The 144,179-nt window shown below is 47.2% G+C and overlaps 1 long non-coding RNA gene across 1 annotated transcript; it reads left to right on the plus strand.

Moving 5' to 3' along the window:
- Window positions 1–18,054: 18,054 nt before the first annotated feature.
- On the plus strand, window positions 18,055–99,050 carry LOC138247387 (uncharacterized). Its single transcript, XR_011194480.1, has 3 exons — window positions 18,055–18,169; window positions 96,530–96,661; window positions 98,942–99,050. It is a non-coding gene; the product is annotated as an uncharacterized lncRNA (long non-coding RNA).
- Window positions 99,051–144,179: the final 45,129 nt, after the last annotated feature.

Below are 144,179 nucleotides of genomic sequence, written 5' to 3' on the forward strand. Positions count from 1 at the left end.
TTACTGTAGCCCCGGTGAGGTGGTGTACCCCCCATTTTAATTATACATTTCTTGGACCCTGGGGCCTGGCCCACCCGGGTCTAAATAAAAAACAAATGTGAGAGACCACAGTTGGCTTTTTTTTTAATTCAGCAGATCCGCGGATACTCCATGGATTTTGCTGAAAATTTCAAAATCATGCTTTTTTGCCCTGTAGGGGTCCTAGGGAGACCCCAGCACAAAGGCTAGGGTGTTAGGGTATTCCTACCCTGTCCCCTTTTCTTTTTAAAATGTTTTCTTTTGGTTCTCGGGCAAAGTAGAGTCCCAAAATAGCACCAACACTTCCTGGTTGAAGTGTTGGCAGCCAATCAGATCTCAGCATGAGGTCTCTGGGATCCGCAGAGCCTCTGTGTCCCTTGATACAGAAATCTGGGTTTCATTTAATTTCTCAAACAATACTGAATGGATTTGCACCAAATAACAAAAAGGGAACTTTCTGGACCAATAGCTACCTTTCTGCCAAATTTGGTGTAGTTCAGTTCAGCGGTTCGGCTGGAGTTCTGTCTAAAATCCCTATGAGAAATTGCATGGGGAAAACAAGTTTTGGGATCCCCACTTTTTCTCAGCATCTGCTTGAGAAATCACCCCAACATTTTTCAGATAGCAGCCGAAGTGATTGGCACACTAGTTTTGAAAACTTTGTGGAGATCAGTTAAACAACGCCAAAGTTGTTAGCAAAACAAAAAATGCTTTTCCTATCAGAATTAGGGGCCATATTTACAAGAAGTAATGCATTGCAGCAGTAATGCGTCAAAATAACTTGAGCTTCAGTAGAACAGAATCCTATGCATGGATGCATCATATTTACATCACTGTGCATCCTGGAGTAAGGATCCTGGCTGTGTAAAAGAACGTAAGCATCTGTGTGCTTCATGTCGTAAGGAAATGTGGTGCTTCTGCTGCAAAAGAGATGCAAGGGTGATTTGCAGCACATAAAGTAACACTAATCAGTCCTGCATCATTTTGTAGTGCAGACTGCGTCAAAAAAATAGAAAAATGTTGCATCTGGAAAAAAAAGGCACACTCACAGAAGGCAGCCATGGAGCAAAGAGCAGAAGCAAGGACAACAACCCCAGCACCAGCCAGGATGCCTGGACAGGCTTCCAGAGGAAGAAGAGTAAATGCATTGATAAGAATAACATCTAGATCACATAGTTGACAGAGCACCAACATCATCTCTTTGTCACCTCTGAATTGCCACTAGGGAGAAAAGAGGCCTTTTGGCAGGCCATAGTGGACAAGATCAACAGCGTAAAACAAGCAAAGAGGATAGTCACCCACAATACAAAATGCTGGCATGACTACAAGTGCTGGATGAAGGAGAAACTGGCCAACAACCTGAAAGCAGCAATGCAGACCAGAAGAGGGAGCCCAGATCCCTAGAAGGAGCTGGATGCCTTGGAGGAGGGGGTGGCAGCTGTCATCCCAGATGAGTTAGTGGCTGGAGTATCAGAAAAGGACAGTGCAGAACAGGAGGAACAACCAGAGCCACTGGGTAATTATCAACAAGGGGCAATGTGGGCAAAAAGGGAATTTGTGTAGTGCAGCTAGCTATGTCCCAGTGCTGTACTACCTTGCGCTGTGTGCTTTGCAATGGGCCGGAATCTGGCTCATTTCCCATTATATGGCACAGAAATGTCAGTCACACTCCCCAGTTACATGTTGCACAGCTCCCTCCTGCTCTGTCAGGTTTCTCCATTCAATGTGTACAGCACCAGTCTAGGTCCACCTTTGAATTCTGGCATGTGTAGTAGAATGTACAACCTGAGTCACCAAAACTACAAGTCCCACAATACAAAGTAAAAACATGGAGTGGAACAATACATCATGCATGGACATTTGAACCATGCACAACCTGACAGTGACAATGCAGAACAACTTGCACCATGAGGCCACTGTGTCTTACTTGGGCTCATGCACCCAAAATCTGGAATGTAAAGTAACAGAATGGAATGGCCTTGTCAGAGAAGAAGCAGCTCACCTAAGAGGGGGGTTAGGTGTGGGGCATATGGGGCATCAACACATAGGAACATGCCAAGAGCCATGTGTATATTTACTGGTATAACACTACATAGCACACAGCTGTCTCGATGTGTGGGGTGAGACTACACAGCTGTCACCTGCCATGGAAGGGACCACCATAACTAATGCCATGTACTAAATCCAACTGGGTTGGGGTGAATGCAAGTGATGCACACCAGAGGACCATGTGTGTTAAAACCAAAGATGGTGTGTAGCCCTGGTGTGCCCCTGCCTGTGCTGCATTGTAAGCACTGGCTGAGTAGGTTTAACTGCCACTGTGTTTGAATGGGGAGACATTGCTTAGTAAGGAAACCAGAATGGCTATGTCTTCTGCAAGGTCACCTGACCAATACACATGCACCGCTGTGTCTGACAGTGTCACACTTGAGTTTCAGCTGGGAAGGGATGACAGGTAAAAGACCATTGGGTACTGCATCCTACATTTGATGTGGTCCTGGGGGAAAATATAGCATGTGGCAGGAGGGAGCCTGAAGGCGAATTGTCTCACCATGCCACATAGGTCTCAGTTGGAGGATGTGAAACAGAAATCTTTCACGGTAAAGGAAAATCTAATCTGACACCACAAAGGGAAGGAGTCAGGAATGTTTGGAGACGGAGGTGGATGTGCCCAGTTATGTTGCAAATCTGTGTGGGTACATGTCACCAATTCCAGTTTACAGTTTGACCCATAGCCTTCAATAGGAGCTAGCCATGTCAGTCCATTAGATATGGTTACACATACTGTTGGTGTTGTAGGCATATGAGACTCAATATATAAAGTGGGTTCCATCACGGTGAGGCATTAATTAGAGTCACTGTCACAAAATGTGCCAGTGACTCTGGCATGTACGGTGAGCGAACCTGAGTCAAATGATGTCTGATACTATGCAGATACCCATCTCTGGCAATTATCAACTGTGGTGAGTGTCAGTGATAACAACCTACCTAGTGTACCTGGGCCCATCCCCTCAGATTTGGCAGACAATGCCCACTGTCCTCAAATAATATGAAGCCAAATGTGGATGCATTGAAATCACATGAGTATACTGTAGGAAGCTGGCCTGGCTTACAGTGGGTACCTGATGGTACTTACACCTTGTGCCAGGTCCAGTTATCCCTTAATAGTAGATTAGTAGTGTTCTAGCAGCTTAGGCTGATAGAGGTAGCTATAGCAGAGCAGCTTAGGCTGAACTAGGAGACATGCAAAGCTCCTACTATATCACTTATATTATATATCATAAGAAACACAATACTCAGAGTTACTAAAAATAAAGGTACTTCATTTTAGTGACAATGTATCAGAAATATCTCAGAGGATATACTCCCTTAGGAGGTAAGTAAAATACACAAAATATACACACAAACCAAAATCAGGTAGGTAAACAGTTAGAAAAATAGTGCAATAGGCCTAGGGGCAACACAAACCATATACTCTAAAAGTGGAATGCGAACCACGAATGGACCCCAGGCCTAGTGTAGTGTGTAGAGGGTCGCTGGGGGTGTAAGAAAACACTAAGGGTGTCCAAGATACCCCACCCCAAGACCCTGGAAAGTAGGAGTAAAGCTACCCTACTACCCCAGAAACACACTAAAGTCGTGATAGGAGATTCTGCAAGGACAACAACTGACTGCAAAGCACTGAAAACGGATTCCTGGACCTGAGGACTTATAAGGGAAGGGGCCCAAGTCCAAGAGTCACGCAAGTGTCCAGGGGGGACAGGAGCCCACTAAGCCCCGGATGAAGGTGCAAAAGGGCTGCCTCAGGGTGGAAGAAGCTGAAGATTCTGCAACAACGGAAGATGCCAGGAACCTCTCCGTTGCACACAAGATGCCCCATGGCGTGCTGGAGGATGCAGAGTTGTTTCCACGCAGAAAGACCACAAACAAGCCTTGCTAGCTGCAAGAGTTGTGTTTGAAGAAAATGGGTTCTGCCCGGGCCCAGGAAGGACCAGGAGGTCGCCACTTGGAGGAGGAGACAGAGGGGACACTCAGCAGTACAGAGAGCCCATGGAGTAGCAGGCAGCACCCGCAGAAGCACTTGAACAGGCATTCAATAAATCTGAGCACGGCAGTCATCTCAACACTACAAAAGAGGGTCCCACGAAGTCGGTGGTCAACTCAGCGAGTTGAGCAATGCAGGACGGAGTGCTGGGGACCTCGGCTGTGCTGTTCATGAAGGATTCCTTGCAAAAGTGCACAGAAGCCTTAGCAGCTGCAGATTTGGACAGAAGGACCACTGGACTGTCGGGGTCACTTGGATCCAGCTCCTGTGTTCCAGGGACCACGCTCATCAAGATGAGAGGGGACCCAGAGGACGGGTGATGCAGAAGTTTGGTGCCTGCGTTAGCGGGGGAAGATTCCGTCGACCCACAGGAGATTTCCTCTTGGCTTCCAGTGCAAGGTGAAGGCAGACAGCCCTCAGAGCATGCACCACCAGGAAACAGTTGAGAAAGCCGGCAGGATTAGGCGCTACAATGTTGCTGGTAGTCGTCTTGCAACTTTGTTGGGGTTTTGCAAGCGTCCTGGAGCAGTCAGCGGCGAGAAACCCACAGGAGAGACCCTAAATAGCCCTCAGAGGAGGATTGGCCACCTAACCAGGTAAGCACCTATCAGGAGGGGTCTCTGGTGTCACCTGCTGGCACTGGCCACTCAGAGGCCTCCATTGTGCCCTTACACCTCTGCATTCAAGATGGCAGAGGTCTGGGACACACTAGAGGAGCTCTGGGCACCACCCTTGGGGTGGTGATGGACAGGGGAGTGGTCACTCCCCTTTCCTTTGTCCAGTTTCGTGCCAGAGCAGGGGCTGGGGATCCCTGAACCTTTGTAGACTGTCTTATGCAAGGAGGGCACCATCTGTGCCCTTCAAAGCATTTCCAGAGGCTGGGGAAGGCTACTCCTCCCCAGCCCTTAACACCTAATTCCAAAGGGAGAGGGTGTAATACCATCTCTCAGAAGAAATCCTTTGTTCTGCCTTCCTGGGACTGGGCTGCACAGACCCCAGGAGGGCAGAAGCCTGTCTGTGGGTTGGCAGCAGCGGTAGCTGCAGTGAAAACCCAGAGAGCTAGTTTGGCAGTACCGGGGTCCATGCTGGAGCCCCGGGGATGCATGGGATTGGCACCCCAATACCAGATTTGGCATGGGGGGACAATTCCATGACCTTAGACATGTTACATGGCCATGTTCGGAGTTACCATTGTGAAGCTACATATAGGTTTTGACCTATATGTAGTGCACGTGTGTAATGGTGTCTCCGCACACACAAAGTCCGGGGAAATTGCCCTGAACAATGTGGGGGCACCTTGGCTAGTGCCTGGGTGCACTCACACTTAGTAACTTTGCACCTTACCTTCACTAAGTGAGGGTTAGACATATAGGTGACTTATAAGTTACTTAAGCGCAGTGTAAAATGGCTGTGTAATAACGTGGACATTAGTTCACTCAGGCTGTGGTGGCAGTCCTGTGTAAGATTTGTCTGAGCTCCATATGGGTGGCAAAAGAAATGCTGCAGCCCATAGGAATCTCCTGGAACCCCAATACCCTGGGTACCTAGGTACCATATACTAGGGAATTATATGGGTATTCCAGTGTGCCAATGAGAATTGGTGAAAATGGTCAGTAGCCTGCAGTGACAATTTTAACAGCAGAGAGAGCATAAGCACTGAGATTCTGGTTAGCAGAGTCTCAGTGACACAGTTAGGCACCACACAGGGAACACATATAGGCCACAAACTATGAGCACTGGGGTCCTAACTAGCAGGATCCCAGTGACACAGGCAAAAACAAACTAACACATAATTAAAAATGGGGGTAACATGCCAGGCAAGATGGTACTTTCCTTCACAACCCCCCCCCCAAAAAGAGGGTCAATAAGGCTAACCTTGTCCAGATGAGTCTTCATTGTCTAAGTGGAAATATCTGGAGAGTCCATCTGCATTGGAGTGGGTACTCCCAGGTCTATGTTCCACTGTATAGTCCTTTCCCTGTAGGGAGATGGACCACCTCAACAATTTGGGGTTTTCACCTTTCATTTGTTTTAGCCATAATAGAGGTTTGTGGTCTGTCTGAACAATAAAGTGTGTAACAAACAGGTATGGTCTCAACTTTTTCAGTGCCCAGACCACAGCAAAGGCCTCCCTCTCTATGGCAGACCAACGCTTTTCTCTAGGGGTCAACCTCTTGCTGAAGAAAGCAACAGGTTGATCCTAGCCCTCAGTGTTAAGCTGTGATAGCACTGCCCCCACCCCCAATTCAGAAGCATCAGTCTGGACTATGAACTTTTTGGAGTAGCAAGGGCTTTTTAGCACATGGCCTGTTTGAATTCATGAAAAGCTTTTTGACAGCTAGCTGTCCACAACACCTTCTTAGGCATCTTCTTACTAGTGAGGTCATTAAGAGGAATTGCAATGGAGCAATAATTCTGTAGTACCCTATAGTACCCTGTGAGGCCTAGAAAGGCTCTCACCTGGGTTTGAGTTGTAGGGGGAGCCCATTCCATAATGGTCTGGATCTTCCCCTGCAGTGGTGCAATCTGTTCCCCATCTACCAGGTGGCCCAGATAAACCACTTCCCCCGCCCTATCTGGCACTTTGAAGCCTTGATATTGAGGCCTGCCTTTTGCAGGGCTTCCAAAACTTTCCATAAGTGAACCAGGTGCTCATCCCAGGTGGAGCTAAAGACAGCTATATCATCTAGATATGCTGCACTAAAAGCTTCCAAACCTTGTAGGACTGTGTTCACCAACCTTTGAAAAGTGGCAGGTGCCTTTTTCAAATCAAAGGGCATCACAGTGAACTGATAGTGCCCTCCAATGGTAGAAAATGTAGTTGTAGGTTTAGCATCTTCTGATATTTTAATCTGCCAATACCCTGCAGTTAAATCAAAAGTGCTTAGATAGTTGGCAGAAGCCAGTGTATCTATTATCTCATCTGCCCTGGGTATAGGGCGAGCATCTGTTTTGGTTACTTGATTGAGACCTCTGTAGTCAACACAAAACCTCATTTCTCTTTTACCATCCTTACTGTGAGGTTTTGGGACAAGCACCACTGGGCTGGCCCATGGGCTTTCTGAAGGCTCAATCACTCCTAAGTCCAACATTTTCTGTACCTCTTGTTTTATGCAGTCCCTGACATGGTCAGGCTGCCTATAAATCTTACTTTTGACAGTTAATCTGTCTCCAGTATTGATTGTGTGCTCACACCAAGTAGTTATACCTGGTATCAGTGAGAAGAGTTCAGAAAATTGGCTTAGGAGATTTACACAAAAGTCCTTCTGCTCAGCAGTAAGGCAATCTGCAAGCACCACTCCCTCCACTAAGCCATCCGCTTCAGTGGTGGAGAAGAGATCAGGGTGAGGGTCACTCTCTTCTTCCTGTCCCTCATCGGTTGCCATGAGCAGGGTTAAGTCAGCCCTCTCATAGTAGGGTTTTGGGCGGTTGACAGGGAGCACCCTAAGGGGACTCCTGGCAGTGCCCAGGTCTACCAAGTAGGTAACCTCACCCTTTTTCTCAACAATGAGATGGGGTCCACTCCATTTGTCCTGGAGTGCTCTTGGGGCCACAGGCCACAATACTCACACCTTCTGTCCTGGGTGGTACTGGGTCAGGACAGCCTTCTGGTCATGCCATTGCTTTTGCAGCTCTTGGCTGGCATGAAGGTTTTTACTGGCCTTTTTCATGTACTCAGCCATTCTTGATCTTAAGCCAAGTACATAGTCCACAATGTCCTGTTTAGGAGCTTTTAAAGGTTGTTCCCACACCTCCTTTACAAGTGCAAGGGACCTCTCATAGGGTGCCCAAAGAGGAGTTCAAATGGGCTGAAGCCCACTTCTTTTTAGGGTACCTCCCTGTAAGCAAAAAGGAGGCATGGCAACGGGACATCCCATCTCCTTCTGAGTTTTTCAGGGAGTCCCATAATCATACCTTTGAGAGTTTTATTAAACCTCTCAATCAGACCATTTGTTTGTGGATGATAAGGAGTAGTGAACTTGTAAGTTATACCACACTCCTTACACATAGCGTTGAGGCAAGCAGACACCTCTCTGTCTGACACCACTTCCTTAGGGAAGCCCACTCTGGAAAAGATTCCCAGGAGGGCCTTTGCCACTGCAGGAGCTGTAGTGGTCCTTAAGGGAATTGCTTCAGGATACCTAGTGGCATGGTCCATTACCACAAGAATAAACCTATTGCCTGAAGCTGTTGGAGGGTCAAGGGGGCCAACTATGTCAACCCCTACTCTCTCAAAGGGCACCCCAACCACAGGAAGTGGAATTAAGGGGGCCTTTGGTGTGCCACCAGTCTTGCCACTGGCTTGGCAGGTCACACAAGAGCGACAAAACTCTTTAGTGTCCTCTGACATATGAGGCCAGTGAAACAATGGAACAAGTCTGACCCAAGTTTTCCTCTGGCCCAAATGCCCAGCCAAAGGAATGTCATGTGCCAAGGTTAGAAGAAACTCCCTATACTGCAAAGGGATGACCAATCTCCTGGCAGCTCCAGGTTTAGGGTCCCTTGACTCAGTATACAGGAGGTTGTCTTCCCAATACACTTTATGGCTATCACTGACATCCCCATTCTGCTGTTTGACAGCTTGCTGTCTCAAACCCTCTAGTGTGGGACAGGTCTGCTGTGCCACACTCAGCTCTTCCCTGGCAGGCCCCCCTGCACCCAAATGCTCATGCAGTGTCTGCTGCCAGCTCCTCTGGTGTAGGTTCTGCACAGGGAGAGGATTCCTCTTCCTCAAAAGGGGAATCTTATGGAGAGGGAGGGGTAGTGGGCAAGGATTTACCCTTACTACCCCTAGCTTTTGGGAGCACTTGGTCCATTGTTCCAGGATCCGAGTTTCCCTGTCCTTTTTGCTTTTTGGCCTGAGCCCTTGTCAAAGCAAAAATATGCCCAGGAATGCCCAGCATTGCTGCATGAACCTCCAACTCCACTTCAGCCCAAGCTGATGTCTCCAAATCATTGCCTAGTCAGCAATCTACCGGTAATTCAGTGGCTACCACAACTTTCTTTGGACCAGTAACCCCCCCCCGTTGAGATTCACAACAGCCATGGGGTGGCTAAGTGGGTTATTGTGAGCATCAGTCACTTGGTACTGTTGACCAAGTAGGTGTTGATCAGGGTGAACCAGTTTCTCTATTACCATAGTTACACTGGCTCCTGTGTCCCTGTAGGCCTCAACCTTAACACCATTTATTAGGGGAAGTTGCTTGTACTTACCCATATTAAGGGGACAAGCAACCAAGGTGGCAAAGTCAATGCCACCATCAGAGACTAAAACAGCCTCTGTGGTCTCCCTAACAAGACCAACCCCAACCACACTACCAATAGTGAGCCCATCCACACCCTTAGATTGGCTATTTGTAGTAGACTTCCCACCACCACTGCTATTACTAGGGGCACTAGAGGTTGCAGTTGTGGTTGTGGTAGTAGGAGACTTGGGAGGTTATTACAACTTTGGAGGAGGTGTTAATCCGTCCCAAATGTGACAGATATACCACCAGCCGTATTACGAGTTCATTAGGATATAATGGACTCGTAATACGGCTGGTGGTATATCTGTCACTTTACCGTCTCTTTTGGGACGGATTAGCACCTCCTCCAAAGTTGTAATAACCCCCTTGGTGTTTTTCTTTGGACAAGTGGAATCACTTACCCAATGGCCTTTACTTTACATAAATAATGCCATGGCTTCTTTTGATTGTGAGAAGAGGATTTGGACCTACCACCCCCAGAGGATTTTTGTGGGCCTGATGAAGACTCAGAATGTTTTTTATCTTTGACCTCACCCTTGTCAGAAGACTTACCATCCTTCTTCTTGCCATCCTTGTCACCCCCTGTATAAACTTTTCTGTTCACTCTTGTTCTGACCCATTTGTCTGCCTTCTTTCCCAATTCTTGGGGAGAGGTCAGATCTGAGTCTACCAAGTACTGGTGCAACAAATCAGACACACAATTGTTCAAAATATGCTCTCTCAGGATTAGATTATACAGGCTTTTATAGTCAGTCACCTTACTGCCATGTAGCCAACCTTCCAAGGCCTTCACTGAACACTCTACAAGTCTGTCCAGTCTTGAGAGGACTCTTTTCTGGTGACTCTGAAATTAATCCTGTATTGTTCAGTGCTTAAACCAAATCTATCCAAGAGTGCATCTTTCAAAACTTTGTAATTATTAGCATCACTTTCTCTGACAGTAAGGAGCCTATCCCTACCCTTACCAGTGAAAAGGTAGCCACAAGATAGCAGCCCACTGCCTTTGAGGGACCAACTGTACCATACAGGCCCTCTCAAGTGCAGCAAACCACTTGTTAATGTCCTCCCCCTCCCTGTAAGGGGGGGCTATCTTATGCAGGTTTTTGGAATCTTGTTCTCTCACAGGATTGCTATCAAAAACACTGCTGCTGCCACCATGGGGAACTAACCCCAACCTCTGTCTTTCCCTCTCTACATCCAGAGATTCCTTGTCTAAGGCCAGCTGCTGCTGTTTTAGCTACAGCCTGGCCTCTTCCAACCTCAGCTTTCTGAGTTCCCTTCCCATAATGTTATCCTCAGGGTGGGAGGCTTGGGAATTCTGTGACGCAGAAGAAACGTGAGTATTGGCAGAGTGTGATCTGCCCCTAACTGGCTGGACTCTAGTAACCTGGCATTTAGGAGAGAAAGGTGCCCTGCTAGTGTGTGACCCCCTCCCACTACCAGTGTCACTAAATGGCCTGTTAGCTGGCAGGTCTGTGGAAGAACCCTCCCCAGCATCCTCAATGGACTCCTCTGAGTCTGGCTGGGTACCCTCTTCCTCTACCTCCTGATCCTGGGATGGGCCAGACTGGTTCTGGTCACTTTCAAGGAAAAGGCTAAAGAGAAGATCTTTTGTAGGATTCTTGCCAATGCTTAAACCTGTTTCAATGCAGAGACCCCTCAAACTTTTAAAGTTTAAACTACCATAGGTTGCCTGGACAACTGTGGGAGTAAGTTCTACTGCAGACATGATTGTTAGAAAGGGTTTAGGACAGAGAGAAAAATGTTTAGAAACATTTAAAGAAAAGAGAACAACTTTTTCAAACTTTTGAAAACTTTTCAGAAACTTTTTAGAAAGTTTAAAGAAAGAAAGTTAAACTGTTTAGGTTAACTGTGTATATTCTGAAGTATTTGGTATATGTTTTTCTTATGAAAATCACCAATGACAAAGTGGTAAAGCAGTTACAAGTTCTTATCCCACCGCTGCACCACCAATGTAGGAGGCTGGCCTGGCTTATAGTGGGTACCTGATGGTACTTACACCTTGTGTCAGGTCCAGTTATCCCTTATTAGTAGATTAGTAGTGTTCTAGCAGCTTCGGCTGATAGAGGTAGCTATAGCAGAGCAGCTTAGGCTGAACTAGGAGACATGCAAAGCTCCTACTATACCACCTATATCATATAGCACTATATCATAAGAAACACAATACTCAGAGTTACTAAAAATAAAGGTACTTTATTTTAGTGACAATGTGTCAGAAATATCTCAGAGGATATACCCCTTTAGGAGGTAAGTAAAATAAATACACAAAATATACACACAAACCAAAATCAGGTAAGTAAACAGAAAAGTAGTGCAAACACTGTAGAATACAATAGGATGCAATAGGCCGAGGGGCAACGCAAACCATATTCTCTAAAAGTGGAATGCGAGCCACGAATGGACCCCAGGCCTAGTGTAGTGTGTAGAGGGTCACTGGGGGTATAAGAAAACACTAAAGCCCATATTTATACTTTTTAGCGCCGCATTTGCGCCACTTTTTTTCACAAAAATGCCGCGAACTTACAAAATACAATTGACGCAAATGCGGCGCTAAAAAAGTATAAATATGTGCCTAAGGGTGTCCAAGATACCCCACCCGAGACCCTGGAAAGTAGGAGTAAAGTTACCCTAGTACCCCAGAAACACATTAAAGTCGTGATAGGAGATTCTGCAAGGACAACAACTGACTGCAAAGCACTGAAGACGGATTACTGGTCCTGAGGACCTGTAAAGGAAGGGGACCAAGTCCAAGAGTCACACAAGTGTCCGGGGGGGCAGGAGCCCACTAAATCCCGGATGAAGGTGCAAAAGGGCTGCCTTTGGGTGGAAGAAGCTGAAGATTCTGCAACAACAGAAGATGCCAGGAACTTCTTCGTTGCACACAGGATGTCCCATGGCATGCTAGAGGATGCAGAGCTGTTTCCATGCAGAAAGACCACAAACAAGCCTTGCTAGCTGCAAGAATTGCGTTTGAAGAAAATGGGTTCTGCCCGGGCCCAGGAAGGACCAGGAGGTCACCCCATGGAGGAGGAGACAGTGGGGCCGCTCAGCAGTACAGAGAGCCCATGCAGAAGCAGGCAGCTCAAAAAATCTGAGCACATCGGTCGTCTCAGCACTACAAAAGAGGGTCCCACGAAGTCGGTGGTCAACTTAGCGAGTTGAGCAATGCAGGGCGGAGTGCTAGGGACCTGGGCTGTGCTATGCATGAAGGATTCCTTACAAAAGTGCACAGAAGCCTTAGCAGCTGCTGATCATGCAGTACACCGGATTACTGTCTGGCGTGGGGAGGCAAGGACTTACCTCCACCAAATTTGGACAGAAGGACCACTGGAATGTCGGGGTCACTTGGATCCAGCTCCTGTGTTCCAGGGACCACGCTCATCAAGATAAGAGGGGACCCAGAGGACCGGTGATGCAGAAGTTTGGTGCCTGCGTTAACAGGGGGAAGATTCCGTCGACCCACAGGAGATTTCTTCTTGGCTTCCAGTGCAGGGTGAAGGCAGACAGCCTTCAGATCATGCACCACCAGGAAACAGTCGAGAAAGCTGGCAGGATTAGGCGCTACAATGTTGCTGGTAGTCGTCTTGCTACTTTGTTGCAGTTTTGCAGGAGTCCTGGAGCAGTCAGTGGTCGATCCTTGGCAGAAGTTGAAGAGAGAGATGCAGAGGAACTCTGGTGAGGTCTTGCATTCATTATCTGGCGAGAAACCCACAGGAGAGACCCTAAATAGCCCTCAGAGGAGGATTGGTCCACCTAACCAGGTAAGCACCTATCAGGAGGGGTCTCTGACGTGACCTGCTGGCACTGGCCACTCAGAGGCCTCCATTGTGCCCTCACACCTCTGCATTCAAGATGGCAGAGGTCTGTGTCACACTGGAGGAGCTCTGGGCACCACCCCTGGGGTGGTGATGGACAGGGGATTGGTCACTCCCCTTTCCTTTGTCCAGTTTCGCGCCAGAGCAGGGGCTGGGGGATTCCTGAACCGGTGTAGACTGGCTTATGCAAGGAGGGCACCATCTGTGCCCTTCAAAGCATTTCCAGAGGCTGGGAGAGGCTACTCCTCCCCAGCCCTTAACACCTATTTCCAAAGGGAGAGGGTGTAATACCATCTCTCAGAAGAAATCCTTTGTTCTGCCTTCCTGGGACTGGGCTGCACAGACCCCAGGAGGGCAGAAGCCTGTCTGTGGGTTGGCAGCAGCGGTAGCTGCAGTAAAAACCCAGAGAGCTAGTTTGGCAGTACCGGGGTCCATGCTGGAGCCCCGGGGATGCATGGGATTGGCACCCCAATACCAGATTTGGCATGGGGGGACAATTCCATGACCTTAGACATGTTACATGGCCATGTTCGGAGTTACCATTGTGAAGCTACATATAAGTTTTGACCTATATGTAGTGCACGCGTGTAATGGTGTCCTCGCACTCACAAAGTCCGGGGAAATTGCCCTGAACAATGTGGGGGCATCTTGGCTAGTGCCTGGGTGCACTCACACTTAGTAACTTTGCACCTTACCTTCACTAAGTGAGGGTTAGACATATAGGTGACTTATAAGTTACTTAAGTGCAGTGTGAAATGGCTGTTTAATAACGTGGACATTAGTTCACTCAGGCTGTGGTGGCAGTCCTGTGTAAGATTTGTCTGAGCTCCATATGGGTGGCAAAAGAAATGCTGCAGCCCATAGGAATCTCCTGGAACCCCAATACCCTGGGTACCTAGGTACTATATACTAGGGAATTATATGGGTATTTCAGTGTGCCAATGAGAATTGGTGAAAATGGTCAGTAGCCTGCAGTGACAATTTTAAAAGCAGAGAGAGCATAAGCACTGAGATTCTGGTTAGCAGAGTCTCAGTGACACAGTTAGGCACCACACGGGGAACACATATAGGCCACAAACTATGAGCACTGGGGTCCTGGCTAGCAGGATCCCAGTGACAGAGGCAAAAACAAACTAACACACAAGTAAAAATGGGCGTAACATGCCAGGCAAGATGGTACTTTCCTACATATACACAAATAGTAAATACATGGTAAGTACATGCCCTCACACATTCCTGCAGTATAGCAAGGTTAGTCGGTGTATATAATAAATGTGAAAACCCCATGCCATATAAATGCACAATGGGCATGCAAGACAGCACAACGAGGCAGAATGCCATAGTGTACATTGTGAAAGCCATATGGCAGGATCATAACTAATTTCTGATCAGACCCACATGATCTGCACAGGGGTTGTGGGCTGAATACTGGCCAGAGAGAATGCAGGCAGCCTGGGGACTGGGTGCAATGTGCACAGTAGTGGTGTCAATGTGTCAAAGCACAATCAGTATAGGCATCATGAAAAGGAATGCAAATCACCCTAGCAGATGTGCACCATACCTCTATCATACATGCAGGAATGGCAGGACCACCAAGCTGTGTAACTGTATTGCAAGTTATGTCATGATACAAAAAGTCAGCCTTGTCACAGAGTGATTGTTTGAGAAATGCACAAATATTGCATCTGAAAGGCAACTACAGTGAAACTTTGACTCAATACCGCAGTGTAACAGACGTCAAATGCATCAGTGTTGTAGTGAAAGTCAAATAGGAGCAAGCCAGATTGTCACTCAGATTACTCATTTTAACATCTAACATAGATCATCATTAACATATCTCTATCTCATTGTAGAGGATGTACCTACACCGCTTGACCAGCTGCCTGTCTGGTATTAGGATCCTGTTGAGTATTGCAGCCTACCAACCCTTGACCAAGACACTCTCTGGCAAATCCTGGCCTCTTTTGATACACCATCACCAGTTGTGGGAAGTGCAGAGAGCGTTGTGGGGTGTCCATCACCCAACAAACACCACCTGCCAGCCTAACCTCCTGCCCTGGAGTCCAAGGACCCCCCAAGTTGAATTCCAACATCCTGCAGTAGGAGTCTAGTAGGAGATGGTAGATGAGGTACAGGTGGGGATGGAGTCTGTGCCGGGCACCTTCGAGGCAGTCCAGAGGTGGCTCAGTCCCAATAAGGACACCTCAGCTGTTATAAGAGGCACTTACCGTTAGCTCTGCGGCCTTGGACAGTCCCTAGCTGACATTGCTGGTGTCATGAAAAACTGCCCTGCCAAAGTGGCACCAGTGAGGTTGCCAAACATTTGAGTGTGATCCACAACATCCCAGAGTCCATGGAGTGGAAGCAGGATACACATAAAGCAACAGTGGGTGTCCTCCACTGGGACATCGGTGCCGTGCTGGCAAACCAGCGACCCTTCCTCAGTGCAGTGCTGCCCCATTTATTTGTGCAGAGAAATGCTGCTGTAGACAGGGGATCCACACCTTTATCCCCTGGTGTGTGTGTGCCTCCTTCGCATCCGTCACCAACAACACCCTCCTCACGGGATGCACCACACACATCAGAGGAGGAAGATGTGGACTTCACCTCTTTGCGCAGAAAAAAACTGGTGAGTATCATTTCTTTGTGCCAAATGCCCAATTTTATCCTTTGTCCAGTGCTGATGATCATGCCAATGTACTTCCCAACTGGTACTGTCCTCAATTTGTTGTCCCATCTGTTGAACTCACCCATTTGTGAACTATTGATGTGGTCTATCTTCCCTGTTGCCAATTTGCTTCTCCTCTTCACTGAAACACTCCTCTCCTCCACATGTCCGGAGCATTGTGTCCTCCATGGACTCGGTTTGGGCATCCTATGGCTCACAAACAATGTTGGGGTTGTCGTCGCAAGGTCGGCCACTTGCCCCTTGGTTCATGTGTCAATAAAACCACTTATCAAAATGAGCGTGATATATGTCTGTTCATGATCAGACAGAGTAGACCATGTTGGAAGTGCTGCCTCTAAAGACACAACCTATTTTCAAAAAGGAATTGTATTTAATAGTCCCATGCCAACATCTGCACATGCCAAGGGGAATAGTTTATGTGAACCTTTTGTGCATCTAAACTAGCAAGTACTTACCCAAGGTCACATGCATGAAGTGCTACGATTAGAAATCAGTCAATGGTAAGACTGAATAATGCCACTTCCTTGAATATGAGCCAGCAAAGAACACTGCTTTGTCAAGCAAATGATGCAAGGGAGAGTGGGTAAGTGGCGGGAATCAGTATGTGAGTGAAAATCACACAGAATACTAACAATCGTTTGACATGATCAACTATCTAATACATGTGGCATGGCTTACACACACACACATTGCAACAGTATGGATAATACCTGTTTTGCCCTGTTTGTCGATTCACAGCAGGAGTGCAACTTACATCATCCAATCATCTGTGAGGATCCTTTCCGTCAATCCATTCCAAAGCTCACAAGATCGTTTCCATGGATGTTCCACCTAGTCAAATATGTAAACAAACACTGCTTGGAAAACCTGCACCATGTGTCTAACACCACCTATCAATGTTTGTCAACTCCTACGCAGTTACTCACAAAGCAGTTAAGTAGCTAACCCATTTTATTAATATCCAATACAACCTTTTCAAACTAAAACTTTCTATTCTAACTTATCTTACCTATCCTAACTTGAATAATCCTAAACTAACTGAACCTATCTAATGTACACTAACTTATATTACAACTGTCTTAACATACTGTTGGACACGGTCTTCTTAGGAGATTTCTCTAAAATATCTTGCTTTTTCCTCCTGTTCTTTTGCTGACTCTCTTTGTGTGGCCTTAGGACTCTGGGCAATTTCCTCCCTGTAATGCAGTGGGAAAGTGAGTGCACCCTTCCTACTCATGCCAGAAAGGGGCACTTATGTGATTGGTTTAGGTGCTGTACCCTGGAGGGCCCTGTAAAAAGGTACACCACATACTCGGGGTGGGTACGGCCCTGGCTAGTGGTTGGACATGGCACTGAGTGTGCCCAACACCAAAATAACCTGTCAAACATGTATCAGGCCCACCTTTGCAGGGCAGTGGAGGCACAGTTGCACTTATTCAGGCTGGTATGAATCACTCCTTAGCCAACCCTGAGTGGGCCTTTCACTACCACAAGACCCCCCCCACTGAAGGGCGGAGCAGGTGGCAGATGAAAGGCTGGGCAGGTACATAATGGTGTTCCATGACCCGGCAGTGAGGAACCCCCACGTTGGTTTTCCCTACCTAGGAGATCGGCTCTTCTCATCGGTTTGGCTGATTATCTTTTAGTGGCCTCAGGGCTCTAGGCACTTTCCCACTGTAAGTGCAGTGTGGAAGTGTGTGTGCCCTTCCTACACATGCTATGAAGTGGCGCTTACCAGTGTGTGTGTGCACTTGCACCAAGGTTGTTTTCAAATGTGTGCTAAACCTGCCATTGCAGGCCTGAGTGTGCGCGCTTGCACCATGGTGTATTAAACATGTGTCCGCCTGCAAATGCAGGTCAGGAGCGTGTTTTCTGCAACAGGCACTCACTGGTACGTTGCATACAGTGTCTGCCTGTCGTGCTGCCTCACACTGCGATAGGCATGCATAAATAAAAAATAAATTTAAAAAATCAGTTCCTGAGCAAGGAGGGATACATACTTACATATCTGGCCTATATAGGTGCACTGATAGGCACGCTTTATAAACTTTTCGTCCTCATCTTTAGCCACAACTAGCAACATACAGTATATTTTCTGTGTGTTGGGCAATTATTCATTTATTTATAATTGTTTATTGTTCTTATATTGGACGTCAAACTACAAGGTTAATATGCAGAATGTGACAGCACCTCCATTTTTCCTACCAGCTCCAGGTGATCCTCCTATAAAGTGGGGAAAATGGAAAAAATATTTTGAAAGATACTCCAGGGCGTGTGGCCCCTCATTGAGTGCCGAAAGAAGAACAGCGGTGATGGGTCTGAAAGTAAAGAGGTATTTGACCATCTTCCTGATATTCCTGACAGTGAAGCTGTTGTTTTAAATGAATACAAAACTTGTATTAGAAAATTAGATTTACATTATTTGCCAAAAGTTAGTACTATTCTGGAGAGATACTATTTTGGCAAAAGAGTGAAAAATGAGGATGAGTCTATCGAAAATTACATAACTAATCTTAGACGTTTGGCTGCTTCTTGTAAATTTGGAACTTTGCTAGATGAAAGAATTTGTGATCAGTTTATGCTGGGGCGCAATATTGACAAGGTACGGGATGAACTGTGGTTACTTGATGATCCTAACATAGATGAGGTTATAACTCTTGCAAAGAAAATTGAGCACTCCAAGAAATGTGTAGAAGTAATAAAAAAAGAGGGTATTAAAAATGTCAGCCTAGTAAGGGAGGATAAGACATGTAGAACACAAATCATACATAAGGCGGCTATACAAAGTAAAGCTGGGAAAAAATGTAACAGATTTGACAAAGAAGGACACTTTGCCAATGACAAGATATGTCCAGCGCTCAAAGGTTCTTGTTTATTTTGCAAAAAGGAGGGGCACTTTTCATCTGTGTCTAGATTGAAGAAAGCTAAGCAAGCTGTGAATGAAGTAGGTGAATGAGATAATGAAGATGAAGGTATTTATGATTTTGAGTGTGGACAGATTGTTTTACAAGTTAGTGATAGCAGTTTCAGTGGTCCTTTGGATTACATTTAAATTGAAGGAAAGAAGACCAAGGTGCTAGTCGATTCTGGAGCAAAAATCACCATAATTGCTAATACATTTTATGAGAAAGAACTTAAGGGAAAGATCAGATTGTTAAAGTCCGATATTAAACCATGTGCTTATGGGGGAAAACCTATTGGTCTGCATGGTTATTTTATTGGTCTGATTGAATACGATCAACATTACACATCAGGGAAGATTTATGTGTCCAAGAAAGGAGTCAGCATAATAAGTTGGTGGCATGAAAAAGATCTAGGATTAATATTACATCCTAACAGTTCTCTACCCATTATAGTTAAGAAACGCCAAAGTGTGAACAAAGTTGAAAATGTTGAGACTTCTTCTGAACTACAGTCTGAGTTATAAAGAGTTATTTTTTCAGAAAAGAGATGGGCTGTATGAAACGTAATTCCCATAAAATTCGGTTGGTTCCGGGAGCTGTGCCTTAATGTAGCAAAATCTGCAGTATTCCGTTCGCAGTAAGGAATGAATTACAGAGTGAATTGAAAAAATTACAGGAACCAGGCGGTGATAGAAGAGGTGGAGGGGACAGAATGGTTGGCACCAATTGTGATTGGTAGGAAACCCACTAGAAGTATAAGATTATGGCCCTCATTACAACCGTTGCAGTCGGTGTTAAGCGGTGGAAATACCGCCAACAGGTCGGCGGTAAAAAAAATGGGATCATGACCACGGCGGAAACCTTCAACACAGACAGCCACTTTAACACTCCTACCGCCACGGTGGTAGCAACAAACACTGTGGCGGTCACCGCCAACAGACAGGCGGAAGACAATGTACCGCCCACCCCATTACAACCCCTCAATCCGCCAGCTTTTCCGGGGCGATACCAATGCCATCAAAAGCACGGCAGAAACAGTGTTTGGAAGGGAAACCACTCACCTCTTGACAGTCAAAGAAGAACCAGGATGCCATGGAGCCCGAGTTACAGGTCCTGCCCATGATGGTCTATCTCCTCATACACGAGGAATATCAAAGGCGGTGGCGACGACCACGGTGAGAACTGCACCTAGCACACAGGGGAGGGGGGAAGGAAAAAGAGTGTAACACACACACGCAACATGCCACACCTCTACCCTCACCCTCACCCACAACACCACAAACACATGCAGCAACAGTACATTTACGCACCGTAACCCTCTGGATGAACGCAAGGACAAAAGGAATAGAGTCCAATCAGTGATATATTAAAAATAGGCAGATATACGTAACAAATAGAAATTTACAAATATTTACAATATGTACAGAAGGCCGTACATTGTCCTTTGCAAATGTCTGTGGGCCACTGGGCCACAAATCGTGTGACAAGCCCACACTTGACTTCTGCCTCAATACGGAGAGAACACTGCAGGGGCATCAGGTCGTAAACACACAGGCCCCTCTAGGGGATGAGGAAGGGGGGGCACCGCAGCCGGAAGATGGAATAACACCACTGCTCCTCGAGGGGGCTCCATGCCCACAGCAATGTCCTGGAGAGTGCAAAGCCACAGTCTCTCAAGTTTCTCAAGTGGGTGGTTTGCCCACTGCTTGGCGCGGGGGAGTGTAAAGCCACAATCTGTCAAGTGGGTGCTTTGCCCACTGCTTGGTCCTGGAAAGTGCAAAGCCACAGTCTCTCAAGTGGGTGGGTTGCTCACTGCGTGGTCCCGGGGAGTGCAAAGCCACAGTCTCTCAAGTGGGTGGGTTGCCCACTGGTTCTGGAGGGGGCTTTGTGCCCAGTGTGCTTCATCCTGCCAAGGACAGGGTGAGTGGATGCATATCTCCACTGGTTCTGGAGGGGGCTTTGTACCCAGTGTGCTTCATTCTGCCAAGGATAGGGTGAGTGGATGCATCTCTCCACTGGTTCTGGAGGGGGCTTTGTGCCCAGTGATGCAGCACTTGGGGTGTGGCAGTTCACATTCCCTCACCTGGGTGTCTGAGGCACAAGAGTTGCAGGGACGAGGTAGCATGATAATCCATTGAGTCAGGGCCAGACTCCATCCTGGGGCGACTAAGGCTGCAAACTGGTGGTAGTGCTGGTGCTGGTGGCGGTGCTGCCAGTGGTGGTGGGAGGCTCCAGCCCGTCTCCTGCAGCCTCGGACGGCTGCCTGCTGGGGCTGCTGCTGCTGGTAGTGGTCCTACTGTCAGCGGTGCAGGTGGTGGTGCTTGCGGCGAGGATGCTGGCGGTGCTGCCCGTGGTACAGGTGCCAGTGCTGCCAGTGGTGGAGTGAGGCACCAGCCCGTCTCCTGCAGCCTCGGATGGCTGCCCATTGGGGCTGCTGCTGCTGACAGTAGGGGTGGCAGCGGCGGTGCAGGTGGCGGTGCTTGTGGCGGGGATGCTGGCGGTCCTGGCCGCGGTACAGGTGGCGGGGTTGTCGGTTCTGATGGTGGCCACCAGACCCTCACCTGGAGCCTCCGAGGCCTGAAGTTCCTTGGCTTGGCTTTTCTGCCCCTTCCACACCTTGGCAGATGCTGCTGGCACCTTGGTTCTGGCAGCTGGAGTTTTGGAGGAGGCCTTGCTGGGTGGGTCGTGCTCCTTGCTGCATGCTGTCCCCTCCTTCAACTTGGCAGGTGGCCGAATGGTTTGGTCCTTTGCACGGGTCGGTGGCACACTGGCTGGCCTGACGGGTGCCCCCTTTGATCCTCTGGGAGTTGCAGGTACCATAGCAGATGCCGACTTGGTGGCTGAGGTGCTGGCCTGGGTTCTGGATACCCTGGCCCGAGGGGAAGGACGGGGGGGTGGGAGGTGTAGGGAACAGGTCAATGTTTGCCATGAAAAGTTTTTTAGACACACTGGGACGGGAAGATAGAGAGGGTTTGGGAGTTGAGGAAGAGGGAGTGTTTGTAGGAGGTGTCTGTCTGCTGAGTTTGGGTGAAGGTGCATGTGCTGGATGCTGTTGTGAGGTGAATGTGCTGTTGGGTGGGTGGGTGCTTGTGTTTGTGTACTTTGGGAGGAGGGGTCACAGACACACTGGGAGAGGACACAGGGGACATGTGGGGGTGGTGACTGCTCGTAAGGGGTGTATTCTGATGGGCGTGCTGGTGATGGAGGTTGTGGATGAAGATGTAGTGTATGCAGGTGTGAGTATAGACACTACTGGGAGGGAGGTGGACAAAGAGGAGGAGGGGGACACAGTGGAGGCAGTGGATGTTGGTGTGTTTTCATGGGTATGGTGCTTGTGTGAGGGCCTGTGAGATAAAGTGTGGTGCTTATGTTTGCCTGAGCCACTTTTGTGTGTTGATTTGAGTGAATGCTGGTCTGAAGGTGTGCTTGGGAGAGGCTGGGGTTGAGGGGTTTGGGTCTAGGTAGAGGAAGTTGGAGGGGGGAGGCTAGACACTGGGACAAGGGCTGCCATCAGTGCTGAGGCCAGAACCTGAAATGCTCTCTGTGCGGCCGCCACACCAGAGTGAATGCCCTCCAGGTATGCATATGTTTGCTGCAAATACCTCTCGACAACCTGGATGGCATTCAGTATGGTTGACTGCCCATGAGGGATCTCAGGAGGTCAATAGCCTCCTCACTGAGGGCAGCAGGGCTGACTGGGGCAGGGCCTGAGGTGCCTGGGGGGAAGGAGATGCCCACCCTCCTTGGTGAGAGGGCATGGGAAACATGCTGAGGGGCTGCTGGGAGGGCGGTGCTGGTAGGGGGGATGGCAGCTGTACCTGTTGTTGGGGTGGGCACAGAGGGAGGGAGCTTCCATCGGAGGAGGAGTCGCTGTCCCTGTTGTGGTGCTCCCCTCGCCCTCTGTCCCACTGGTGCCCTCACCCTCAGTGGATTTGGCGTCCAGGCCCATGTAGGATGCAGCTCCCTCTGTCGCCGGTGCCTCTGCTCCTCCGCCAGATGATGCTAATGCACATAAGGACAAGGTAACAAAACAAAAAGCGGGGGAAGAGACAGAGGAAACACTTGGTCAATGCCAGCAACACCACTACCGTCGGCGTACACAACACACAGGGAGCAACCCTATGCACTAGGCCATGCCCAACCATTTACTAAGACAGTCACCAGCCCATGGGGTACAATGCCTAACGCCAGCATCTGCACACCAGAAACCCACAGGACCCTGCCCAGTAGTAGATGCCAACTTACACTATTAGGGTTGGAGTGCTCCAGAGCTGCCCAACAAGGGACCTACCCTGCCATGTTGGCCCTGGCCTAGGGGCATCCACAGCCCACATCCCCCACCCTGGTACTTCCTAACGTGTGCAAAGTCAGGTTTTAGATTCTGTACTCACCACCTTGTGGCTGCTGTCCAACTCCGGATAGGCCACCGCCAGGATGCAGAACATCAGGGGGGTCATGGTGCGATGGTCACCCCTTCCTCGTTGGGAGGCCAGCCCCAGCTGGACCTCCGCCGTCTTCTTTGCCCAGCGGCGCAGGTCCTCCCATCTCTTCTGCCTGTCAAAGACCCCCAGGGTCCACACCTCCTTGGCAATGGCACACCAAATACCCTTTTTCTGGTGGGTGCTGACCTGGAGGGAAAAGACAGAAGAAAAAGGAATTAATCACCCATCTGGACCGTCAGACTCATTGCCCACCAGATCCCACCCATCCCCTGACGCACATACATTGACAACCTTACATGCTGCACTCTGGCCAGGACGCCCCAGCACCCCCCCTACATGTGGCTTACACACACAGCAATCCATACATTCATGGCCCACGCGTCATGCTCACTGTGTACTCACCTGCTTATCTGGAGGACCGTAGAGTAATGTGTACTGGGGTAGGACCCCATCCACCAGTTTCTCCAACTCCTCCGCAGTGAAGACAGGGGCCCTTTCCCCAGACACATGAGCCATGGTTGTTTCCAGACACAGGTCACAGCAGCACTTGCAGTGTAGGTCCTCTTCTGTTGAAGGTCAGGTAGCAAGTGAGTGCGTACCATCACCCCCGGCGTACATCACCATTGGCTCCTGGAAACCATAGAGCCCAATGATAACCAATGCGATTTTGCGTGGCGGTCATAGACCGCCTACAACGACGGCACACAACGCTAGTGGAATTACCTCATTTCACTTGTCTCTCCTCACAGGTCAGGCAGCCGCCATTTCAGGGGGGCACAGGGCATGGCATCTAACTGCGTCACAGCAGACATTGGCACATCAACTGACTCTCTAGTCCACATACTGTTTTTGTAAAGTAAACAAATCATCATTAGTGCAATAGATGTGTGAATATGACCCTCTGCTCACCTTTCTCTTCCATAGGCTTCAACCGCTGAGGCAGAATATGAGATGGTGGCATCCTCCGGTATACCCGACCCCTGGTGGACCTTGCGACAATGGAGGACAGACACATTATCATTACCTACAGACTTGATTGTGCCACAATCCAAGAACTGTGTGCACAATTGGAGCCAGACCTGATGTCAGCTATCTGCCAGCCCACAGGAATCCCCCCTCTAGTGCAGGTCCTGTCACTGCTCCATTTCCTGGCAAGTGGTTCCTTCCAAACAACAGTGGCCATGGCATCAGGGATGTCTCAGCCAATGTTCTCAAACATGCTGACCAAAGTGTTGTCTGCCCTGCTTAAACACATGCACAGCTACATCGTGTTCCCCCAGGTGGAGGATTTGGCCACAGTGAAGGCTGACGTTTGTGCCCTGGGACATATCCCCAAGATCATTGGTGCCATTGATGGTACACATGTGGCATTTGTCTCCCCCCCCATGGAGAAATGAACAGGTTTGCAGGAAGAGAAAAAGCTGTCACTCGATGAATGTGGAGATGGTGTGTTTGGTGGACCAGTACATCTCCCATGTGAATGCCAAATATCCTGGGTCTGTGCATGACGCCTTCATCTTGAGGAATAGCAGCATCCCATACGTGATGGGCCAACTCCAGAAGCACCGGGTGTGGCTAATAGGTGAGCCAAAGATCCCCACCCAGTATGAATTGGTGTATGGGTATGGGGTTGTCCCTAAGGGTGAGTGTGTGGTTAACAGGTATCCCTCGATATTTGCAGGTGACTCTGGTTACCCCAACCTCTCATGGCTACTGACCCCAGTTTGGAATGCCAGGACAAGGGCAGAGGAATGTTACAATGAGGCACATGGGCGTACAAGGAGGATTATAGAAAGGGCCTTCAGCCTCCTGAAGGCCAGGTTCCGGTGCCTCCATCTGACAGGAGGATCCCTGTACTACTCACCCAAGAAGGTGTGCCAGATCAGCGTTGCATGTTGCATGTTGCATGTTGCACAACCTGGCCTTGAGACGCCAGGTGCCTTTTCTGCAGGAGGATGTGCCTGGAGATGGTCTTGTGGCAGCGGTGGAGCCTGTGGACAGTGAGAAAGAGGAGTCAGAGGAAGAAGATATAGACAACAGAACCAATATAATTCTGCAGTACTTCCAGTGACACACAGGTAAGACACTGTAACTCCACTTTACATTTCAGTTATCTGTTGGATATTGTACAAGGCAGCCTCTTTCCCTATGTCTATGGCCACTGACTGTTCCTTTTGGAATCTCTATTTTCAGATCTCTGTGCCCCACTCTGGCTCCTGCTATGTGTACTTCTGCCCACCAAAGGTCATCCTAAAGTATATTTCACTGTACATTTGAGTTGCAATGCTATGATAATGTTGTACTAATACATTTGTGAATCATTTGACAGACTCCAGATTGGTATTTGTTCCAAGGGAGTTTATTTAGGGGGGGATGTGCAAGGTGCTGGGGAGATGTTGGAGGACAGTCCAGGGTAGAGTCCATTGTCTTGGTATCACAGGTACATTGTCCAATGGGGCATAGGAAGGAGAGTAATGGCAGTTCAAGGTGGACAGGGTGACAGAGTGGGACAGAAGGGTGACAATCAGGAGAGTTATTTCCTGGCGGGGCTCTTGCCAATGTTCTCTGGCTTCTGCCTGGATCGCAGGGACCGTTTGAGTGCTGGTTCTCCTTATGCAGGGAGTGGGGTGCTGGTGGCCTGTTGTTCCAGAGGTGGGGCCTCCTGTCCACCAGCGCTGATGGAGGTGGAAGGCTGTTCCTCAGTCTGGCTAGTGTCAGGCGCCCGTTGTTGTGCCACTGCCTCCCTCATGGTCTTGCCCATGTCAGCCAGCATCCCTGCAATGGTGACCAGGATGGTGTATATTTTTGTTAGGTCCTCCCTGATCCCCAGGTACTTTCCCTCCTGCAGCCGCTGGGTCTCCTGCAACTTGGCCAGAATCTGGCCCATGGTCTCCTGGGATTGGTGGTATGCTCCCAGGATGTTGGAGAGTGCCTCATGGAGAGTCGATTCCCTGGGCCTGTCCTCCCCCTGTCACACAGCAGTCCTCCCAGTTTCCCTGTTGTCCTGTGCCTCTGTCCCCTGAACCGTGTGCCCACTGCCACTGACCCAAGGTCCCTGATTGTCTTGGGTTTGTGGGGTTGCCTGGGGTCCCTGTAGTGGTGGACACACTGCTGATTGACGTGTCCTGGGGACAGTGGCATGTGCCCGCTGGGTGGGTGCTGTGCTAGTGTTTCCTGAGGGGCGAGGCTCAGTGGTGGGTTGGGACTGTGGCAGGGGAACCGACTGTCCGGAGGTTCCGGATGGGCCAGGTTGGTCATCCGGATGCGGGCATGCAGCGCTGCTGTTGTCACTGTGGGCATCTTCAGGTGGGGGACTGGATGTAGCTGGCACCTCCTCTCTGGTGACGTGGAGTATGGGTCCTGTGGGAATGCAAATGCATTGTTAATGTGTCTGCGTGTGCCATCTTGTGCATGGGTGAGTTTCCCTGTATGATTGTGATTTCCCTGTGGCCTTGTGTGAGTTGTGATTTTGTGGGCAGGGTGAGTCTCTCTACTAGCCATGCTGTGGTGATGGGTGTCCATGCAGGTCTGTGATGGATGTCCATGCATTGTTGTTGCATGCAGGGCTTGGTATTGGGATGGGTGGGTTGTGTTAGTGGGGTATATGTGAGGTGGTGGAGTGATGGGATGATGGTAGGGGTATGAGTTTGTGATGGCATGGAGGTAGGGTGAGGGGTATAAAGTAGTTAAGATTTGACTTACCAGAATCCAGTCCTCCTGCTACTCCTGTGAGGCCCTTAGGATGCATGATCGCCAATACTCGCTCCTCCCATGTTGTTAGTGTGGGGGAGGAGGTGGGGGTCCACCGCCAGACCTCTGTACTGCTACCTGGTGTCTTGCTACCACGGAACACACCTTCCCCCATAGGTCATTCCACCTCTTCCTTATGTCATCCCTGGTTCTTGGGTGCTGTCCCACTGCATTGACCCTGTCCACGATTCTCCGCCATAACTCCATCTTCCTTGCAATAGACGTCTGCTGCACCTTTGAGCTGAATAGCTGTCTCTCTAACCGGATGATTTCCTCCACCATGACCCTTAGCTCCTCCTCAGAAAACCTGGGGTGTCTTTGGGGTGCCATGGATGTGGTGCGAGTGATATGTGTGAGGATGTGTGGGGTGATGTGTGGGGTGATGTGTTGGAGTGTATGCTGTGATGTGCATGAATGGTGTATGGGTGATGGTGTTCTGTGGCTCTGATTGAGTGGGTGCTCCTGGCTTGTCTCTCTCTGAGTGATAACTATTTTTTCACTGTAAGGGGTTGTGTGTAATGTGGGTGTGTGTTTTATATTGGATTGGTTGTGTGGTTGTGGTTTGTGTATGTGTGTCAGGTGTGTGTAGTTTGAATTGTCCAATGTGGTGCAGTTTTGTAAGTGTGTGTTTATTTTGAGTGCTGCGGTGTGTACCGCCAGTGGTTTACCGTGTTTGAAAGACCGGCGTTGTGATTCGTGGGTCATGATACTGTGGGCGTATTCCTGTTGGTGTAGTGGTGTGGGTTTTGCTAGCGCCAGTTTATCACTGACCTTTGGTGTGGCGGACTTGTGTGGGTGTCTGTATAGTGACGGAATTCTCAGTGTGGGTCATAATACCAGTGGCGGAATACCGCAGAGGGCACGGTATGTTGGAGGCCATCAGCACAGCAGTAGGCAGCATTTACCGCCACGGTTGTAATGAGGGCCTATGTGTGGACATTCGCAAGCTTAACAGGAGTGTGCTGGTTGATAAATATCCTCTTTGAAATATGTCTGAATTATTAATGATGCTGTCTGGAGTTAAAGTATTTTCTACGAGAGATCTTACTGTGGCCTGTCATTAGATAGAATTGGACAAGTCTTGCAGAAGTATAACAGCTTTTAGAACAACTTTTCGAACATATAGGTGTTGAAAAGTACCTTCTTGCCTGTCTCACTGGAATCCTGCTAGCCAGAACCCCAGTGCTCACAGTTTGTTTCCTGAATGTGTGTACCTGTGTAGTGACTAAGGGGGTGATTCTAAATTCGGCGGGCGGCGGAGGCCGCCCGCCAAAGTTCCCCCACCAAAATACCGCTCCGCGGTCGAAAGACCGCTGAGGGTATTTTGGGATTTGCCCTTGCCTGGCGGGCGGCCGCCAAAAGGCCGCCCACCAGCCCAGGGCAAATCAACCTTCCCACGAGGACGCCGGCTCAGAATTGAGCCGGCGTAGTGGGAAGGTGCGACGGGTGCAGTGGCACCCGTCGCGTATTTCAGTGTCTGCAGATCAGACACTGAAATACTTTGTGGGGCCCTCTTACGGGGGCCCCTGCAGTGCCCATGCCATTGGCATGGGCACTGCAGGGGCCCTCTTACGGGGGCCCCGCGGCACCCCCTACCGCCATCCTGTTCCTGGCGGGAGACCCGCCAGGAACAGGATGGCGGTAGGGGGTGTCAGAATCCCCATGGCGGCGGTCAGAATGCCCTGCGGGGCACCGCCGGTCTGTCGGCGGTGCTCCCGCCGACCCTGGCCCCGGCGGTCTCTGATCGCCGGGGTCAGAATGACCCCCTAACTGTCTCACTGAGGCTCTGCTAACCAGAACCTCAGTGCTTATGCTCTCTCTGCCTTTAAATTTGTCACTATAGGCTAGTGATCACTTTTACCAATTTTAATTGGCACACTGGAACACCCTTATAATTCCCTAGTATATGGTACCTAGGTACCCAGGGTATTGGGGTTCCAGGAGATCCCTATGGGCTGCAGCATTTCTTTTGCCACCCATAGGGAGCTCAGACAAACCTTTACACAGGACTGCCACTGCAGCCTGAGTGAAATAACGCACACGTTATTTCACAGCCATTTTCACTGCACTTAAGTAACTTATAAGTCACCTATATGTCTAACCTTCACTTGCTGAAGGTTAGGTGCAAAGTTACTAAGTGTGAGGGCACCCTTACACTAGCAAAGGTGCCCCCACATAGTTCAGGACCATTTCCCCGGACTTTGTGAGTGCGGAGACGCCATTACACGCGTGCACTACATATAGGTCAATACCTATATATAGCTTCATAATGGTAACTGCGAATATGGCCATGTAATATGTCTAAGATCATGGAATTGTCCCACCATGCCAAATCTGGTATTGGGGTGCCAATCCCATGCATCCCCGGGGCTCCACTATGGACCCCTGGTACTGCCAAACCAGCTCTCTTGTGATTTCTCTGCAGCTACTGCTGCTGCCACCCCACAGACAGGGTTCTGCCCTCCTGGGGTCTGGGCAGCCCAGTCCCAGGAAGGCAGAAATGAGAATTTCCTCTGAGAGAGGGTGTTACACCCTCTCCCATTGGAAATAGGTGTTAATAGCCTCTGGAAATGCTTTAAAAGGCACAGATGGTCCCCTCCTTGCATAAGCCAGTCGACACTGGTTCAGAGAACCCCCAGTCCCTGCTCTGGTGCTAAACTGGACAAAGGAAAGAGGAGTGACCACTCCCCTGTCCATCACCACCCCAGGAGTGGTGCCCAGAGCTCCTCCAGTGTGTCCCAGACCTCTGGCATCTTGGATCCAGAGGTGTGAGGGCACAATTGAGACCTCTGAGTGACCAGTGCCAGGAGGTGACATTAGAGTCCCCTCCTGATAGGTGCTTACCTGACTTGGGGGGTCATTTCAACCCTGGCGGTCGATGATAAAGCGGTGGCCAACCCGCCAACAGGCAGGCGGTTAAAAGAAAGGAATTCTGACCCTGGCGGGAACCGCCAGCACAGCCCGCCACTTTAACAATCCGACCGCCACGGCGGGACAGACAAACAGTGCGGCGGTCACCGCCAACAGGCAGGCGGCAGACAATGTACCGCCCACCCTATCACAACTCACCAATCCGCCACCTTTTCCGGGGCGGGAGCCCCGCCGATAAAAACACGGCGGAAACAGACTACGAACGGGAAAACGCTCACCTATACACACTCCACGAGGACGGAGGACAGCATGGAACCCGAATTAAACATCCTACCAGCTATTGTCTACCTGCTCATCTACCACGAGTACGAACGCCGGCGCAGACGACAACGGTGAGTACTGCACCTACGACACAGGGGAGGGGGGAGGAGGAAAGCTTACGGGCACACACATACGTGACACATCCACCCCCCCCCACCCCCCCCTAACTATCTACACACCAATGCAGAGCAACAACTCCGAGTGACACCCCCCAAACCCCCTGGAAAAATGCAAAGACATAATGAAAATGATGATAACATTTATGTATAACATAGGTTCATTGAAGTCATGGAAAATCATCTATATGAAATATAAAAAAAAAAAAATGAACAGTGCGAAATCTAAATACATAGGCAATAAGTCCAGCTCATTTTGTTAAAGTTCCACAGTCCGTGGGCCAATGTCCACAAACACATGGGCAAAGCCCACACAGGAGACCAGATACCGTTGGAGAGAACACTGCTGGGGCATCAGATGATAAAACTACAGGCACCTCAGGGGGAAGGGAAGGGGGGGCACCTCAGCCACAGGAGTCCACGACGCCAGATCCACGAGGGGCCTCCATGGCCACTGTGCCATCCTGGGGAGTGCAAAGCCACAGTTTCACAAGTCTCTACAGTGGATGGGTTGCCCACTGTGCCATCCTGGGGAGTTCAAAGCCACAGTCCATCAGATGGATAACCGACTCCACTGGTATTGGAGGAGGCAGGGTGCTCAGAGTGCAGCGTGAACACCAGCTCGACACAGAACCGGCACTGTCAATGGGCCAGCGGTGCTTGAGACGGCGGGGCCCAGCGTAGCGGTGCTTGACAGGAAGGGCCCAGCGGAGCGGTGCTTGACAGGAAGGGCCCAGCGGAGCGGTGCTAGAGTTGAAGGGCCCAGCGGAGCGGTGCTTGACAGGAAGGGCCCAGCGGAGCGGTGCTTGACAGGAAGGGCCCAGCGGAGCAGTGCTTGACAGGAAGGGCCCAGCGGAGCGGTGCTTGAGACGGCGGGGCCCAGCGGAGCGGTGCTTGACAGAAAGGGCCCAGCGGAGCGGTGCTAGAGTTGAAGGGCCCAGCGGAGCGGTGCTTGAGACGGCGGGGCCCAGCGGAGCGGTGCTTGACAGGAAGGGCCCAGCAGAGCGGTGCTAGAGCTGAAGGTCCCAGCGGAGCGGTGCTTGACTGGAAGGGCCCAGCAGGGCAGTGCTTGACAGGAAGGGCCCAGCGGAGCGGTGCTAGAGTTGAAGGGCCCAGCGGAGCGGTGCATGAGACGGCGGGGCCCAGCGGAGCGGTGCTGGACAGGAAGGGCCCAGCGGAGCGGTACTTGACAGGAAGGGCCCAGCGGAGCGGTGCTTGACAGGAAGGGCCCAGCGGAGCGGTGCTTGAGACGGCGGGGCCCTCTTCAGCAGGGCCTGTCTTGGCGGGGCCCTCTTCAGCGGTGCTCTTCACGGCGGGGCCCTCTTCAGCGGTGCCTGTCTTGGCGGGCCCCTCTTCAGCGGTGCCTGTCTTGGCGGGGCCCTCTTCAGCGGTGCCTGTCTTGTTGGGGCCCTCTTCAGCGGGGCCTGTCTTGGCGGGGCCCTCTTCAGCGGTGCTCTTCACGGCAGGGCCCTCTTCAGCGGTGCTCTTCACGGCGGGGCCCTCTTCAGCGGTGCCTGTCTTGGCGGGGCCCTCTTCAGCGGTGCCTGTCTTGGCTGGGCCCTCTTCAGCGGTGCCTGTCTTGGCGGGGCCCTCTTCAGCGGGGCCTGTCTTGGCGGGCCCCTCTTCAGCGGTGCTCTTCACGGCGGGGACCTCTTCAGCGGTGCCTGTCTTGGCGGGGCCCTCTTCAGTGGTGCCTGTCTTGGCGGGGCCCTCTTCAGCGGGGCCTGTCTTGGCGGGGCCCTCTTCAGCGGTGCTCTTCACGGCTGGGCCCTCTTCAGCGGTGCCTGTCTTGGCGGGGCCCTCTTCAGCGGTGCCTGTCTTGGCAGGGCCCTCTTCAGCGGTGCCTGTCTTGGCAGGGCCCTCTTCAGCGGTGCCTGTCTTGGCGGGGCCCTCTTCAGCGGTGCTTGTCCTGTCTTTCAAGGGAGCCAGACCTGGCCAGGACTCCCCGCTTAGTCACCCTCCGACCGTGCAGTTGCTGGCCCCTCCTGTGATGGATTCCTGGGCCCGTGGGTGTCCTCCGTCACACCCGGTATGGGGCTGGTGGGGCCCTCCTGGTCCGCGCGCCTGCTGGCTGACTTCTCCGCCCTGCTGCCCTTGCCCTCCTTCGATGAAGCTCTCTGGCCCTTGCCTCCCCTTGATGTTGTGGCAGGTGACGGGCCACGACTACGCTCCTTGGTGGCAGCTGTCTCAGCCTTCTCGCGCCGGCCCTTTGTTTTTCGGGTTCTCTTCCCAGGGGGTGGGCTGGCTGTCCCCTTGCTGCTGGCCGATGTATCTGCACTCGGGAAAGGTGGACTCCAAAACCCGTGCACAATGGTCGCCCTCGATGCAGGGCTGGTGGTGGCTGAGGTGCTCTTAGGACTCTTACCAGATGGAGGGGGTGGGTCAGGTGATGCAAAGAGGTTAACTTTGGAGAGGAAAAGTTTCTTAGGAGCAATGGGAATGGTTGGTGCAGTGGGTATGGGAGTGGAGGAAGAGGATGTGGTTGTAGGAGAGTCAAGTGTGCTGTCTTTGGGTGCAGGTGCTTGTGACGTAGGCTGTGGTGAGGTGGATGGCTGTTGGGTGGGTGGCTGCCTGCGTTTGTGTGTTTTGGAAGAGGGGGTGACAGACACACTGGGAGAGGACACAGGGGACGTGTAGATGGCAGTGGGGGTGGTGACTGCACGTGTGCGGACTGTACTGGAGGGTGTGCTGGTGATGGAAGTACTGGCTGATGGTGGTGTGCATGCAGGTGTGAGTGGAGACGTCACAGGGAGGGAGGAGGGAGACGAGGAGGAGGGGGACACAGAGGTGGTAGTGACTGTTGCCATGTCTGCATCTGGATGTTGTTTGTGTGAATGCTTGTGGGATCTGTGGTGCTTATGTCTGGATGAGCTGCCCTTGGGTGTTGAGGTGTGTGCAGGCTGGTCTGATGGTGTGGATGGGATAGGCAGAGGAACAGGAGACTGGGACTGGGTGGAGGCAGTTAGAAGAGGGAGGCTGGAAACCGGGACAATGGCTGCCGTCAGTGCTGAGGCCAGAGCATTGAACGATCGTTGATGGGCAGCTTGACCCGAATGAATGCCCTCCAGGTATGCATTGCTCCGATGCACCTCCCTTTCTACACCCTGGATGGCATTCAAGAGGGTAGACTGCCCAACAATGAGTGTCCTGAGGAGGTCAATGACCTCCTCACTGAGGGCAGCAGGGGTAACTGGGGCAGGGCCTGAGGTGCCTGGGGCGAAGGAGATGCCCACCTTCCTGGGCGAGCGGGCACGGAGCGAAGGCCGAGGGGTTGCTGGGAGGGCGGGGCTGGTGCGCTGGGTGGCGGCTGTACCTGTTGTGGCGGTGGGCACGGATGTTGCCGCCACCGCAAGGGAGCTCCCTTCCGAGGACGTGTCGTTGTCGCTGACGTCTCCACGGGTCCCCGTTGTGGAGCTCCCCTCGCCCTCCGTCTCACTGGTGAACTCGGTGTCTGTAGCATGGCCCTCCGGGGCCATGTGAGTTGCAGCTCCCTCGTGCTCCGATGGCACACATGCACAGGAAGATAAAGAAAATGGGTTGGGGGAGAAATAAAGACAGGTTGAGTGCATGCATTGGCAACACCGTTGGCGGAGAGGACAGACACAGAAGCCCCCTGCACTACGCCGCGCAATCGGGGTACACTACTCAGTACTTGTGACTAGGACTACAGGTCTATGGACAACAAATGCACACATGGGTGATGCAGGACCATGGATAGCTCTACTTGGCACCCTACAGAGGTGGGGGGCGGGGGCACAGGGCCATGCCTAAAGGAGGGGACTAGCCTACAGAAAGCGCCCTGGCCTAAAGTCACCCACAGCCCTCCTCCCCCACCCAGACACCTCCACTGCACGCAAAGATAGCAGAATGTACTGATACTCACCCCCTTGTGTCTGCTGTGATGTCCTCACACGCCCATCCAAATCGGGGTAGGCCACCGCCAGGATCCGGGACATCAGGGGGGTCAATTGGCGGCTGGCACCCCTCCTACGTTGGGAGGCCATCCCCAGCAGAGACTCGGCGGTCTTCCTGGTCCCGCGGCGGATGTCCTCCCACCTCTTTCGGCAGTGGGTGCCCCGTCTGTTGTGGACCCCCAGGGCCCGGACGTCCTTGGCGATGGCACGCCAAATCTCAATCTTCTGATGGGCGCTGACCTATGTGACATGTACAGGGTGGGAAACGAAATATCATCACTTTTCTGCATGGTAGATGTGAGTGGCCCCCCTCCCCAACCTTGGCATGTGGCACATGCTCTCATCTGTCGTGCGTTGCACTCCTCATTCGCTCCCCTCCCCACAATCTTACATACACCCCACTCAACACAGGCATAGCCCATTCAACGTGCACCCAGTGTACTCACCTGTTGGTCTGGAGGACCGTAGAGTAGCGCATACTGGGGAAGGACCCCATCAACAAGTTTCTCCAACTCTTCTGTAGTGAAGGCAGGGGCCCTTTCCCCAGTTGCAGCAGCCATAGTATCTCCCAGACCGAGGTCACAGCAGCACTTGCAGTATAGGTCCTCTCCTGTGGATGATCAGGTCTCGAGTGATTAAGCAGCTAGAAAATGGCGGTCACGCCCGTGGCGGTGCGTACCACCGCGGTGCGTACCGCGACCGCCGGTGCACATCGTCATTGTCTACTGAGACCCATAGGGCTCAATGTTAACCAATGCGGCTTCGCACCGCGGTTTCCGACCGCCTACCCCCACGGTGTGCCACGCCAGCGCATTGACCTCACAGATCCCATTGTCACACTTCACAGGTCAGGCAGCCGCCATTTCAAAGGCCCACATGGCTTAATTTTACTGCGTCACACAGGCCTAGGCCGTGCATTGCCACTCATACACGCCTTTCACTGCATTGCGATTCATTTACTGTGCAAGCTGTTTGAACGAACCTGTGGGTTGCTTGACTCTGTGCTCCATGTTGTCCTTCCTAGGCACCGTCCGCTGGGACTTGCGAGGAGAAAGATGAATCCTCCCGTGTACCGACCGCTGGTGGACCTGTCGACAATGGAAGAACGACATATTATACTTCGTTACAGACTTGACAGAGCCACTATTCATGAACTGTGTGCCCAGCTAAAGCCAGACCTGATGTCCCCCATCCGCCAACCCACAGGGATTCCCCCTCTGGTGCAGGTTCTGTCAGTACTCCATTTTTTGGCAAGTGGGTCTTTTCAGACAACAGTGGCCATGTCATCAGGGATGTCTCAGCCTATGTTTTCTAAGGTTTTGGCCAGAGTGTTGTCTGCCCTGATGAAATACATGCGGAGATACATTGTTTTCCCTGAGGAGGAGGATTTGGCTGCAGTGAAGGGTGATTTCTATGCCCTTAGACATATCCCCAACATCATTGGTGCCATTGATGGGACCCATGTGGCTTTGCTACCCCCCAAAGGCAGTGAGCAGGTGTACAGAAATAGAAAGAGTTATCATTCTATGAATGTCCAGGTGGTCTGTTTGGCAGACCAGTACATCTCCCATGTGAATGCCAAGTTCCCTGGGTCAGTGCAAGACGCGTATGTTATGCGAAATAGCAGCGTCCCCTATGTGATGGAACAGCTACAGAGACACCGTGTGTGGTTATTAGGTGACTCTGGTTACCCCAACCTCTCCTGGCTATTGACCCCAGTGAGGAATCCCAGGACAAGGGCAGAGGAACGGTACAATGAGGCCCATGGGCGAACTAGGAGGATAATAGAAAGGACCTTCGGGGTCCTGAAGGCCAGGTTTAGGTGCCTGCATATGACAGGGGGATCCCTAATGTACTCACCAAAGAAGGTGTGCCATATCATCGTGGCCTGCTGTATGCTTCACAATCTTGCATTGCGACGCCAGGTGCCTTTCCTGCAGGAGGATGGTCCAGATGGTGGTGTTGTAGCAGCTGTGGAGCCTGTGGAGAGTGAAGAGGAGGAAGACGATGGGGACGACACAGACAACAGGGATACAGTTATACAACAGTATTTTCAGTAGCACACAGGTAAGATTCACCCACGCCATTTTACATTTACTTGAGGCCTCCTGCGTCTCTACTTTCTGTGTTTCCCACCATTTCCTTTTAGCTGAATTGTGACTTTCCCTTCACTTTTCAGAGCTGTTTGACCAACTGCGTGACTTCTGCTTTGTTTTCCCATGGACTACAGCTTGTTATCATTGGTATGTTGCCGTTATGTGTGATACATAATAGTAAAATAAAAGCAGACTCCTGAAATTGTAAGTGCAATAGGTGATTTATTATAAGTGCTACATATAGGTACATGATAGTAAAACGGTGATGGGTGGGGGTGGAGAAATGTCCATGGCAGAGTCCAGTTCTCAGTCGCACAGGTGCATTGTCCATATGCCTGTGGAAGGATGGAGCAGGGGCAGTTCAAGGTTGGACAGAGTGACAATGTGGGACAGTGGGATGACATCAGGGGGTATCTTATGCTGGCGGGGGTCTTGCAATCCTACTCTGTCTTCTTGTGTGATCTCAGGTTCCGCTTGCGGGGTGGTTGTTCTTCAGCAGGAGGTGGGGTTCTGGTGGCCTGACGTTGTGTGGGGGCCTCCTGTCCACTGGCGCCGGCGGAGGTGGTAGGCTGTTCCTGGCCTGGGCTAGTGACAGGGGCCCTTTGGGGTACCACATGGTCCCGCAATGTGGTGACTATCTGGTTAAGGGCCAGGACGATGGTCCCCATTGCGGTACCGATGTTCCTGAGTTCCTCTCTGAACCCCATGTACCGTTCCCCCTGCTGTGCCTGGATCTCCTGGAACCTGGCCAGTACCGTCGCCATCGTCTCCTGGGAGTGGTGGTATGCTCCCATGATGGTGGTGAGGGCCTCTTGGAGAGTCGGTTCCCTGGGCCTGTCCCCCCCCTGTCGCACAGCAGCCCTCCCAGTTCCCCTGTTTCCCTGGGCCTCTGTCCCCTGGATGGTGTGCCCACTACCACTGCCCCCAGGTCCCTGTTGTTGTTGGGGTGGTGGTGCCCTGTAGTGGCGGACACACCGCTGATTGACGTGTCCTGGAGACAGAGGCATGGGCCCGCTGGGTGGGAGCTGTGCTGGTGTTCCCAGAGGGGGTTAGGTCTGGTGTAGCCTGTGGCTGTCTGTGGGGAACCGACTGTCCAGAGGTCCCCGATGGGCCGGGCTGGTCATCAGGGTCAAGGTCGACAGAGCTGCTGTCATCGCTGGGGGCCTCTGCTGGGGGTGGGATGGACATCTCTGGACTCTCCGTGGCGGTGTGGTGGCGTTCGGGTCCTGCAGGGGTATAAGGGTATGGTTATTGGTTCTGTGTGTGGCTTTTCGTGGGATGGATGGGTGTCCGTGTACCCAAGTGCAGGCATTCCCGTGTGGGGGCTTTTGTGAGGGTGGCTTGTGGGGGAGATGGTTATGTGCAGTGGGCATGCTTTGGAGATGGGTGTCCATGCTTTGTGGTCGCATGGAGGTCTAGGTGTTGGGATGGGTGGGGTGTGATGGGGGTGGGGGTGAGAGTGGGGCTATGTGCTGGCATGCAGATGGGGTGGCGGTGGGAAGTAGTAGTTAAGATTTGACTTACCAGAGTCCATTCCTCCAGCTACTCCTGCGAGGCCCTCAGGATGCAGGATGTGCAAGACTTCCTCCTCCCATGCTGTGAATTCTGGGGGAGTAGGTGGGGGTCCGCCACCAATCTTCTGCACCGCAATGTTGTGCCTTGATACCATGGAACGCACCTTCCCCCGTAGGTCGTTCCATCTCTTCCTGATGTCCTCCCGATTGCGTGGATGCTGTCCCACCGCGTTGACCCTGTCGACTATCCTTTGCCATAGCTCCATCTTCCTAGCAATTGTTGTATGCTGCACCTGTGCCACGAAGAGCTGGGGCTCTACACGTACCTTCTCCACCATGACCCTGAGTTCTGCGTCAGAGAACCTGGGGTGTCTTTGGGGTGCCATGGGGTGGTGTGGATGAGGTGAGGGATGTTGTATGTGTTGTGGAGTGTGGTGAGTGTGGTGGTGTATGGTGTTTTGTGCGTTGTAATTGTGTGGGTGATGTTGTGATTAGCCTCTGTGTGATGGTCTACTCTAAGCAGTGCTGTCTCTCTCTGTCCTTGATTCGCAATTGTGGAAGTAAGGGTTTGTGGGTAATGTGGGTGTGTGTTTTATATTGTATTGGGTGTGTGGGAGTGGTGTGTGTATGTGTCTCAGGTGTGTGTATTTCAAATTGTCCAATGTGGTTGTGTTTTGTAAGGGTGTGTGTATTTTGACCGCGGTGGTGTTTACCGCCTATGGAATACCGCGTTTGAAAGACCGCCGTGTGGATTCGTGGGTCGTAATGGTATGGGCGTATTTCTGTTGGCGTGATGGTGGAGGTTTGGTCATCGCCTTTTTTTCGCTGCCCGTTGGTGTGGCGGACTTTTGTGGATGTCGGGTTTTTGGCGGTTTGCCAGTTGCGGGTCAGAATGACTGTGTCGGTTTACCACGGCCGCAGCGGTGTTATGGCGGTCTTCTGACCGGCGGTATGCGCCTTTTACCGCCGAGGTCAGAATGACCGCCTAAGTGGCCAATCCTCCTCTGAGGGCTATTTAGGGTCTCTCCTGTGGGCTTTTCCTCAGATAACGACTTGCAAGAATTCACCAGAGTTCCTCTAAACCTCTCTCTTTGACTTCTGCCAAGGATCGACCGCTGACTGCTCCACGACGCCTGCAAAACTGCAACAAAGTAGCAAGAAGACTACCAGTGACATTGCAGCGCCCAATCCTGCCGGCTTTCTCGAGTGTTTCCTGGTGGTGCATCCTTTGGGGGCGCCTGCCTTCTTCCTGCACTGGAAGCCACAAAGAAATCTCTCGTGGTTTGTCGGAATCGTCCTCCTGCTTCAGCAGGCACCAAACTTCAGCGTCACCGGTACTCTGGGACCCCTCTCATCCTGACGAGCGTGGCCCCTGGAACACAGGTTGTGGACCCAAGTGACACAGACTGTCCAGTGGTCGAACTGTCCAAATTTGGAGGAGGTAAGCCCTTGCCTCCCCTCTCCAGACAGTAATCCTGTGCACCGTGTGAACTGCAGCGGCTAGGGCTTCTGTGCACATTTCCATTTAATTCTTCATGCACAGCCAAGCCTAGGTACCGAGCACTCTGTCCTGCGATGCTCAACTCCCTGAGTTGATCTCCGGCTTCGTGGGACCCTCTTCTGCATTGTTGAGATGACCACCATGTTCAGACTTCTTGAACCCATGTTCAAGGACTTCTGCGGATGCTACCTTCTTGTGCATGGGCTCTCTACGTTGCTGAGGGTCCCCTCTGTCTTCCCTCTCGAGTGGTGACATGCTGGTCCTTCCTGGGCCCAGGCAGCACCCTTTTTCTTTAACCGCAACTCTTGCAGCTAGCACGGCTTGCTTGTGGTATTTTGGCAAAGAAACAACTCTGCATCCTCCAGCACTCCGTGGGACATCTTCTGTATAAAGAAGAAGTTTCTAGCACCTTCAGTTGTTGCAGAATCTTCAGCTTCTTCCATCTGGAGGCAGCCATTTTGCACCTTCATCTGGGGTTTAGTGGGATCCAGCCCCCCTGGTCACTTTCGTGACTCTTGGACTTGGTCCCCTCCCTTTGCAGATCTTCAAGTCCAGGAATCCGTCTTCAGTGCTTTGCAGTCTGTTGTGGTCTTTGCAAAATCCTTTATCATGACTCTAGTATGTTTCTGGGGAAATAGTAGTACTTTACTTCTACTTTCCAGGGACTTGGGGTGGGATATCTTGGACACCCTTAGTGTTTTCTTACACTCCCAGCAACCCTCTACACACTACTCTAGCCTAGGGATCCATTCGTGGTTCGCATTCCACTTTCATAGTATATGGTTTTGTTGCCCCTAGGCCTATTGCATCCTATTGCATCCTATTGTATTCTACAGTGTTTACACTATTTTCTAATGTTTTACTTACCTGATTTTGGTTTGTGTGTATATTTTGTGTATTTTACTTACCTCCTAAGGGAGTATATCCTCTGGGATATTTTTGGAACATTGTCACTAAAATTAAGTACCTTTATTTTTAGTAACCCTGTGTATTGTGCTTCTTATGATATAGTACCTATATGTTATAAGTGGTATAGTAGAAGCTTTTCATGTCTCCTAGTTCAGCCTAAGCTGCTCTGCTATAGCTACCACTATCAGCCTAAGCTGCTAGAACACTACTAATCTACTAATAAGGGATAACTGGACCTGGTACAAGGTGTTAGTACCATCAGGTACGCACTATAAGTCAGGCCAGCCTCCTACAATGGGTTTGTCAGACTGCCTTTTGGTTTGATTTTGACGGGCTCAGCTTTTCAACATGTGATGGAAAAGATTTTGGCCCTCATTATGACATTGGCGGTGACTGTTAAAGTGGCGGTAATATTATGACCATGGCGGTGATAACTCCCATAGACAGCCAATGTACCACACCAACCGCCAGGGCATTAACACCACTCACCACGGCAGTAGCCATCAACAGCCAGGTGGAAGACAAGGTACCACCACCATATTATGACACTGCAAACCACTAGGATTTCCGGGGGGGTACCAAAGCCATCAAAAGCCTGGTGGAAACACATCACAGAAGACCAAACTCACCAACAGAGACACAGAGAAGACCAACGCCGCCATGTAACCGGAACTGCAAGTTTTCCCGCTGCTCTTCTATGCCATGCTCCGCCTGGAACACCAATGCTGACAAAGATGACGACGGTGAGTACAGCTGCCTAGCACACAAGGGAGGGAGAAAAAGGAGAGTGACCCACAACACACATCAGACACACACACACCATACACACAACCAGCTGCAGATGTAAACCAATGACACACAACACAAGGCATAATAATACAAGGACTATAGGTCGGCAGTACTGAAATTGTAATAGCAAGGCAACACCCATGATATGTACCAATTTTAGAACAATGATACATGAACAATTGTCCAGAAATGGCTAATGCCCAGTCCAAAGTACATAAGGCCCACATGGCCACAGTGCACAGTCCAAGCCCCAACTTGATCCTGACCAACTCCGCACAACACTGTGCAGGGGTAACATCTCGGAAGTGGACAGGCACCTCAGGGGGTGGGGATTAGGGGGCACCTCAGCTGAAGTCGGGAACTAGCCCAGTGCTTCTGAAGGGGGCTCCATGCCCATTTCCCAATGATGGGGAGTGCAAGGTCACATTCTGTGAGGTGGGGACCTTGTCCACTGCTTCTGCAGGTGGCTCCATACCCATGTCCTAACGCTGGGGGCTACAAAGTCACAGTCTCTGACGTGAGGTAATTGCCCACTGCTCCTGGAGGGGGCTCCATGCACATTTCCCAATGCTGGGGAGTGCAAGGTCACAGTCCCTGAGGTGGGGAACTTGCCCACTGCTCCTGGTACAATAGTCCCTGGAGGGTGGCCTACATGCCCTCTGCTGGAGGTGAGGGCTGCATTGTCTCTGCTGGGGGAGGTGTCTCCTGGGCAGCCTCTGCTGGAGGTGAGGGATGCTGTGTCCCAGCTGGAAGTGAGGGTTTCTTGCCTGTCATTGGTGGTTGAGTAGGAACCTCTTCTGATATTGGTGGTTGAGTGGGAACCTTTTCTGATATTGGTGGTTGAGTGGGAACCTCTTCTGTCATTGGTGGTTGAGTGAGAACCTTTTCTGACATTGGCGGTGGAGTGGGACCCTTCCCTTTGCTGGCTGGTGGAGTGGGATCCTTCTCTTTCCTGGCTGGTGGAGTGGGATCCTTCCCTTTCCTGGCTGGTGGAGTGGGATCCTTCCCTTTCCTGGCTGGTGGAGAGGGATCCTTCACTGTCTTGCCTCCATAACTAGGAGGTTCCTCCTCTGTCCCTGTGGACTGTTTGGCTGAGGTGCAAGGCTGGGTCATTGGGACCCTGCTCTTATGGGGAGGACGGGGGAGGGCGAGGGAAGAGGTCAAGATGGGCAAGGAAAAGCTTCTTAGGGACAGTGGGGCAGGATGAGGGATGGGAGAGGAGGTTGAGGGAGTTGTTGTTGGAGGAGTACATCTGCTGGACTTGGCTGCAGGTGCATGGGCAGTGTGCTGAGGTGATGTGGATGACTGTTGGGTGTCTGAGTGCCTGCGTTTGTGTCCTTTAGGAAGGGGGGGACAGACAGGGTGGGAGAGGACACAGGGGACAGGTGGATGGATGTTGTGGAGGTGTCTGCTAGTGAGGTGTGTGTGCTGCTTGTTGTGGTGATAGTGGTGGTGGCTGTTGAAGCAGTGCATCCAGGTGTGAGTGTGGACGTGACTGTGCGGGAGGTGGAGGGGAGGAGGAGGGGGAGACAGTGGAGGCAGTGGATGTGGATGTGTGTGCAACTGTCTGTTGTTTGTGTAAGTGCTTGTGGACTGAAGTGTGGTGCCTGTGTTTGACTGTGTCACTCTTGTGTGATATTTTGGGTGCATGCTCATCTGTATGTAGGAACAGGGACAATGGCTGCCATCAGTGAGGAGGCCAGAGCCTAAATCGATCTCTGTTGGGCCTCCAATCCCCTGTTGATGCCCTCCAGGAATGCATTGAATTGCTGCTTCTGGGATGCCAGCCCCTGGGTGGCATTCACAATGGTTGACTGTCCTACAGAGATGGATCTCAGGAGGTCAATAGCCTCCTCACTCAGAGCAGCAGGGCTCACTGGGGCAGGACCAGAGGTGACTGGGGGGAAGGAGATGACCACCCTCGTGGGTGAGCGGGCACGGGCAACTCGATGTAGGGCTACTGGAAGGGCAGTGCTGGTACGGGGATTGGCAGCTGTACCTGCAGCTGGGGTGGTCACAGAGGTGTCTGCCACCACCAGGGAGCTTCCATCGGTGGAGGTATCTGAGTCAGTGTTGTCACCTCCTGTCTCCACCGTGGTGCTCCCCTCGCCCTCCGTCCCACTGGTTCCCTCAGCATCGGTGGACTCTGCCTCCTGGGTCCTGTTGGGTGCAGCTCCCTCTGTCACCGGTGCCCATAATCTTCCGCCAGATGATGCTAATGCACACATGGACAGGATGACAGAAGGAGAAAGGGGGGGAGGGAGAGAAAGGGAGCACTGGGTCAATTACAGCACAAACACCACATCTGGCATACACAGCACTGTCACACACTGGGATCAGGATTGAGTACTATGCATTGCACTGGCATTGAATTGGTTAGATGCCACAGCACGATGAGGTCCTAACACTGCCAACTGCACACCTTCTGGGACCCACAAAGCCCTGACTGACATGGATGCAAATGAACTAGGTTACCTGCATTTGCCATACACCCATTACCCTTGAGCTGGATCACACTGCAATGTCTGTCCTGTCATTAAGGGGCACCCACTAACTCACAACCACCACCTGGATCCCATGCCACCTACCAATGATTGTAGTAATGCCCACTGTACTCACCCCGTTGTGGCTGTGATGCCATCAGGCACCCATCCAGCTCTGTGTAGGCCACCCCCAGTATGCTGGCCATCATGGGGTTCAGGTTCTGACGGGCACCCCTTCTGTGTTGGGAGGCCATCCCCAGCTGGGCCTCCGCGGTCTTCCGTGCCAAGCGTCTCAGGTCCTCCCACCGTTTCCTGCAGTGGGTGCTCCGCCTGCTGTAGTCCCCCAAGGTCCTCACTTCCTTGGCGATGGCATGCCACAATCCCTTCATTTGATGGGTGCTGACCTGCAGAGCTTATATAGACAGCAGGACAGCATTACACATACAGTCCAGCCTGTCACACATATGGCCCCCAAATCCATTTGCACGCACATCGCCTGGTGCACACCATGGACACTACCACCAGACATACCACCCCACATATGACACGATGTCTGCACACACATCTACATGAAACGCTCCCACATGCATCGTGCCCAAGGTTTACTCACCTGTTGGTCTGGAGGCACATACAGCTGTCCATACTGGGGCAGGACCCCATCCACCAAGCGCTCCAACTCCATCGAAGTGAAGGTAGGGGCCCTTTCCACGGTCACGTGGGCCATGGTAGGTGCCAGACACAGGTCACAGCAACACACGCAGTGTAGATGTTGTCCTGTGGAAAGTCAGGAATCAAGTGCGGTTATAGAAGAAAAAGGCAGTCACATTTACACCGCTGACGCCGATCCCCATTGGCCACTGTACTCTATAGAGCCCCATATTAGCCAATGAGGAATTGCACAGCGGTGCAAGACCGCCTTCCACCAAGATGCCCAATGTCGGCGGAGTTACCTCCTTCCACCTGTCCCTAGAAACAGGACAGGCGATCACTATTTCATGGTGGTGGACTACATACAGACCTTCCATAACTGCGTCATTTATGAAAATTGCAAATACATTGCCATTCCCACTGTCACATCACATTAATGCTGCATGAACACTGAGGTAGTGGTTCCATTGTTCAAACTGTGACAGCCTACTCACTCTTGTGTCCCTTAGAGTCCTACTGCTGTGGATGAATAGGTGGAGGAGACAAATCCCCGTTTACAGACCCCTCGTGGATTTGGCTACACTGGAGGACAGGCACATTATACTCACCTATAGACTGGACAGCGCCACAATCACAGAACTGTGTGCCCAATTGGAGCCTGACATGATATCAGCTATCCATCATCCCACTGGGATCCCCCCTCTTGTGCAGGTTCTATCAGTGCTCCATTTCCTGGCAACTGGTTCTTTCCAAGTGACGGTGGGCTTGGCAGCAGGAATGTTACAGCCAATGTTCTCAATTGTGCTTGCAAGGGTATTGTCTGCCTTGGTGAAACACATATGCAGCTACCTTTATTTCCCCCAGGTGGAAGATTTGGCCACTGTGAAAGCGGAATTCTATACAATGGGACATATTCCCAATAATATTGGGGCAATTGACGGTACACATATTGCATTTCTCCACCCCGCCAGAATGAACAGGTGTTCAGGAATCAGAAGAGTTTCCATTCACTCAATGTGCAAATGGTGTGCCTGGCGGACTAGTACATCTCCCACGTTACTGCCAAGTATACTGGGTCGGTGCATGACACCTTCATTCTGAGGAATAGCAGCATCCCAATGTGATGGCCCAAATACAGAGGCCCAGGGTATGTCAGTGTATGCCTTCAAGTGTTATCCTCATAGCATTGTGTAAGGCTACATTTTGTCCCTCAGTACTTGCAGGTGACTCTGGCTACCCAAACCTATTGTGGCTCCTGACCCCTGTGAGGAATGCTGAGAACCGTTATAATGATGCACATGGGCGAACCAGGAGCATAATCTAGAAGACCTTCGGCCTCCTGAAGGCCAGGTTCTGATGCCTGCATCTGACAGGTGGATCCCTGTGCTACTCACCTGAGAAGGTCTGCCAGATAGTAGTGGCATGCTGCATGTTGCACAACCTGGCCCTCAGATGACATGAGCCTTTTCTACAGGAGCAGGGGACTGGAGATGACCCTGTGGCAGCAGTGGACCCTGAGGACAGTGAGGAGGCAGAGGTTGAGGATGAGTACAACAGAACATCAGTTAAACGACAATACTTCCAATGACACACAGGTGAAACAGTGGAACTGACCATTACTCTGACTATTGATGTTTTCTGTGTGGCTCAATCATGAAGGCATTCACTTCCCTTGCATCTCGACTTACTGTCACCTATGGCTTGTCATTTAACATATGTTGGTGATATAACAACAGTGTCCTAATGTGTTTACTGCAGACAGCTACAGGTCATTATTTGTATGCTATCACAGTGTTCAGATCATTTGCACTAGATGTGACTGTTCCAATAAATGCACATTTTCAACACAAAAAACGGTGTCACTCAAGTTGTGTTCAAGGGTGTTTATTGTAGTGCAAATAATTGACTGAAAAGTGCAATGGAATTGGGTGATGGTAGTGGAAAGTCCAGGGTATTGTTCCAGTCTATTTGTAGCACAGGTCCAGTGTCCAATTGGCCATAGGAAGGGGAGCAAAGACATTTCAAAGTAGACAAGGTGACAGGGTGGGACACAAGAGGGACAATCAGGAGAGTCTCATTTTTTGGTGGAAGTCTTGGTCTTGGCAAGTGTCTCTGGCTTCTGTCTGGGTTGCAGGGAATGTTTGCGGGGTGGTTCACCTTCTGCAGGGGGAGGGGTGCTGGTGGCCTGTGGGTCCCGTGGCGGGGCCTCCTGCCCACTAGCTGCAGCGGAAGTAGAGGTCTGGTCAATTGACTGGCTAGTAGTAGGGGCCCACTGGTGTGCTGTCGATTTCCTCATGATGTTGGCCATGTCTGCCAGCACCCCTGCTATGGAGATCATGGTGGTGTTTAGAGCCTGCAAGTCCTCTCTGATCTCCAGATGGTGTTCCTCCTGCAGCCGCTTGTTCTCCTGCATGTTGTTAAGGATCTGGCCCATCGTGTCCTGGGATTGTTGGTAGACCCCCAGGATCTTGGTGAGTGTCTCCTGGAGAGTCGGTTACCTGGGCCTGTCCTCCCCCTGGCACACAGCTGTCCTTCCAGTGTCCCTGTTCCCCTGTGCCTCTATCCCCTGAACGGTGTCCCCAATGCCACTGACCCCAGGTCCCTGATTGTCTTGGGGGTGAGGTGTGGACTGGGGTCCCTGTACAGGTGGGCACACTGCTGATTGACGTGTCCTGGGGACAGAGGTGTGGGGACGCTGGGTGGGTGAGTGGTGTTGGATACTGAAGGGGGAGGCTCTGTGGTTGACTGGGAGTGGACTGGGGTGACCGACTGACCAGTGGTACCTGATTTGCCAGGTAATTCATCCAGATCCAGAAGTCCAGAGTTACTGTCATCACTGGGGGCATCTTCTGTTGGGGAACTGATTTGTCGTGGCACCTTGTCTCCACTGATATTGTCTGGGGCACCTGTGGGGATGTCAGTGATGTATTATGCTTCATGTCTGTGGCATATTGTACATCTCTATCTTCCCCTCTATCGTTGCTTTTTCCCTGCCACCTTTGTTTTTGTATGGTGATGTATTGTGGTGTTGTTAGTTCCCCTATGCTATGCATGCATTTGTGATGGGTGTCCATGCAGGGCTGGGAGCACTGTCCATGCATTGGTATAGCATGCAGGGCTTGGCATCGGGGTTAGTCATATGTGTAGATGCAGTGTGTGGGATGGAGTGGAGTGATGGGAGTGAGGGGGTGAGATGGCATAAAGGTATGGGGGTGATAAGTAGTAAATGTAGACTCACCAGTGTACAGTTCTCTGGCAACTCCAGTAAGTCCCTCAGGATGCAGTAATGCCAAGATTTGCTCCTCCCATGCTGTGAGCTGTGGGGGAGGAGGTGGGGATCCACCGGCAGTCATCTGTATGGTGAGCTGGTGCCTTTATGCCACGGAACTTACCTTCCCCCGTAGGTCATTCCACATCTTTCTGATGTCGTCCCTTGTTCTTGGATGCTGTCCCACGCCATTCACCCTGTCCATGATTCTCCGCCATAGCTCCATCTTCCAGGCAATGGATATTTGCTGTACCTCTGCTCCAAACAGCTGTGGCTCTACCCTGACTATTTCCTCCACCATGACCCGCAACTCCTCATTTGTGAAAAGGGGGTGTCTTTCTGGGGACATGGGTGTTGTGTGGTGTGTGTAAGTGTGGGGGTGTTGGGTACTGTGGTTGGGTGTGTAAAGTGGGGTGCATGAGGGATGTATGTGTGTATGTGATGTGTGTGTCTAGCTGTCGCAGTGGTCTTGGTGTCAGTCTGGTGGGAATAATTTGTATTCATAAAGGGTTGTGGGTAATGTGTGTGTGTGTTTTATAGTGCTCTGGGTTGGTGTGTGTGGTGTGTGCATGAGTGTCAGGTGTGTGTTTGGGTATTGTTCAATGTTGTGTAGTTTAGTATATAGTTGTCCATTCTGAGTGCGCCGGTGTGTACTGCCAATGGTTTACCTCCATTGAATGTACACCATGGTGATTCGTGGGTCATAATGTGATGGGCATTGTTTTGTTGGTGTAACTGTATGCGTGTTGGTACCGCCACTTTAGCAATGACCTTTGGGCTGGCGGATTTGTGTATGTGGCAGCATTCTGTCAGATTGGTGTGTGTATGTCATAATTTGGCAAATAAATGTTCGCCTCTGGGGTGGTATGTTGGGGGCTGTTACCATGGCGGTAAGCGGCATTTACTGCCAATGTCATAACGAGGGCCTTTGTGTGGAATTGATGGAGTGTGTGTATATCAGGATGATATTTTAGTTTATGGAAAAGATACTGTTCAACACAATGAAAGACCTAGGAAGGTACTGAGGAAAATTCCCGTACACAAATTGACTATTAAAGCAGAGAAGTGCAAATTTGCCATTGATGTGATTGATTACTTAGGTCACACAATAACGGGTGACGTTATGATTCCCAAAAGAGACTTGATCAACACCATCCAAGACATGGTAACTCCTACAACAAAGGAGGGGCTGATGCAGTTTCTGGGCATGGCTGAATATTATAACAAGTTTATAAAGGACTTTGCTAGTTCCTGTTTTAATATGAGATGGTTATTGAAAAAGGGAGATGAATTCACATGGTGCGCTGAGTGTGAGAAAGACTTTATAGATTTAAAAAAGAAACTGGCAAAGGCAACGAAGTAAAAACATTTGGACCCGAATGAACAATCCACATTGACTACTGGTGGTAGTAGTAGAGGTTTAGGTGCTGTGTTACAACAGGATGAGGTAGGACCTGAAAACACAATTATTTTCATTTCCAGAAGTTTGAAGGGTGCAGAAACCAAATATTCAGTCATAGAGAGAGAAGCAGTTGCGGTACATTGGGCTATCAAAAAATTGAAGACGTTCTTATAGGGAGGTTCATTTGTGGTGAGAACGGATCAGAAACCGTTGTGTGAGGTATTCAATTCTAAAAGAATTGATGTGGTGTCAGGGAGAATCACTAAATAGGTAGTGAGCCTACAAGAATATGACTCTGTGGGGAAATATGTGCCGGGGTAGACACTATTTCAGCAGATGTCCTGTCAAGATTGGTACCGGATTTGAGCAAACAGAGTGATAATGAAAGGAGCAAGGAATCGGAACAATCTGTGAGCGTGTGTGAGGTTGATTATGAAATCATATCTGAAGAGAAGTGGCATGATGAAATCAAATCGGACATTGTTTTGTTACAAGTCATAACATTATTAGAAGTGTGTTGGAAGTATAAGGAGCAAGGTGGTGTTGAATATAGAAATTTCTGGAGTGTTAAAGATCAATTGGCATTGGATAAGGATTTATTAGCCATAGGCACAAGATTAGTTCCCCCTAATAATTTGAGAAGACTTTTGATAGACCATGATCATGAAAGCCATATGGGCATCTCCAAAACCAAAGAAAGGTTACGATTTTCTTACTGGTGGCCTGGTATTGACATACAAGCAGAGAGGGCGGTGATAGATTGTATACAGTGTGCTGTCAGTAAGAAAGCTATGAAACCCAAGGTGCAACCCATGGTAATTAGAAATAGACCATTGGGTACATGGCAGGACATTACAGGACATTGCTTTGGACATATTGTGGCCCATTCATGCTGAAAATTCAGAGAATTACGTCATTGTGGTTATAGATATGTTTTCAAGGTGGCCTGAAGTGTGCTTTACCAGGAACATTGAAACTAAGAATGTGATTGCAATAGCTAGAGAAGGGATTCCTTTAACCCTTCTAACTGACAATGGTGTGCAACTGGTGTCTAAAGGAATGGAAGACTTTTTGAAAGGGTGTGGCATAAAACATAAAAAAGGTGCTTTGTATCATCCTGAGTGCAATGGGATGGTTGAGAGATTCAATTGAGTTATAAAGGAGACTCTCACCATAGCAAAGAGTGGTCAATTAAATTGGAAACAAGAGGTGGTCAAGAAAGTATGAGTATACAGATATACAGAGATACTCCACACACTACTACAGGACAAACCCCATTTGCTTTGTTTCGGGGTAGACAACCTAATACAATTCTTGAACCAAGCTGGGTAAATAAGCTTTTGAGTGTCAGAGGGAAAAGTGTGGTAGCAGAAAATTGGAGACACGAAGAACAAAAAAAGATAAAAGCAAGTAAACTAAGTTTTGATAGAAAGAACTCGGTGAAAGAAACTGTGGTAGCTGGAGGAGATTGGGGATGATAAAAAGACCTATTTTGAGGGATGGTGGAGGAAAAGTATCCAAACCTATGACAGTGTTAAAATTATTCACAAATGCGATTAAAACTGAAGATAATTGAGTATGGAATTTAAATAGAGTTGTCAAATTCTGTAGTAATAAAAAGGCTTATGGAGAGACTGCTGCACATCTTGGAAGAAGGTTTGAAATTGCAGAGGATAATCAAAAATCTAAGAAAAGTGTTGCGAAGGATGATGAGGACAAAAAATATAGTTTTGAGGAGATCGGACAGGAACATCAAGATTCCGTTACATCTCAAAGACTACACTCTAAAATGATGGTTACAGAAATGTGATGTGACAATTGTTCAGTGGATTCTTTGTTAAACAATTGTATAGGAACTTTAGTAGTTGCAGAGTGAATAGTAATAGTTGCATTTAAGTGTGTTATGTGAGGGAGATGTGTTATATATACATGCACCTTGTTTTTGTATACGTTTTGGAGTTTAATACTCTGCAGTGGAACTCTGGTCTGCCTATGTTCTGAAAAGAATGTTTGGATTTAAAAAGGCAGGAGAGACCAGTGGAAAGGTGAAGGAGTGGAGCCGGTGGGTGAGATGTCTGCATAGGCTGTTGTTAATACGGTTAATAAAAGCCTTTTATCACCACATGTAGCACATAGCATCTGTGGTTCAAAGGGAGAACCTCTGAACCACCCCCACCTTCAAAGGCACACTACTGTATAACTACTGCACTACTTCAGCAGGGCAGAGATACACTTGTGGGGACATGGGACCAGAGAACCTGGTCTGCACGGTTCACACTGCCAGAGGAATCTGTTGTGCACAAGGAGGATTAATGCCATTGAAAGGGACCATGTACCTTTCCTGAATAGTGACTGGGCTGGGCCGAGTACCTGCTGCTGTGTGGCATTCTGAAGTGTGCTCTCCAAGGACTTGTTGGCTTGCACCCTGTTCTCTTGTGGAGATCTCAGGGACATCAAAGACCTCCCACAAGGGACCCACACTGACTACTTGTGACACCAGGAGAGCAGTGCTCTCATAAGTGCCCACATTGTCTGCTGAAGCCCAACTGGTAGTATGTCTTGAGTGTGGACCTAAGAACTGTGCCCAGAGACCAAATTGCCTGGTATGGAGTCCCATAAGTATTGCCCGCATCTAAGGGGTATGGCCCCCGCATCATGGGCTCTCAACAAGCAAAAACGTCTTGTTGATAGTGAGCAGTTTCACCAGTTGCGGGACACCCGCGCGGCCCGCTTCATCGAATGTGCTGCATCTCTCATGCGACACACCAACTGCACGCTCAGTGCGTGCGGTGTCTGATTCACAGGGGGCAACCCTCGGAGGTGAGGGTGCACCGGTAGTAGTGCGTCATTCTATCTCGTGGGGCACTGCTGAACTTGCACCTGTGTGTGTGACTGGAACTGTCTGGTGCAATCCATTTCAACTCGCCAATGATGTGGTGTGCCTCATTTCCACAAGGTGAGGCACTTGAGGTAATTACCACTATTCTTGACTCTAGACCAAGACTTCATAGGGTCCCCACTGATTTTCTCGCAAGTTGTGCTCAGATTGCACTGGAATTACTTCCTGTTCAATGATGAGTTCTTTGCACAAATAAAGAGAGTAGCGATGGGAGCTATTTTTGCTCCTGATATTGCAAATTTATATGTGGCCACTTTTGAAGGGTATACAATCTATAAGGAGGGCAATCCTTATGGCAGTTACATCACATAATGGCTGTGGTTCATAGATTACTTTTTCTTTGTTTGGCATGGTCCAACAAGAGACTTACTAAAGTTTCACGAATTGATTAATAATCAAAATACAAACTTAACATTTACCCTGGAATATGATATCCACTCCATTCATTTTTTAGATGTAAAACTTTAAGTTGATGACGGTGGGCTGTATGTAGGCCTAAGTATTAAACCTACTGCCAGAAATGCTCTACTGAGATATAATAGCCATCATCCCAGGAATTTAAGGAACAATTTACTGTTTGGGCAATTCTTAAGGATTAAATAATTACAGCAAGAAAGATTACTATTTTTTGGAAGCCCAGGCTTTAATGTCCAAATTGATTAAGAGTGGCTATCCATATAGACTAGTTAAAGATCCTTGAAATGTGCCTGGCATTATGATCGACAAGCGTTACTCCAGGCCAAAGGGAAAGCTGTTCACTTGTGTTACAACGTTTGGTTCAGTCACATTCAAATGGAATTAAAAAGATTATTTTAAAAAATTACATTTGTTAGCCTCTCTTGACATTCCACTTGAGAAACCATTATTTGCCTTCACAGGGGGATAAAACTTGAGAGACAGTCTAGTGAGGGCCTGTATTGAACCAGAAGCACACACACTGAGTAACATCTGGAGGCTAACACTGAGGGTCTGACATTACATGTGTGGGAACTGTAGTGCATGTGCTTCCACCAGAATTGTAAAAACATATTGTCTAAATGAGAGAACTTGGCAGATGAAACATTTTACTAATTGTGGTTCTAAAAATGTTACATTTTTATTTATTTTTTTAAATTGTATTTTTTAATTTTTTGAAACATATAAAAAACATCACCTCACCTTGAGAACCTACCGCATATCCCCAACTAACAAGATAAAAACTATAAATCTAAAACATCACTAACACTAAACTATACTAAACTATCCCTATGCTAGTTAATGTCTAAACTAAAATAACCTACTGTACAAGGAGTAAGAAAGACATTAATGAAATAGGGAAGGGCAGGCTCAAAAAGTATCTTAAATTTGGGCAGCCATCCTCTCTATCGCCAACTGCAAACTGTTAATGCTGCATATTATGATGTCCAATTGCTGCTCAATGCCACCTACATGTCACTTCAGTCCAGCCAGGTCATTCATGCTCTGCAGCTCAAAGGCAGATGGCTGCCAGGGGGTTGGTGGTTGTGGCTGTGTAGCACTCACTGTTGGGCCTACAGAGGTGCTGGGTCCTGATCCATCACCCCCACCATGGAGAACATTTACGGCATGGCTGGATCCTGCCATGGCCGGTCGTGGTGAACCTGTGGTTCGATGTCCCATGTGTTGGCAGCCCTTTCCTCTACATATCTGTCGCACATCCCCTGGTATGCCCAGGCAATGTGTCTGAGGTGGTAGTAACGTTCCAGCCTGATCCCATGGGCCCTAGCATTCTGTGGCATTGTGTTACCTGTTGGAGAGGATCAAAATACGTATTAGACTAAGCTGTGCTGTACCCATTTGATTTAACATTAGTCTTTAGTCAACAAAATCACATGTGTCATGTCCTGACCCTAAATTGACATTTGGGATAGTAAGAACAACAAGAAATCTTATAAAATATACATTTCTACAAATGTATTGATGCAAACAGTGTATGCCCAAATATACCTGTACACATACAATTACTGAGAATGCGTTGTAAATGTAATGTTGTGACACCAGGAGAGCAGTGCCCTCAATGCTGCTCCCTGGGGTGATTCAATCAGCATGCAATAGTGTAGAGATAGATGGCGGGGGTTAGCTATCCTCCCTTCATGCTGGCCTGTTTGACATGTCTTTAATCTTGACACATGTAAGTACATGGATCCATGTAACAGGCTCCAATAACTGAAAACAAGCAAAAACAGGTGACCCTATATATATAGCCAGTTTGGATTGCAGCCTTGATGCACATATTCTCAACACACAGCCATGTGATAAGTGTATGCATGAATGCTGTAGTTCTCATATGTATGAGTATCTCATACTGTACCTTGTACGTCTTGGCCTACAGTTCATCAAGGATGACAATTTTCAAGGTGGCCCTGTATGAGTAATGCCACCAGTAGTTGGAGTGTGTAATGGTATATATATTGACCACAATGTAGACTTGCATGTGCTCTTGTACACATTTGCCTTTCACTTTCAAAAAAGTTTTAGAATTGTGTGGTTACGCAATACTTGTAGTTTATTGAACAAAAGAGGACAAGAGTCAGGCCTTAAAATTCATTACCCTTGGTGGACTGGTGACATGTGCGTATGTAGTCATGCCCAATCTGAAGGCACTGAGGTTGGAATCCTCACATCCTGTATGGCCTTGACTTTGAAAAAGACCATGCATTTCCACTTGAACCACTACACTAGCAACATGCAACAGACGGGCAGACTGCAGTTGCCCCGTACAAATGCAGGTTCACATAGTCTTTCCATCAAACACCATCCAAAATCAAATAAATATTGGGCATTCATCCTCTGCATTCCCTTCCCACATTTCACTGATATGCAGCAATCTGAGGGATGTTCTGCCTGCCATGATGCAAGATGACAGATCATATATGAGGATACATGTGGTCTAAGTACTGTATCCAAATACGTTTGCCTTGGACAATCACATCCAATCCTTACAGAAGTCAGAAAATTTAGATGACACTCACTAGTATCATCGGGATCATGGAATGTTTCCACCTCAGCCATTGTGTATGGTTTAGGTCCATCTACAACACAAAAACATGGAATAATGCAATGTGAATTTAGGACATGTACACTGTGTACAAATGAGCCACACTACATTTATGTCATAGATGTCTCTTAAAATCAGCACATTAGACATTTAGCATATGACAAAGTTGAAATGGCCTAATGATGACCATAGGAATGCCACGTTGCAGTGTTTACAGGTATTACCAGTGAAATAACGGCTCAGCTGCAGAGAGGGCATACCCAGTTCAAAAACATTATACATTACTACATATTGCAAGGGTGCCTGCCTTAGACGACTAGGGGAACCAAATGAATGGACATACCACACTCTGCAGGCTAAATAGTTTCATGGCACTTTTTCAAAGGAATATATATCCTTAACTATGCTACACACATCAGACAGTAGGCATGCTTGTTTTTGACTTTGGTGCACTCATTACATGTCACTACTGCACAGAAAATGTATATTGTCCATTAAGGCCCTGTACAGTCTCATTAAGGAATATCAAGAATTTTCAAGCTGACATGTATGGCACATTGTCAGAGGTGTAACAAACAACCTGGACAATATGTGATGTGATGACATGTGAGTGTGCTGCCTTACAACATACATGGAGGGTGGACCACACAGTTTGGAAACAGTTAAGAACTGGTAGGCTAGGTGACAACAATCCACACACAGTGCTGGATGGGTCCCCAAGCACCTTAGGGCCTACCCTGCACTGCATGGTCTGTTTGTGCCAGTCCTAAGCCAGTTAACATTGCTCTGCGGAATGGTTTTTGTCTAACAGAGTTGGCATGTACATGGCATACTAACCCCAAAACATTTGACACTTGAATCATTACACCAATGACAGATTTTTGTCAAGGAGACAAATCTATGAACTCTTGGCATATGTACTTACCGACAGGCTCACCAAACTGCATGCCCAGATGGTCAATCAGGTCTTTCTCCCAGCTGATGACATCTCCCATCAGTGCATACCCAGATGGTCCACTATTCCCTGCATGTTGATGAAATGTGTGCTTCCTATTGTGATACAGGTGGGATGTAGCAACAGGAGGCACAAGTTGCACATATGTGTAGTCCATTGCCCCAAATACATGTGGTATACAAGCAATGGCATAGATGCCTACTTGACTTCGCCGTTATTGCTGTTGTGTGTTGGGGAAAATGAGATACTAGGGTGTCAGGTTTATGATGGCATCTAGGACGGAGGGTAGAAATGCCGAAAACGATAGCAGGGAGGTTCCTGCCACTCTGGCTTTGGTGGTTTGGAATGAGCCAGATCCATCTAGTGGTTGAGGAATTTAAGGAAATCCAAATTTGTATGTCTGTGGGTGAAATGAATCATAGCAAGCTCGTGCAGAGATCTGCAGAGCTCTGATTTGCTGCCAACACTTCAACCAGTAAGTGTTGGCAGCCGTCTTGGGACTCTGATGTGATGGGGATGTGAGTCTCCACTGGTTCTGGAGGGGGCTTTGTGCCCAGAGCGCTTCATCCTGCCAAGGACTGCGGTAGTGGATGTGAATCTCCACTGGTTCTGGAGGGGGCTTTGTGCCCAGAGTGCTTCATCCAGCCAAGGACTGAGGTAGTGGATGTGAATCTCCACTGGTTCTGGAGGGGGCTTGGTGCCCAGAGTGCTTCACATGCAGTGTGGCAGGTCCCATTCCATCACCTGGGTGTGTGTGCCATGAGATTGCCTGGGAACAGGTAGCATGATACTCCATGGAGGCAGAGACACACTCAACCCTGCTGCGACTTTGCCTGCCACCTGCTGGTACAAACAGTGCTGAGAGTCATGCCTCATGTACACTGGGCAGAGTCCAGGACATCTCCTGCAGCCTTGGACAGCTGGCCACTGGGGATGATTGCCATGTCAGCTGTGGTGGCACTGTCTGAGCATGTCCCGGGGCTGGTGGCAGTGGTTGCGGCGGTGTCTGTCGCGGAGGTGCTGGCGGTGGTGCATGTGTCTGCACCTGTTGAGGGACACAGCAGGGCGTCTCCTGCAGCCTCGGACGGCTGCCCACTGGGGATGATGCTGGGGACTGATGCTGAGGCAGAAAACGTGCAGGTGGCGGTGCAGGTGGCAGTGCAGGTGGTGGTGCAGGTGGTGGTGCAGGTGGTGGTGTCCACCGCCGTACAGGTTGGTGTTGTGTTTGAAAGAAGGGGTGACTCTGGTCCCTCAGCCGGAGCCACCGTGCCCTGTCCTGACCTGCTGTTTGGCTTGTGTCCCTTCCCCACCTTCGATGTCGCTGCTGGTGCCCTGCCACTGTCCCCTTTTGGCTTGGAGGAGCCCTTGCTTGCTGGTAGGTGCGGCTTCTCCCTCTGGCATGTGGGCACCTTCTTCACCTTTGCAGGTGGTGGAATGGCCTGCTCCTTGGCCTCGCTAGGTGGCACACTGGCAGCCCTGATGGGTGCCGCCCGCGATGTTGCCGGACTTGCTGAGACCACTGTGCTGGAGGATTTGGTGGCTGAGGGGCTGGGCTTGGACCTGGACAGCCTGGCCCTGGGGGAAGGACGGGGGGAGGTGTAGGGAAGAGGTCAATGTTAGCCAGGAAAAGATTCTTAGACACACTGGGACGGGAAGATGGAGGGGGTTTGGGAGTGGAGGAAGAGGTAGTGGTTGTAGGAGGTGTACGTTTGCTGAATTTGGGTGAAGGTGCATGGACCGGAGGCTGTTGTGAGGTGGATGGCTGTTGGGTGGGTGTATGCCTGCGTTTGTGTAGTTTGGGAGGAGGGCTCACAGACACACTGGGAGAGGACACAGGGGATGTGTGAATGGTAGTGGGGGTGGTGAGTGCACATGAGCGGTGTGTGGTGATGGGCGTGCTGGTGATGGAGGTAGTGGCTGAGGATGTGGTGCATGCAGGTGTGAGTAGAGATGAGATAGGGAGGGAGAAGGAGGACGTGGAGGAGGGGGACACAGTGGATGTTGGTGTGTCTGCATGGGGATGGTGCTTGTGTGAGTGCCTGTGGGATGTGTGGTGCTTATGTTTGCCATGTCCACTCTTGTGTGTTGATAAGTGTGCATGATGGTCAGATGGTGTGCTTGGAATAGGCTGAGGTACAGGGGATTGGGTCTGGGTGGAGGAAGTTGAAGGGGGGAGGCTGACACAGGGACAATGGCTGCCATCAGTGCTGAGGCCAGAGCCTGAAATGCTCTCTGTTGGGCCGCCTGGCCAGAATGAATGCCCTCCAGGTATGCATTTGTTTGCTGAAAATGCCTCTCAACACCCTGGATGGCATTCAAAATGGTAGATTGTCCAACAGTGAGGGATCTCAGGAGGCCAATAGCCTCCTCACTGAGGGCAGCAGGGCTGACTGGGGCAGGGGCTGAGGTGTCTGGGGCGAAGGAGATGCCCACCCTCCTGGGTGAGTGGGCACGGGAAACTCAATGAGGGGCTCCTGGGACGGCGTTGCTGGTAGGAGGTGGCAGCTATACCTGTTGATGCGGTGGGCACAGAGGTGCCTGCCACCGCAAGGGAGCTCCCATCAGAGGAGGAGTTGCTGTCGCTGGTGTCTGCTCCTGTCCCAGTCATGGAGCTCCCCTCGCCCTCCATCCCACTGGTGCCTTCTGACTCCGTTACTGCACCCTCCAGGGCCATGTGGGATGCAGCTCCCTCCTGCTCCGGTGCCACTGCTCCTCTGCCAGATGATGCTAATGCACGCAAGGACAGGGTGACAAAACAAAAGGAGAGGGAAAGACACAGGAGACACATGGTCAATGCCTGCAACACCACTACCGTTGGCGGACACAACACACAGGGAGCAGCCCTGTGCACTAAGCCATGCACTAACAGTGCAGGGGAAAAGCACATGCCCAAGGGGGACTCTGTCTAGACCCATTTCATGCACAGCTGGAACCCATGGGAGCCTGACTAGGTGTAGAGGGGAAATACCACCTTTCGGGTTGGAGTGGGAATGAGCCTGCAAATCAATGGATCTACCTTTGCGCGTCTGCCTTGCCTAGGGGAACCCACAGCCCATCTCCCCCACCTAGACACCTCATCAAGCGCGCAGAGTCAGCTGAATGAGAGTGTACTCACCCCTTTGTGGCTGCTGTGATGCCCTCAAGCCCCCATCCAACTCAGGATATGCCACCGCCAGGATCCAGTACATCAGGGGGGTCATGGTACGACGGGCACCCCTTCCACTTTGGGAGGCCATCCCCAGCTTGGCGTCCGCCGTCTTCTTGCTCCAGCGGCACAGGTCCTCCCATCTTTTCAGGCAGTGGGTGCTCCGTCTATGGTAGACCTCCACGGTCCGCACTCCCTTGGCGATGGCACGCCAAATACCCTTCTTCTGGTGGGCGCTGACCTAGAGGAAAAGTGAAGTTATAATGGATGTTACTCTCCCGTACAGTTCTTCTCACACATTGCCCACAAACCTCCCACCCTGGCCCAGACATACATACACACACCATCCTAACATGCTGGCCTGTCGCCCCCCTCTCTTCCAGCCATGACACTCCATACAATCATGTGCCATCCACCATGCACACAGTTGACTCACCTGTTTGTCTGGAGGACCGTACAGCTGCAGTTTCTCCAACTCCTCCGCAGTGAAGGTAGGGGCCGTTTCCCCAGACACTGTTGCCATTGTCGCTTCCAGACACAGGTCACAGCAGCACTTGCAGTGTAGGTCCTCTCCTGTAGAAGGTCAGGTATCAAGTGAGGGAACTGATAGAAAATGGCGGTCACGTCCGCGGCGGTGCGTACCGTCACCGCCGGCGTACATTGTCATTGGCTCCTGGAACCCATAGGGCCCAATGATAACCAATGCTGAATTGCGCCACGGTCTTGGACTGCCTACCACGACGGTGTACAACACCAGCGCAGTTACCCCATTTCCCCTTGTCCCACCTTACAGGTCGGGCAGCCGCCATTTCAGGGGGCCACATGGCAGGCCAAATAACTGCATCACACCTATTTAGGCCAGGAATACGGACAGACAAAGGCACATGGAGAAATATTAACGTTTGTGCTAAACAGCCTTGTGAAACCTAAGTGTTGTATGACCCTCTGCTCACCGTTCTTCTCCATAGGGCACGTCCGCTGGGGCAGGTGATGAGATGGTGGCATCCTCCAGTGTACAGACCCCTGGTGGACCTGTCGACAATGGAAGACAGACACATAATTATCACTTTCAGACTTGATAGTGCAACAATCCAGGAACTGTGTGCCCATCCCACAGGAATACCCCCTCTAGTGCAGGTCATGTCTGTACTCCATTTCCTGGCCAGTGGGTTTTTTCAAACAACAGTAGACATAGCATCAGGGATGTCCCAGCCAATGTTCTCTAACGTGTTGTCCAGAGTGTTATCTGCCCTGCTGAAACACATGCACAGCTACATCGTTTTCCCTCAGGTGGAGGATTTGCCCACAGTGAAAGGTGACTTTTATGCCCTGGGACATATCCCCAACATCATTGGTGCCATTGATGGTACACATCTGGCATTTGTCCCCCCCGCAGGAATGAACAGGTGTACAGAAACCGGAAAAGCTACCATTCTATGAATGTACAGATGGTGTGTTTGGCAGACCAGTACATCTCCCATGTTAATGCCAAGTATCCTGGCTTAGTGCATGACGCTTACATTTTGGGGAATAGCAGCATCCCTTATGTGATGGGGCAACTCCAGAGGCACCGTGTGTGGCTAATAGGTGAGCCTAAAGTCCCAACACAGTTTCATTTGCTGTCTGGATATGGGAGATTCCCTAATGTTTGGAGGATGTCTAACAGTTGTCCCTCGATATTTGCAGGTGACTCTGGTTACCCCAACCTGTCATAGCTTCCGACCCCAGTGAGGAATCCCAGGACAAGGGCAGAGGAACGCTACAATGAGGCACATGGGCGAACCAGGAGGATAATAGAGCGCACCTTCGGCCTCCTGAAGGCCAGATTCCGGTGCCTCCATCTGACAGGTGGATCCCTATACTGCTCACCGAAGAAGGTGTGCCAGATCATCGTGGCCTGCTGTATGTTGCACAACCTGGCTTTGCGACGCCAGGTGCCTTTTCTGCAGGAGGATGGGCCTGATGCTGGTCTTGTGGCAGCTGTGGAGCCTGTGGACAGTGAAGAAGAGGAGGCAGAAGAAGAAGATGTAGACAACTGAAACAACATCATCATGTAGGACCTAGCATAAGTCTGCCTTTTTAACTCTCTGTATGGACCCTGACTTGTCACTTTGGCTTTCCATTTCACAGATCTGGGTCCCAAGTTGTGCCCTCTGCTATGTTTACTCTTGGCCTACAGCTGTGTAACATTGGTATGTGAACAAGTACATTGACATTGCTATATTTCAGGGATTTTGCAATTACACATTTGTGAAAGCATAGACTGATTCCAGATTTTTTGGTAATTCAAGGGTGTTTATTTCTGTGCTAATAAGTGGAGGAGGTGTGAATGGGCTGGAGTGATGGTGGAGGAATGTCCATGGCAGAGTCCAGTCTCTTGGTCTCATAGGTGCATTGTCCAATGGGGCATAGGAAGGGGAGCAATAGCAGTTTAAGGTGGACAGGGTGACAAAGTGGGACAGAAGGGTGACATTCAGGAGGGTCTTATTTCCTGGCGGGGGTCTTGGCAATGTTCTCTGTCTTGTTCCTGGATCCCAGGGACCGTTTGCGGGGTGGTTTTCCTTCTGCAGGGGGTTGGGTGCTGGTGGCCTGTTGGTCCTGTGGCGGTGCCTCCTGTCCACTAGTGCCGGCAGAGGTGGAGGGCTGTTCATCATCCAGGCTAGTGTCAGGGGCCAGTTTGTGTCCCACTGTGTCCCTCATGGTTTTAACAAGGTCTGCCAGCACCCCTGCATTGGTGACCAGGGTAGTGTTAATGGACTTCAGGTCCTCCCTGATTCCCAGGTAGTGTTCCTCCTGCAGCTGCTGGGTCTCCTGAAACTTGGCCAATACCGTGCCCATGGTCTCCTGGGAATGGTGGTATGCTCCCATGATGTTGGACAGTGCCTCCTGGACTGTCGGTTCCCTGGGCCTGTCCTCTCCCTGTTGCACAGCAGTCCTCCCAGCTTCCCTGTTATCCTGTGCCTCTGTCCCCTGAACCGTGTGCCCACTGCCACTGACTCAAGGTCCCTGATTTTCTTGGGTTGGTGGGTTTGCCTGGGTTCCCTGTAGTGGTGGACACACTGCTGATTGACATGTCCTGGGGACAGAGGGGTGGGCCCGCTGGGTGGGTGCTGTGCTGGTGTTTCCTGAGGAGGGAGGGTCTGTGGTGGCTAGTGACAGTAGCAGGGGAACCGACTGTCCAGAGGTCCCTGATGGGCCGGGCTGGTCATCTTGATCCAGGCGTGCAGAGCTGCTGTCATCACTGTGGGCATCTTTTGGGGGGGGGTACTGGATATGTCTGGCACCTCCTGTCCGGTGACGTTGGGTAGGGGTCCTGTTGGGGTGTAAATGCATAGTTTTAGTATCTGTGTGTGCCATCCTGTGCATTGGGTGGGGTTCCCTCTACTCCTGTGCTTGCATGATTGTGTATGCCCTTTTGAGGTAGTTTGGTTTGGGGTCTGTGTGGGTATCTGTACTGGATATGCTTTGGTGACAGTGGTCCATGCATAGGTGTTGCATGCAGGGCCTTGGTATTGGGATGTATGGGTTGTGATAGTGGGACATATGTGAGATGATGGAGTGATGGGAGTGAGGGTAAGGGTGGGGGTATATGATGGCATGCAGGTGGGGTGTGGGGGATATGGTAGTAAAGAAATGACTTACCAGAGTCCAGTCCTCCTGCTACCCCTGCGAGGCCCTCAGGATTCAGTATTGCCAAGACTTGCTCCTCCCATGTTGTTAGTTGTGGGGGAGGAGGTGGGGGTCCACTGCCAGTCCTCTGTACAGCAATCTGGTGTCTTGAAACCACGGAACGCACCTTCCCCCATAGGTGGTTCCACCTCTTCCAGATGTCATCCCGTGTTCTTGGATGCTGTCCCACTACGTTGACCCTGTTGACGATTCTCCGCCATAGCTCCATCTTCCTAGCAATGGAGGTGTGCTGCACCTGTGATCCGAAAAGCTGTGGCTCTACCCGTATGATTTCCTCCACCATGACCCTGAGCTCCTCCTCAGAAAACCTGGGGTGTCTTTGAGGTGCCATGATGTGGTGTGGGTGATGTGTGAGGTGCTGTCTGTTGTGATGTGTGGGGGGATGTTTTGGTGTGTGTTGTTTGAGGTGCTTTGATGTTGTATGGGTGATGGTGTTGTGTGTCTGTGGATGCTGGTGTTGTGCTTGCTAATCTCTCTCTCTAGGCTTCTTCCAAAATGTTCGTTGTAAGGATTTGTGGGTAATGTGGGTGTGTGTTTTATAGTGTTGTGGGTGTGTGGATGTGGTATGTGTATCAGGTGTGTGTATTTTGAATTGTCCATTGTAGTTGTGTTTTGTAAGTGTGTGTGTATTTTGAGAGCGGCGGTGTGTACCGCGGTTGAAAGACTGCTGCATTGATTCGTGGGTCGTGATAGTGTGGGCGTATTCTTGTTGGCGTGACGTGTAGTTTTTGGTATCGCCAGTTTATCATTGACCTTTGGTGTGGCGGACTTGTGTGGGTGTCTGTATTGTGGCGGATTCCGAGATGTGGGTTGTAATACCTGTGGTGGAATTTCGCCGCCGCAACGGTATGTTGGCGGTCTTCAGCACGGCGGAAAGCGGGATTTACCGCCAGGGTTGTAATGAGGGCCAATGTGTAATATATGTGATTCCTACCTAATCTATGTTAGAGCACAGCATGATAAGCCCTAATCTACCCTTCAGGATCATCACCCACACCGGAGCAAGGACGCCCGTTGTCTAAAGAGACACCATCCATGTAGGACAGGAAACTGGTAGTCTAAGCAAGCAGCTGTAGCAAAGTCAATCAGCGTGCTGTTGTGGTCATCTGGCTGGAATCTCCCCCTAACGTGCATGGGGCAGAGAAGTCCTTTTATAATAAAACAGCTAATGTTCTGGGAAAATGATCCCACATAAGGATGTGTATGTTTCTGTGAATGTTGGAGACTCAGTGTAACACTTTGCCGCAACCCTATTTCGCTGCAGCCTTGAAGAAAGCACAAAGTGAGAAGAACGTCTTGCTAAGAAATGCCATACTTTCCTAGGTGTAAGAACAACTAGAGAAAGCACCATGTACATGGCTGGTTCTAAAATAATAAAAATGAAGGAAAATAAAATGTAACTGGGCTAAAGGGCACAAGCCGCAGGCCTAGTTGCTAAAATAACGTGCCTAGAGACATCACTTAAGTGAGTATACAACACCCTCACCTTGCCAGTTTAAAGGTAGTAAAAAGGCTAGTATTAAAAAAACAACTAAATTGCTATTCCTTAAAACATGTATAAGACACTTAGACATGTAGAAGTTTGGAACGGATCAATTAAAAAAGATCAACAGTGGCACCAATAGAATCAAATTTAAAAGTCAACGTAATTTTGAAAATCTGGGCAAATGTTCCACTTCGGCAGGTGGTATGGTAACCAAATTGTTGCCAAAGAAAACCAAAGAGCACTCTTGTTCCAAAGCCAAAGCTCTAGCTGAGGCAGCAGCATTCTGTGTTGTGCCCAATGTTAAGTCTAAAGCTGCACCATCCATGACGGGCAACTCATTGATATCTTCCCATAGCAAACGCACCCTCAACGCTCATGTGTGGTAATGAGTTGTCAGCGAGAACATCAACAGATCAGTGTCAAATGAAAGTACGCACAGTGTAGAAAGACAAATTGACAGTGCACATTCGAAAAGACACCAGAGGCATCGAAACACGGGCTGCACACACTCCAAAACCGGTCTGAATGACAGAGACCAGTTGCACTCCAGTTCTTCTATTGGTGCTCTGAAATACTGCATCATTTGTTCACGATACAGTTGCGCTGGTGGAATCACTTTCAGTCCTCCTTGTTGTAAATAATCAGCCATTTGGAATACAAAATCAACAGCAAAATGCCACATATTATAGTCAAAGAAATTGCAAATCCCCCCAAAATACTTGAAAATATCAAGTGTATGGCTGAAGGTAGTAAGACAAATATAGAGGAGAAGGTGTGAACGAATCCAGAACCAACAGCCTTAAAGAAATGTACAATCCCAGTAGTACTGGATATGTTAAATATTCATCTCACGAGTTCACCAAAGTGTCTCGGAAAGTTTATATTTAAAAGGGAATGAATTTCTGCAGATGAACTCACCACTTGGAGCGCATAGGTCTCATGTGCACATGTAAGCACCACATGTTTTTGAAACAATAAAGCCTTTAGTCTGCTAAACGTGTCAAAATTCACATTTGAAGAAGCAACGTGAGGCCAAATATCCGCTACTTTCATCTGTTGTATAGAAGGAAAAAGAACATTCCCACAACAGGTGACAATTTGAGAGACCAAAATCAGTTCTGGCTTGCATTACACAAAAGCTCTCACTATTAAGAAGCACATAGCTGCCATTAGACAGCACCTGGAATGCAGGCCTAATCAAGGGGACTGGAACTCCCTTCAGCTAGCAAGCTAAATTGGCTGCTAAAGCATTACACTTCCCATGCAAGGACAGCTGATTACAAACCATTGAATGGCTCACAGAAGTCTCACATTCACTGCCACTAAGAAAAACCTCTTTCATGCCATTGAAACATTTGTGCGAAAACAGAAGCTCCCACACCTCATGGATGTTACTATGTCCTAGCCTTTCATATCTGTCTACTGAAATGTGTTTCAAGCAGGATGTAAATTGCAGTGTTGAAACAGGCAGATTAATAACCCTGTGTATTAACTACTCACCAGATAGTATTTCAGCCACAGTAAAAGGCAACTTTTCTAATTTCTAAAAGTTTAGCATAACATAAGTTGCTTCCTTTTTAGCCATTATTTGTTGCTGTTGCATCAAATTAAATGTAGATAATATGTCCCTTGCATGTGTTGGCAGGGAACATGACCTGATTTCAGTGGTTGTAGTGTCCAACTAAACTGCATAATGGACCTTAGCTGACTCTGTCTATGTTGTAAGTATGACATGTCGCTCTGCACAATGTCTATTGTAGAAGAAACAATGTTGGTTAATGTGTATATCAAATCATTAACATTTATAAAGCGCGCTACTCACCCGTGCGGGTCTCAAGGCGCTAGGGGAAAGAGGGGGGTTACCGCTGCTCGAAAAGCCAGGTTTTTAGGAGTCTCCGGAAAGCGGAGTGGTCCTGGGTGGTCCTGAGGCTGGTGGGGAGGGAGTTCCAGGTCTTGACCGCCAGGAAGGAGAAAGATATCCCACCCGCCGTGGAGCGGCGGATGCGAGGGACGGAAGCGAGTGCGAGGCCAGAGGAACGGAGGAGGCGGGTGGGGACGTAGAAGCTGAGGCGTCGGTTGAGGTATTCCAGTCCCTTGTCGTGGAGGGCTTTGTGTGCGTGGATGAGAAGTCGAAAGGTGATCCTTTTGTTGACTGGGAGCCAATGCAGGTGTCTCAGGTGTGCGGAGATGTGGCTGTTGCGGGGTACGTCGAGGATGAGGCGGGCCGAGGCATTTTGAATGCGTTGCAGGCGATTTTGGAGTTTGGCGGTGGTCCCAGCGTAGAGGGTGTTGCCGTAGTCCAGGCGGCTCGTGACGAGGGCGTGGGTCACGGATTTCTAGTGTCAGCGGGGATCCAGTGGAAGATCTTGCGGAGCATGTGGAGGGTGAGGAAGCAGGCGGAGGACACGGCGTTGACTTGCTTGGTCATGGTGAGAAGAGGGTCCAAGATGAAGCCGAGGTTGCGGGCGTGGTCTGCGGGGGCCGGTGTGGTGCCGAGGGCCGGGGCCACCAGGAGTCGTCCCAGGCGGACGGGGTGTTGCCGAGGATGAGGACTTCCGTTTTTTCAGAGTTCAGCTTTAGGCGGCTGAGCCTCATCCAATCTACGACGTCCTTCACACCCTCTTGTAGGTTGGTCTTGGCGCTGGCGGGGTCCTTGGTGAGGGAGAGTATAAGTTGGGTGTGGTAAGACACAGTGTTAATCCCATTATCTACAATGGGTAATGCTTTCTGTACATTTTCCTGATCTGTTTGCCTTAACCGGGCAGCAGCTTTTTGTTGGGAACGTTTCCAAATTACATTACAGACTGCATATAAGAAACGCTTTTTATGTTGTTTTCTGGGGCCTAACATAATATCCTGAAAATCTGTATCATTTGGCAGGAAGCAGAGGTGTTCTTTAACAGCATCTAGTGAGGAACGTGTTAACCATTGCTGGCATAATTTCCCTACCCTGTATGTTTTTACTGTACCCGAATGTTCTGATGACACGTAGCAAGAGTCTGCCCTATTTGTTCTAAATCCCCCTGTGGAATTTACAAAACGTGCATGACAACCATCAGTGTCTAGTGGCCACAATAACCACCCACCAGGATGTGAAAGTGATGTGTTAAATGTTCCATGTTGGACCTACTCATCGAGCTGGTCTTCAGTTGCATTAATGTACTTTTGCCATTTGTAAAATTTAGAATGGGCAGGGATACTGGGCGCATTCAAGTCCTTTATTTTTGCCAAGCCTAAACAACTTGTCTTTTGTACAGTTGAACTCAAAAATATCATTTCAACAGGTATCAGGCATGCTCTAAGTAAAGTTCCTTTCCTCTGATTTGCCAAATTTTTTGTTCGCCACACACTCTTTAAGTCAATCGACTTAAGCCAGTATTCATAACCTTCTTTAGCTAACCGGGAAACAAAGGAAACAGAATAAATCAATTCGGTATCGGTTAGTAAAATATGTTGAATTTACATCACTGGCAATTTAAAATAAAATGACTCAGCATTTTTAACATTGTGACCAGAAAAATATGGAAACTTCTCAGAATATTGTTTGGAACTCCCCACCGGCGGAATTGGACATTGTTCCCATTGTGTATAATTAAAAATAGTCTTTGGGGTACTTGCTCTGTGAATGTAATGATGTCCATAATTATTATAACAGAGCATATCTCCATAATTTTTTTGAATGATAAACATCTTCATTGTCAAATACTGGAGAGGTGTCAGCATTGCTGCTCAAAACCTGTAGAAGAACATCCTGGTCTGTAGTGAGAGGGATTCAGGTACTATCCAGGAGTCCTCTAGGTCTGCTGTGCAGGATCAGCCATATGGTGTAGCTTGACATTGTTGATGGAGACAAAGCGATTTTCTTTAGAACCAGGCAGCGGTGGTAGAATGACAGTTCTCGTTCTGTGTATTCCCAGAACTGGAACCAGTGCATGATAGGAAGGACCAAACTCCTTTTTCACAGCAATCTTTTCACGCACTAGATCTCCAACTTTTGGAATCTAGCCAGTAGGTGTTATTGGGGCATTCCCTATTCCCAAGGATGTGGCACTGGCAGATGTGTTGTCATCACTGCTGTAAGTCCTGCAAGACAGTGACATGCTCATATATGTCAAAAGGTGTATCGTCCAACTCCGCGCCAGGACCATCAAGATCTGGAACATACATTTGTGTTTCGAACAGGCATTTATATGGGCTTGCCCCCCACCCCCGGGACCTTCTGGGCTGATTATTAAGTGCTCTCTAGATTCCATACATGTGATTAAGCCAACTAGGACCTGTGCTAGTACTCTAGCTGTTAAGGATTGCTTTAATTCATGGTTTCTTCATTCCACACCACTATTTCCCTGAGGATGCTGTGGAGACGAATAATACAGTTGGACCCCTAACAAAGCCACAGTGTCCCTGAATGCCCTGGAGGCAAAAGCAGGGCCCTGGTCCAAGTGGAAAGCCGCAACTGCATATGTGCGACTAAGATGTATTTGTATGCACTATCAGGTGTTAGGGGACCACATTGATCTAGGTGCACACATTGTAGAGGTTTGTTGGAAATTAGGAGGGGTGTCTGCGGTGAGTGTTTGAGGGTGGACCCTTTTATTTGCTGACAGATGTCACAGCAAAGGACATACTGCTTGGTCTGTTTGTATAGACCTGGCCACCAATAATGTGCTTTTATTAATGAAATAGTAGCCGCCACACCAGCATCGGCAGAAGCAAGTCCCTCATGCACTGCTTTAATCAACGCTGGTCTTTGGTCTTGTTCGGGGATCATATGGTCATCCACCCCTGGCATTGTTACTGGGGCAGTATTAAGGCTAAATATGTGGAAGGAATAATAAGCATGATATGCTTTTGGCATGGGCTTGCCTTCAGCCAAAGCTTTCATGGCAGCCAGTGTTTTATCATCCTACCTCATCCATGAACGAGTTAATGCAGCAACAGAACCATAGCTACTGCTGACTTGACCGCTTCATCAGCCAAGTTATTGCCAGTAACATGTATCCCAACATGTTGATGTCCCAACGCATGTACTACACGGACTTTGGGTAGCGTTTCTTTCAGATCCGCTACTTTTTTCCAAAGGAGTCAGTGTTTGATGGTGTTACCTTTTGAATCTCTAAACCCATTTTTGTGCCAGTAAAGCGGATATTCATTAAAGGACTGGACACATTAGTATGAATCAAAGATGATCAATGTTAGCTCTTTTGGATCTGTGTGTTCCAGTGCCATCACTAGAGCCTTAAGCTCTGCTAACTGTGCAGTGCAGTCCACTAAGGTCTGCGTATAAGTGTGTTTTGGATGGAATTCACCATCTTTCATGTGTCCACTCACGACCCTGCAGGCTGCAGAGTATTGATGTATGGTGCCTACTGAGGCCTGGGTTAAGCCATCAATGTATATAATTGTTTGATATTGTTCAATAGGCAATGTGTTTGGTGGAAGAGGGTATTCAAGTTCATATTGTAAAAATTCTTCAGTTTGTAATTTTGGGTCAAAAACATAGTCAACATCAGTGGCCATCAGAGATGTTGGCAATTGAATCCAATGAGGATGTAGTGCCTTGGCGTTAGGAATGCTGACTTTTTGGACAGCCTCAAGGGGTGGGATTGGAGATATGACAATGATGGGTTTCCCTTGGGCCAGAAGGCTCTCTTTAATGACAGCCATATAAACAACAGTCAGAATTTTTTGTGTGAGAGCAAAGCGTTGTTCATCTGTGGAATACTGATGTGATTTGTGTGCAATCAGTATGGTTTCATCCTCATTGAAGTTACATAGGTGAAAGAAATGGCACCAGCAATTACTCTGATGACCAAGTGTGTTTTGTTGTCGCTTGAATGCAAATGTTTATCTGAAAGCATGTCTTGTTCCAATGCTCTGAAAATATGTGTGTGTTTGACTGTCCCATATTTGCTTAAAAAGTCAGCCGGGTATCCCTGAATGCCCTTGAGCAGGTCCCTGGTCCAAGTGGAAAGCCGCAACTGCATACGTGCCGATAAAGACTTGCAAATCTTTAATAACAGAGCATCAGCCAAGCATTGTGGCCATACCCATAGAAATCTGGAGCATGAGTCAACAGCTACTAAGATGTATTTGTATGTACTATCAGGTGTCAGAGGACCACTGTGATCCAGGTACACACATTATAGAGGTTTGTTGGAAATTAGGAGGGGTGTCTGAGGTGGGTGTTTAATGGTGAACCTTTTTATTTGCTGACAGATGTCACAGCAAAGGACATACTGCTTGGTCTGTTTGTATAGACCCGGCCTCCAATAACATGCTTGTATTAATGAAATAGTAGCTGCCACACCAGCATCGGCAGAAGCAAGTCCCTCATTTACCACTTTAATCAACTCTGGTCTTTGATCTTGGTTGGGGATTACATGGTCACCCACCCCTGGTATTGGTACTAGGGCAGTATTGAGGCTAGATATGCGGTAGGAATATTTGGTAGGATATGCTTTTGGCATGGGCTTGCCTTCAGCCAAAGCTTTCACGGCAGCCAGTGTTTCATCATCCAACCTCGTCCGTGAACGAGTTATTGCAGCAACAGAAGCCGTAGCTACTGCTGACATGGCCGCTTCATCAGCCAATGCATTGCCAGTAACATTTTGTAGTGAATCCTATCTTGTTTTAATGAGAGCAGGAGTTAGCTTAGCTTTCTGGCTTGCAGACTTGTGCCCCCGTCACCCAGTTACTTTTACCCTACTTAGTTTGCTCTGTTTTATCTTCCCAAGGTGGCTGCATTGTTCCTAGTTAGGAAGATGTTTTAGTTTCATGTTATCAGTGCCACTCTGCAAAGGTGTCACTATCAGCGTCAAAGATGTAGGTATTCACATTAGGTACTTTCCCACTTTGTCCTTTCCAGGGAATTGTTTTGTAAATTGCCACCCCAAGCATGTCTTTTTATCTATTGTTTGGGAAAACACCTATGTCAGGGATCCGATCAAATCTGTATAAATACATCTCACACAGACAGTTAGAGGGATTCCTACCAGATGCCATTAACGCTATTCATGCTACACATCGCCTTGATGCCGACCCAGTCTTCGTGTTTCCATGGAGTCTGATCTAGAAACCTCATTCCAAGGTAACAAGGGTTGGGGGGGCTCTTCTCTTGGACATGTTACTGGCAGATTAGGTTTAACGCACCTAGCTCTCTTTAGGTTAGATGATACGTTCATCTTAGTAGGGTATTAGGAAATATTTCACCTCTAATGTCTTTTCATGCTATTGAAAGATGGTGGGGTCTTCATATTCACATCTCTCGTTTTTACAGTTCTTTTTCTTGCACTGTTCATTATCCTAATCATTGCAGCCTTGTGAATAAAATCTATTGAAAACTTTACTCCATCTCCTTCATTGCCTGTGTGTTTGACTAAAACATGTTGTTCATGTGAGAAAGGGGTTATCTCCGTTTAACCACGACCTATCTGAAATGTCACACTCTTGAGTCCATGCATACAGGCTGCCACAAATCACCTTTTACTATTTGGGTTTTTGGTGAGGTACTGCTTGTGAGCCGGAAGGGTTGGGACGGCAGTTGCAACTTGTGGTAGGATTGACCTTGTCTTCTACAAACATAAGTACTGTCCTCCTTGAACGAGCAGTCATGCCTAGAGCAAGAGTCAAACTACTAAGATTTAAAAGGATTCCTACCAGATGCTTCAATTCTAGTGATGCTACACGTCGCCTTGATGCCGACCAGTCTTCGTGTTTCCACGAAGTCTGATCTAGAAACCTCATTCCAAGGTAACAAGGGTTAGGGGGCTCTTCTCATGGACATGGTACTGGCAGATTAGGTTTAATATGCCTAGCTCTCTTTAGGTTAGAGAATAGTTTCATCTTATTAGGGTATTAGGAAATATTTCACCTCTAATGTCATTTCATGCTATTGAAAGATGGTGGGGTCTTCATATTCACGACTCTCATTTTTACAATTCTTTTTCTTGCACTGTTCATTATCCTAATCATTGCAGCCCATGCAACATATTGTAGATTGCAGTCTTGTGATTAAAACCTATTAAAAACATTACTCCTTCATTGCCTGTGTGTTTGACTCAGACATGTTGTTCATGTGAGAAAGAGGCAATCTCCGTTTAACCACAAACTCCCTGAGATGTCAAACTCTTGAGTCCATGCATAAAGGCTGCCACAAATCACATTTTACTATTTGGGTTTTTGGTGAGGTACTGCTTGTGAGCTGGAAGGGTTAGGATGACAGTTGCAACTTGGTGTAGGATTGACCTAGTTGCCTACAAACATGAGTACTGTCCTCCTTGAACCAGCAGTCTTGCCTAGAGCAAGAGTCAAACTACAACAGTGCATTCCAACACATTGATGTCCCAACTTATGTACTACACAGACATTGGGTAGCATTTCTTTCAGATCAGCTACTTTCTCCCAAAGGAGTCAGTGCTTAATGGTGTTGCCTTTTGAATCTCTGAACCCATTCTGGTACCAGTAATGCAGATATTCATTGAAGGACTGGACACAGTAGTTCGAATCAAAGTCGATTAATGTTAGCTGTTCTGGATCCGTGTGTTCCAGTGCCATCACTAGAGCCTTAGGTTCTGCTAACTGTGCAGTGCAGTCCCCTAAGACCTGCGTGTAAGTGTGTTGTGGATTGAATTCAACATCTTTTATGTATCCACTCACGAACGCGTAGGCCGCAAAGTATTGATGTTTGGTGCCCATTACTGCCTGGGCTGAGCCATCAGTGTACATAAGTGTTTGATATTGTTCGATAGGCAATGTGTTTGGAGGAACTGGGTTTTCAAGTTCATATTGTGAAAATTCTTGAGTTTATAATTTTGGGTCAAATACATAGTAAAAATCAGTGGCCATCAGAGACGTTGCCCATTGAATCCAATGTGGATCTAGTGCCATGGCATTTTGAATGCTGGCTTTTGTGACAGCCTCAAGGGCTGGGACAGGAGATACGACAATGATGCGTTTTCCCTGAGTCAGAGGTCTCTCTCTAATGACAGCCTTCTGAAGAGCAGTCATAATTGTTTCTGTGGGACCAAAGCATTGTTCCGCTGTGGAATACAGATGTGATTTGTATGCAATCGGGACAGTTTCACCCTCATTGAATGTTATATAGGTGAAACCAATGGCACCAGCAATTACTCTGATGACCAAGTGTATTTTGTTGTCCCTTGTCTGCAAGTATTTATCTGCAAGCATGTCTTGTTGCAATGGTTTCAGAATGTGTGTGTGTTCGACTGTCCAATATTTGCCTGAAAGGTCAGGACATAATTAAGTCATATAATGGTTTAATGCATTGTGCATAATCTGAAATGCATGTTCTGCCAAAGATGTAAAAGCCCAACATTGGCTGCAGCTTTTTGATAGTGTTTGGTGGTTGTAGTTGTGCACATATTTCTAAAAATTGGGGTTCTAAGCTCTTGCCTTCATCTGATAATTCGTATTAAAAAAACAGAACACTAAGGAAGGTTTTTTTTTATATAATTGAATTTGAAGCCTAATTTGGCAGATCCCACAACAATGGAGACCACCAGTCTTCCATGTTGTACAAGATCATCCGTTAGGTAGATGTCATCTACGTAGGACAATGCCTCAGGGTCAATGTTGTGTATAATTTAAGTAGCACAAGCTGAAAGCAATCCTGGACTGTTTTGTACCCTTGTGGGAGTCAGCATTTTTTTTTTCTGTGAGCCTAAGGCACTAAAACATGAAAAAGTCCCTACTTTCAGGTGCCATAGTTTGGCAGAAATATCTAGTGTTGTTTTGTATTTTCTGTGCAGTATATTGCTAATAAGTGCTCTACTGTGTGCATTTTGAATGGCAAATGTGAGTGTATGGCTGTTTAAATGTCTGTAGTCTAAGACTATACTATATGAATGGTCTGGTTTGGCTACGGGGAACAATGGGTTGTTCATTGGTGATACACAGGGGTCAATTGTGCCCTGATACCTTAACTGTGTGAGGATTTCCCTCATAGTGCTCTAGCTTCATGCTTTATTGGGTATTGGGGTTGAGGTTGGGTTAGAAATCTAATTGATATTATATGGTAGGGGGAATCTTTATCCCACCCTACGTGGTGATATAACGCGGGTGCCTACACCTTCGCCCAATCAATGACTTAAGCTTCCCTGAGCTCTCTGGGAACAAGGGGTGAGAAAGAGGGTTCAATTACCTTTTTCCCATATGGTAGATTATGGACAAATTCCCATATGATGGCATCTATAGTACGCTCAATGCCTCCTTCTTGTTGTAATTTTCATTTATACACCCTTTCAGGTGTGGAGACACGCATGTCCGCAGTCTCAACTTGTAAGAAGTCATCAATTGCTTTCACCTCCAGATGTTCTTGAAGATTCCAGCAAACTATTGTGTCCTCTGCCACGCTGTTTAGCAGTGCCAGTGCCCATTTCCTGTTCTTCAGTAAAGCTCTCATCCTGAGTGGCATTTCGCATAGTAGCCACTGGAACTTTTTTTATTTTTGAATTGAGGTTTTTGTTGGGGAAGTTTCTTTTTTTTCTTAACAGAACCTTCTGATGACCGTTGTGAGCCCTTTTTCAGTTTCACCTACTCTGTTCGCTGCTCTGACCACCCACCCCCTCTCACTGCGTTTATCTGGTGAGTCCTGAAAGTAACGAGATTGGTGTGTATTACTATATTGATATCTATCAGCTGTTTTTATATTATCCCTATTTCTAAGATTATAGAGATTTTGAAGGGTCTCCAAATGCGAAGATTCTCCCCTTTCTTTTTTAAGTGTTTTTTTTTTTTAATCCCAGCAATTCTTAATACTCTTAGGTGCGTGCTTAGTAGAAACCTTATTGGATTTACCCTGTAATTGTGGTTTATTAGGTCTGGCTCCCAGACTATCTCGACCAATGGTAGAATAGGTCTCAGAGATAATCTTCGGCAGCGTGCGTTCCTGATCTTCCATAGGAATGCCCCACAGCTGCATACGCACTGCTAGTGCAACTGTTTCCCCTTTTAGATTACCTTATATAATTGAAGATACTGTGTCAAAATTGCCCATTCATTGCATCCCCAAGTCCAGGGCCGGGGCAGCTCTGTATTCATTTTAAATTTGTTTTAACTCCTCAGGAAGATTGGCAAGTGTTGGTGTACTCTGTGCAGTAGTATAGAGCTTGGCAAATACTGTACCCCAAGTATTGCATTTATCTTCTGTGGGAACAATCCCAAATGGAAAGCACATAGTAAGTATTCTATGTTTATCTTGAGCTTCCTATGTGGGGAAAAACTTCTTCCAGTGCATTTATTTTTTGAGCTAACCAAAACAGAATCTCCTCCCGTTTGGTGGGTACTTTAGCCAAGAATCGAATGTATAGATGCAGGGTTAATGCCTGCCGTGACTGCATGTAGATGTACTGGGGCAGCAACTGTACTAACAGTCTGTATTTTGCTGTCAGCTCAATGTACAAGCACCGAGCCTCAGTTACCGCCAAGGTTGATGCATCAGGATGCGGTGTCTATGTGGCCAATAAAGGCCAGGTAGGACCATCCATTGCTCCGAGGACCTAACCTAACGTTAAGTATTGTGTATGGTAAGGCACTATCAAGCCAGACATTATTGTCTTGAAAAGACAGAGGTATCTCAAAATATGCATATGCTCTGTATTGTGCAGGTATGTTAGCAGGTGTGTAGTGATGAAATGTATTATTGTTCCCATCAACTGCTGGAAAGGTGACCCGAGAGTAGAATATTTCTATTCTGTAGACTGGATGAGCCTCAACTTCAAATGTTACAGGACCCCTCTGAGCTGTGAGGCCATTTGCTAGCAAATGAACAGTGAGGGGAGGTTGCATATTTACTGCATTTACCAGCTGCTGTGGGTTCGCCATGGTGGACATACCTGTTCAGAGATAAGGACACCAAATGGGGATTGATCCTTTTGAGGTTCAAGCTTGAACAACCTACAGCGTTGGATAGGTACTACATACTTGAGGAAGTCCTCAATACCATGTACGTCTCTGTATATAGTATTGAGGTGCCTTTAGCACATAGTGAGACATAGATATTCAGGAGGATCAGAAAATCAGTGCCTGACCAAACGCTGGCAGTGCCATGTCGAGTGAGCTATCACTATCCTAATGAGCCTGCTGGATTCAAGTGGCAGCTTCACCTGATTTATGGGGAACTGAGTCCAATCCCACACCATGTGACAACTGTAGGCCTAATCTGTTTACGGCCAACTAGCAGCACCCAAATCAACCCAAGAGCAGGGATGATTTGTGGTAACCAGGTGAATGACCTAATGACTTCTCAGGGAAATTGTGGTGGATCAGATCTCAACCTTTTCTCTCAGTTACATTAGCCTCACACATGCAAAGACAAACAGAGGCAGGATATGGTTCAATAAGGTTTATTGAATCAGCTGCATCTTAAAAATAAAATGGTATGAATTGCAAACATTAGAATGATGAAACATGTTAGAAGCAAAGTGGTGACAAGAAAAGAAAAATCCCACCATACTGTCACTATGCGTAATATATGTGATTCCTACCTAAGCTATGTTAAAGCACAGCAGGATGAGCCCTAATATGCCCTTCAGGATTCCCCCTGGGAAGACATCCTCCCCATACCTGAGCAAGGAAGCCTGTTGTCCAAAGAGACACCATCCCCATGTAGGCAAGGGAACCGGTAGTCTTGGTAAGCAGCTGTAGCAAAGTCAGTCAGCATGCAATTGTGGTCATCTAACTGGAATCTCCCACTAACATGCATAGGGCAGAGAAGTGTTTTTATAGTAAAACAGCTGATGTTCTGAGAAAATGTCCCCACGCAGGGATGAGTATGTTTCTGAAAATGTTGGAGATGCAGTGTACCACTTTGCCAGCAACCCTATCTTGCTGCACCCTTGAGGAAAGCACAAAGTGAGATGAATGTCTTGCTAGGAAACACAATGCTTTCCCAGGTGAAAGAACAACTAGATAAAGAAATAAAACAGCACCGCAAATGTGGCCAATTCTGAAATAATAAAAGTGAAGCAGAATAAAGTGTAACTGGGCTAAAGGGCACTGCAGCAGGCCTAGTTGCTAAAATAACATTCCTAGAGGCATCACAAAAATGGCTATACAACAACAGACCCTCTCAGACATTAATGCACCCACTCACAGACCTACTCAGGCTAACAACACACTCACAGACCCCTCAGACATTCATGAACCCACCCGCAGACGCACGCAGGCTCACAAACTCACTCAGACCCACTCAGAGACTCACAGCCACTCACTGAACCAGACACTCATGCACCCACTCACAGACTCACCCATGAAGACCCAGAGACTTACGACCCACTGAGAGACTCACACACTCACTCACAGACCCACTCACATGCTCACACCCACTCACAGACCCAGTCACAGACTCACATGCCCAGCCACACACTCACACATCCACTCACAGAAACTCAGACTCATGTAGTCACTTAGAGACCCACTTAGCACCCACTCACAGACCCATTCAGAGGATCACACACACACTCACAGACCCACTAAGACTCACACACCCGCTAACAGATGCTCACACACCCACTCACAGAGGCACTCACACCCACTCTCACACCCAGAGAATCCCTCTCACATCTACTCTCATACCCAGATAGTCACACCCACATAGACCGTCTCACACCCACTCTCACACCCAGACACTGTCACACCGACTCTCACACCCAGAGACACCCTCTAATACCTATTCTGACATCCCAAAGAAACAGGCCCTGCAGCCAACCCCCACCATGCACAGCTGATGGCCGTGCATGGCGGTGGTTGGATTAATGTATAGTAATTAAATTACTTTTATGTTAAAAAAACATAGAAATTCACTAAAAACACAAAGGTTACAGGGACGTTATAGTTAGGAAATAGAATTAAAAAAACATATAAAGTTACAGGAACGTTATAGTTAGGATCTGAATTTACTTGCACAAAACCATAGAAACTTAGAAATAGATAACTAACTGGTACCCTCACCATGCACTGCTGAATACCCCACACATTACATTACTCATGACATCTTTGATAACCTCATTAATAACATCAATGTAACATTTGCCGTATAAATATTGAGAATAAAACTGTGCATGTCAGGGTGCGAGTTATAGTTACCTTAGGGCATGAGTTATGGTTGCTTGAGCTAACCATAACCTTAACTGCTTAATTTCTATGGTTTTGTGCAAGTAAATTCAGATCCTAACTATAACATCCCTGTAACCTTTGGGTTTTTAAGTAAACATATATATAGTTCACAGGTTGAATATTTCCAAAAGGCCATTATTTCTTTCCAATCAGGAATTTCTCATCTGTTACTGATAGAACAAAACAATATATTACAGCCAACACGTTTCGTGTCACAGACACTTCTTCAGGACAGTTAAATCAAGACAAATTCAGATAGGGTGAACGAGAATGTGCACAAAATTCACATAAATATACAAAGATATATAAAATATCAATATCCATATATTCATAGCTCCTCTTCAGAGTTACTAAACCAAAAATACAAGAACTTTTCCACAAACAGGTGAGGAAAAAAACAACAAAAATAAAGAGAGAAGGTGCAAAATGTATGTTGGTATGTTTTACATATATAATAGCTAGTGGCATTGTGTTCAGTATGCGGCATTCAAAATCATGTTCAACAGTGCAACATGACTGTTAGATGTCAATTAAAAAAAATAGAAATTACTGTCCCTCTGTAAACAAAATCCACTATAAGACTACACCAAAAGGGCTACGATGATCTATGTTACTATTGCATGACACCATGTACTGCTAAAGTTACCTGCAAACTGAAGATCAGCCTCTCCTGAGTAAAGAATACTCAATTATTTGAGGACCCTCTTCTAAAAATGGTGTTTATTGCATGATTCGAATAATAGTTGGACAAAAAACATTTTTACAGAGTTTTCAAATAACAAGAATAAAAACCATCTCCATTGGAAGAACTAAAAGGTGAACAAAAAGGTGACTGTTCCCAATTTGAACAAGAATTGCTATATATTTACAAAGATATAAAGTATTCTTATGATATAGTACAGTATGCCGTAAACATACAGTAAATAGCAACCTTGTTGTAAAACGCTTACGTTTAATTAACTGACTTAGGCCCTCATTCTGACCTTGGCGGTCGGCGGAGAGGCGGCGGTCGGACCGCGAACAGACCGGCGGTATTAAAAATGGCATTCTGACCCTGGCGGGAACCGCCAACACAGCCCGCCAACTTAACACTCCGACCGCCACAGCGGTACAAACAAACAGCGCGGCGGTTCCCACCAACAGCCCGGCGGCAGACAAAGTACCGCCCACCCTATTACGACCCACCAATCTGCCACCTTTTCCGGGGCGGGAGCACCGCCGATAAGAACACGGCGGAAACAGACTACGAACGGGAAAACGCTCACCTCTACGCACTCCACGCGAGATTCCGGCAGTATGGAGCCAGAGTTACAGGTCATCCCCGCACTCCTATTCCTCCTCATATACCAGGAGCACGCCCGGCGGCGCGGAAGACATCGGTGAGTACTGCACCTACGACACAGGGGAGGGAAAAGATTACCGGCACACACCCACCCACCCACACCCACTACAACACACACATCAATGCATTCCCACAGATCACTGTCACAACCCACAAACCACCCCCCTCCGAAATAATGCAAAGACCAAAAGAAGAGATCATAAACGGGCAGATATATTGAAATATGTACGCCATTAATCCCAAAAAATAAATAAACTATGTACAAAATATATACAGCTACTAAATGTAGTCCAACCACTGTCCGTGGATCACAGGGGTCCTGTGCAAAGGGGCAAGGCCCAGTCCCACGACAAGAACTCCATGGAGAGAACACTGCAGGGGCATCAGAAAGAAAATAGGACAGGCACCTCAGGGGGAAGGGAAGGGGGGGCACCTCAGCCACTTGAGTACACGACGCCAGATCCACGAGGGGACTCCACTGGCCCATCCTGGGGAGAGCAAAGCCACAGTCCAAACAGTCCATACAGTGGGTGGCCTGCCCACTGGGCCATCCTGGGGAGAGCAAAGCCACAGTCCATACAGTCCATACAGTGGGTGGCCTGCCCACTGGGCCATCCTGGGGAGAGCAAAGCCACAGTCCATACAGTCCATACAGTGGGTGGCCTGCCCACTGGGCCATCCTGGGGAGAGCAAAGCCACAGTCCAAACAGTCCATACAGTGGGTGGCCTGCCCACTGGGCCATCCTGGGGAGAGCAAAGCCACAGTCCAAACAGTCCATACAGTGGGTGGCCTGCCCACTGGGCCATCCTGGGGAGAGCAAAGCCACAGTCCAAACAGTCCATACAGTGGGTGGCCTGCCCACTGGGCCATCCTGGGGAGAGCAAAGCCACAGTCCATACAGTCCATACAGTGGGTGGCCTGCCCACTGGGCCATCCTGGGGAGAGCAAAGCCACAGTCCATACAGTGGGTGGCCTGCCCACTGGGCCATCCTGGGGAGAGCAAAGCCACAGTCCAAACAGTCCATACAGTGGGTGGCCTGCCCACTGGGCCATCCTGGGGAGAGCAAAGCCACAGTCCAAACAGTCCATAACAGACCCCACTGCCACTGGAGGAGGCAAGTTGGCCAGAGGACATCCTGCAGCCCTGCCCGAGATAGATCCTGCCCTGCCACGTCTGCCAAAGGGCCAGCGGTTCTTGCCTTGAAGGGCCCAGTTCAGCGGTTCTTGAGACGGCGGGGCCCAGTTCAGCGGTTCTTGCCTTGAAGGGCCCAGTTCAGCGGTTCTTGCCTTGAAGGGCCCAGTTCAGCGGTTCTTGAGACGGCGGGGCCCAGTTCAGCGGTTCTTGCCTTGAAGGGCCCAGTTCAGCGGTTCTTGCCTTGAAGGGCCCAGTTCAGCGGTTCTTGCCTTGAAGGGCCCAGTTCAGCGGTTCTTGAGACGGCGGGGCCCAGTTCAGCGGTTCTTGCCTTGAAGGGCCCAGTTCAGCGGTTCTTGAGACGGCGGGGCCCAGTTCAGCGGTTCTTGCCTTGAAGGGCCCAGTTCAGCGGTTCTTGCCTTGAAGGGCCCAGTTCAGCGGTTCTTGCCTTGAAGGGCCCAGTTCAGCGGTTCTTGAGACGGCGGGGCCCAGTTCAGCGGTTCTTGCCTTGAAGGGCCCAGTTCAGCGGTTCTTGAGACGGCGGGGCCCAGTTCAGCGGTTCTTGCCTTGAAGGGCCCAGTTCAGCGGTTCTTGCCTTGAAGGGCCCAGTTCAGCGGTTCTTGCCTTGAAGGGCCCAGTTCAGCGGTTCTTGCCTTGAAGGGCCCAGTTCAGCGGTTCTTGAGACGGCGGGGCCCAGTTCAGCGGTTCTTGCCTTGAAGGGCCCAGTTCAGCGGTTCTTGCCTTGAAGGGCCCAGTTCAGCGGTTCTTGAGACGGCGGGGCCCAGTTCAGCGGTTCTTGCCTTGAAGGGCCCAGTTCAGCGGTTCTTGAGACGGCGGGGCCCAGTTCAGCGGTTCTTGCCTTGAAGGGCCCAGTTCAGCGGTTCTTGCCTTGAAGGGCCCAGTTCAGCGGTTCTTGAGACGGCGGACGGTCTATGGCCAACTGCTAAATGCCTGGTGGTGCCCTCCTGGGCAGCGGGGATGGTGCTCCTTCACTGCCCACCTGGGCTGTGGGTGGTGGGGCCCTCCTGGCCAGCTGGGCTGGGTCCTCCCTGGGCAGCGGCTATGGGGCTGGTGGGCTCTCCCGGGGCAGCTGTGCCGGTTCCTCCCGGGGCAGCGGCTATGGGGGTTGTGGGCTCCTCCTGGGCAGCAGGCCTGCTGCCTGACCTCTCCAACTTGCTGCCCTTGCCCTCCTTAGTCGTCGGCCTGTGGCCCTTTCCTCCCTTTGGAGCTGTGGCTGGTGACTGTCTCTGGGTGGTGTCCGGGGGGGATGTAGAAGGCGGGCTCCTGCGGCGCCCCTTCCGCCTTCTGCTCCTCTTCCCAGGGGGTGGGCTGGCTGTCCCCTTGCTGCTGGGCGAAGATCCAGACATGCGGGCTGGCGGGCTCCAATACCCCTGCACCCTTGTCAAGGGGGCTGCAGGGCTGGTGGTGGCTGAGGTGCTCTTCTTACCCCGACGAGAAGGAGGGGGGGGCTCAGGGTCAGGAAAGAAGTTAGTAGTGGCGAGGAAGAGCTTCTTGGGACAATGGAGAGTGGTAGGTACAGTGGGAATGGGAGTGGAGGGAGAGGATGTGGTTGTAGGTGAGTCACGTTTGCTGTCTTTGGGTGCAGGTGCAGGAGGGATAGGCTGTCGTGAGGTGGATGGCTGTTGGGTGGGTGGGTGGCTGCGTTTGTGTGGTGTGGAAGAGGGGGTGACAGACACAGTGGGAGAGGACACAGGGGACGTGTAAATGGCAGTGGGGGTGGTGACTGCACGTGTGCGGACTGGAGTGGAGGGTGTGCTGGTGATGGAAACACTGGCTGATGGTGAGGTGAATGGAGGTGTGAGTGTAGACGTCACAGGGAGGGAGGAGGGAGACGAGGAGGTGGGGGTCACAGAGGTGGTAGTGACTGTTGGCATGTCTGCATCGGAATGTTGCGTGTGTGAATGTCTGCGTGATCTGTGGTGCTTATGTTTGGATGAGCTTCTCTTGGGTGTTGAGGTGTGTGCAGGCTGGTCTGATGGTGTGGGTGGGACAGGCAGAGGAACAGGAGACTGGGAGGAGGGAGTTAGTAGAGGCAGGCAGGAGACAGGGACAATGGCTGCCGTCAGTGCTGAGGCCAGAGCCTGGAACGATCGCTGATGGGCAGCCTGACCCGAATGAATGCCCTCCAGGTACGCATTGCTGCGATGAACCTCCCTCTCCACCCCCTGGATGGCATTCAAAAGGGTAGTCTGCCCAACAATGAGCGTTCGGAGGAGGTCAATGACCTCCTCACTGAGGGCAGCGGGGGTAACAGGGGCAGGGCCTGAGGTGCCTGGGGCGAAGGAGATGCCCGGCTTCCTGGCAGAGCGGGCACGGGGCGAACGCGGAGGGGCTGCTGGGAGGGCGGAGATGGTGCGCTGGGTGGCGGCTGTACCTGTAATGGCGGGGGGCACGGATGGTGCCACCCCCGCAAGGGAGCCCCCTTCCGAGGACGTGTCCGTGTCGCTGCAGGCTCCAGTCGTCCCCGTCGTGGAGCTCCCCTCGCCCTCCGTCTCACTGGTCCAGTCTGACTCTGTGGCATGGCCCTCCTGGGCCATGTGAGATGCAGCTCCCTCCTGCCCCGATGCGACTTCTCCTCCGCCTGATGATGCTGATGCACACAAGCACAGAAAGACAAACAAAAAGGGGGGGGGAGAGAGAAATAAAGGGATATTGATTACATGGATCTCCGGTACAGTTAGCGGACATGACAGACACAGATGCCCCCTGCACTAAGTTGCGCACTTGGGGTCCGCTACGCATTCCGTGGAACATGCCCTACACGCCTAGAGTTGTCAACTGCACCCATGGATGACACGGCCCAGGGATGGCTGTACTGACACACTACTGAGGGTGGTGGCTGGGGACACAGGGGCTTACGGGGGTGCCCAGCCTACAGATATCGCCCTGGCCTAGGGGGACCCACAGCCCTCCTCCCCCACCCAGACACCTCCACTGCGCAACAACAGAGTAGATAATGCTTGGACTCACCCCCTTGTGTCTGCTGTGCTGCCCTCACGCGCCCATCCAAATCAGGGTAGGCCACCGCCAGGATCCGGAACATCAGGGGGCTCAGTTGACGGCAGGCACCCCGCCTACGTTGGGAGGCCATCCCCAGCAGAGACTCGGCGGTCTTCTTGGTCCCGCGGCGGATGTCCTCCCACCTCTTGCGGCAGTGGGTGCCCCGTCGATGGTGGACCCCCAGGGCCCGGACTTCCTTGGCGATGGCACGCCAAATCCCGATCTTCTCATGGGCGCGGACCTATGTGACACGTACAGGGAGGGAGAAATACCACGTTCAAGTTACTCAGCATTTTCCTTTCCAGTGGCCCAACGCCCCCCATCCCCGCCAGGCCCCCCGCCAGGCCCAACATGCCCCCCATCCCCGCCAGGCCCCCCGCCAGGCCCAACATGGCCCCCATCCCCGCCAGGCCCCCCGCCAGCCCCAACATGCCCCCCATCCCCGCCAGGCCCCCCGCCAGGCCCCCCGCCAGCCCCAACATGCCCCCCATCCCCGCCAGGCCCCCCGCCAGGCCCAACATGCCCCCCATCCCCGCCAGGCCCCCAAGCCAGCCAGTGGCCCCAAATCCAGATAGAATTAAACTCACTTGTTGGTCTGGAGGACCGTAGAGTAGCGCATACTGGGGGAGGACCCCATCCACAAGTTTCTCCAACTCCTCTCCAGTGAAGGCAGGGGCCCTTTCCCCAGTCGCAGCAGCCATTGTCCCTTCCAGACCGAGGTCACAGCAACACTTGCAGTATAGGTCCTCTCCTGTGAAAGTTCAAGTCGCAAGTGGATAAGTAGATAGAAAATGGCGGTCACGTCCGCGGCGGTGCGTACCGCGGCGGTGTGTCCCGCCACCGCCGGCGCCCTTCGCCATTGGCTCCTGAAACCCATAGGCTTCAATGTTAACCAATGCGGCTTCGCGCCGCGGTCTTCGCCCGCCGCCCGCCGCGGTGTGCCACGCCAGCGCATTGACCTCACATCCCATTGTCACACTTCACAGGTCAGGCAGCCGCCATTTCCAGGGCCCACATGGCTCAATTTCAACTGCGTCACACAGGCCTAGGCCTTGCATAGCCACTCAGACACGCCATTCACTGCATAGAGAATCGTATACTGTGCTAGCTGTGAGTACGTACCTGTGGGTTGCCTGACTGTGTGCTCCATGTTGTCCTTCCTAGGCACCGTCCGCTGGGTTGGGCGAGGAGACGGATGAATCCTCCCGTGTACCGACCGCTGGTGGACCTGGCGACAATGGAAGAACGCCACATTATCCTGACCTACCGTCTTAACCGTGCCACTATCCATGAACTGTGTGCCCGGCTGGAGCCCGACCTGATGTCCCCCATCCGCCAACCCACAGGGATTCCCCCTCTGGTGCAGGTCATGTCAGTACTCCATTTCTTGGCAAGTGGGTCATTTCAGACAACCGTGGGAATTGCTTCTGGGATGTCTCAGCCCATGTTTTCAAAGGTGTTATCCAGAGTGTTGTCTGTCCTGATGAAATCCGTGAGGAACTACATCATTTTCCCTGAGGTGGGCGAACTGGCTACAGTGAAGGGTGATTTCTACGCCCTTGGACATATTCCCAACGTAATTGGTGCCATTGATGGGACCCATGTGGCTTTGGTTCCCCCAAGAGACAGGGAGCAGGTGTACAGGAACAGAAAAAGTTACCATTCAATGAACATCCAGGTGGTGTGTTTGGCTGACCAGTACATCTCGCATGTAAATGCCAAATTCCCAGGGTCAGTGCATGACGCCTACATCCTCAGGAATAGCAGCATCCCTTACGTGATGGAACAGCTACAGAGACACCGTGTATGGCTAGTGGGTGACTCTGGGTACCCCAACCTGTCGTGGCTACTGACCCCAGTAAGGAATCCCCGGACCAGGGCAGAGGAACGGTACAATGAGGCCCATGGGCGTACTAGGAGGGTGATCGAACGCACCTTTGGCCTCCTAAAGGCCAGGTTTCGCTGCCTGCATATGACCGGTGGATCCCTAATGTACTCACCTAAGAAGGTGTGTCACATCATCGTGGCCTGCTGCATGCTTCACAACCTGGCTTTGCGCCGCCAGGTGCCTTTCCTGCAGGAGGATGGTCGAGACGGTGGTGTTGTGGCAGCGGTGGAACCTGAGGAGAGTGACGAGGAGGAAGACGACGGGGCTGAAACAGACAACAGGGACAGAATCATTGAACAGTACTTCCAATAGGACACAGGTAACATTTCAAAGATAATTCAGTAAATGTTAACTACTCTGCAGCATCTCTGCTGCCTGTCTATTTGCCCCAGTGTATGATGACTGAGTTTTGGCTTTTCCCTCCCTATTTCAGATCTGGGGTCCCCACTACGAGTCCTGTGCTTCGTTTCCCCATGGACTACAGCTTTGTGGCAGCTGTTTGTTGACTTCACCATGTACAAGGACATATTTGCACTGTCATGTCAATTACAATCTATTGAAATCACAGCCAGACTCCTGATATTTTGGTGCAAAATAGGTGTTTATTGAAGTGCTCAAAATGGGATGGGTGGTTTCAAGTGGGTGGGGGCTATGGTGAAGGAATGTCCATGGCAGAGTCCAGAGTAACAGTCACACAGGTGCATTGTCCAGAGGCCTGTGGAGAGATGGAGCATGGGCAGTTCGAGGATGGACAGGGTGACAATGTGGGAAAGTGGGATGACATCAGGTGGTATCCATTGCTGGCGGGGGTCTTGACATCCTACTCTGTCTTGCGAGATCTCAGGGCCCTCTTGCGGGGTGGTTCTTCTCCTGCAGGAGGTGGGGGTCTGGTGGGCTGCTGCTGTGCGGGGGCCTCCTGTCCACTAGCGCCGGCGGAGGTGGATGGCTGTTCTTGGTCCCGGCTAGTGGCAGGGGCCCTTGGGTGTTGTTCAGTGTCCGCCCTGCTGTTTACGAGGTCCTGCAGCAGCCCTACCATGGTAACCAGGGTGGTGTTGATGGCTCGGATGTCCTCCCTGTACCCCCGATAGTGTTCCTCCTGCAGCACCTGGATCTCCTGGAACCGGGCCAGTACCGTCGCCATCGTCTCCTGGGAGCGGTTGTATGCTCCCATGATGGTGGTGAGGACCTCGTGGAGAGTGGGTTCCCTGGGCCTCTCCTCCCCCCCCGTCGCACAGCTGCCCGCCGAGTTGCCCTGTTTCCCTGGGCCTCTGCCCCCTGGCCGGTGTGCCCACTACCACTGCCCCCAGGTCCCTGTTGTTGTTGGGGTGGTGGGTTATCCTGGGTGCCCTGTAGTGGTAGACACACCGCAGATTGACGCGCCCTGGAGACAGAGGCATGGGCCCGCTGGGTGGGAGCTGTGCTGGTGTTCCCAGAGGGGTTAGGGTCTATAGTGGCCTGTGCCTGTGTGAGGGGAACCGACTGTCCAGAGGTCCCCGATGGTCCGGGCTGGTCATCGGTGTCCAGATCGACAGAGCTGCTGTCATCGCTGACGGCCTCTTGGGTGGGGGGTGTGGATAATTCTGGCCCCTCCGCCGCGGTGTGTTGACGGTCGGGTCCTGCAGGGGTATAGAGGTATGGTTATAGTTTCAATGTGTCGCATATGGGTGTATCTGTGGGTTCTCGTGTCCCCAAGTGCTGGCATTCGTGTGTGGGGGCTTTGGTGAGGGTGGCTTGTGGGGGGGATGTGTATATGCATTGGGCATGCTTTGGTGATGGGTGTCCATGCTTAGTGGACGCATGCAGGCCTAGGTTTTGGGATGAGTGGGTTGTGATGGTGAGACATTGGCGGGGAATAGGTGTGGTGGGGGTGGGGGTGAGGATGGTGTTGGGGGTGAGGATGGTGGTGGGGGTGAGGATGGTGGTGGGGGTGAGGGTGGGGGTGAGGATGGGGTTCGAGGATGGGGGTGAGGGTTGGGGTCTGATTTGGCATGCAGGTGGGGGGGAAGCAGTATTGAAGCTTCAACTTACCAGTATCCATTCCTCCGCCGACTCCTGCGAGGCCGTCAGGATGCAGGATGTTCAAGACTTCCTCCTCCCATGATGTGAATTGTGGGGGTTGAGGTGGGGGTCCTCCGCCAGTCTTCTGCACGGCGATGTTGTGCCTGGATACCATGGAACGCACCTTCCCCCGTAGGTCGTTCCATCGCTTCCTGATGTCTTCCCGATTTCTGGGGTGCTGTCCCACTGCGTTCACCCTGTCGACAATCCTCTGCCATAGCTCCGTCCTCCGGGCAATGCTGGTGTATTGTATCTGTGTGCCGAACAGCTGGGGCTCTACACGAACGATTTCCTCCACCATAACCCTGAGTTCTTTGTCTGTGAAGCGGGGTTGTCTTTGGGGTGCCATGGGGTGGTGTGTATGATGTGTGGGGTGGAGTATGTGTATTTAAGTGAGTTGAGTGTGGTGGTGTGTGTTGTTTTGTGTTTTGTGTGTGGATAGTGTGTGGGTGATGGTGTTGAGTGGCTGTGGCTGTTATGTTTTGGATGCTGGTGTCTCGCTCTTGCCTTCTTTACGATTTTGTAAGCGTAGGGGTTTGTGGGTGATGTGGGTGGGTGTTTTATATTGTATTGTGTGTGTGGGAGTGGTGTGTGTATGTGTATCAGGTGTGTGGGATTCAAATCGTCCAATGTGGGTGAGTTTTGTTCGTTGGTGTGTATTCTGACCGCGCCGGTGTGTCCCGCCAATGGAATACCGCGTTTGAATGACCGCCGCGTGGATTCGTGGTTCGTAATGGGATGGGCGTATTTCTGTTGGCGTGGCGGTGGAGGTTTGGTCACCTCCACCTTTCCGCCGACCGCTGGTCTGGCGGTCTGTTGTGGCGGTCGGATTTTCGGAGGTTTGCCTTCTGCGGGTCAGAATGACCGTGGCGGGTTTCCGCGACCGCGGCGGGATTATGGAGGATTTCTGACCGGCGGTAGGCGCCTTTTACCGCCGAGGTCAGAATGACCACCTTAGCGTCCTAATCTTCAGCTTAAATCAAATGACGTTAAAGGTGTGGCTCAGTCATCATCCCAATACTAATGGAACTAGAAAAGATGCACAGCTGTCATCAACAATTTAGTATGAATATATAGCAAATTATTCTGCTAAATAAAGAGTACCCTATTTAATCAAAGGGCTAATACCTACCCTAATATACACTACTAACCATCACTTTGGACTGTGGTCAATTTTTCACACAAGCGAATACCTCCCACAATATAAAATATCTGTAATAAAACAAGGGGAAAATACAATGAGGCATACAATAAAAAACTATTTTAAATATCCCAGATTACTGTGCTTGGTTGCCCCAAGAACATTTAATCAAACCCAGTCGCGGTTCGCCACGCAGAAATGGGGCAGGGTGGCATGGTAGTGGGTGACGGAAGGGGGGAAACAACAAATACTAAAAATAAATTAAAATAAAAACTTGCTGTGCACTCCCCCTCCATGCTCGTAATGCCAATTGTCTCATAAACATAGTTTACTATCATTTTATTTTTAAAGTTTTGCAGCAACTGCTGCTGCTGGCTGGGGCAATGCTCCTTTGCCATGACGGAGGAGCCGCCGCTGATCAAACCTCTACTATTCCCAATGCATAACCCAATAATGGGATCAAATAGTTAACCACCCATATGCGTACATGAGATGTGAGATCGCAACCCCCATCTATTCAAACAAAATTGCAAAGCCACTGCTTGCAGTGCCGTACACACAGTCTTAGAACGCCAGCTTCCTTTCCCATATGCCAAACCGCACTCTCTGGGACCCGAGATACCAAATATCAACCTACATCAGTTAATACAAAATTACACGATCATTCATTGCATTGTTTCTTTTCCAAGCCCACAATTCACCCCCATCATATGTCTGGTACTGAGCTCACCTATCAAATTAAGTAACACAAATGTTCACCCGTAACTTTCTCTTACAGGGTATCAATAACCATTGTAGCATCTTGACAATGTGCCATGATTAGTCAAACAGTCTCAACAGAAACTCCACCTTTAAATACTAATATTAACTGTAACACATCTAACTCTGATTATGTTACCACATGTGTATGCAAAAAACAATATGTTGGGTCCACTACATGTACACTCAAAGAAAGATGGAAAGAATACATTAGAGCAATCAAAAACAAAGATCACAAATATCCCATGGCTGTTAATTTTTATAAAGAACATTCCATATCGGAACCTGATGCAGTAAGATTCCTTGGTGTAGAACATATTGATCTGAATAGATGAGAAAAAAGAAGGTAAGGAGGTATTGTAAGGAAATGCCTCCTTGGCATGGTTACCCCCTGACGTTTTGCCTTTGCTGATGTCAAGTTATGATTTGAAAGTGTCCTGGGACCCTGCTAACCAGCCCCCAGCACCAGTGTTCTTTCCCTAAACTGTACTGTTGTCTCCACAATTGGCACAACCCTGGCATCCAGGTAAGTCCCTTGTAACTGGTACCCCTGGTACCAAGGGCCCTGATGCCAGGGAAGGTCTCTAAGGGCTGCAGCATGTCTTATGCCACCCTGGGGACCCCTCACTCAGCACATGCACACCGCCTCACAGCTTGTGTGTGCTGGTGGGGAGAAAATGACTAAGTTGACATGGCACTCCCCTCAGAGTGCCATGCCAACCTCACACTGCCTGTGGCATAGGTAAGTCACCCCTCTAGCAGGCCTTACAGCCCTAAGGCAGGGTGCACTATACCACAGGTGAGGGCATAACTGCATGAACAATATGCCCCTACAGTGTCTAAGCAAACCCTTAGACATTGTAAGTGCAGGGTAGCCATAAGAGTATATGGTCTGGGAGTTTGTCAAACACGAACTCCACAGTTCCATAATGGCTACACTGAAAACTGGGAAGTTTGATATCAAACTTCTCAGCACAATAAATGCTCACTGATGCCAGTGGGCACTTTATTGTAAAATACACCCAGAGGGCACCTTAGAGGTGCCCCCTGAAAACATACCCGACTTCCAGTGTGGGCTGACTAGTTTTTGACAGCCTGTCACACACTAGACATGTTGCTGGCCACATGGGGAGAGTGCCTTTGTCACTCTGTGGCCAGGAACAAAGCCTGTACTGGGTGGAGTTGCTCTCACCTCCCCCTGCAGGAACTGTAACACCTGGGGGTGAGCCTTAAAGGCTCACCCCCTTTGTTACAGTGCCACAGGGCATCCCAGCTAGTGGAGATGCCCGCCCCCCTCCGGCCACTGCCCAGCTTTTGGCGGCAAGGCTGGAGGAGATAATGAGAAAAACAAGGAGGAGTCACCCCTCAGTCAGGACAGCCCCTAAGGTGTCCTGAGCTGAGGTGACTCTTACCTTTAGAAATCCTCCATCTTGCAGATGGAGGATTCCCCCAATAGGATTAGGGATGTGCCCCCCTCCCCACAGGGAGGAGGCACAAAGAGGGTGTAACCACCCTCAAGGACACCAGCCATTGGCTACTGCCCTCCCAGACCTAAACACACCCCTAAATTGAGTATTTAGGGGCTCTCAGAACTGATGAAGATAGATTCCTGCAACCTGAAGATGAAGAAGGACTGCTGACCTGAAGCCCTGCAGAGAAGACGGAGACACCAACTGCTTTGGCCCCAGCCCTACCGGCCTGTCTCCCCACTTCAAGAAAGACTGCAACAGCAACACATCCCAATGGGGTCCAGTGACCTCTGAAGCCTCAGAGGACTACCCTGCATCTAAAAGGACCAAGAAACTCCTGAGGACAGTGGCCCTGTTCCACAAAGACTGCAGCTTTGCAACAAAGAAGCAACTTTCAAAGACCACACGTTTCCCGCCAGAAGCGTGAGACTTTCTACTCTGCACCCAATGCCCCCGGCTCGACCTGCTGAGAACTAACACCACAGGGAGGACTCCCCGGCAACTGCGACCCTGTGAGTAGCCAGAGTTGACCCCCCTGAGCCCCTGCAGCGATGCCTGCAGAGGGAATCCAGAGACTCCCCCTGACCGCGACTGCCTGCTTCAAAGAACCCAACGCCTGGGAAACGCACTGCACCCGCAGCTCCCAGGACCTGAAGGATCTGAACTCCAGTGCAGGAGCGACCCCCAGGCAGCCCTCTTCCTAGCCCAGGTGGTGGCTACCCCGAGGAGTCCCCCCTGGCCTGCCTGCATTGCTGAAGAGTCCCCCGGGTCTCCCTTTGAATCCTGTTGCAAACGCGACGCCTGTTTGCAGTCTGCACCCGGCTGCCCCAGTGCCGCTGGGGGTGTACTTTCTGTGCCTGCTTGTGTCCCCCCCGGTGCCCTACAAAAACCCCCTGGTCTGCCCTCTGAAGACGTGGGTACTTACCTGCTGGCAGACTGGAACCGGGGCACCCCTATTTCCGTTGAAGCCTATGCGTTTTGGGCATCACTTTGACCTCTGCACCTGGCCGGCCCTGAGCTGCTGGTGTGGTAACTTTGGGGTTGCTCTGAACCCCCAACGGTGGGCTACCTTGGACCCAACTTTGAACCCTGTAAGTGTTTTACTTACCTGTGAAACTAACAAATACTTACCTCCCCCAGGAACTGTTGAATTTTGCAGTGTGTCCAATTTTAAAATAGCTTATTGCCATTTTTGTCAAAACTGTACATGTTATTGTGATGATTCAAAGTTCCTAAGATATCTGAGTGAAATACCTTTCATTTAAAGTATTGATTGTAAATCTTGAACCTGTGGTTCTTAAAATAAACTAAGAAAATATATTTTTCTATACAAAAACCTATTGGCCTGGCATTTGTCTTTGAGTGTGTGTTCCTCATTTATTGCCTGTGTGTGTACAACAAATGCTTAACACTACCCTCTGATAAGCCTACTGCTCGACCACACTACCACAAAATAGAGCATTAGAATTATCTCTTTTTGCCACTATCTTACCTCTAAGGGGAACCCTTGGACTCTGTGCATGCTATTTCTTACTTTGAAATAGTACATTCAGAGCCAACTTCCTACAGGTATATAATCTTAAGATTGTAAAATGTATTTGTATCAGCACTGAGATAAGGCCTACTGGAGTTATGAAAAGTGATCAGAACATTTAGATCCAATCTTGTTATAGAAACTTTGTTGACAACCATGAGGATGTTTTAAAAAGGTGATTAGTTTTTATGAGAGTACACATTTCTGCACAACCCAAGGAAACAGACTTATGATGATCTTTTTGCCTCTGAGATCAACTATTTCTATTTTTTGCTATACACACTAGATTTTATCATTTTTTTTCTCAAGTAGGCTTCACCTCTGTTGAAATAAATAAATATACAGAAATATATATATAGTCCATCAAACGTTCCACATTGTAGCGTGCATATTAACGGGTGCATTCCTCTACAATCTCCAAAAACAAACAATTGCAAACCAATTGTCTCGTTGCACTCCAGGAGAGTTTATTGCTTTATCCAAGTGTGTACTTCAAACAACACCACCTACGCGTTTTCATCTCTCGGTCTTGCTCACAGTATGTGAGTTTTTTCCCATGTTTCTCTTTTATAGTTTTTTTTACCCTCTACCAAGTGCATTATAGAACCTATAGTCTTTATAAAAAATAAAACATAAAAACAACCCAAAAACATATTAATTCATCCCAAATTTTCTCAATAATGCATAAGATGATTCATTCCAAACTAACATGCAAGTTAGATAGGACACAATATCACAATAAATTAATATGAATATGTTTCTAAGTAATCTAGAAAGTTCTATACATCAAGTGGCATTTGTGTTCTTTTAAAGAAACTTATATTAAGGGGAAGCTACTATATTTTGTTGTTATGATCTACTTATATAAAATAAATGTTTTCAGAGTTCAATGATCATTGTTCACATTCACATATGCGTATAATAATTAATACCTCTGATATTTACTACCTCTCATGTTAACAAATTACAAGTTATGAATACCCTCCAAAACCTCCCTTAGATTTCCAATGTTTCTTAGATGACAACACATTTAGGGCCAGATGTAGCAAGGCTTTTGCACCTCGCAAACAGCGAAAATCGCTGTTTGCGAGGCGCAAAAGCCACATCGCGATGCCCATTCCCATTTTGCGAGTCGGTAACCTGGTTACCGACTCGCAAAATGGGAATGCGAGTCGCAAATAGGAAGGGGTGTTCCCCTTCCTATTTGTGAGTTGCCTCGCGATGCAGAATTGCTTTGTGACCGCGAACGCGGTCGCAAAGCAATTTGCAGTTACCACCAGTGTCACACTGGTGGTAACCCATTCGCAAAAGGGTAGGGGTCCCCATGGGACCCCTTCCCCTTTGTAAATGGCCCTGAAAATATTTTTTTTCAGAGCAGGCAGTGGTCCTATGGACCACTGCCTGCTCTGAAAAAATGAAACTGACACGTTTCATTTTTTCATTTGTAATGCATCTTGTTTTCCTTTAAGGAAAACGGGCTGCATTACAAAAAAAAAAACTGCTTTATTTAAAAGCAGTCACAGACATGGTGGTCTGCTGTCTCCAGCAGGCCACCATCCCTGTGAGTGCTGCGAGTCTCAAGGGGGTCGCAAATTGCGACCCACCTCATTAATATTAATGAGGTGGGCCTTTGCGACCCCCTTGCGACTCACAGATGGTGTCAGGGACACCATCCTGCATCCTGCATTGTGACTCGTAAATTGCGAGTCGCTCAGACTCACAATTTGTGAGTCGCAATGCCGGATTTTCCTACATCTGGCCCTTAGTCACAACATTCTCTTATTATAAACGATAGTGAAGTTCTTCATCCCCATTAAGGCCTCTTGGGATCATTGTTTTAAGCTGTATTAATAACCGTGATTCCAAACGCCTTAACTTCAGTTCCCGATCTCCTCCTCTATCATTTTTCTCAACAGTCGCGATACCAAAGAACTTCATGTTTGTCCAATTTCTTCCCTTATGTGTATTCAAATGTCTTGCCATAGCATAGTTCAGATCCTTATTTTGTACAGCTCTTAAGTGTTGTAATATACGTTTTTTAAAATATATATATATATATATATGCAAAGCGCGCACCGTAACTCTCGCATGGACACAAAAATCGCACCCCAGGACGGTGATTCACAAAGAAAGTTTATTCAGCAACACGTTTCGATCTGACGACTTTTTCACAGCCAAAGTTGGAAATCAAGTGCACAATCACCTTTAAAAACAAATTTCCAAAGCCCTCATGGGAAACCATGGACATGGAAAAAATCACCACGTTAGTGAAATATATGAGAACAAACTCATTCTGTACTTTTCGTGTGGGCATACAAACTTATTTGAAAGTTATAAATATTTTCTAATTTGAATCAATTTCAATAACTTATTTGGCAGAGCGAGTGAAAAAAAAATAAATAAAAAATATTAAATATGAATAAATTAAATTATTAGGTTACATTAAGTTAAACAGATGAAAGAGGAAGAGACATGTTGGATAAGTGGCCAAACATTTCAACAAAATATTACTACATCCCCATCTAACACAACATAATTTCTTATTATCACCCGTTCATTGGCAGATAATGCTAATTTATCATCCTGCAATCAAATCATTATTCTTTCCTCATGATTTTCAATAACATCAAAATCATCTTACAAAAAGCCCAGTTCATTCACAATATTTATTCCTTTACCCTGAGTTATAACCCCCATAAAATGAAGAAAAAGTTATATTGATAAGAACATACACCCATATCTGTTTATTAGCATGATTCATACAATTTCAAACCAAAAATGACAACAGAGAAAAAGTTTAGCCAATGTGCACAAAAAGCTCCTCATCTGTGTTCAAACCTCCCGGTATACGACGGTTCAACCGTATTAAATACTCGGATTCCATAGTCCTAAATTTCTTCTCCCTGTCGATACCATAAAAGGATAAATCATCAGCACTTTGTTTATGCATCAGAGACCAATGTCTAGCCTTAGGATAACTAGGATCAACATTCCTAATAGTCCTCATATGTTCCAATATTCTTTTTTTCCGGCTTCCCGCAGTATCGCACCAACCTCGTGAGGTGGATGTGATCGGCATCAGCTGGATGAGATTATTTGGTATTTTTGGGTTGATCCCCGCCGCCAACTTGTGAATTGAAAACTACATGAGCCCAGGAATAATAAATACAAGCGGAATTATGGAGGTACTGCTTGTCCTGCTAAATATGGCTTTTCATGGGTGAGCATTCTTTTGAAACAAACATTTGTTGGCAGAGGTCTCTGCTTGCATAAAACAGAAGGCGACAGGACGGTGATCTATAAAATATTTGGGGGTTGTGTAATTATAAGTGCTAAGACTGTTGGGCATTTACCCGTTTTAAACAAATGGAGCAGGTAAGAATAAAAAGGCTGGAGAAGGCACGTAGTCTTTTTAATGAAGATGGTGATATAATTAAAGAGACTCTCTGTATGTCAACTGAGGGGAATAAAGGCATGACCAAAACTATTAAACAGCATCTATACCAATATGTGAAATTACTGAAAAGACAGATAAACAGATGGTGGGAGGTAACGTCTCTGGATAATTATGTTGAAGTAGGGAGGGTGCTGAGAGGCCTATGAATTTTGATTACCCCTACTTATCAGAACCCCCACCCTAAACGTTTGGAGGGAGGAATGGTCAGCGCTTATGGCCAGCACATAAAAACAGATGATGATTTTATTATCTAAATATGGCAAATGTGAAGTAGATTACATTTGTCAAGTGATTGTAAAATTAAAAGCCTTTTTGGATGACTATCCGGATCAACTGGAGATAACACGATTCTTTAAGGAGATGGAACCTAGAGTTGAAAAATATGAGGAGAAGATTCAATTGAAAAAACTGAGGAAATTCTTATGGGATAGACAAGATTATGTGAATGGTAGGATTCTAACTTTTGGAAGGAAATACGATGGAGCAATTAAACAATTTAAACAAGTGGGTGAGTGGAAATGACAGGATCTGGGTTCCTCAGAATCCGGGTCTGAAATATATTCGGATATAGATACCACTCAAGATAAAGATGTTACATCTTTAACTACCACTGATGAATATCGTTTTTTACAACAGAATATAGGGCCTCGCAGAAAACCACCAAAAGAAACAGCCGGCATCAACGCAAAAGGAAAACACAGCGAGGAAAGATATACAAGCAGTTTGTCGTGTGGGAAAACGACCCATCAGCTGAGACGCAAGTGATGGGTGAGGCATCATTGACAATAGTAAATTTATCAGAACATGTATTAACTGACAATGAACGTTCTCTTTTGGAACTGGGAATTGTATTTTGTTCTGTGAGTGCTATGGACTATTGTAGAACACATGTGGATATCTTTTTGTTTGTACATGAACTTAAGTTGATGAAGATATGGAAGCAGCAGGAGAAAAAGCATAAGGACAATTTAGTTGATGTTGATGTGGCAGATCATACCTTTGATGATTTAGTTTTAGGTGATATAGATAGTCTTGCCACCTTAAGAGAACTTGAATTGGGTGGAGGTGAATGGGTAACTGAAAGGGATTTATTGTATGATCTGAATCTTGAATTGGATAGAACCTCTTCTAACCCCTTTAAACCGAGATCAATCTGTAATCCAGTGACACCTCATGATAATATTGATGTTTTTCATGAGGTCACAATAAGGGACCTTTTATTGATATGGAAAGACAATAAGCCTTGTTGTATGGATAATATTTCACGACAACAAAGAGATGCAATTTGATCCTTAAAACGACATACGAGTTTTGTTATTAAATCCTCTGATGAGGGAGGTAACATCGTTTTGTGGGACATAAAGAAATACACATGAGAGGCTGAGAGACAGCTGATTCGATCAGGAGATTATGAATTGACTAATTTTGAGTCATATAAACAGTCAATAGTGAGATATCATGGGATGCTTGGGGAATGGAGAGATAGAGGTTTGTTATGTGAGGAAGAGCACCAGTTGTTGTATGTAAAGAAACCAGTGGGCCCTTGTTTTTATCTGCTCCCTAAGATTCATAAGAATATGAATAATCCACTGGGTAGATCGATAGTTTCTGTGAATAAAAGTTTATGTGAACCTACCTCTATCTACCTTAATTACTTTTTGCTACCTTATGTTTTGAATTTACCATCATACTGTCGAGACAGTACTGACTTTATCAAGAAAATTTATGAGATACCATAGAAGGAGTTGTACTTTCTAGTTACAATAGATGTGGCATCTCTTTATACTTGTATTGATCATGAACAGGGGATTGCGGCATGCAAGCATTTTTCTAGGGACAAACCTATCTGCTTTTATGATCATTCAATAATGTTACTAGAAATGTTACGATTCTGCCTAAAGAATAATGTATTTTTGTTTAATTATAAATGGTATCGTCAGCTGATCGGGAATGCGATGGGCAGTTGCTTTGCTCCAAGTTTTGCCTGTATTTTCATGGGATGGTGGGAAGAACAGGTGGTCTGCATCAAACAAAATCAGGACTGGACAAAACATATAATTTTTTGTTTGGACTCTTTATAAAGATTATTTATTCATCATCTGGGATGGTCCTAAAAATATCTTTCATGATTTTTTGGAATGCATTTTGGAAAATAGTTTAAATTTGGCCTTTACACATAAAATAGACAATAAAGATATTTAATTCTTGGATATTTTTATCCAGGTGAGAGATGGAATGATCCATACCTCTTTGTTTCGTAAACCTACAGCTGGTAATGGTATATTACATGGGCGAAGCCATCATCCAGTGAAGCTAAAATGGAGTATCCCTTATGCGGAACTACTAAGGGCCAAACGAAATTGTAGTGATTTATCAACTTATCAAAAAGAAGAGGAAAGGATAATTGGAAGATTTAGGGCAAGGGGTTATCCAAGAAGATTCTCACAAGAAGCAATTGAGAAGATACATTTGAAATATAGGGAATAGCTTCTTTTCTCTGGAATCAGAAGAAAGGATCATTTGAACCAGATTTGTTTAATTACCACTTATAATGCTAAGTCCCAAAGTATTAAGAAAATGATTTGGATACATTGGCATCTTGTGAGAACCTGACTCAGTAATTGGATCTGAGGTATCTCTAAGTCCTTCTATTACATATAGGAAACCCTCCTCTTTGAAGGACGTTAGTACACAGCTGTATAACAATACAGATGGCCCAAGCAGGATGGTTTATGGAACAGGGAGGATTTGATAAGTGTGGCCATTGCAAAGCATGTAGTTCTATAGAAATGTTAAGACTTACCTTTTACCTACAGGGCAAACTAGATATATTAACAAATTAATAACATGCTACAGCGATATATGTGTTTATGTCCTGATACTGTGTGGTCTTCATTATGTAGGCAACACCAAATTTCCAGTTAAAAAAAAGATATTGAAACATATGAGGGCTATTACGAATGTTGATCCTAGTTATCCTATGGCTAGGCATTGGTCTCTGATGCATAAACAAAGTGCTGACGATTTATCCTTTTATGGTATTGACAGGGTCGTCCTCAACAAGCGAGGAGGAGACAGGGAGAAGAAATTTAGGATTATGGAATCCGAGTATATAATACGGTTGAACAGTCGTATACCGGGAGGTATCAACACAGATGAGGAGCTTTTTGTGCACATTGGCTAAAGTTTTTCTCTGTTTTCATTTTTGATTTGATATTGCATGAATCACGCTAATAAACAGATATGGGTGTTTGTTCTTATCAATATAACTTTTTCTTCATTTTATGGGGGTTATAACTCAGGGTGAAGGAATAATTATTATGAATGAATTGGGCTTTTTGCAGAGATGATTTTGATGTTATTGAAAATCATGAAGAAAGAATAATGATTTGATTCCAAGATGATAAATTAGCATTATCTGTTGATGAACCGGTGATAAGAAATTATGTTGTGTTAGATGGGGATGTAGTAATTTTTGTGCAAATGTTTGGCCACTTGGCCAAAATGTCTCTTCCTCTTTCATCTGTTTAACTTAATGTGACCTAATTATTTAATTTATTCATATTTAACAGTTTTTATTTATTTTTTGTTCATTCGCTCTGCAAATTAAGTGATTGAAATTGATTCAATTAAGAAAATATTTATAACCTTCAAATATGTGTGTATGCCCATTCAAAAAGTACAGAATGAGAACGCTTTTTCTATAGAAACTAGGTCCTAACTATAACTTCCTACTGGTGATTGCCAGTAGGTAGTTAGAGTTAGGACCATGTTTCCATAGAAAAAGCTTTTTTTGACTTGCCTATATCTTTGGCACCATTTGGTGAATTTTCACAAACTTTTCCAAACAAAAGTGTATAAGTTTCGGGCTGATCTATCTAGCTGGGACCAAAAAAAAGAGAGGGGGGACATGCGTTTCCCATGTTAATTCCCATAGTAGGTTTGAACATAACAACAGCCCAGACCGCTGGACAGAATTACTCCAAATTTGGCAGAAAGGTAGGTTTTGTTATGCAGATTATACGCGTTTTGTTATTTGGTGTCAATCTGTTCAGTAGTTTAGGAGAAATTAATAGGAATCCAAATGTGTAAATCTACTGGAGCTAAGCACAGACCTCATGGTGAGATATGATTGGTCTGTCAGCACTTCAACCGGAAAGTGTTGACAGCCATTTTGGGACCAATATACATGATAGCACCCCATTGAAATGCAATGAATGGCAGGGTTTGAGGGTCACAAAATGGAGAAAATGTAAAGGATGATAACAAATTGTAGTTACATTATAAATAATTTGTTGATGGTACAGTACTAATTTTAGGAATTGTGGTGTGTTCTAAGGTGATGTTACCCTGCTGGGACTTCATGAATCATGTTTGAGAGAAAACTGTTTTCTCATGATTTTCCCATAATAGTGATGGAAGGTGCTCCAGAAGCTAAAATGAAAGAATATGTTCTATAAATTCACACTATATTTCTCAGCCATATGAGAATGACGTCTGACCTTCTCAGTAAAACATGCACTTCCAGCAGGAGCAGCATGCCAGTTGATTCCCCTGTGTTCTACTGCAGCTTCCCAGAGTATTCTAGAGAACAATTAGAGCGCTAACAGTCTTACTTATGACAAATGAGTGGCACAACTGAATCTTGATTGAGTCAAACTGCTAAAACTTAAATCATTTAATTTAGAAAGGAACAAAATGAGGGGGTTTATTTTGTCATAGAAATCATGGTTAGTACTCTAGGGAACACAGCCTATACAACAAAGGCTAAACCCCTCATGCTTTTACCACGCAGGCCTAACCACGCTGGCAACATTACCACCTTTACAACAAATATGCCTTTACCAGACATGCCATTGCAATGAATTTTGCTATAAAGGAATGAATGGTAAAAGCATATTGTTAAAAATGTGGTCTTTGGTTGGCAGTCAGGTTACCCCCTGTCCAAGCAAGGACCCTCACTCTAGTCAGGGTAAGTCACACACAATCCAAATTATCCTGTGCCCACCCTCTGGTAGCTTGGCACTGAGCAGTCAGGCTTAACTTAGAAGGCGATGTGTAAAGTATTTGTGCAATAAATCATGCAATAACACAATACAACACCCCAAAAATACACCACACAGTGTTTAGAAAAATATATAATAATTGTCTGGATAAATGCAGGTCACAATTATTAAGAGTCAATAAGTAAACATTGAAATATCACTTGGAAAATTATATAAAGAGTTTTTAGTTCTTAAAAAGCAACAAATGTCTCTTGCAAGCACAAAGTACCTGGTTTGCATTCAAATTCTCTGCAAGGGACCGCAGAGGAGGAGTTGTGTGAAAAACGGCGAGGTGTGCGTCGATTTTTCCGGCGCACACAGATGATGCGCCATTGAGTTTTCGAGCAGGGTAGGCTTTGTGTCGATTTCTGGCGCAAAGACTGGGATCCTCTCGGGTTGCTGAGTTTTCGGACGCCCCGGGGATGATCCGTTGAAATCCTGGGTGTGCAAGATGAAGACACAGGGGCTGCGTCGAACCGGTGGGCGTTGCATGGCAATTTCTGCTGCATGGCAGGTGCTGCGTCGATTCCTCTCAGGAAGTTGGGCTGTGTCATTCCGGCTTGGCTTTGCATCGATCCAGTAGGCCATGCATTGAATTTCTGGTTGCAACGTTGGGGCTGTGTCGTTCTCCTCTTCAGGAGGTTGGGCTGCATAGATCCGGTTCAGCGTGCAGTGATTTTCTCACCGCAATGCAGCCTGTGCATCGTTTCTTGCAGGCTGTGCGTCGATTTTCGCTGCACAAGGAGTTCTTTTGCAGAAATGAAGTTTTTTTGGGGTCCTGAGACTTCAGGGAAAAGGAGGCAAGCTCTAGCCAAGCCCTTGGAGAGCACTTCTCAGCACAGCCAGAGGACAGCAAGGCAGCACAGCAACAGCAGGGCAGCAGTCATTTGCAGAAAAGAAGTCAGGTGAGTCCTTTGGGCAGCCAGGCAGCTCATCTTGGCAGGTTGCAGGGTCTGGTTCAGGGTTTCTTCTCCAGTGGTATCTTGTCCAGAAGTGCCTTAGTTGGTAGGGTCAGAGACCCTGTTTAAATACCCAAATGTGCCTTTGAAGGGGGGAGACTTCAAACAGTGGCGTAGAAGTGCACAAGGTCCCCTTTCAGTTCCATCCTGTCTGCCAGGGTCCCAGTAGGGGGTGTGGCAGTCCTATGTATGAGGGCAGGCTACTGTCCTTTAACATGTAAGTGTCAGGCCCTTCCCCCTCCCAGCCCAGGAAGACCCATTCAATATGCAGATGTATGCAAATGTGACTGATCATCCTGTGTTTGGGGTTTGTCTGAGTGGAATGCACAAGGGAGCTGTCAACTAACCCAGCCAGACGTGGATTGTACAGCACGGAAGGATTTAGGTGCAGAGAAATGCTCACTTTCTAAAAGTGGCATTTCTAAAATAGTAATATTAAATCCAACTTCACCAGTCAACAGGATTTTGTATTACCATTCTGGCCATACTAAGTCTGACTTTTTTACTCATTTTAAGTGACTATAACTTGTGCCCTTGCTATGCACAGTTTTCTTATCAATAATTTTATTGCAGGTGTTGCAGTGATAATATCAAAGATGCCATTCAAGATCTCATCAATTCTATAATATGTGGAGTAATTAGCTGTGCATGGTGAAGGCACGAGTTATAGCTACCGTAGGGCGTGAGTTATGGTTACTTAAAATAACTCTAACTGCTGAATTGTTTTGGTTTTGTACGAGTAAACTCAGAACCTAACTATAACGTCCTTGTAACCTTTGTTTTTTTCAGTGAATTTCTATGTTTTTTCAATGTAAAGCAATTTTAATTACTATACATTATTCCAACCCCCGCCGCGGACAGCCTTTGGCCGTGTACAGCGGGGGTTGATCGCAAGGCCTGGCCTGCTGCCAGGCCTTGCAGCCAAGCCCTTATAACCACCCAACCCCGTGGCATACATGTCCTTTGGCCGTGGGCATCGCAGGTTGGGCACAGGACCTGTCTCTATCAGTGGATCTGTGAGTGGGTGTATGAGTGGGTCTGAAAGTGGGTGTGTGAGTTTAGTAAGTGTGAGTGGGTGCATGAGTGTCTTGGTGGGTGTGCGAGTGGGCACATGAGTCTCTAAGTGCATGTATGAGTGAATGAATTAATGTACGAAAGAGTCTGTGGTTTTTCTTTCAAATTTTCCACATTCTCGAATATTATGTGAAAATGTGTGAATTTTTTTGAACACCGTGCATGGTGATGCAAAATTATTTTAAACCCATAATTTGCCCTTAAAACACACCTATGTCACACCCCTGGGTTCAGGTAGCTTTACCCTGACCCCTTGTGCCACTTTTATTTTTTAATTTTCACCGCGGGAGACCATGTCCTGTGATATAAAATGGCGGCCGCAACTTTGTAGTCAGGTTGTTGTCAGCAATTGTAATGCTTCTTTTCACCTTCTTGCTTGTGAAAAATTCACGAAATTTGTGAATTATTCATGAAATACTTGCGAAGTCATCACGGCCAAAGACATACAAATGTATTTTCCCTTTAATATCTCAAAAACTTCTGTAGAGATTTACAGCAAATAAGTGAAAATGTGATCTGCGTACTAAAAACTGACGTTCTGCCAAATTTGGTGTAATTCCGTCCAGCGGTTCAGACTGAAAACGTGTCTAAAGGTCCTATGGGAATTAATGTGGGAAATACAACTTTTTTCACTCCCCCTTTTTCTCTACCACCACTTGATGGATCACCCTGAAACTTTATTTGCACAGCAAGAATCACTGCAACACTTTTTTTGAAAAATTTTGTGAAGATTTGTCAAACGGTGCCAAAGATGTAGGTAAGTCAAAAAAGGCTTTTTCTATGGAAATATGGTCCTAACTATAACTACGTAGGTAATATATGGGAAAAGTAACTTTTAGGGTTTAGGGTGGGTATGGGTTTTTACTTGGTAAGTGGTGTTTATTAGGGTTTAGGGTGGGTAAGAGTTTTTGGGTGGCAGGGGTATTTTTAGGGTTTAGGTTTGGTATGGGATTTTGGGTGGCAAGGGAAATTTTAGAGTTTAGGGTGGGTATGGGTTTTTGGGTGGAAAGGGCATTTTTAGAGATTAGGGTTGGTATAGGTTTTTAGACGGCAAAGGTAATTTTAGGGTTTAGGGTGGGTATGGGTTTTTGGGTGGCAAGGGTAATTTTAGGGTTTAGGGTGGGTGTGGGTTTTTGGGTGGCAAGGGTTACTTTATTGTTTTAAAGTGGTTTTATTAGGGTTTAGGTGGGTATGGGTTTTTGGGTGGCAAGGGAATTTTTAGAGTTTAGGATGGGTGTGATTTTTTGGGTGGCAAAGGAATTTTTATAGTTTAGGGCGGGTATAGGTTTTAGGTGGCAAGAGTAATTTTAGGGTTTAAGGTGGGTATGTGTATTTGGGTGGAAAGGGTACTTTTAGGATTTAGGGTGAGAATGGGTTTTTGGGTGTCAAGAATTATTTTACTGTTTTAAGGTGGGTATAGATTTTTGGGTGGCAAGATAATTTTAGGGTTTAGGATGTTTATGGGATTTTGGGTGGCAAGTGAATGTTTAGGTTTTAGGGTGGTAAGGTGTTTTTAGGGTAGGGTATGGGAAGTGGTTGGATTAACGTATAGTAATTAAAATTACTTTACCTTAAAAAAAACATGTAAATTCACTGAAAAAAAATGAGTTTACAGGGGTGTTATATTTAGGAAATAGAATTTAAAAGAACAGAGAAATTCACTTAAAAAGCCAAAGGTTATAGGGACTTTATAGTTAGGCTCACATTTTAAACATACAAAACCATAGAAATGCAGCTATTACAGTTAGAGTTATTTCAAGCAACTATAACTCGTGCCCTAAGGTAACTATAACTTATGCTCTCGCAATGCACTGCTAATTACCCCAGATATTACAGCACTCATCACATCTTTCAGAACACCACTGATAATGTTACTGTAACACTTGCAGTAAAATTATTCATGAGATAAATGTAAATGTAATTTCTGTAATATGTGAGCCTAACTATAACGTCCCTGTAACCTTTGGATTTTTTAAAGGGAATTTCTATGTTCGTTTAAATTCTATTTCCTAACTATACCATCCCTTTGACCTGTGAGTTGCAGAAAGCATATTTTTCATCTGTTTCTCTGCACGCAAATATGCTTGCAGGGGAACAGATGAAAACATTGATCCTGCAAACAGGGGGCTGTTATTTACAGCAGCTCCCTGCTTGTGGGAGCAATGCCACCCCCCCAGGACATGGGGAGAAGGCTAAGACTGTGGGGGCCTTAAGGCTCCCTCCATGGTCCTGTCACTCTCGTTCTCTCTCTTTCACCCCATAATGGGATGGAAAGAGAGAGAGGAAATTTTCACTGCAATGCTCTCCCCATACAATGACTTCAAACAGTAAGACTGGCAAGATGTTTGGTACGAATGTTATATCAAACGTAAATCAAAGCAGCAACCACAGACATCTCTTTGCACAAGACTCGCTCATAGTCTGAAGTTAAGGCCAACCGAGATGGAGCGTGGTTCAGATACAAGAAGCTGATTGTAGCTGAAGACAGTTCCTCAAGGTTCGATACCCCTTTGGTGAAGGACCACAGAAAAGGATTTGCTGCTGTAGAGAAGAACGTAGCAGGAGAAGCTGCGAAGTCAATCCAACTGGCAATGCACCTCAGGCAGATAGGCTTGCAAGTTGGTATTGGTCTCCTCCTAGTTTATAGAGCACTTTCTGGGCAAATTTTGTCCAAGTCTCCAGTTTTTAAAATTGAACATCTTGGCACCTTTAGCACCACAGCCAAAAGTCCAGGACGGAGGGACATCTCTTGGGGGTTCAGGACTCAGTCAGTCTTAGTCTTGGATACAGGTGAAGATGCAGGTCTCAACAGCAGGGCTGGCCTCTGAAGGTTCAAGGCAGACTCCAGGCAGCACAGCAGTCCTTCCAGGTACAGAAGCAGACTGGCAGAGTTCACAGCAGGTCACAGGAGCAGGCAATGCTCTGAGAGTCCTTCCACGAGTCCAGTAGTGAACTGAAGGGTGGGTCTGAAATCCTATTTTCTTACTCCGGTGCCTCTCTTCTGGAAGGTGGGAGAATCTTCTGGAAAGGTTCTTTGAAGTGCATAGAATATTCTGACTTCCCAGCCCTGGCTCTAAGCTTGATGCTGTGACAATACAGGATCGTTATTGTGTGAAGGCAAAGCACAGGCTATTCAGATGTAAGTGGGGCTGTGCTGAGTGCCGCCAGCCCCACCCTAACCAGCAGATGCCCCATTGAGGCACACCTAATCCCTCTGTTGTGTGACTGTTTGGTGGGAATTCACAAAGTCTAACTGTCAGCTATACACAGTCATGTTATCCAAGACAGGCTGCAGGCACAAATGGCTGAGGGCCGGAAAATGCCAACTTTCTAAAAGTTCCTTTTTCCAAATTGTAATGAGAAACCTAACTTTACCATTAAATGGAATTTATCATTACAATTTAATAGGTACCAAATATGACATATCTACCTGTTCCGAATTAGGAATTATAGCATATTAAATGTAAGAAGGAATCCCCAGTGTTATCCTATTGGAGGGGTAGCCTCACATTAGTGAAAAACTAATTTAGGACTTTTTTACTACCAGGGCATGTAAAACCTAAAAGTACATGTCCAATGTTTAATTACACAGCACCCTGCCCCGTAGGCTACCTAGGGCATACCTCAGAAGTGACTTATATGTAAAATAAGAGGAGAATAAGGCTTGGTAAGGAGGTTTAAATGCCAAGTCAACATGGCAGTGTGACACTGCATTCAGACTGCAATGGAAGTCCTGGGACATGGTTTGGAGGGCTAATTGGAGCGCGATAAGTGTGCAGGCACACTGGTAGCATTTAATTTGCAGGCCCTGGGTGTATGGTTTTCCACATTACAAAGGACCTATATGTAAATTAAGTATGTCAATCAGGTATAAGCCAATCAAACTATGTTTAGGGGAGTGAGAACAAGCACTTTAACACTGGTTAGCATTGGTAAAGTGTACAAAGTCCTAAAGCCACTAAAAATTAAATCCAGTAAAAATTGGAGGTAAGTATGCAAAATGTTTTGGGGAAGACCACGCTGACAGGTTCAACGCCCATCCAATTAACTTAAAAAGTTTTCTCAGAATTCAGCTATGCAGAGTGTATCATAGTCAGGATTCCACACTCTCAAGCCATACGTAATGCCCTTGCGGATCACTTTACCCCATTTCCAAAGTTAAGCCCCTGGGACACTTTCTCAGGAGCAAGTTGTCCTGTAGCCTTCCTTTTCTGGTCACACCATCTAAGTTGACTCACTTTTGCCAGCAACCAGTAGAATCATCCTGCAAGTAAATCTGGCCAATTTAACTCAATGAACTACTCAAAGCCAGCAAGCCACTGGCTCCACTGTGGACCCTTGCTCACTTCAGCTATTCAAGCACACCCTGCTACCAACTGCCTCCTCCACACTGGTCAGAACATGATCATTTACTTGTTATCCTCCGGCAGCTTTCCAAATGGTATAATATACAAAGTCAATCCTGAACAAACTAAACATTGTTATATTGACCTTGGCAATTCTCATACACTCTTGATGGCAAACCCATAAAAAGAACTACCATCACCCAGCTCTCAAACATCTTGGATAAAAAGAACCTGTTTTTGAATAACCAAAGAGTCTTGTGACTTAGCAGAGGAACAGACCCTTTCTTTGATCTTTGTCTGGGACAGGAGTGAAGTACTACTAAGTGGGCTTCTCGTCCACCTTGGATACAGTAAAACACCACACATTCATACAGAGCTTGAATTGGCATTCAAAGGCACCATTGTAGGCTTGATCGCTTGCTAATTCTGCAGCAGGTCAGTGGCATAATGAAACGTGAATGGGCCCCCCTCCAAGTACATGGAGGGCCCACCTCTGGAATCACGCAGGATCTCTCAGGTCAGGGTACTGTACTGAGGGTGCCCCCTGGCGCTCAGGGCCCCCCCTGCACCGCAGGGGCTGCAGGGGCCTTTGTTATATCACTGTGACAGGTGTAGTACTGTCTCAACCCATCTGAATTCCACAATTCAGTCCAGCAAGGTTCCATCACCTCTCCACTCTTCTACAGTACATATCTCGACCTGCAACTGGACATCATTAGTTACTTCAAGCTCTTCTTCAGGCTCATAAATCTGTTAGTCATAAACCCATATGGCCGATGCCTCCAAACCAGGGACCAATAGATGCTACTCATCCCCTTTAAAAGCAGCTTTTTAAGAACCAGATCTGGGTGAAAAGTGGGCATGGTTTCATCACATTCCTATATGGCTTCAGGACCTTGGATGACCTCTAACAACATTGATGCAAGTAAGAAATCTGAGTGATTATGGCTAATCTTTCCTTAGTGCCTCAAGTGACTTAAGTTACCAAAAGTATCTTCTTTGCCATGTCAACCCTGCTCTGGATTGTTCCTCATGTAGGATTCCCACACAGAGTCCAGACCGTGATCTACATGGTGTTGTCTTGACATACTACACTTATGTTTTTGCCTAAAAACCCCACTCTACCTATTATGAAGAATACGGAGAATACACAGGAAAGACTCTAGACAACTGTTTCACCTTTGCGAATATTTTCACACCACTCCAGTCCTACAAACTCTGAACAGGGTGTCCTTGGCAAGGTGCAACTCCTTTACTCTTTGCTTGTTCCACCACGACTATCCACACCATTAGGCCATCCTTCTTCCCATTAACACTGTTAAAGATTAGCCCTTATGTTTACTGTACAGCATTTCATGAAAAAGGGCAGCAGTGGTACTGTTTCCCTGTGCAGAGAGTCAAGCTCTGGAACACACTGCTAGCAAACCTAACAAACATTCAGGATCACATAGAATTCAGGAAAGTGGTGGAGAATTTGCTGTCCCCAAAGAAATGACTCTTTACCTCCCAAGAAGGGTAATACAATATTCTTTGTCTATTCTTCCACTCACACCCAATGTACTCAAAACATAGAAACAGTTTTAAGAACAAAGATATTCATGCACAAAGCCCTCTTGCAATTGCAAACTTTGTGACTTTTGAAATCTTCACATGTCCAAAAATTCTTTCCAGCTTGTAATATGGCTTTTATGATCCTTTCCAAAATGTAAATAGGGGTGGTGTAAAATGGGTGCCTCCTCCGTACCTTTGATTCAGAAAGGAACGCATCGTTGGTTTACAACAGCACTTGCAGTTGCCAACATTGATGAGTTATTGACCGCAGAAGGGTCACTTAGGATCCCTTCCCCTTTTTTCCCTTTGGGAATCATGTTGGCAGCCTCCAGGGCAAGGGGGAAGGGAGTTGGTCCATGGGATAACTACCTGCCCCCCTCCCTTTGACATTTGCAAAACAGATTTTTTTTAAATACCACTGATGATTCCTTAAAGGAGAACTTATTGCTTTAAAACGAAAAAAAAAAACAGTTTGGGAATGCTATCATAGGGCTGGCTGTCTACTGTCCCTCCAAGCCCACCATACCTATAACTGCAGCCTATTACAGAGTCACACATTGCCTGCCTAATGTTTGTTAATTAGGTAGGTCATTCTGGCATCCCCTGTGATTTAGGGGCATATTTATGGTTTTTGCCGCAAAACTATGCTAAGGCAGTTTTGCAGCAAAATCCTTAGCGCTGGCTAGTGCCATTCCATAGCAGCAGCTGTGCGCCATATCCATGGACTGGTGCATGCCTTCGCTAAGGATAAGCTAGCGTGTAAAATAAAGACGCGAGCCGGGAGAGAGTGGCAGTAGGGTAAAAGGCGTTAGTGGGTCAGAAATGATGCTAGGCTGGTTAGCAGTAATAAATCCTGTGGTGTTCCTCTGGTGTGGGTGGCGGTGTTTCTGGGGCTGGGGGTGGGCATCTGTGGGCCCATTCCATGGTGTTTGGCCATGGAAATGGGTCCACAGGTACCCTAACGCCTGGTCTGACCCAGGCGTTGAATAATGGTGCTAAGCAGGCTTAGCACCATTATTTGGGTCCACCTACTCAGTGCGTGTCATTTCTGTGCCAGAGTATAAATTTGGCAGTAGGGGGTTAGCATCATGTTGTGAACAGAAACGCCTACTTTGCATCTAATTAGCGGATGGTAATTTGCCTCATCCACAACATGACGCTAACTCCTATATTTTAACACTAGAGGGCCTAGCGTCAAAATATAAATATAGAGTTACGTTTGTGCCATTTTAGCGTAAAACAAATGAGGTTAGTGTGGCGCAAACCAACCATAAATATGGGCCTCAGTATTTTGTGAACTGACCTATCAGTAGGTAGGTCAGTTCACCAAATACTGTTCCATTTGCAAAACGTTGGTGCACAATTGCATTTTGGGAATGGAATAATAGAACATCAAGCCCCAACTTCAGCACTGTGGATCCAATGTAGACAGTGTCTAAGCACATTCACAAGCTTGCCACCACTCATTTGTTGTACCAATTCAGGCCTCAAGCATGATATCATGCTTTTCCCTGCCAGACCACTCTGCTGACCCACAGCCTTGCAACTCTCACAATGAAAATATTTGCCACACACAGTAATGCAGTGGGTATGCATAAAACACAGCTCTATTCCTAACTCCTCTCAACTCCACCAGTAAGGAGAGCTGAAAGATTGCTATAACATAATCAGAGTACTCCCATAATCTTCATATATGATGCAAAAACGGTTCCCCTTCAGGTCACATTATAAACCCACATGCTACCAGTCAGGCACAACAGATGAAGCAGCTCCTACTCATTCAGTGAGAAGAGCTTAGGGGGCCTTCGGTAGATTAAGGCACAAGAAAATTGCTACTATAAAACTATACAATGATTTATGTCATATCTTTAGATTCTTAAAGCTAGTAAATGCATTCAGATGCTTAATGCATGTGAGTCACTGTGAGGATGACTGAGATATGGGATGCTAAGTCAAGGGGTTCCTTGATGGGGTTGATAAGGGTAATGTCTTTATACAGTGGAGCTCTACACAGGTTTAAATGCTGCAGGTTAGGTTAACACTTTATTAATTATAATTCAAAATTACTGGTGAGAGGATTCCAAGAGGGCAACACACAAGCCTTCTCAAATTTCTGAATTTATTTTTTCCAGCATCAATGCATGTTCTAGCAAGAATTCCTCCTGAGTTCTGGTTACCATTGTAACAAGAGGCCTATGAGTTCCCATCCCTATGGATTACCATTTTAGGAATCTGTCCTTGATATAATAGTTTCCACAGTTTTGTACGAAGTAATGTCTTTGTTTACTCACGTTATCACAGGGTCCAAGCAAGAGACTGGATCACGGGGGATGCACGGAAGAAGAAAGGCATATGAGGTCAGTGTCCAGGTGTATAACGTTTGTGCCCCTTCCCTTGTGTTTGTGCCCCTGTTCCTCCCCCTCTTAACCAATATGGTACATGCTGTCAAAGAATGAAGGCTCATCAGGTCAGAGTCCATGTTTTCTATGAGTTTCCATTCAAGCCTTGGGGAGGTGCTGTTATGTAGGGTTAGGAATACCCCTCACACCACCCTTTCCTGATGTCTCAGGACCTGATTTTTTTGGCACCAAGTCTGACCCCTTCCACATGGACTTAATTTTGGGGCAGCCAGGGGTCACATCTGCGACCCTTGTTTATCTTTGGTTCCCCGTGTTAGGGATCAGCCGGGTAATACCTTGGGCGAGAACAAGCACATGGCTTTACGAGCTTTGCTTTTTTCCCCACATGCTCCTCTAAAAGTATAGGTCTCTCTCAATACATCTCCTTTTTGTAAAGAGGGGCCTTCCCAGAATGGAAATGCAAAATTATATCCATCCCTGGCAGAAAAGGGCGTGATAGGCTGTCGCGTAGGTTCTCATTAGGGTAATGAGGCTACTGGATTTGGGCGGTAGGATTGCCTGGGTTGTGGGTACTGAGTACAGTTCCACACCAGGTGACACCTGTCGGCCTAATCCGGGGTTTCAGGCTAACTAGCAGCGCCCCATCTCTGATTGAGCTGATTATGGCAACCGGGCTCATGGCAAGATATACTGCCCAGGGAATCGTGGTACATCAGATCTCACCCCTTTCTCTCCAGTGCCAAGATCTCACTCGGGCAAAGACAACGGAGGCAGAATATATTTCAACAAGCATTTATTAAAATATCTGCATCTTAGATAAAAGCAGATGCATAGCAATAATGAGGATAATAAAAATAAATAGGAGTAGCCATGTGACTAAAAGTGTAAAACACAGAAACAGTCCTACCATGCTGTCTAAACTGGGGAGTGGATCTATAACCCCTCATCTACACTAAGTATGAGCACAGTATACTAAGCCCAATCTGACCTTCTGGTTTTCCCCCGGGAGAACATTATCCCTCAAACCTGAAGAAAAAGGCCTGAAGCCTACAAAGACACCGTCCCCATCTGGATCAGGGATCAGTTATCTAAGCAGGTAGCTGTAGTGAAGCTTGTAGCAACCAGCATACAGTCATGGTTATCTGGCTGGAATCTCCCTCTAAAATGTCTGTGACAAAGGGGTGTTATTTTTAATAAAACAGCTAACATTCTAAGAAATGGTCCCCACGTATAAGTGTGTGTTTTTCTGTGTATGTTGGAGACACAGCATACCACATTTTTCAGCAACCCTATCTGACTGTAGCTTTGGAGAAAGCACAAAGTGAACTACATGTCCTACTAAGAACGTGATGCTTTCCTAGGCGAAAGAACAATTAGATAGAGAAAATAAAACAGCACCACAAATGTAGCTATTGCTAGAAAATAAGGCAATGCCAAATAAAATGTAATTGGTTTAAAGTGCACAGCATCAGGCCTAGTTAGCTAGAACAACGTAACGTACTTAGAACATGGCTCAAATGGCTATACAACAAGGCAGAGGCACTATAATACCCCATTTGGAAGTTAAGTGTTTGGCTTGGTTCATACTACACTTACTGTAGTATGAGCAAGCCAAGTACTGTAGTTTTCTCACAAACTAACTCTCTGCTCCCACTGAACCCTCTTCTGCTTCTCCTTCTGTTTCCCTGGTTCCCATGGGCATATCCTACTCTCTCATTGACAGTTTTTCTCATCTTTTTCATTTCCTCACTGCTCTTGTAACTCTTGCTGTGCCATTGCTTGGTGTCTCAGCCGGAGCACTAACAAATGGGAAATAGAAATTGGCTGCACTGCCCCATGTCATGGACGTCGATTCATCAAAATGCCAGGGAGAGTGGAAGTGACATCACATGCCATGTGACCCCCCACCTGATGTCACAGGAAGTGACATCACATGAACTTTGACCTGATGACATCACATGAAGTGACATCACCTGCCCTTTAAGCCACCCTGATGATGTCACAGGAAGTGACATCACACACACTGACCTGGTCACATCACAGGAAGTGACATCACCTGGCTTTTGGACCCACCCATGAAATCAAAGGAAGCGACATTGCATGACCTGTGACTTGATGCTATCACAGGAAGTGATCCATCTGACTTTTGTTACTTACAGCTCACACAGAAGCTGGAACATCTCGACAGATACAAAAGGAGTACCCTATAATCAGAAATACTTTAAATCCTATTAAAAATGAAACTGCATACATTGTTTCAGGTAGTATCTTCAGATATACAATAAAGATAATGCAGCTTTGATTGAGAACTTATCAAATAGTGAACAATAATGGAGAAGACACTAGTCAAGTTGAAATCAGCCATTTTCAATATCAAATAACTTATACAATGGGAAGGTTGATGGACCTATCATGTTCAAAACAAGTTCACTTTATCATTTGGTTTAGAAACTAAAAGTACCATGTAATTAAATCTAAGTCTTAGAATGTAGATAACAGTGCTATTTAATGCAGGTCAAGTTCTCCCAGCAACCGTCTGCAGAAAACATGCACATCACTGGTTCAGTACTTGTGTTGATCAAAATCTGCATTAGCAATTAAAAGAGTGTTAAGAATATCTGGACAGTTTTTATTCACATGGACGAAGATACTAGGGCCCTCATTCTGACCTTGGCGGGCGGCGGAGGCCGCCCGCCAAAGTCCCGCCGTCAGGTTACCGTTCCGCGGTCGAAAGACCGCGGCGGTAATTCTGACTTTCCCGCTGGGCTGGCGGGCGGTCGCCTTCAGACCGCCAGCCAGCCCAGCGGGAAAGAGGCTTCCACGATGAAGCCGGCTCGGAATCGAGCCGGCGGAGTGGAAGCTGTGCGACGGGTGCAGTTGCACCCGTCGCGTATTTCACTGTCTGCGCAGCAGACAGTGAAATACATGTAGGGGCCCTCTTACGGGGGCCCCTGCAATGCCCATGCCAGTGGCATGGGCACTGCAGGGGCCCCCAGGGGCCCCGCGACCCCCCCTACCGCCATACGGATCTCGGCAGTCCGACCGCCGGGATCTGGATGGCGGTAGGGGGGGTCGGAATCCCCGCGGCGGTGCAGCAAGCTGCGCCGCCGCGGAGGATTCAATGGGGCCGCGGTACACTGGCGGGACCCCGCCAGTGGTGCCGGTCCGACCGCGGCTTTACCGCCGCGGTCGGAATCCCCATTGGAGCACCGCCGGCCTGTCGGCGGTGCTCCCGCGGTCCTCCGCCCTGGCGGTCAAAGACCGCCAGGGTCAGAATGACCACCTAGGTGTCATGTTGATACTGCATTACTGAGAAGAAGAGATGCTGCTGCTCAGCTTCCTTGAAATGAAGGCAGCACTCACTGGGCAGATAGAAAGAGGCCAACAGTTCACATGTCCACATCTAGAATTGTATCTACTGGTATGAGCAGTTGTTGCTTCTAGTGATGATTGGGGCATCCTTCTATGTAGAGACTGACTTGAGGGTAAGTTGATGCTCAGCTAATATGAAATCCAGAATAGGCTGACAGTGCCACAAATATGGGATACAGGTCATTGAATAGGATACTGGCTAGTACAAAAAATAGTTGCTGTACTGATAAGTTCCATTCTTAACGAGAGAACAAATAGGTGGACTGCAAGTGCTTGGCTGCAAGAGAATTAAGGTAGCTAACAGTGCTTTGTAATGCTGCTTACAAATTCCTACATATGACAAACTGATGTGGTCAGGCTGCAAATCCACTGTGATGTAAAGAAATAAAATGGACAGCAAGTTGGTGTTTTGCCAATACTGCTTAGAAGTGTGGTGGCTACTCTCTTCTTGCCCATGCATAGGTTACTGGTTTCTGTGATCAATGGCAGGTATCCTCAGGCCTCAAGGGGAATAGAGACTGATTGAGGAGTAACTGTTGTTTGCCTTGCCACCAGGAGAAGGTCGATGCTGCATGGCAGTGTGATGATGCTGTCTTCTTGCCCCTACAGAGAATACTTCTGTGATCATTGGCTGATGGTTTTGAACAGCAAATGGTTCAAGGTGAAAACAGATTGACTAGTGAGCAGCAGTTGCTTGCCTGGGCATACTGAGGAGGTGGATTTGCTTGTAAGCACGGTAACTGATGTCAGTGTGCCACTGCATAGGTTACTGAGTTCTGCGATCACTCGCACATATGTTCAGGGGGCATATGCCTCATGGTGAGAGACGAGACTGAGTCTTACTGAGAAATAGCTGTTGCTTGCCTAGCCATCAGGCGAACGCTGATACTGTTTAGCAGTGTGATAGCTTCTATCTTCTTGATCCTGCATAGGGTACTGGCCCCTAAGATTTTAGTGGCAGATTTCTTCAGGTGGCATAGGCCTCAAGGGGAATAGAGACTGATTGAGGAGTAACTGTGGTTTCCGGGCCATCAGGTGAAGGCCAATTCTGCATGGCTTAGTGGTAGCTGGTGTCTTCGTGCTCCTGCAGAGGCTATTGGCTTTAGTGATCACTGGCAGAATTGTTCAGGTGGCATAGGCCTCAAGGGTAAGAGAGATTGATGTAGGAGAGTTAGAAATGGGGCAGTTGGTTGGTAGTCTTGTTACCCCCTGTCCGAGTAAGTACCCTCACTCTAGACAGGGTAAGTCACACACAATCCAAATGATCCTGTGCCCACCCTCTGGTAGCTTGGCACTAAGCAGTCAGGCTTAACTTAGAAGGCAATGTGTAAAGTATTTGTGCAATAAATCATACAATACCACCATATAGCACCACAAAAATACACCACACAGTGTTTAGAAAAATATATAATATTTATCTGGATAAATGCAGGTCAAAACGATCAAAGATGCAATAAGTAAATGTACAGATATCACTGAGAAGTGATATAAAGTGTCTTAAGTCTTTTAAAAGCAAACAAAGTCTCTTTCAAGCACAAAGTACCTGGTTCACGTGAAAAATCTCCACAAAGGGGCCGCAGAGGAGGAGAAGCGTGGAAACAAAGGGGTGTGCGTCGATTTCTTGGTCCGCACACGGCGATGTGCCATTTAGTTTCCACGCAGGGATGGCTGTGTGTCGATTTCTGGCACTCAGCCGTGGATCCTGCAGGATGGAGTCACAGGAGCTGCCTCGATCCGGTGGGCATTGCGTAACATTTTCTACTGTACGGCAGGCGCTGTGTCAATTCCTCTCTGGAAGTCGGGCTGCGTCGTTCCAGCTCGGCTATGCGTCGATCCAGTGGCCCATGTGTTGAATTTCCGTCCGCTATGCTGGCGCTGCGTCGAGCTTCTTGTTGCAAAGTCAGGCTGCGTTGTTCCGGTTCAGTGTGCCGTGAAATTTGCACTGTGGTGCAGGCTGTGCGTCGTTTCTGGCAGGCTGTGCTTCGAATTTCGCCACACAAGGAATTCTTCTTGAAGAGATGGAGTCTTTTTGGTCCTGAGACTTCAGGGAACAGGAGGCAAGCTCTATCCCAGCGCTTGGAGAGCACTTCTTCACCTCAGCCAGAGAGCAGCAAGGCAGGAGGGCAACAGCAAGGCAGCAGTCCTTCACAGAAAGCAGTCAGGTGCGTCCTTTGGACAGCCAGGCAGTTCTTCTTGGCAGGATGCAGGTTCTGGTTACAAGTTTCTTCTCCAGGAAGTGTCTGAGTTGGTAGAGGCAGAGATCCTCTTTATATACCCAAATGTGGCTTTGGAGTGGGGGAGACTTCAAAGAGTGGCGTAGAAGTGCACTATGTCCCCTTTTAGTTCAATCCTGTCTGCCAGGGTCCCAGTAGGGGGTGTGGCAGTCCTTTGTGTCAGAGCAGGCCCTCCACCCTCCCAGCCCTAGAAGACCCATTGAAAATGCAGATGTGTGCAAGTGAGGCTGAGCATCCTGTGTTTGGGGTGTGTCTGAGTGAATGCACAAGGAGCTGTCAACTAACCCCAGCCAGATGTGGATTGTAAGGCACAGAAAGATTTAAGTGCAGAGAAATGCTCACTTTCTAAAAGTAGCATTTCTAAAATAGTAATATTAAATCCAACTTCACCAGTCAGTAGGATTTAATGTAACCATTCTGGTCATACTAAATATGACCTTCCTACTCAGCAGCTACTACTCAAAGAATGTATGAGGGCAGCCCCAATGTTAGCCTATAAAGGAAGCATGCCTCACAGCAGTGTAAAAACAAATTTAGGAGTTTTACACTACCAGTACATGTAAACTACATTTGTTAAATTGGCAGTGAAACTGCACCCACAGGCCTTGCAATGGCAGGCCTGAGACAAGGTTAAGGGGCTACTTAAATGGGTGGCACAATCAGTGCTGCAGGCCCATTAGTAGCATTTAATCTACAGGCCCTGGGCACAGATGGTGCACTCTACTAGGGACTTATAAATAAATTAAATAGTCCAATTGGGTATGATCCAATGTTACCATGTTTAAAGGGAGAGAGCATATGCACTTTAGCAATGGTTAGCAGTGGGAAAGTGCGCAGAGTCTTAAAACGAGCAAAAACAGTATCTAAAAAGTGGAGGGAGGCAGGCAAAAAGTTAGGGGTGACCTAAGGCTGTCAGGTCTAACAAGGAGTAACTGTTGTTTGGCTGCAAAGTGTGAGGCTGATTCTCTGCTTCTCTGAAACTGCTTCTCTGAATGAGGGAAAAGACCAGCTCATTTTTTAAGAGGAGACCTCTGGTGGTGCATGTCAACAAATCTGTTGATGGCTTCATACACATTTAGCTGCCTAACTTCATTAGGCTCACAAGCCATTATCATTAAATCACTGAGTGCTTATTATGAGTGTGTCGGACTGCCAGGGAACTGTCAGCTCTGCCAGGATCTTGTATCCAGGCGGTCTGGCAGTGGCCGAGATTGTAATCCACTAGGGCAGCGCTGCAAGCAGCGCTGACCTGGGGGTTATGACCATGTACTCCGCCAGCCTTTTTATGGTGGTAACACTGCCATTAAAAGGCTGGTGGAGAGCAGGTGTAGGGGGCAACAGGGGGGCCCCTGCACTGCCCACGCACTTGGCCTGGGCAGTGCAGCCCCCTCCACCCAGCTCCATTCCAATGTTCACTGTCTTCTGGCAGACAGAGTTTTCATTCCGCCAAACTCAAAATGACCCCCTGAGTCTCCTGTCTCCATATTTATTGGCAAATTATTTTTTACCCTTTTCATACAAGAGAAGAATTGCTCATTTGTAGCAGTAGTAGTAGGTAACAAAAGAAGTAGATTTGAAAGATCCAAAACCTGAGGAAATGCTTCTGGTAAATACATGAGATACTATCTGACAGAGTGAATACCCAGTACATTCTTGTCTGAAAGATACGATTTTGCAGTTTCCAGTTCAGATTGTAGAAGAATTCGGTCTTCTGCAGCTTTGGGATATTTGTAAACAATAACTAGTGCAGAGGAAAAGTCCAAAAAATGTTCAGCTTTTTGATTGAATATTCCAACAGCAGACATGAGACCCATGTTGTCTGTAAATCGGGCATCAAACTCATTTTCAATTCTATCCAAAGTAGAGAAATAAACTTCCCGCTTCAAGCGCTCAGACAGTGGAGTTCCAATTTGAGAGACATCAAAATGGCTGGATCTTTTCCGTACAGAGATACTGACAAAATAATCTGTCAGTTTGTTATTCAATTTATGGTGTCTCAAAGGTAGAGCCCTTGGATTGTATTCTTGAATCTCAAGTCCACACTGCTCTGCTAAGTCCTTAGACTGACTTAAAATTCAGTCCACTGACTGTCTTGATGGAGGTTCACTAAAACACTTTCTTGTTGACTTAATTAGGTCACATGCTCTCCGCAAGTCAAGGTCTTTTCTATGTAGTACTTCAGATAAACTATAAATCTTTGAGAGAATGAGTTCCATACATTGCAATGTAAGTAGGGAACCAAAGTCTATGTTCTTAAGAATTCCTTTGGCTTCTGGGCTAGTCTCTTTGCCATTATGTTGTGATTCTATTACACGGAGAACAACAATAATAGATTCAAATGGCATATGTACTTTTGTTAACAAAGAGTACCAGTAAAACCACCTCGTACCTGAGAGTCTGTCGAGCTCCATTACATACAGGTTACTCTCATTCTCAGCTTTCACAAAGAGCTCATGGCTTGGTGAATCTTGTGAAAGGAAAACATTAACTGCTTGCAATGTTGAAAAGAAATGTTTTACTGGTTGTATGTTAGTTACTGTTTGCACTAACGGAAGGTTTAGGCGATGGGCAGTGTATATAAATTGCTTGTGATGCGATCTCTCTTATTTTTGCTTGGACACCATTAAATCAGCCAATCATAACGGATGCTCCATCGTAGCACTGTGCAACACATTTCTTCCAGTCTAGTCCAGCTTTCTGTACTGCTTAAACAGTGGCTGCAACAAGGCTGGAGGCATCTAACTTCTCCATTAGGCAACACCCTCGTGCATTCTCCTGCACATTTCTATCACCATCTACAAAGCAGATAATAAAACTCAGCTGCTCTTTATGCAAGACATCTTTGGTTTCATCAACAAGCACTGCAAAATATTTTGTCACTTTTTTCACAATACTCTCACGGAAAAGTGCTGCCACCACAGATATCCTGTTACTTTGGTAATCAGGAGGCGTATAGTGCCCATACTTCCTGAACATGTTTGCTTTTAACCTCTCATCTTCAGCAGAACATCTCTAAGAATGCAATGAAAATCCCCCTATTGTGAGAATGCTCAGTTTAATCCATGGCATGGAATGCAAGCCCTTGACAACCTAAAAACATACTACCTTAAGTAGCTGCTCCACATGTTGTCCATTCTCTGCAATTTCCTGCTCTGCACCTCTTACTAGTATGAAAAAACTGACTGCTGACGATTTGTAGGCTGCTGTAATCTTTTGAAGTTGGTCCAAGCAGTAACTGATGATTTATGCCTCTCTGACTGTGAATGTTTGGACAAAGAATGAGTAAGCTTTTCCTACTTACTGAATCCAATATCAATGAATGCAACATTGCCAGGTTCAAATCCTCCCCCTCCCACAGTAACAGCACTAAAATACCTGCATGCAAAACAATAAACAGCATCTTTAAGGACTGAATACTCTACCCAAGTATGAATTTTGTAATCTCCATTAAACCTACGGCATGCGGTTAAGATGAAATGTTGACGTTTTGGTTGTAGTGGGTCACTGTTATGATTTAGTGACAAGGCATCTGCCAAGAATTCACTTGCTGGGTAGGATTTCGATGTTGGTGCCTGACTAGTTTCTTTGATTCGAAGTACCTCTATTATGTCACTCCCCAAAAAAGAGCTGGCTGTATTGTCATCACAGGATGATGACCAGTCAGCAAGGCCAGCCAAGGAAGTATTGTCGTCTAAGCTGCCAACATAAGATGAATCTTCAACCTCAGTGTCAAATGAACAGTCAGCACTGTCAGCATGTGAAGAAATTTCAGCAATGTCAACAATGGCAAAACTATCATCAGCAGAGGGAGAAGCAGCTGCAATGGCAGCAGATGATGTTTCAGGGATATCATAAGAATGTGAGAATATGACTTCACTGCTAGACAGAGCAGCAGCAGACAACTCTTATTCTCTTGCCTCCATTCAAACCTATAGGAGGGTCATTGGTGCTCCTTTGCTAGTGAACAAATCCAATATTGATCTTTGTTTTAGATCTTTGGGTTTTCTAGTAGCAAAAGACATATTTTTCTTTGTTCCTTTGTTTACAGCTGAACTCAGCAAACACAGCTAAAATGTCAAACAAACAGAAAACAGGATTCAGGCATGCATGGTATACTGCACACAACAGTGAGGAAACACAGACAGTCATTCAAACACATGCATGTAATTTTTTTTTAACTGATAGTTTTTTTTTTTTATTTATTTTTTTTTATTTCGTCCTCATAATTATCACCCATGCTTTGGTAGAGGAAAAATGGTACCGGACGGGGGAAACGTAACCCTTGGGTCGTCCCGTTTGGTCTACGTTTTATTATTCTCCCAATCGTATGCCATCAACCAGGATATACTATTTTCTATGAAACCTAGTCATAACCAAAGCATCGCCCAGTATTGGGTAAGGGGAGTACTAATCATTGGACTTAAGTTGCACGAGGAGGAGACCAGACAGCAAAACAGTAATATTATTGGTAGACATTTTTCCAGTTCATCCAGAAGTTATCCCTTCTAGAAAGGGGACCTCGTTGTTCCATTATGCACATTCGATTTACAGATATTTGCCAATCCTTAGAACGGGGGGGAAAGGGGTCAACCCATTTACGACAAATTTCTCGTCTAGCCAAAAGTATTAATACAAACAACAGGTGCTCCTGATGTGCTGACAATTTTTGATAATTCATACCCTGTTCACTGACCCCAAACACCACCATAGAAAGATCCAATTTTACGTTCACATTAAATATTATCTTTAAAGTGTTTCCTATCTCCTCCCAATATTCCCACAACTTTGAACATTGCCAAAACATGTGTATATCGTTTGCCTTATCGTCACCACACCTCGGACAGTTTTTCTGAGTTTTCCCGATAGCTGTTAATCTGGCCGGCGTCCAGTAAACCCTATGAAGTGTGAACAAATGGTTTTTCTTCAACTCTGCCGGGCTGGTCGTGAACCACAATTCTGAGCAGGACCTATTCCATAAAGATTTCACATCTAGAGTTGGAAAGATCCCCCCCCACTTCGACAAGGGAAGGGATGTCCCATCCCTTGTTGCTTCCAACAGAGCATGGTACCACAGAGCAACTTCCTTATTAATGATTTTCTGGTTTAATTTCCCTTCCCATATATTCCTTCCTATTTCTCCTATTTGTTGCGATTTAACCCAACTAGCTATCTGAAGATACTTGAATTTGGAGACTGTGCCTCCAGTCCCTTCATAAAGTGTCGACCAGCTTAACAGTTCTGGTCCTTCCATTATCTGGCCCCATCTTACAATCCCACTCACTCTCAAAGGAATTGATAATTTATCAGTGAGGCATTCAGGAGTGCCAGGTGAATCCCAAATGGGGGAAGAGCTGCAAAAATAGGGTATCTCTAGCACCTTCCGAAAGTGCATCCAAATGTTGCATGCATGTCTGAGTGTCTTCAAGCGTACCTTCTTGAAGTACTTAGGATGGCCGAATTTATATAGAAAATGATCTGCTTTTTCCTCGAGGTGTGCCGTTAAGGCTTTCCACGCCGGATCATATTCTGACTTCTTATTCAATAGGTTTCTAATGTTTTTTAATTGAAATGCCAGATAATACTTGAAGAAATCTGGAGACGCAATGCCCCCCCACTCTTTTTTTTTACTCATCTTTTTCCACGAGATCCTTACTCCTTTAGAGGCCCATACAAACGAGGATAAATCCCCCTGTAGTTTTTTCTGATAGTTTTTTTATGGCATATATTATTTTCTGTATGTTAACATTAATACACAACCATGCGGATCTACCTTTATTGTAAAAAATCTAATCACTATTCACCAACCTTGAGAGGGATTAATAAAAGAAATGAGATCAGCTATAGAAAATGCCTAGGAAGGTTGGGATGGAATGGGGCATTTGAGGATGATGGATTGATTATGATGGACAGGGATGGTATAAGGTTAATATCAAGGGTGTGTATTCTGTATGACCAATACCAAACAATGGGCCTGATTCTAACTTTGGAGGACGGTGTTAAACCGTCCCAAAAGTGGCGGATATACCACCTACCGTATTACGAGTCCATTATATCCTATGGAACTCGTAATACGGTGGGTGGTATATCCGCCACTTTTGGGACGGTTTAACACCGTCCTCCAAAGTTAGAATCAGGCCCAATGTCAGTAAAAAAAGAGAAAGGTAGAAAATGGAGAGAGAAGAAGGAATAGAAGGGTAAGATTACAGAAATAACGGGAGAAAGAAGTGATAAGATAGAATCTGAAAAAGTGATGTAAAAAGGAAAGAATTATAGGGTAGTGGAACAAAGAGGCATGAGGAGAAATCAAGTCTGATCAACCTTTCTATTCAACAGGTCAGTCAGTTGGCTGCACTGGTGGCTGGCTCCTACCAAAAACTTTGGGCCCAGCACTTTTTTTTAAAACAAATTAACCACTGAGCATAATTTACTAATGATGTTGCATTGGTCACAGTTAAATTACAGTTTGCAATCAGACCCCTAATGCAATCGAATACATGACAGCTTGGCCTTATTTGCCTGTTGGTTTATGTTCTAAGTTGGACACTAATCATGTAAAAAAGTATGAAATTGTAGTACGTGTTACGCTAAAGCAATGCCCTGTGTATTATACATGTGCTAGGTCATGCTCCATTGACATGCCCTATGCACAATGTATGAAGCACACAGCAACAGGCCTTACCAGTTATGTACTATGGATTTTGTGTAGCATATAAGGCTTGACCATATGCAAAGCCCCCTGTGCACTGCATACAGGACATTCCTATAGGCCATAAGATTAGTGTGTCATGGTAATATTGGATTGGTGATGTAGTTTGCAATGCCATCTTTAATTAAATGATTGCTTACTGGTAATCTTCTTTACTCTTAGTCTTAGTCCTCCTCACCACAGTCTACCACCCATTCCTCCTGCTTTATGTTTAATCATGTTTAACGTCATCAGTGGTATCAAGTATGAGGAGATGAGTAGTGCATTCCTGGGAGGCTGGCATGGCTGTGCAGGCAGGGCGCCACCGTCAGTGCTACGTAGCCTTAATGCAGCATGTGCAGTGGACCCAGCGATGTGAAATCCACATTTCATTTGCTTGCTGTGGTGCCCAAAGCATCCTCCCTATGCTAATGCACATAGCTAACTAGGACTGGTGAAAATTCAAGAGTTGGATCCAAATCAATACCATTCTTTCAGCTGAGGTTTTCTTTGGAAAGTAGCGACAATGCCTTTATGCAGACAAAATTGAGGCATATAATTCTCCTTCCCCATTCCTTACTTTTAAAGTCAAGCGCAAGCAATCACTCATTCTCGAGGAAAGAACGCTCAGGCAGGTCATAAAACTGGAAGTACGATAATTAACTTGCCGATGTGAATACTCCTTTACCCTTCCCATCAATAACTTCCCTTTGAGGTGGTTGTATCATTTGGACCTTCTAGTGTGCTTTTAACCGCTGACCAGCTCGAAATACAAATTATGCCCGTTATTAGGTCGAGCCTAGGCAGCGCGCATGCGCTGTCTCACGGACTGTTATAATTGCTCTGTGGGCTCTATACCCACCTACTGGCTTTTTATTGGATGTTTGCTTTTTCTTTGTTTGCTATTGGTTTGTGGCATGCATGTGTCATGCCTCCTTACGTGTTTATCCCTCCCAAAGCGCAGCAACCAAGTACAATCTTCTTACACAGGTTTCCTTAATAATGTTAGTGGAACTATTTTTTTTACTCTTTGTAGTTGCACTGTACCGATCAGTATGTTTTGCACCGGTTTCAAATTTTTTTGTGTGCTTTGCGCGCGTTGCTTTTACCATGTGTTTGCTCTGTTTTGGTCATTTTTTAAACATGCTTAAATATAGCAGTGCACAAGTTTTCTTTTTATGTAATGTTTGCACAAATTTATCTTGTGTTTTCAATGTTACTTCGGTTTGTAATTTTCTAAACGTGCTTGTTTTGTTTTTCTTTCACATACACACATACGCAGCTTTAACCATACAAGCTCTCACGCACATATATACATCCTTTATTACATACACACGCGTTTTCTGTTACACACACATATTCAGTGTCACACAGCACTCACAGAGACATTCATATTCCTTTTATTTTTTACGTTTTGACAATTTTAGGACAATACCGATGCACGCGCCTTGCCTTTCATGTTGTATTTGCACAGTTTCGGTTAACAATTACATCGCAGCCATATTATTCAGAGTTTCCGTGTTGTTAATTCACAGATCTCAACACTGTCAGCAGAGTTTTAATTATACACTGACCTAATTTTAAACCTTACTAGTACAGGCTTCTATTGCACAGTTTTTGTTAAACTTCATTATTACAAAAAAAACAGTTAAAAGATGTGATCCTTAAAGATATTTGACACTACCTTTTTCCCAGGAACAAAAGCAATTTAGTCACAAAGAGTCTGCAGTTGCCAGACAGGGTCCAGTAGACAATTAGCATAGCTTTAAAGATCGTTATCATCAGCCTAAACACCATATTTGGATGTTGATGGTGAGGTTTACAAGTATGCTAATTCATTCTTCACTGAAGCCGAGTGGGATCTTTGACGAATATTGACTATTCTAATTATCACTCCACTACACACTTTCTGCACAGTTTGGGTTACTAATTTTATATACATTCATAACAAAACCAGTGTGTGCGTTGCGTTTTACTTCGTCTTTGAATAGTTTTAGTTTTAAAAATGTAAGAAATGCCTATTTTTCAATTTAAATGCACAATTTGTTTTGATCTACAGTATGCACAGCTTTAGTTAGTGATTTTTTAACCATTATTACATAGAGCAGAGCGCACATTAGCTTTTATCCTGAGGTTGACAAGTTTCAGTTAATAATTAGCTTGCCACGATCTCATTCAAAGTATCCGTCCTGTCACATTGGTCCGCATAACCCACATACGCTCTCAAACATAGACACTTTCACAAACAGGCACTTTTCTGTTTTCCACACAAACTGACTTTTGCTCTCTTTTACTCACATACTCTCTGTCTGACTTTCTCCATGTCTCTCTTCAACTCTCACATTTATACAGCATTCTCTACTTTTCTCGCCCACCGCACTCATACACACCGTTATTTCTTTGCCACACACATTTACTCTTTTTCTTACTTCAGCCTCCCTCTCTCTTTTAATCACACACACGCTTTCTAAAACATACAACCTTTCACGCACATACACACTTTTTAAGACATACTACCTTTCACACAGATACACACATCCTTTCTCCCACACAAACGCGCTCTCTCTTACACACACATACTCTGTTTCACACACATCACTTACAAAGACATGCACATAGATTTCATTGTAAGGTTTGACCATTTTATATCAACACCGCAGTGTGCGCTTTGTCTTTATCTCGTGTTTGCACCGATATTTAGCTTAGAAAAGTTTTAGACGTGTTTAAAGGTACAAGTGCGTGCATTGCCTTTTATCTTATGTTTACACACTCTCAAATATTAATTACATTACAGCAATATCAAGCACAGTTTTCGTACCGTTACATCAATCATTATAACACATACATGCTCTCTCACACATATAAGCTCTCACAAACATACACACACTCTCTCTCTCTGACATATACAGTTTTCCTCATTCTAAAACACATATAGGGGGTCATTCTGACCCGGGCGGGCGGCAGACGCCGCCCGCCTGGCGGGAACCGACCGCAGAGGCCATTCTGACTTTCCCGCTGGGCCGGCGGGCGCCTGCCAAGGGAGCGCCCGCCGGCCCAGCGGGAAAGGCCCTGCAACACAGAGGCTGGCTCTGAATGGAGCCGGCGGTGTTGCAGGGGTGCGACGGGTGCAGTTGCACCCGTCGCGATTTTCACTGTCTGCTATGCAGACAGTGAAAATCATGCTGGGGCCCTGTTAGGGGGCCCCTGCACTGCCCATCCTAGTGGCATGGGCAGTGCAGGGGCCCCCAGGGGCCCCACGACACCCGTTCCCGCCATCCTGTTCCTGGCGGTCAAAACCGCCAGAAACAGGCTGGCGGGAAGGGGGTCGGAATCCCCATGGCGGCGCTGCTTGCAGCGCCGCCATGGAGGTTCAGCCCAGCCAGGGCAAATCCGGCGGGAAACCGCCGGATCCCCTTTTCTCCGAATGGGCACTGAAGCACCGCCAGCCTGTTGGCGGTGCTTCCGTTGGCGGCCCTGGCAGTCTTAGACCGCCAGGGTCGGAATGAGGGCCATAGTCTTTGTTTTTCTTTCTATTTATCTCTCTGTATCTCTGTTATTCACACAGCACTCTCTCTCTTTCTCTCTCGCTCTCCCTCCCTCACACACAGCACTATTGATCTCACACACCCACTGTCTCTATTTATCAACTTCTCTTCCCTCTTACTTTTACAAATATACACAGGCTCTCTCACACATACAAGCTCACACGCACATACACACATATTTTGTTCCATACAGAAGCACACACTTTTACACACACATACTCTGTCTCACAGACATTACTTACAAAAACATTTACAAAGATTTTATTCTGAGTTTTGGCCATGTATGTCAACACTGCAGTGTGCACTTTTCATTTTATCTCACCTTTGCACAGATATTTGGCTATGTAAATTTTCTTAATATGATTACATATAGCAGTACGCTCATTATTAACGATGTCCTGTTTGCACACCTTTGCTTAGTAATTTTCAAAACATTATTACATCTAGCAGTGAATGCATTAGCTTTCAGATCGTGTTTACACTGCTTTGATTCATAATTACCTTACAGCAATATTATGCACATTTTTCATTTTGTTGCATGCTGTCACACACATATACACATCCTTTGTTCAACACTTATGTTTTTTCTCTTTCTTTATAACACATACACACTCTATTTCTCTTTCTTTCTGTCTCTCTCAATCAGTCTCATTTACACAGCACTCTCTCTCTTTCTGTCTCTCTCACTCTCCCTCCCTAATACACAGCACTATTTCACCCACACAGACACTGTCACTATTTTTTATCTCAACTATCTCTTTTTATAACACATACACATAGTTTTCTCACACATACAAGTTCTCACGCACATACACACATCCTTTCTCCCATACACATGCGCTCTCTTTAAGACACAAGTACTGTGTCTCACAAACATCACTAACAGAGACCGTTCTATAATCACAATACCATTTCTATTCTAATACAATAACATAAACAAGACCAATAGCTCTAATGATCACAAATGCGAGACCTATTGCATTGCAAATGCTTGTTTTTTACTTAGTGTGAAAGAGAACTCTCCTCCTCATTTCACAGCTGCAGTTGACCAGGCCTGCACACCCGGCCTGCTCTTTAGGAGGAAAATGGAGCCTAATTGGAAGCTGTGGGATGTGAGTGGAAGTCATAGACATAACATCCCTCCCCATTATCAACAATGAAAGGAAGTATAGGGCTGCCAAGGTTTCAGCTTGCTAATGTGTGACATTTCCATCAATACAAAGGCCTTATGTGTGAGATCCTCATGGTTATGTGTGACACTTTATTGCAACTGTAATTGACACAGACAAGCACCTTGAAACATCTAGTAGTGCCCTCTTAAGTGTATTAAAACAAATCTAAGTGCAGGAATTGCTTCACGCAGTACCATAAATATCCAGGAGTAAACTGACATGCGGATCAGCTCTCTGCTGCAGAGCTGAAAGGTTTTACATGTGCATGAGTGAGTAGCTCATCTTGTCCAGGATTTTTCTACTTGAGGGGAGGAATACAGCCCAAAAAATGCAAATTAAAGATGCATTGTATGAACTACTTACATATGGAATTAAGGTATTTGAAAGCTATTCAAACAATAACTGAACATGGTCCAGCCTCCATTGGCAGCAGGATCACAAAGACAGTAGGTCAGAACAGCTGCCAGCTTTCCTCCCTTCCTTGCTATTGCATGAGCCTCTCCTCCATCCCATTTCAGATTCCTTCAGCACACACCCATCTATGTACTTGCATAGCACTAAATCTCCTGTGTCAAATTACAGCAGCATTCAAACTATTTAAGATCATGCCGTTCTCACTCCATCTTTCAGTCTCAAAGGCCTTTCTGTAGTTGTACACCATCCAAAAACACACTTCTATTGCAGTCCCTCTCTCTCTAGATCCTGTTGCACTACCTTCCTTCAGGCTCCTGAAGCACTTCTTACCATCTTTCTGTCTAATCCAGAGCTTTCCTACCTTCAGACTCCTGTAACATCCATATGTTGATACACAACTCACTCCTTCAATGCTCATTCTGCATCATCCTGATGCCAACATTGCTCCATTCCTGTCCACTGTGTGCAGTGAGACTCCTGCAGCAGCGCCATTTTCTCGAATACTACTTTCAAACTCTCACCTACAAAAAGAGGCCCTTGCAGCACTCTCTCCCTCCTTTCAGCACCCTGCAACTCCCCCTGCTTAAAGGCTTTGTAGTTCGCCTGATGTTATTTGATCCTTTGCACCCTTTCAGCACCTACAGGCTTCTGCTTCATAACCCACCCCTTTAATTTCCTTCAGCATTCTCTACATCCGTTATGATAGAAATATCTCTTCTGGTTCCTTTAACTGTCTTTCCCTATACACAACCTACATGTCCCCTAATGAACTGGCTTTCTACAACTGTGGCTTTCAGCTGGTACTGATGTTTCAGTAATTGCTACACATATTGTGACTTTTAGGTCCAGTCATAAAATGGAAAAAGGGAAACTACAAGTCCCAGGATGCTGTGAGTTATTGGCTAAAAAGTGAACTTGCTTAATGTTATCCTTAAGATAATAAAACATTGCACAGGTTTGCTCTTTTCTTGTACAGTACACCCTCCATTTTGGTTCCTGATTGCTGCAGCTATGCACCACCCTACCCCACACAGACACTTCTTGAATATCAAAGACTCCATTACTCCTGTACACATATTATTAATTGTCTCTGGACTCACTGGATCCTGCAAGTGTGTGTGTGAGATAAAAGGCAGGCTGCTCCACCTGTGTAGTTGTACGTGACTGGATAATAAATTGAGATTTTCCTACCCTTGGTGTCAGAAAGGCTAGATAGTATTAAAGACAAGGAGGCGAGGGTTATGCTTTTCTTTTTTCACTTTATTGAATAGCAGCCAAGAACTACTAATCCCAGAAACCCAGGGAAAAAAACTACAAAAACACATCACAATGGGGCTAACCAAGCACACAACAAGCCCCCTAATAACCATCTTGACTGAGAGCACCAAGTCCTCTTTTCTTGAGAAAGTCAATCAACAGAATAATCCGAAAAGAACCATAAGATTCCATAAAGAGACAAAAAGGCAGAGAGGAAGTCCTTGCAGAAATCCTTAAAGAACAGATAAGAAACCGCAGGAGAACAGGAGGATCCATACGAAGGTCCCGGAACTGGAACTGTCGAAAGACGATCAGCCGGAAGCTGAGGTATTGGCTGAAGTAGAGGCCACTGCAAAATAGAACAGGGAGGGTTAAATGAAGAGGGATAACACTAGCCTTTCTGACACCAAGGCTAGGAAAATCTCAATTTTATTACAAGACCAGAGGCTCATATTAGGCTTGTTTAGAGCAATGCAATAACAGTTTGTAAAGGGTGATCAACAGGTTTACAATAGAAAGTTCTAAATGTACTAACATTTGACCAATCTGCAGATCTGAGGATATCATGTAAATTAGCTCCAGCCCAAAAGGCATGAGAAGCCGTAGCTCCTCTAATGGAATGGGCCCCATAAGAAGTGGTAGGAACTCCAGCCAGGGACATAAGCCACTTCACCCAACGAGCCAAGGTAGGGGTTGAAACAGGTTTATGGGGTTTCTGAAAAGAAATAAGTAACTGAGATGAGGAAGGGATCCTGAGATCTGTAGTTCGTGAAACGTACGTTTTTAAGCAATTACCCACACACAGTTTAGGTTGAGAGGGGAAAAAGGGATAAAGGACAGAAGACAAATTGGTCTTAGTATGTCTAAAGACATTAAAATACACACCTAAAGCAAAAAAGTGAAAGGAGGAAACATCCAGAGCCTTGACATCTGAAACACGTTTGATAGATACTAAACAGAGGAGCATGGTCAATTTAGCAGACAAATGTTTCAAGGATAGATCAGCATTGTCGGGCCATGACAATAGAAGACGAAGGACGGAGTTTACATCCCACATGGTATTGTATTTGGGAGATGGAGGTTTAGAAAAACGTGCTCCTTTTAAAAGACGGTAAACCAAAAGGTGTTCCCCTACGGGTCTACCTTCGACCCTGATGTGTTCTGCAGAGATTGCAGATATGTAGGTATTTATGGTACGCTTTACCCTCAGAAGCTAGGGAAGCTAGGAAATTTACCACTAAGGTAACATCTGCTGAAACGGGATTGGAATTCCTGTCCACACACCAGCTACGCCATACTGACCAAGCGGAGCGGTAGACCCTTGAAGCACCCGGAGCCCATGATTGCTGGATGAACTGGACAGCTTCCTCCGAAATTCCTGGGGTTCTCCAGGAAGCCCCGAAATTCTCCAAGCTATGAGATACAGGGAGCCTTGCAATATGAGGTTGTGGGGAAGACCTTGAGGGTTCAAGAGAAGATGGGGGAAGGGAGGAATCAGGACTGGAAGGTCTGAAGAAAGTTCCAACAGAGTCATAAAACAAGGTTGAGACTGTCAAAATGGAGTGATGAGAACTAGGGAAGAACGTTGTCTGCGGGGGTGCGCCAGGACTCAAGCGATAAAGAGGAAGAGGGGAAAGGCGTACAGGAGAGAAGGAGGCCAAACTTGAAGGAAAGCATTGGTAGCCAAGGCTAAAGGATCTGGTTTCCAACTGAAAAAAGTTGGAAGTTGAGAGTTGAGCCTTGAGGCAAAAAGGTCTATGGACATGGTTCCAATGATGGAAGAAGGGAGTTTGAATATGGAAGGGTGAAGATGCCAGTCGCTTGAATCTTGGGAATATCTTGAGAAGCAGTCAGCCACTACATTCAGATTGCTTGGAAGATATTCTGAATTGACTGAAATGTTTTTGTGGAGGCAAAACTCCCAGAGACTCTTGGCCAAGAGAGCCAAGAGTTTGGATCTTGTTCCGCCTAGGCGATTTATGTACGTTACAGCCGAAAGATTGTCCATTCTGAGAAGAATGGAGCACTTTACTCTATCTTTTGTAATGGACTGGATGGCAAAGGAACCTGCAAGCATCTCTAAACAGTTGATGTGCAGTGACGACTCCTGAACGGACCATGGACCCCCAGTCGAGAGTGGACCACATCTTGCGCCCCAACCTGCCAGACTTGCATCTGACTCTAAGACAAGATCTGGGGAAGCAGAGAAAATTGTTCTCCCATTCCATGCATCTAAATGACTCATCCACCATGTAAGTTCTTCTCTGGACTCCGAATCTAGGATAATCTGGTCCGAATAGGCAAGACCTTTTTGAAGGTGCTGGATTTTCAACCTCTGAAGTGCTCTGTAATGAAGGGGACCCAGAAATATGGCTTGGATGGAGGAAGAAAGAAGGCCTACAAGACCAGCTATCGCTCTGAGGGAAGAAGAAAGGGAGAGAAAAGGCATGACGAATCTCTTTCTTTATCAAGGAAACATTGTGCTGGGGAAGCTGAAGAAGAGACTCCATAGTGTTAACAATAAACCCCAGGAACTCGAGACATTGCGAGGGGATTAGAACAGACTTTTGAAGATTTATGAGGAAGCCCAGACGAGACAGGAGGTCTTGACAAAGGTTTAGGTGTGTCACGAGGGAAGACTTGTCCTGAGCCATAAAAAGGAAGTCGTTGAGGTAGACAATGAGCCTTATTCCTTGAGCTCTGAGGAAGGCCACCTCTGGTTTGAGGAATTTGGTGAAACACCAAGGGACCGATGAAAGACCGAAGGGAAGAGTTTTGAACTGAAAGAAGGAATCTTCCCACTGGAATTGAAGAAACTTTCTGAAAGAGGGATGGACAGGGACTGAAATATAGGCATCCTGAAGATCTATTCAAACCAACCAATGGTTCTGAAGGAGAAGATCTCTGAGATGGAGGATAGTTTCCATCTTGAAATGATGGTATACCATGAAATTGTTGAACTCTGTTAGATTTATAACTGGACGATGTTTTTTGTTTTTCTTCTGAACAAGAAAGATGGTGCTGAGAAACCCAGAAGGGTCGAAACTCACCTCCTCGATAGCCTGCTTTGACAGTAAGGATTGTACCTCGTTGTGAACAAGGCAAAACTGGTCGTGAGAAAAAAGGAGAGGACGAGGAAGAAAAGACTGACGAGGAGTTTGGTATAAATCTATGCAATAACCCTGAACAGTTTGAATTACCCAAGGATCCGAGGTTATAGAAAGCCAAGCGTTCACACATAAACCCAGTCTGCCTCCTACTGGAGGAAGGCCAGAACTGGAAGTTCTTATCTACAAGTTGTTCTCCTTTGGCTCTGTAACCCCTGTTGTGGCCTCCGCGGAACCTGCGGGGATAGAACTGAGGTTTGTACCCCTGGTAGACATCAAGCTGATTGGTTTGGAAGTTGGAGCCTCTTTTGAGGGATTGTCCTTTTGCTGAGAAGCGGCCGGCAAAACGACTCCTGCCTTTACCGACCCTTCCAAAGACCCGATAGGAAAATATCCTCTTCATAGAGGAATGGGCTTTGTCCAAGGAATTGAAAGTAGAAACGTACTTGCTCATTTCCTTAATAAATGAGTCGCCAAAAAGGAGGCCATCAGCATTGGGACCCTCCTCCTTGGAGGCTAAAGAGCTGAATTTTGGATCTATTCTGAGAAGAAGACTCTTTTGGCGTTCTTGAGAAATGTAAGCATTGGCATTGCCCAGCATACAGATCGCTCGCTGAGCCCAGTTGGAAAGGATCTCCGGATCAACTTGCGTACCTTCCATTTTCGCTTCCTCAGCTTTATCAAAGATCCTAGTCAGAGGTCCAACCAAATCTAAAAGTCTATCCTGGCAGTTAGACCAGACACGATCGACCCCTTTTTTGGGATCTTTCCCAAATTTCGCGAAAAAGAGTAGCATATTGGGCTCGATAGCGGGGGTATCAGCCACTTTGAAGGGGAGGGAAGGCCTGGGGCTGACTTATCTAGTGGATGTCTGAGATAAAAAGAAACATAATCAGTGACATGGTCGGAGGGAAACCATTCTGAGGAATTAGGATGGTGAATAGATGTGAGTCAAACATGGGACCACCATCAACCAGATCCTCGGGCACTCAGTGAGGGGAACTTTCATAAGGAGAAATTTTACGCATTTTCTCAGAAGGCCCATCGAACATGTTATCACATCGTCCCCATCATTATCAGTGTCCCGTAAGTGTAAAATATTAAGAGGGGAGGTAGGGAGCCCCGAAGAATTCGCCTCTCGGGTTGGAGGCCCAAACTTAGTGGAAACAGCTTTGGAGGGTTCATGAGGGGGAGCTGCACGTTTCCTTCCTCTCAAAGGAGGATTAACCTTAGGTTTCTGAAGCATCTTTGATATAGACGCTTCTAATTTTTTAGAAATGTCCAGCATAGACACTGAAACAGCGTGTTGGACCGAATCCTTCATAAAGGATTTTAAATTGTCCTTTAAGGACTGAGTTTGCTCATTCTAAGACATAATGGGGAGAAAAGAAAATAATGTTTAAGGAGAAAAAATAAATAAATGTCTAAAACGACAAAAAACTGTTAATGAGGGGAAAAAACGGCAGAAAAAAGGTTATTTCTCTGTTGTAGAAGAGGGGGAGTGTTCGGTTATGGGTCTGGTGTGTGGTATGGGCGGGGAGAGGGAGTGTCGAGGGACGAAGTGCAGAGGAAAGCCCTCACCTGCCGAAGAAGACTGGAGAAGACTCCTTCGTCGACCTCACCAAGTGCAGGACAACCGCTGAGCCGTCGAATAACAGCAGAAGAACAACGCAAGGTAGGAATACCTCAGGAAAACGAAAAACTAACGTTTTTTTTAAATGTTCTAAACGGGCCGTATGTGCAACGAACGCATGAAAGGACGCGCGAGCACGCGTACAAATAGGAAAGCGCGATAACAATAAGCGCGAGTGAAATATATAAGCATACAAGCCCAAAACATAAATATATATGTATAAATCAAACTAAAAGTATAATAAATGTATAAAACGGCAAGCAGAGTACTTATCTTGACTGCGAGTAGCAAGAAAAGAGGACTTGGTGCTCTCAGTCAAGATGGTTATTAGGGGGCTTGTTGTGTGATTGGTTAGCCTCATTGTGATATCTTTTTGTAGTTTTTTTCCCAGGGTTTCTGGGATTAGTAGTTCTTGGCTGCTATTCAATAAAGTGAGAAACGAAAAGCATAATATGAGCCTCAGGTCTTGTAATAAAATTGCTACATTCTGTCACATTAACAGACAGTTAATACTGCGTCTTTTCACAGTTTAGCTCATAAATAATCCACTGCGCTTCCCTCCTCGACTCCTAAGCACATACCTTGTTGCAATCTGAGGCAATACATTTTGTGTGACCTGCGGTGCTGGGGCTGCAGCCACTGTAATCTGTGAAGTCTTCAGAGTGACTCCCACTAGACACTGTATGTTGGACTATAGTCTGAGGTTGAGCAGAGCCCAGAACAGGAGATAAGAGCAGCACAAGCTGGGATGCAACCATTCATACATATTAGGGGGACTGCTTCATAGGCCATCTCATGAGGAGCAACTCTTGGGATGTCAGCACTTCCTTGGACAGTTGTGGTGACCCTCATAGGCTCTGCAGTTCAGGAACGCATTCTGCTTTGGAGAGGCATATTGCCAGCATGCACATGCATCACAGTCCATCCATGCCACAGCTATACTGATCAGAAGCCCGATTCTGATTGGCTGAAGACTGGCCTAAGAGATTATTCAATAATATTTTTGAGAATTTACAGGCCATCTTTCAATAAATCAGAATAGTTCACTTTGTTTGCTGTTGGCTAATCAGAGGTGTGCAGGCATCCTCAACGTAGGGTATTTTCTGTGTTCAGTTACGGAAACTACCCTTTTCTCTTCTTCATCAGCAAAGAATATTTTAAAAGTTTTTTTTTTAAATCACAATTTACTTTCACACTTAAGAAATGGAGGAATTCACTCTATTCACATTTTACCCACCCATATCTGGGGTGCTATAATTCAAAGGCCATAAGGGAGAGCAGGGCCGGCTTTAGAGCTGGTGGCGACTCGTGCAACAATGTTTGTTGCCCCCCCCATGACCACCTCCGCAAAGGATTCTCTCACTACCACCATTTAACAGTGCCCCTCAAGTCTCCATAACCACTCTCTCTCAGATGCATTTAATTAGCATTATAGTGCCACTCATACCATGGCAGGGTGTCAGAGCACTTTACATTGCACACATATTACACAGAGACAATCAATCATAGAGGTGGAAATTAGTGTATAAGAAATGTCACATAAGACAGGAATACAAGGTGTAGGAGTCACATCACCCGTACTTGTAGGCTGTATAGTTTAAAAGTGCTTGGTCTGGAGATGCACAAACTCAGGATTGTATAACTCCATGGTTGGGGGTTCTCTTTAATAATAGGAATTGATTTCTACTAAAATGAACCCTTTGTTTGTAAAATTAGGATAATGGAAGACTGGGGAAAAATCATAACACTCTAATCTGTACCTTGCTGTATGCATGCAGTTCTTTGACACTTAACTGCTTAGTGTTCCTTATTAGGATTTTAACTTGTAAACTGCAAGTAACAAAATGACCCCTCTGATAAAGTAGTAACCCACTGACCTATGTGCATTATTTGCTCTTTGTGAGCTGCATGGTACACATTCTTTGCAGCAGGCATAATAACCCTTCGCGGGACCTTAAAACGTCCACAAGAGAAACTCTGATTTCTTTCCAGGCACAACAATAATCACCAGAGTTATCTTGACATATTTATTGTTGCCTAAAAATTGCTGGAGGCAAGGAACACCACAGCAGGTGCTTTTAAATCATAATATGCATGCAAACACGGCAGCGCCCCACCTGAAGTCAACACTAGGAGCGGTGACACCGATTGCACCGCCCTAGAGCCGGCTCTCAAGGAGATGATGTGTGTGGTTTTTTTTTTACTGGTCAGATTGGGACAGACACCTTGATGGACAATAGCAGGAAAGGCGCTAATCCCAGATCCACTTTGTCTGCGAGAGTTTCATGAGGATTATTATTTACCTAACGATGACCACCAAATGCTACTGGCTGAAGACACATGGTAGTCTATACCGGAGATGCTGGTGATTAGAATTCTCTGAGCTACGCCTCACACCCGAGTTCATGGATGAATCATGATCATTCAAAGCGTCCCCGCTTTCAACCCGGATGCACGTGTGGCACGGATTTTCCGTACGGAATAATTGTTTATGACCACTCATTACTGTTGACTTGGGGTGTAGGTGTTAATGAAGGGGAGAGGGTGGCAGAGAGTTAATTAATTATTGATATGCTTATTTTCGGAGACAGTCTGAGTCCGCAAGCTTTCTCCGCACTCTCTTCTTCATCTTATTTTAGCGTCTCGGTGGCCATGGGCTGCAAATTATGTGTGACAAATGCATTTTAGTGGGGTGATGTGGCCACTCCCACCAAAATGCATTAGTCTAACCCTGATGCGTGGTACTTGGGAGGGCTGGAGGTAGCGCGTCCTTGGCTGGAGTTACTGGTCACTCTTGCACTACACGAAGAGAGGAAAGAAAAGGCAGACGTAGAAGGGTAATTATTTACCTGATGGTGTTAAGAGAGGGCCAAAGTGTATTTACCAGGCACTGGAAGGGCACTGGGGTGAATGGAGCCACTACAGAGTCTGTACAGTAAGTGCACCACCATTACAATATCAAAGTGTTGCACAGTTCAGAGCCCCTGTTTAACTCTCCGAGTGGAGAAAATATAAGTAATTCTGGTAGCACCAGTGCTTAATTTGTGCTTGTTGTTTCCGGTGCTGAGCACCGGAAATTATTTTTGAGGGCCGGGGCTAATTCTTCTGCCTCAAGCATTTGCTGTGAGCAAAAGACACATATGGGAAAGACGGAGGAAGGGAAAAACAAAAAAGCGTCACAAAGGGAGAAAGTAGAAAGCTGCAAGAGTGAGCTGAAGGGGCAGGGAGTGGCTTTATATGGATTGAAGAGGCCCGAGATGGCTTCAGGATTTCACCGCCTCAGTATTCAATGCTCACACATTTAGCTGCAGCAACCACGTGTTTAAGAGGAGGGCTTTGGGCACCCGCACCTTTATATTTACAAATTAAGCACTGGGTAGCACTACACACTGGTAACGCTCTCTACCTCTGTAACACTGCCCACTCTGGTGGTGAGCCCTTTATACTACTGAAGCACCACAGTTTGCTTAAACAATGGCTTTCCAGTACTGAGGTTCTCAAAACACCACTTCCCAAAATATTTCTGGCTGGAGTTAAAATAATATTAATTGGGAAAGTTAGTTTACATGACTTCTGCACTGTGCCTGCACTTGGACACAGAAGCAAATTTAAGTGGGAAACAAACTTGTCATATAAGCACTGAGCGTATTGGCAAGGTCAGCTGAAGCAAGGCAGGGCTTCACCAGCTGAGGCAACACAGCCACACCGGGGCAGCTCAGCCTTGGCATGCTTGCCCGGACGAGATGATGGTTACAAGCATTATGGGGAGTTTCTTCAGTTGCGCTTTTACACTCTAAACAGCTAATCTTAGCATGCAGAGCTGAACTTGAAACTAAAAGCGACCATGGTTTCCATAACCCCCTCAGAGGATGTGACTAGAATGGCTCAGTGGGTCTCTCCGTTAACTTATAATGCTAATGGGAGGTGATGCAATGAGCCCAACTTCAAGAGAGAGACACCAGTCAGTGATTGGCTTTATAAAGAGTACCACGGGGAATGACCAATAAATCTTGCCAAGGTCGGTATTGATAGCACTTTCATGCACTTCTGGGTTGACAGCCCTGCAAGTGACTAGGAGGCCCAGGCATGCAGTGCAGCAGATACATACAATGTATTTAGGACTGCACCAGCTGGCCTGGCGTCACCATAGCAACATGGTATAGAGAACAAGTTATTTTCCAGAGATCCGGACCCATTTTGCAGGCAATCATGGTGCAGTCAAAGCTTCTACCTCAGCAACGCAATGAAGCACTGCACACACATGCTGAGTGATTTCCAGCCAAGGGTCACAACCAACATCGCAACGGATAGCTTAGGGGTCGCAGTTGCGACCCCTGGCTACCCTCACTTGACGTCCATGAAAAAAGATGTTAAATAGAGAGTAGGGGAAAAATCAGGATAGGCAAGACTGGGGGAAAAATGAAGAACCTTTGTGGATGGAGCAGTCCTTCCCAGATGCTGGTATCATATTGGTTTAAGCGAAAGCGCGGTTTTGAGGAGAGGGATGACAGAGAGGCAGGAGGTAACATGAGAGGCACTGAGGTAGAAGCAAAGAGAGTGTTTGAAGGAATCTTTGCAGGGCAGTGTTAGGAACCATGCACACTGAAGCCCGTCATTTGAGAGTTCCTGATATCAGGAGACTGACTACACACTCCACAGTATTCATAATCAGGCTTTTCATGCTGTCTCTCCCTAACAGAGAGGCATCGGCCTGTGTCCACAGCTGAAGAGGGAGCAGGGTGATGGGAGAGCTCTGGGTTCCCTGTTTCCATAAGTGCTCATATGTCGGGCCAAAGAGAAGCATCTGACTTGGGGAGGAGCTCTCTTCAAGGTGCTGAAGGCTTGTCTCTGTTATTCGCATAGTAAGGTGTGGCCTGGAGTGACTTTCAGCAATCAAGACCTCAACTGAGTACCTTGTGCTATGATATGCGACTGGTGCAGAATTCTGAACCCTGCATGCTTCCCTTCGGGATTTCCAGAGTACCTAAAACTGATTTTCAGGAGATGGGCCCTGTGGTTATTGGGGAGCTGGTGCAGTAAAGACAGCACAGTGCACTGCATTGTATATTTCAATGAGTCAGAGAAGGCTTTTGTTGTGAGTCCTTAAAGTGGTACCTGCAGGATGTTTTTGAATGATACCTTACTCTTTAACCCAGAATCACCGATAATTAAGAAATAACTACTTCTTGTGCAATTAAGAGTAATTTGGGGTGCAAAATCCTACCACGAGAGCACAGTTAGTGAGTGAGAGTGGCCTTGCGTGCTTGCTATTTGTGTACTGCTGCATTTAACCCTGTTTCCTAGTGCAAAATGCAGTCTTGTGTAGATTTTGGATGCAAGGGTGTATTTTGCACTAGGAAAACAGAGCTAAATGCCGGCAGTAAGTTGGGGAACAATCGTGCCCCAAAAGACGTTTTAGCAAGTGGCTTCTCGCCATTCATGTTCTGATGCACTTAGTACTATTTCTTAGAGCAAAATGCATCCTTGGCTCCATTTTGGATGCAAGGGGGCATTTTTGAGATAAAAAATAGCGCTAAATGCAGAATTCCTCCTCTCATATAATTCAAGCAATTTTTTGCTAATTCTGGGTGACTATGCTACATGGAAATACCTATGTTACACTCTTTCCTAATCTTACTGGTAACATAATGCTAAAGCCATGGTAGTCAAAGTATGGCCCTGCGGCCACATGCGGCCCATCTGAACTTCACATGTGGCCCCCAGCTGAATGACTGGACTGGGTTGCTGTTTACATCAGAAAACACAACAATTCTAACATATGTTAAATACATGGGAGAGTGCATTCAGAAGTGTTTTATTTAAAGCTGATCCTTTTAAAAAATGAATGTGGAAATATTCACGCCTCCCTTAAAACAATGCCAATAGAGAACCAAGATGCAAGTCAGTTACCACATGGCTCTCTCTTGGTGGTCGGAGTGGTTATTACATATGGACAACATTATAGTTTATTAAAATGGATAGAAGAGTTTTGTACAGCATATATCCTGAACTCATGTATTTTAAGGTACTCTTACATATCACAATTAAGAAAAAGGAGGCAAAGTGATATTAGGCATTTGCCTTGTATCTTACAATTGGGTAAAGTAAGGAAGCCAGGATTGACCGTAGATTTTCTGGTTTCACGTTGTACCATATATTTTTTCATTTCAATTCAATAATCAAGTAACTTCCTTTTTAAACTTGCCTCTCGCAAGGTAGCAGTAGCAAGCAGAAAGGCTTCCCCAAGGTGCTGTAGAGGGATAGCACTTCAGATACATAATAACAGAGTATTGTTAACCCTATGACTCCTCTAGAGATTCGGGGCTTAATTTAGAGGACGTTAGGGAAAGAAACACTCCATGACTCATTGACCACACCATGCATGTGATCTGCTTCCCCTATGCCCACTTAACCCTCCACAAAACCCCAATCCTACCATGGTGCCATTAATGCGGCCCTCGGCCACACCACAGACCATAGCTTGTGGCCCTTGGGAAAATATTTACTAGTACCCTTGTGCTAAAGGATGCCATACCGTCCCTCGCAAAATTTGGCAGGGCTTCCAAAATGTCACTGTGTCATATATAGGTCAGAGCTCGAGGCCAAGTGCGCGCTCACTGAGTGCTGGAGTACTATTTGCACTACAGAGGCTCCAATGACCTGTGATGCCATTGGTTCTCTCCTGCTGTCAAGGTGTCAGCTCGCCTCTCTTAAACTGTACTCTTTGACAGTTTAGCACACACTTTATACCATGCCTTCAGTGGCTTGTGTCCTGAGCTGGGGACCCTCGAGTAGCAGAAAGGGAGCACAGGCGTTGATTTTCTACTAACCTTGTGGAGCCCCGGATGTCCAGTGGTCCACGCCCAGTGCTGTGAAAAGTTGTGGAGTCGTTTACTGTTGTGTGAGAGAAGGTGAGATCTTGTTCGTTTTTGTTCATTATACCTATTCTGTAAAGCGTTTCTTGATTAGTTGTGATTACACAGTGCTGCATTATAAACACATACATTTTTATGCAGAACTCATTGTCGTTCAATTCCTACTCTGCACTTTATTTACAGCTTAAACGAAACAAGTTGATTGATTTACTTTCGATTATGCATTTAATTTCTTTTTGAAGAAACAGCATATCTCACATACAGATTTGATTGGCTTCCCCGTTGCATCATCGCAGCAGTAGGCTCCCCACACTTGCGCTAGAATGTTCACTCTTCCATTGAGGTAGTTGTTTCCTGAGATGACGCCCTTGAGCACATGCATTCTAGCACATTTCTTGTTCTCTCGAATGCTACTTTCATATGCTTTCCACCCACCTCTGTTAGAGTTGCTAATCATTGGCACGGCATTGGTGAGGGTGCTGGTGGCCATTTTATTTTTAATAGGAGTCTTGGTCTGCTCCACGGGTACGTGGCCTCTACGTGGCCTCTACGTGGTCTCTGCCGTAGCCACTTCAATATAGTCATTGTTCTCTTTCTGACTACCAATAATATAATTTAAGATTCTACTGCGCTTCCTCTCCGCCTTTGTCTGTCTTTCGGTTATCATCTCCTTACTGTGTCCGGGGTCAACAAGCTGCAATGCAAACCAGAAAATAGTTGACATATGGATGTAATGGCAAATAACTGAAAAGGAAAGAAGAATGTTTATTTCATTTGTGGTGGATAACAGAACTGCTCCCCTTATACACAGACAGAGAGGCAGCAAGAACTTCAAGAGGTCCAAGGCACTGGCACCGGAGAGTGAAGAATGTTAGCATCCAACAGTGCCTAATTAATTTGTAAAAGAAGGCAGGGTCGACTGGGACTGAAAATTGGCCCAAGCACCAAATAAAGTGGGTCCCATTATCGTGGGATTATTATAGTGGGTCACTAAAAAAGTGAGCCACAATTGCTTATTAGGGCAGTTGTAATCTTGTTAAGACACGTGTGGGGTCTTTGCTGAGTATCAGACTGCATGGATTTGTGCTTGCTGCAGGCAATTTTGTGGTCATATCTGAGAAATCAACAGAACAAACCGGCCCACCACACCATAAAACAGGTTTACACACAGACAAAAAACATTTGCAATGACAACAGATCTGGCTCTAAAGGAACGTTGTATGGCATGGGAAGAATTAGCATGGGGATGGATCTGTTTTGCTTTGAAACAAAGAACTTGAGAATAATATTGTGAAGGTTAAAAGTTGTTTTATTTGAATACTGTTAGCAAATAGTAAAAAAATAGAATAACGATAATCAAGCATACATTCAGATGTTATCAGATGTAAAGAATTGAGATGCATACAAATATGTTGGAAAGGTGTAAAATACTGGTATGAAATAAAGAGTTAATGATAAAGTAACATACATGTAAACTGTCTGTTTGAAAAAGAGGTGCTCATCAATAAATAGTAAATTGTGCAGTGGCATTGTTTGCATTCATTGGTATTAGTTGGTAGCTGTCAGTGTCCTTTCAGCGGGCCAAAACTGTAACAGTAGTTTTTGCTGTTTTTCCAAGTTCCATGATGGAGTTTATAAGGTGCTCTTCTGCTGCCTGAAACACAGCAGGCACATTTCTCATTGAAAGACCAGGAACTGTTCCACCCTGTGAATGTTTTAAACTTAGGCAGCCTCTCCGGTAACACCCCATTTCGTCACTGGAGGATGATGAGCCAACAAATCAACAGGGTGAGCCGAGTTAGGGCTGTGCACAGTCCAAGCCCTCAAAATATTTGGCATGAAAATCATGCAACAAACATAGTTTTAAAATATTATAAAGTGCCTTCAAAATTCAAAAAAGCTTATCTCCTTAAACGCAGGAGCGTTTCACCTAATATATCCCTGCATCGAAAAGTATTTATTAAAAGTGATAGTAAATAAAAATGCACTGAGAAACAAATTCCTTTAACACAATGATGACAATGCTATTAATGAACTAAAAGATAAGTTGGTTGTCATGTTTACCTTGTATGTGACCTAGATTCATATTGAACATTATAGTTTATAGTTTAATTAATCAATCACAAGAGAGATTTTTGTGTAGAACACACCCTGAACTCACATACATGAAGGTGCTCTTATACGGGATAATGAACAACAAGCATTTGCAATGCGGTGGGTCTCACATTTGCTCAAGGTAGAGCTATTAGCGTTGTGAACTCCCAACCTAACCAGACTTTTCTTGACACATAAATTCAAAATGAAAAGAAAAACAGTTTCACATGAGCGAGACGATTCACAGCGCCACGGCCACCATGAGCATCAGCATGAAGAGACACACAAAAGGAAAAATATTTTTGCTCGCAGTCAAACTTGGTGGAAAAAGTGCAATTAGCCATGTAACAGGGGTGATGGCCAAGGCGGTAACAAAACCTCCCCAAGGAGGAACAAACGTAAACCATTTATGAATGTCATCAACAGATTTTTGAAGGGCAAGTCAACAAATGAGTGGTAGTGATGGGCATTGTTAAAAGCCAGATACATACCAACATGTCGGAAAAGCAGCACTTGCGCTGCTATGCTCAACCTAAAAAGGAGGATCAGTAAATAATTGTATC

The sequence above is a fragment of the Pleurodeles waltl genome, chromosome 7 (assembly GCF_031143425.1).
Source record: "Pleurodeles waltl isolate 20211129_DDA chromosome 7, aPleWal1.hap1.20221129, whole genome shotgun sequence".
NCBI lineage: Eukaryota > Metazoa > Chordata > Amphibia > Caudata > Salamandridae > Pleurodeles > Pleurodeles waltl.